At 40.3% G+C, this 144,179-nt stretch overlaps 1 protein-coding gene, 1 long non-coding RNA gene and 1 pseudogene across 2 annotated transcripts; all 3 read right to left on the bottom strand.

Annotated features, from left to right (window-relative positions):
- Positions 1-28,350: 28,350 nt before the first annotated feature.
- On the bottom strand, positions 28,351-29,851 carry LOC140202413 (kelch repeat and BTB domain-containing protein 4 pseudogene; annotated as a pseudogene).
- Positions 29,852-38,872: 9,021 nt separating this feature from the next.
- LOC140203395 (uncharacterized) lies at positions 38,873-41,996 on the bottom strand. Its single transcript, XR_011887357.1, has 3 exons — positions 41,860-41,996; positions 39,891-40,054; positions 38,873-39,407 (listed from the first exon to the last, which is right to left on the bottom strand). It is a non-coding gene; the product is annotated as an uncharacterized lncRNA (long non-coding RNA).
- A 3,929-nt stretch (positions 41,997-45,925) lies between these two features.
- Positions 45,926-106,217, bottom strand: lrig3 (leucine-rich repeats and immunoglobulin-like domains 3). Its single transcript, XM_072268255.1, has 19 exons — positions 105,722-106,217; positions 93,906-93,977; positions 93,745-93,819; positions 70,227-70,355; positions 68,496-68,639; positions 68,190-68,333; positions 67,656-67,799; positions 64,302-64,445; positions 56,987-57,067; positions 56,085-56,156; positions 55,249-55,320; positions 54,907-55,070; positions 54,391-54,711; positions 53,718-53,999; positions 53,056-53,505; positions 51,306-51,464; positions 50,091-50,237; positions 47,402-47,662; positions 45,926-46,604 (listed from the first exon to the last, which is right to left on the bottom strand). The coding sequence occupies exons 1-19, from the start codon at positions 105,934-105,936 to the stop codon at positions 46,363-46,365; spliced, it is 3,318 nt and encodes a 1,105-aa protein (XP_072124356.1). The 5' UTR covers positions 105,937-106,217; the 3' UTR covers positions 45,926-46,362.
- Positions 106,218-144,179: the final 37,962 nt, after the last annotated feature.

Genomic DNA, 144,179 nt, shown 5'->3' with positions numbered 1-144,179 from the left:
CGGAATGATTGTTTGTGCCAGATGGGGTGGTTTGAGTATCTCAGAAACTGCTGATCTCCTGGGATTTTCAAACACAACAGTCTCTAGAGTTTGCAGAGAATGGTGTGAAAAACAAAAAAAAAAATCCAGTGAGAGGCAACTCTGTGTAAGAAAATGCCTTGAAAATGAGAGCAGTCAGAAGAGATTGGCCAGACTAATTCAAGCTGACAGGAGAACAACAGTAACTCAAATATCCATGGATTACAAAAGTGATATACAGAAGAGCATCTGTGAATGCACAACACATCGAATCTTGAAGTGGTTGGGCTGCAGCAGCAGAAGATCACAAGCACACACTCAGTGGCCTCTTTAATAGGTACGAGAGTGTATTTAACAATAGAACTAAGTAACCTGCTGGCGGTTTGATGTTTATTTTTAGAAGCTTTTTGTATGATGCATGGCTCGGGGTTTGAACATCTAATGGGTTTTTCTCTCACTTTTTCTAACTTAGTAGGGCTTTTTTTCTTTTTTTTTGTCACCAAAATTTTTTCAATCTTTAAAACAATGCTTTTTTTCTTGAGACATTGTAAGTGTTGCCTACTTCGATGTACTCTTGTTAATTTTCGATAATAATAATAAAAAGATTTGAAAAGAAAGAACTAAGTAACCTATCTTCAGTGCAACAACAAATATGGCAGGACAATTGAAAGGGTTAAGAACCATTTCCTGTCAAGTTTCTCCAGCAATGTTTTCTGCTCCAGATTCCAAAATCTGTTATCTCTCGTATCATTGAAAATGTAATAATATAATAGTCTAACAAAATTCTTAGAACATAGAAACATGGAGATCTACAGCACATAACAGGCCCTTTGGCCCACAACATTGTGCCAACCATGTAACCTACTCTAGAAACTGCCTAGAATTTCCCTACCACAGAGCCCTCTATTTTACTAAGCTCCATGTACCTATCTAAGAGTCTCTTAAGAGACCCTATTGCATCCACCTCCACCACCGTCGCTGGCAGAGCATTTCACACACTCACTACTCTCTGTTTGAAAAACTTACCGCTGACATCCCCTCTGTACCTACTTCCAGGCACCTTAAACTATCGCCCCTTGTGTTAGCCATTTCAGCACTGGGAAAAAGCCACTGGCTATCCACACGATCAATGCCCCTCATCATCTTATACACTTATACTTGTCACACATTAATGGAAATTGGAGCCATCAAGAAAGTGTGAAGAAATGAGAAGTATTTTCATTAGAGAAAGCACAGTGAAGATGAAATCAAGGCCTTCAAAATTATGAATGGTTTGGGTTTCGTACTGCGGAGAGAGTGTTTTCAATTATTTAAGAAAACAAAGTTTGTAAACCACACAAGTAATTCACTTCTAACAGAGAAGTGAAAGGCCTAGATAGAGTGGATGGGGAGAGGATATTTCTTGATTTGCCAGGGTGCCACAGGTCACAGAGACAAGGCAGGAATGGGGTTGAGAGGAATTATTAATCAGCCATGATGAAATGGCAGAGCAGATTCAATAGGCCAAATGGCCTAATTCTGCTCCTATGTCTTATGGTCCTATGGAAAGAAGGCTAGACATTTCTTCAAGAAGGATAGAACACAATACAACAGGAATTGGTCAAAGCAAATAGGGTACTAGAAACATTCATGAAATAAAAGAGAATATAAAGGGGTAGGGTGTGGAGAGAACACAGAAAAAGACACGAGAGAGCAAAATACCAGCACAAATAGTTGGCTCAAATAACCTGTCCATTATTTTGATGTTAAATGAACAATAGACCTCAAAGAGCTACTATGGAATTAATTAATATTTCAGCAGTAAGACATTCCATCACAAAGCATATCCCAATCTAATCTCACCTCCCAGATTTCAGTCTGATGTCTCGCTGATGCAGCAAGTATTCTTGCTGCTGACACAGAAACATAGTAGCATGGTTCTGATGAACTGTCTCCATTCTGAAACAATAACTACATCTCTCTCTCCATGGATGCTGCCTGGCCTACAGGGCATTTACTGCTTTTCTTTCGTGTTTTCTGTTTATTTTTGATTTTCATGAGTCCTCCATGTTCCAGTCAGTGAGCACCTGGCCTTTTCCACTCTGTGGAGATTTTTGTTTCTTAACTCCCTTCTGCTCGTGCAGTCAATGCCTAGTTGTTATTAAGCTCTCTGATGAGAGAATGAGACCTCTCCTATCCATTTCATCTTGACATCTTATAGCATTATCCACCTCACTAAAATGTTGTCTCAGCTTCCAAAGAAAACAAACACAGCCTAGCCAAATATTCTCATGACCATATTTTCAGTCCTGGCAACCTCACACATCTCTTCTGAATCTCTTTGCTGCTATCTTCCTGTAATGTTGAAACAAGAATGTGTGTGGCAGCCTCTTGCTGTAGTTTGAGCATCACCTATTTGTTGATGTACACTCATCTTCAGCTAACGAGGGAAAGCCTGGGAAACCATCTTGTCTGTACCTCCTGCTCCTGGAGATCAGAGTTCACGCAGTTCTTTTGTTTTTGCTGTGACCTCTGCCTCAGTTTTTCTCGCTCTGAAGTTAGGAAGTCTGAGAGACTGAAATCTGGCAGAATCCTGTAGCATTGCTCAGAATCACTCCCTTAATTCTGGATCAAGGCTAAGCCACATGAATCCTTCACAAAAATTCCAAGATTATCTATAATAAAATAATACAGTACATTTTAAAGAGCATTTTCCGAAAAGGGAAATGCGGTGTTCATTAGCTTGATTAGGAATGAGATCAATTGTTGACATTTTGCTGCAACAGACTTGGCACTGCAAACCTCTGAAATAGCATGAAGCCCATAACTAAATCCATCCAGAGAATTGTGATATCTGATACACTTGTTAAAATAAATATTAGCAAAATAGCTTTTTTTTACTGTTTTATCAAAAAATTCCAAAAAAACTATATTCCAGATTCAGAATATTCTTTCAATTCAGAAAATTAAGCAACTCCCGGTAGAAATTAGTCCTACCAAAATATGTTTTAGTGAATAGGCAGACTGTAGTGTCATGGTGCGGACTGAGAAGTTCCCATTATTTGAACCCTCAGCACCAAGTACAACACATGCAAAATGGTGGAGGCACTAAACAAGTCAGGCAACATTTGTGAAAGAGAGTAAACTGTTGACATTATGGGCCAAGCCTCTTCATCTGATGCTACCCGACTTGCTGAATTTGTCCTCCATGTTGTGTGTGCATTGCTCTGGATATCCAGCATCAGCAGAATCTCTCGTGTTTAAAACCAAGATATCAGTTTCACTGCATTCTTTTCAATAAGTCTAAGAACATTGTCACTAATATGCACCACAGTAGAGCCACACTATTACTTGGGGGAGGGGTCAGAGTTCAGAGTTCAATTCTGGCACCGTCTGTAAGGAGTCTCTATAGGTCCTCCCTGGAGAACATGTAGGTTTTCTCAGGGTGATCTAGTTAGTAGGTTAATTGATCATTGTAAATTATCCCGTGACTAGGTGAGAGTTAAATCAGGGTTGATGGGGCGACAGAGCTCGAATGGTCAGAAGGCCCTACTCTGCACTCCATCTCTCCATCTCTCAGTATTTAATTATATAAAATAAATAGTTTATAGCATTCTCCACAATATGATGAGTTAATTTTACAAAAGAGGATGTAATCCTAACCTACTATATGGTTCTTTATTGTGGCAAGTCCAGGTGTAAGTCTGATCAGCAAAATGGAAATTACAAAGAAGGTGATTTAAAAAGGCCCAGGAGGGTTTCTATCATTTTTATTCATAGACTGATTGCATTCCTGAGTCCAGAGTCAGATATGATTCTTTTCTTCACACGGATGCTGTTCGACAGACATTGTTTCTGCACTTGTTTGCTTCTCCCTCCAGATTCCGGCATCTGCCACCTAGTGTGGCTCCCTGTCTTTGCGGGTTTTCCACCTTCTTCCCATATCCAAAAGTCTAGCTGGCCACAGTAAATTCCCCGTAGTTTGAAATGCAAGAGTTGAATTTTGCAGGATGTTGACAAGAACGTTGGAATATTTAAAACAATAGATACTTGTAACACATGGAGTGCTGGAGAACCTCAGCAGGTCAGGAAGCATCTGTGGAGGGGAATAAACAGTCGATGTTTTGGGCCAAGACCCTTCATCAGGACTGGAGAGGAAGACAGAAGAAGCCAGAATAAGAAGTGAGGGGAAGGAATAGGAGTACAAGGTGATAGGTGAGACCAAGTTAGGAGGAAGGCTGGTGGGTCGGGTGAAGTGAGAAACAACAAAGGGATGGGTAGAAGAGGCAAAGGGCCAAAGAAGGATTTGATTGGAGAGTCTGGTGGATTAGGGGAGAAAGAAAAGCAGGAGGGTCACTGAGGTCAGATGATGTTCAGGTGAGGAAAAGGGAATGGATAAGAGGGGATCCATCAGGTGAATGGAAGAAGAGAGAAGGGGAAGGGGGCAGAAATCATTAGAAGTTAGGGATATCGAGGGGCTAAAGTGCCTGTCTTTGGCCTCTTATAACCATTTTACTTTTGGGCATCCTGATAATTTTAAGGGCAGATCTCTTCGAGGAGTGTGCTGAGTTCCTCTTCTTTACTGCTGACCATTCAATCTCGGTCAATGTCAGGAGGGTGTGGTGAATTCTTCATTACTGCTGATCATTCAATCTCGCTCAATGTCAGGAGGAAAACAGGGAATTATAAAGAAACATCTGGAACAAAAAATAAGTGGTTTTACATTCTTCAATCTCTACAAAATCCACTTATTCAATTGGAGAAGTAATTTGCTTGGAATCTTGAGAAATAACTTTTAAAACACTTGAGCACAGGACAGAAAAATGAAGGTTCTACCTATTCACAGCTGTGGCTAAAAATTATTGAGCTATCCCACCAAGAGATTAAGACACTCTCAGATTACATATAGAAAACAAATGCAATTTATTTGCCATGTTTATTCCCAAGTGCTCTGCAGATAATATCATAAACTGCAGCATATTTTTCATTCTGGTAGAGAGACGTCTGCCTAAGTATCCCTGACCTCTAACTAAAGATTTTTCTTTCTGAATCGAAGGAGAGTACTTATGTGTCCTGATGAAGGGTCTTGGCCCGATAGATAAGTTGCTCATTCAGCCTGGCCTGCTGGGTACCTCCAGCATTTTGTGAGTATTACATTAGTGTTTGAGCATATCTTTATTGCTCACTGCACACTAGACACACACTGTAGATGTGGTTTGAGAGCTCTCCAGCATCATGATTGCGAAACACACGTACCTTGTTTTCCTGAGGTGAGTAAGAGTTCAAGTTATCATTACAAAAGATCAACGATTTAGCTGATCTCAAGGTGTGATACTGATGGTTAGGGAAAGTCAAACTAAAGTTTCACTAATGGTCACCTCATTAGGGTAAGGATGTGGAATCTTTGGAGTTGATGCAGAGGAGATTTATCAGGATGCTGCCTGGATTAGAGAGCATGTCTTATGAGGATAGGGTAGGTGAGCTTCGGCTTTTCTCTTTGGAGTGAAGGAGGATGGCAAGTGACTTGATAGAGTGTACAAGATGGTAAAAGGCATACACTGAGTGGACAGCCAGAGACTTTTTCCCAACGATGAAATGGCTAATGTGAGGAGTGTCACATTAGTGTCATATGAGTGTCATCAGGGGGAACAGGAAGAGTCATGTACTAGAGAGTACCCCAGTGCCTGTGCCCCTTGACAATAGGTACTCCTGTTTGAGTACTGTTGGGGGGGACAGCTTACCCGGGGGAAGCGACAGTGGCCGTGCCTCCGGCACAGAGTCCGGCCCTGTAGCTCAGAAGGGTAGGGAAAGGAAGAGGAGGGCAGTTGTGATAGGGGACTCAATAGCGATTCTGTGGACGCAGTCCAGAGACCCGGATGGTATTTTGCCTCCCTGGTGCCAGGGTCCGAGATGTTTCTGATCGCGTCCAAGATATCCTGAAGTGGGAGGGCGAGGAGCCAGATGTCGTGGTACATACAGGTACCAATGACATAGGTGGGAAAAGGGAAGAGGTTCTGAAAGTAGTATATAGGGAGTTAGGAAGGGAGTTGAGAAAAAGGACCACAAAGGTAGTAATCTCGGGATTACTGCCTGTGCCACGCGACAGTGAGAGTAGGAATGCAATGAGGTGGAGGCCAAATGCGTGGTTGAGGGATTGGAGCAGGGGGCAGGCATTCAAGTTTTTGGATCATTGGGGCCTCTTTTGGCGCAGGTGTGACCTGTACAAAAAGGACGGGTTACACTTGAATCCTAGGGGGACCAATATCCTAGCGGGGAGATTTGCGAGGGCTACTGAGGTGACTTTAAACTAGAATGGTTGGGGGGGGTGGGAATAAAATTAAAGAGACTCAGAAAGAGGAGGTTAGTTCACAAATAGAGAAAGCTAGTAGACAGTGTGTGAGGGAGGATAGGCAGGGGACAGAGATCAGGAGCACTCAGACCAAAGATGTAGGGAACAAGGAAGAAAAAGATAACAAAGTTGTTTGCTCCATTAAGGATAAACAGAGAGTAAGAGGTGGAGAGTTTCTTAAATGCATCTATTTTAATGCTAGGAGCCTTGTAAGAATGGTGGATGAGCTTAAAGCATGGACTGATACCTGGAAATATGATGTTGTAGCTATTAGTGAAACGTGGTTGCAGGAGGGGTGTGATTGGCAACTAAATATTCCAGGATTTCGTTCCTTCAGGTGTGATAGAATGGGAGGGGCAAGAGGGGAGGGGTTGCATTGCTTGTAAGAGAAAATATAACAGCAGTGCTCTGACAGGGTAGATTAGTGGACTCGTCCAGGGAGGCTATTTGGGTGGAATTGAGGAATAGGAAAGGTGTATTGATGCTTATAGGGGTGTATTATAGACCACCTAATGGGGACCGAGAACTGGAGGAGCAAATTTGTAAGAAGATAGCAGATATTTGTAGTAAGCACAAGGTTGAGATTGTGGGAGATTTTAATTTTCCGCACATAGACTGGGAAGCCCATTCTGTAAAAGGGCTGGATGGTTTGGGGTTTGTCAAATGTGTGCAAGATAGTTTTTTGGAACAATACATAGAGGTACCAACTAGAGAAGGGCAGTGTTGGATCTCCTGTTAGGGAATGAGATAGGGCAGGTGACGGAGGTAGGTGTTGGGGAGCACTTCGGGTCTAGTGATCACAATACCATTAGTTTCAATATAATTATGGAGAAAGACTAACTTTGAGGAGATGCGAAAGGATTTAGGAGGAGTGAATCAGGACCATTTTTTTTATGGGAAGGATGTAATAGAGAAATGGAGGTCATTTAAAGGTGAAATTTTGAGGGTACAGGATCTTTATGTTCCTGTTAGGTTGAAAGGAAAGGTTAAAAGTTTGAGAGAGCCATGGTTTTCAAGGGATATTGGAAACTTGGTTCGGAAAAAGAGAAGGATCTACAATAAATATAGGCAGCTTGGAGTTAATGAGGTGCTCGAGGAATATAAAGAATGTAAAAAGAATCTTAAGAAAGAAATTAGAAAAGTTAAAAGAAGATACGAGACTGCTTTAGCAAATACAGTGAAAATAAATCCAAAGGGTTTCTACAGTTATATTAATAGCAAAAGGATAGTGAGGGATAAAGTTGGTCCCATGGAGAATCAGAGTGGACGGCTATGTGCGGAGCCAAAAGAGACGGAGGAGATTTTGAACAATTTCTTTTCTTTGGTATTCACTAAGGAGAAGGATATTGAATTGTGTAAGGTAAATGAAACAAGAAGGGTAGTTATGGAAAGGATGATGATTAAAGAAGAGGAAGTACTGGCACTTTTAATGAATATAAAAGTGGATAAGTCTCCGGGACCGGACAAGGTATTCCCTAGGACCTTGAGGGAAGTTAGCGTGGAAATAGCAGGGGCTCTGACAGAAATATTTCAAATGTCATTAGAAACGGGGATGGTGCCGGAGGATTGGCATATTGCTCATGTGATTCCATTGTTTAAAAAGGGTTCTAAGAGTCATCCTAGCAATTATCAGCCTGTGAGTTTGACGTCAGTGGTGGGTAAATTGATGGAAAGTATTCTTAGAGATGGTATATATAATTATCTGGATAGACAGGGTCTGATTAGGAACAGTCAACATGGATTTGTACGTGGAAGGTCATGTTTGACAAATCTTTTTGAATTTTTTGATGAGGTTACCAGGAAAGTTGACGAAGGTAAAGCGGTGGATGTTGTCTATATGGACTTCAGTAAGGCCTTTGAAAGGTTCCACATGGAAGGTTAGATAGGAAGGTTCAATTGTTAGGCATTAATATCGAAGTAGTAAAATGGATTCAGCAGTGGCTGGATGGGAGATGCCAGAGAGTAGTGGTGGATAACTGTGTGTCAGATTGGAGGATGGTGTGTAGCGGTGTGCCTCAGGGATCTGTACTGGGTCCAATGTTGTTTGCCATATATATTAATGATCTGGAAGATGGGGTGGTAAATTGGATTAGTAAGTATGCAGATGATAGGTGGGGTTGTGGATAATGAAGTAGGTTTTCAAAGCTTGCAGAGAGATTTAGGCCAGTTAGAAGAGTGGGTTGAAAGATGGCAGATGGAGTTTAATGCTGAAAAGTGTGAGGTGCTACATTTTGGTAGGACTAATCAAAATAGGACATACATGGTAAATGGTAGGGCTTTGAAGAATGCTGTAGAACAGAGGGATCTAGGAATAATAGTGCATAGTTCCCTGAACGTGGAATCTCATGTGGATAGGGTGGTGAAGAAAGCTTTTGGTATGCTGGCCTTTATTAATCAGAGCATTGAGTATAGGAGCTGGGATGTAATGTTGAAATTGTATAAGGCATTGGTAAGGCCAAATTTGGAGTATTGTGTACAGTTCTGGTCACCGAATTATAGGAAAGATGTCAATAAAATTGAGAGAGTACTGAGGAAATTTACTAAAATGTTGCCTGGGTTTCATCTCCTAAGTTACAGAGAAAGGTTGAACAAGTTAAGTCTTTATTCTTTGGAGCGTAGAAGGTTGAGGGGTGACTTGATAGAGGTGTTTAAACTTATGAGGGGGATAGATAGAGTTGACGTGGATCGGCTTTTTCCATTGAGAATGGGGGAGATTCAAACAAGAGGACATGAGTTGAGAGTTAAAGGGCAAAAGTTTAGGGGTAACATGAGGGGGAGCTTCTTTATTCAGGGAGTGGTAGCTGTGTGGAATGAGCTTCCAGCAGAAGTGGTTGAGGCAGGTTTGATGTTGTCGTTTACAGTTAAATTGGATAGATATATGGATGAGAAGGGAATGGAGGGTCATGGGCCGAGTGCAGGTCGGTGGGACTAGGTGAGAGTAAGAGTTCAGCATGGACTAGAAGGGCCGAGATGGCCTGTTTCCGTACTGTAATTGTTATATGGTTATATGGTCACATGACCGGCAACAATGAATATAGAATTGAGTCAGGTTTTATAAAAACAAAGAAACATTTATTAAACTCTGCTCAAAAATAGCGAAGTGTATTTAAACGACTAGCTTAACTGGAAGTTAACTGCTATACGGCAACTCTGAAACAGTTCTTAAAAGGGTAAATGCGAAAACAGTTCTTAGAATGGTAAATTCGAAAGTCCAAGAGTTTTATATAGTCAATTAGGAGAGATTTTCCTGAAGTAAATAATTCCTCGAAGACTCGACGTTACTGCTGATCCCAGCCGGAACCTGCCTTGCCCGCAGGATTCCCGACGACGGAAATAAAGCGGTTTAAATGATCTGACCTTTTCCTCCGGAGAATAGACACTGCGTAATCGTTCCTACTTTAGCAGAGGATATCTCAAATGCAGGTCACTTTTTCTTGAATGAAGATTCAATAAAGGTCGATCCTCTCCAAAACCGCCAAACAATATCTGCTTTACTTGACTCGGCGAATTCCTGTACTTTGGTAAGGTCCTCACTCTCCAATACTACTTACAATAGAAAGTAGAACTCCATTTTAGAACAAAACTATGTCATAAGACGAATACGTAGCAATACAGAGTAACTAACACAAAACTAAACTGAAAACTAACTGCATCACACCAAGGGTCTCCTTTATATACCTGTTGAGAACAAGTCATCATGTGACCTCACTGGCAGGAAAATTACATCATGTGACCTCCACTAGACCATTACATCATGCTCATAAGACAGTCACAAGATATCCATGAGGTATGTAACACCTCCCTTCAAAAAAAAATTCTGGTCTTTTCGGAGCAAAATTTTAACAATTAACTATTTACAAAAAAATATATAAATGTATAAAATTTACAGCTTACACAATATACACAGTACTATCATACAGCAGCTTGCAAACTAATATACAGTAAGAGTGTTATAAGTGTTAAGATACCACTCCATAGAAAAAATTTACATTGTACATTTAACATCTAGATAGACAATCAGTGATCACATTATCTTAACCTTTGATATGAGTTATCAAAATATTATACTCCTGTAACATCAAACTCCAATTTAGTAATCTTCTATTTTTGTTTTTCATCTTACGCAAAAGCACTAACGGATTATGATTGGAGTAAACTATGAGTGGTTTCTGAATAGTACCAACATGCACGTCAAAATGTTGTAAAGACAAAACAAGAGATAATAATTCCTTTTCTATAGTTAAATAATTTCTTTGATGGGCATTAAATTTCTTAGAAAAGTAAGCTACCAGACGATCAACTTCATCACCCTCATCCCTTTGAAGTAACACTGCTCCTGCAGCTTCATCACTAGCATCTACAGCTAATGAAAATGGTTTTTCAAAGTCAGGGGATTTGAGCACAGGTTGACTGCATAGTATAGTTTTCAATTTATCAAAGGCCTCTGTCCAAACAAACTTATCATTTTTCCTCAGGAGGTTAGTTAATGGAAGAGCAATGTCGCGAAATTCTTGCAAAATTTTTGGTAATATCCTACTATACCCAAGAATCTTCTGAGAGCTTTCTTACCAGTTGGAGTGGGTACTTGTAAAATTGCCTGAACTTTTGCCTGAACAGGAGCTAATTTTCCTTGACCCACAACATAACCAAGGTAGGTCACCATGGCATGACCAAATTCACTTTTAGCTAAGTTAATAGTTAAGTTAGCTTTTGAAAGTCCTTCAAATAGTTTCTCCACCGCAATAATATGTGCTTTCCAAGTATTATTTCCCGTAACTAAATCATCAATATAGGCATCTGTATCTTTTAACCCATGAATCACCTTACTAATCATCCTTTGGAAAGTACCTGGTGCATTCTTCATCCTAAATGGAAGAACATTATATTCATATAACCCGGATGGGGTTACAAATGCAGAAATCTCTCTACCTCTATCCGTCAATGGAACACACCAATAACCTTTTAACAAATCAATCTTTGTAAGGAACTTTGCTTGTCCAACTTTATCCACACAATCATCTACCCTAGGGATTGGATATGCATTAGTTTTTGTCACAGCATTTACCTTCCCATAATCTGTACAAAACCTAACACTATTGTCTGGCTTAGGCACCATAACACACGATGAACTCCAATTCGAATTAGAAGGTCTAATAATATTATTCTCTAACATACACTTAATTTCTTGTTCAGCAAGTTCACATTTTTCCCTGTTCATCTGATATGGATGCTGCTTTATGGGTTTTATGGGTTTTGCAACTCCAACATCTATATCATGTGAAGCTACGGTGGTTCTTCTAAGAACATCTGAAAATAAATCCCCATATTTAAAAATTAACTGTTTCATTTGCTCTCTCTGCTCTGGCTGTAAATGAGCTAATTTCTCATCAATATTTTCCAGAACTGTTGAGTTTGGTTTAAAATGAGTTTAAAATGAGTTTCAGATGAATCATCCATTAAGTTCCCAGTGGGATCAAACTCATTATATGACCACAACAGTCATAGTAGCAGCCTGTTTATCATAATACAGTTTTATCATATTTATATGACACAGCTGTGTGCCTTTCTTTGATCTGGGGTTTTTATCACATAATCCACATCATTTACTTTAGATTTAATCTCATAAGGACCATGAAATTTAGCTTGTAATGGATTCGTTTGCACCGGGAAAAGAACCAACACCTCATCTCCAGCAACACACTTAAAAGTTGCTGGTGAACGCAGCAGGCCAGGCAGCATCTCTAGGAAGAGGTACAGTCAACATTTGGTACAGAGGTACAGACCCTTCATCTCAGCCCGAAACATCAACTGTACCTCTTCCTAGACATGCTGCCTGGCCTGCTGCGTTCACCAGCAACTTTTAAGTGTGTTGCTTGAAATTCCAGCATCTGCAGATTTCCTCGTGTTTACCTTATCTACAGGCTTAAATGACCTCATCCTAGCTTCCTTATCATATCAAGTTTTCATTTTCTCCTGAGCCAATTTTAAATTTTCCTTGGCTAAGCTACAAGCTTTATGTAATCTTTCCTTGAATTTTAAAACATAATCCAGCAAATTAGTACGTACCTCTTTATTAATCCACTGTTCGTTCAACAAGGCCAAAGGTCCTCGAACTCTATGCCCAAACACAAGTTCGAAAGGACTGAAACCTAATGATCCCTGTACTGCCTCCCGTACTGCAAAAGGTAGTAAATGTACGCCTTCATCCCAGTCCTTTTCATTTTTCACACAGAACGTCCTAATCATGGTTTTAAGGGTAGAATGGAATCTCTCCAAGGCTCCTTGTGATTCTGGATGATATGCAGATGAGGTAATCTGTTTAGCTCCCAGTTTATAAACTATCTGCTGAAAGAATCCAGACATAAAATTACTACCTTGATCCAATTGTATTTCTTTAGGCAACCCAAAATAAGTAAAGAATTTTTTAAGAGCCTTTGTCACAGTTTTGGCCATTGTATTCCTGAGTGGTATTGCCTCTGGAAACCTAGACACTGTGCACATGATGGTCAGTAAATATTGATGGCCAGCTTTAGTTTTTGGCTGTGGGCTTACACAATCTATAATAATTTTGGAAAACGGCTCACCAAATGCTGGAATCAGTTGCAGTGGGGCTACTGGACTAACTTGATTAGGCTTACACACAATTTGATAAGTATGACACATTCTACAAAATGTTGCCACATCTTCTCTTAAACTAGGCCAGTAAAAATGTCTAAAAACCTTGTTCATAGTTTTCTTTACACCTTGATGGCCACCCAAAGGCATACTATGAGCCATAGTTAAAATCTCATTTCGATAAACTTTAGGAACTACTACCTGGTGATTAACTTCCCATTCCTCACTAGCAGGAATTGTAGGTGATCTCCATTTTCTCATTAATACTCCCTTTTCAAAATAATATCCTACTGGCACCTTCTCAATTTCACTATCTGGAAGAGCTTGTTCTTTTAACTTGACTATCTCAGGGTCTCTACTCTGCTCTGCTATCATCTCCTTCCGAGATAAATACAAATCTTTATGGTCAGACTTACTACAATAATCTTGATCAAATAATCAAGGTAAGATTCAAAATTCAAATCCTGAGTTGAACAGTCATGGGTAACAACCTCATCCTGTACATCAGTCTTTTTAGCCATAGCTCGGGTTATAACACAGAAAGAATCTGTGTTAGAATCCCTCGGTGGTTCCTCAGAAATAGGCTTTATTGTCAAATGCACTTCAGGAAAAATTTGTCCATCTGCTAAGTCATTCCCTAACAATAAAGGAACATCATTCATGGGTAAACTGGGTTGTAGTTCTACTTTAACAGGTCCTGTAACTAACCCCGACCTTAAATTTACTCTAAGCAAATGTAACGGCATAAGGGCACTCTCAACTCCCCTTATATAGTTTACCTCACCGATGTCAGACTCATCACTAAAACTTTAGAACACTGTCTAACATTAGTGATTGAGAAGCTCCAGTGTCTCTAAGGATTCTTATTGGTACTGGATTGGATCCCTCTTTCAAGGATACAAATCCTTTGGTTATAAAATGTTCATACCCCGCTCTTAACTTGGTCAGACTCTGACAAAGCTTCATTTGTATTTATCGAACTCTGTGGATTTACAGGTGTTTCAATATGCTGCACACAAGCGTCTGGGACTGCTTCCTTCTCTTTCTTTTTCAATCAAAAACAGTTAGCTACGACATGTCCAGGTTTATACCAAAATGTCTTTCCTTCACATGTCTCCCTTCATCCTTACCTTTCTCACTAACTTCAGATTTAATTTCTGGTTTACCTTGACTCTCTGTGCTATTTTTCTTTCTAAAAGTTCTACCTGGAGAAAATTTACTCTTATGAATTAAAGCATACTCATCAGCTAATTTAGCAGACTCCTACAAAGGGACACTGGTCCCTTTCATTTAAGTTTGTCCTCACTTCAACAGGAATGCTCTTTTTAAATTCCTCCAGTGAAATCAACTCTTTTAATTTATTATACTCCCCATTCACACTTTTAGAGGAAACCCATCTCTCAAAACACACAGATTTCTCAAGGGCAAATTCCACATAAGTTTTTTCCACAGATTTCTTCAAATTTCTGAATCTTTCTCTATAAGCTTCTGGAACTAGTTCATACGCTTTCAATATATGCTGCTTCACAATATCATAATCAAGTGCTTGCTCAGCAGTTAAAGCTGTGTAAACTTGTTGTGCCTTGCCTCTAATTACACTTTGTAACTGGCCATTTATCTTTCGGCCACTCTGAAATCAGAGCAACAATTTCAAAATGTTGGAAATATTTGTCCACTTCTGTTTCACTAACGGAGGAGCCAAAATAACCTCTCTACTAGCAATAAACTGTTTCCTAGAACCAGAGGACTGATTTTCCATCCTTAATTTCTCCATCGTTAGTTCAAACTCCCTCTTTTTATTTGCCTCTCTTTCGGCCATTTCCGCTTTAAATTTCTCAAACTTTATCCGTTCAAGATGTAACTGCATTTCCAGTGTACTCATTGGAAACATATCTAACACATCTTCCTCAAACTTTCCCGAACTTATATAATGTTCCGCAATTTTTCTCTGAATTATGGGCTTTGTTGTAAGCTTCGTAATTCCTTTAAGATCTAACCTTCTAGCAATCTCGGACGCCTCACCCTTTCTCATCTTCGCTTAAAAACTCCGGGTCTGGAAATTCCATAAAGTCGTCAATATTCATTGCTGCCGAATACCACCTACAGACCAATCAAACAAAAGAATTGGGTATTTCCCTTTTCCAAATCAGGTTGATAATTAAACAAGTACTTTAAGCTCAAAATTGGAACAATCCATACGAGCTCCCAAATTATGTCACGTGACCAGCAACAACGAATATAGAATTGAGTCAGGTTTTATAAAAACAAAGAAACATTTATTAAACTCTGCTCAAAAGTAGCGAAATGTATTTAAACGACTAACTTAACCGAAAGTTAACTGCTAGATGGCAACGCTGGAACAATTCTTAAAAGGGTAAATGTGAAAACAGTTCTTAAAGTGGTAAATTCGAACACAGTTCTTAGAATGGTAAATTTGAAAGTCCAGGAGACTTATACAGTCAATTAGGAGAGACTTTCCTGAAGTAAAGAATTCCTTGAAGACGTGACATTACTGCTGATCCCAGCCGGAACCTGCCTTGCCCGCAGGATTCACAACACCGGAAATAAAACAGTTTAAAGGAACTGACCTTTTCCTCTGGAGAATAGACACTGTGCAATCCTTCCTACTTTAGCAGAGGATACCTCAAAATGAAGGTCACTTTTTCTTGAACGAAGATTCAATAAAGGTCAATCCTCTCTAAAACCGCCGAACGATATCAGCCGAAGGGCCTGTACTGTGCTGTGACATTTTATCTTCTATGAAGGTCATTTCAAGTGGATCTGCAATAAGCAGGGAGTGCATGCTCATCGCCATGTGTACAGGTGAGGAGCTGATAACTGGGATTGGGTACTTGACGAACATCTTTCCATGTTGTAAGACAGCACCAGTCTGAGGCATCAACACAACAGGGCTGAGTGAAGGCCTCACAGGAATACAGGCAACAAACACCTAGAAAGTGAATTTTCCACAGGGATCCAACAGGCAACTGGAATGGAAAGTGTAGCAGAATACAATCTTTTCTATGTTCAGACAGATGGTTCAGAAAAAAAAGAGCATAAAAGTCTGTTTTATCTGGTTTAACTGTGATTCTTTCACCAAGGAAGAACTTGCCATCAATTTTAACAGCATGTAAATATTGACTTCTCATACTGGTAATGGGAAGGATCTTGTTTATTTTCTACAAAAATATTAGTAAAATATATTTCACTCCATTGCTGTTTTGTGTTTCTTGCAGTAGATTTAGATTGATTGTACAGCTTTATGTTTAAATAATTCTCCTTTTCTGAAGATTCAGTTAAGAGCTGTGTGGATTGCTGACAAGACCAGTATTTCTCGCCCCTACCTAATTACAAGTCACCTCTTGAAGTACTACAGTTCATTTCATGAAGGCACACCAACAATATTGTTGGCGAGGGAATTCCAGGATTTTGACTTATCATCAAGGAAGGAATGCCAACGTAGTTCTAAGTCAGCAGTAATATGCCTGCAGTTAATTCCACCATTTGTGTCAGTTCAGCAGTCTGGGAATCTCACTGAATGCCTGCAGCCTGTTATCATTCAGTAAGTAAATCAGTAGAAATGTTCATGTCGTTGAAAGAAGAAGAAAAAGAAAAATAACAAGACCGTTAGACATAGGAAGAGAATAAAAATTCAGCCCATCAAGTCTGCTCCATCACTCAATTTATTTTGCCCCTCAGTGTGTTGGATCTTTCAGAAGGAGCATTACACTGAAGTACTATCCACCCTGTTGGCCCGCCTACATCTGAACTTTAGGCAAAGCTACACAATAAAGGAAGAAATTCATTTTAAGTTACCAGCACTGAAAACACATGAGAATATCAACCTCTATTTGGACTGACCATTAATCATTCAGTCCAATGGCTCCAATTACTGCTGTCTATACACTCAGTGATCACGTTATTACCTACCTCCTGTACCTAATTAAATGGCCACTGATTCTATGGTTATGGCTTTCTGCTGTTGTATCCCATCCAGTTCAAGGTTTGACGTGCTGTACATTCAGAGATGCTCTTCTGCACGCCTGTGTTATAATGCATGATTATTTGAGTTACTGTCACCTTCCTATCAGTTGGAACCAGTCTGGCCATTCTCCTCTAACCTCTTTCATTGACAAAGCATTTTTGCCCACAGAACTGCTACTCACTGTATTTTGTTTATCACACCATTCTCTGTAATCTCTAGAGTGTATTGTGCTGTTGCCACAAATATCCCAGGAAAACAGCACTTTGAGATACTCAAACCACCCTATCTGGCACCATCAATCATTCCACTCTCAAAGTCACTTAGATCACATTTCTTTCCCATTCTGGCGCTTGGTCTGAACAATGGAACCTCTTGACCATATCTGCATGCTTTTATGCATTGAGTTGCTGCCGCATGATTGGCTGATTAGGTATTTGCATTAATGAGCAGGTGTACAGTTTACAGAATGAAGTGGCCACTGAGTGTATGTTGCATGGTCTGTGCATTAAATCAACAGCATTCTACTCTCTAATCTTAGGAGTTGCAAGTTTTCTGATAGAGGAATACTTGGTACATATTTCAGTTTAACCACACCGAGATCTCTTTTTTAATACTTTATACTTTATTGTCACCAAACAATTGATACTAGAGCATACAATCATCACAGCAATATTTGATTCTGCACTTTGCAACTTAGTAAAAATAATCCAACTTAGTAAAAAAAACTAAAATTACATAACATCTAGTTTCTTGTGTTCAGAGTTTTTCTGCTTTACATCAATAAATTTGTTGCAGTGTGTTGAACGAAGTTCACAAACTATGAAGAATGCTTCCAACATTTGGTTTATTGGAAATGAGACAAATTCATTATCAAAAGAATGAAAGAGTTCTTTTCCATATGGCAAACAGGAAAAAAAAAGTCATTTCAATATAATGTGTGATTTGACAATGTTACCAAAGAGCTTTCCATGGGTAGTTTAGACAGCACTCAGAGGGTACTGATGTGAAAAAACCAGCAACAATTTAACAAGTTTTTATGATCTGTGACATACTACCTGAGGAAGAAAAAGAAATAGAGTCGATATTCACTTTCATATAAAAAATGGATGTACACTTAAATTCTCCTCTGAGGATCATCACCTTGTTGTGGTGGAGAGGCTAGTAAGTTCCTGAGATCCAGAGAGTGATGCTGTCTGGAGTTTAGCCCTTTGGTGCTTAGCTCTTGGTAGGCAGTATGTCAAAGGGGGAGGTTCCAGACAAAAACTGATCAAACCAAGATCTCAACGGCGGAGCTGGTGAAAGATGATGACATATCACAATGGCAGCGAAGACGGAGGAAGGCTGCAGCTGTGAACAGTCCCCAGTTGTCTTGAATTCCATGGCACTGGACCCAAACCACAGTCTGTTAAGGACTGTGTGGTGGCTAGTGGCTGTCTGTGCATCAGGTTCCCTGCATTAAACACAATCACACACAGGCATTCTCCATTAAGAGAATCCACACTAGTATCCCAGCTGTGGATCCCGGTTCAGCCTCTACAGAGGCACCCCTTAGAGACAAACCCTTAGGTGAACATCATACTCGACTCCAGTGATCACACCACTACACTTAAACAGCAGTATATTCAGGCTATAGTACCAAAGCCAGGGAATAGAACCACTTGTGCAACACCTTAAAGGAGCTAGTGCAGAGTTAATGGGCCAAATGTTCTTTGCTGCATGATTTTATGATGTCTTTGCTAATTAAAATTATATTATATGCCAAGGATGTCATTGTTATATTTCAATGTAATCTTGCTTTGAATAGAAACATATCTAAATTTATATGGCAATACCTTCCAAAGAATATTCTGCTTATTTAAAAGTTCTAACAATGCAGGTTTTAAATCAAATGTTAACAGGCACATTATTACATAAACTCTAAAGGACTTTGCTACCTATACTGTATAGAGCAGCATGTAATTGTTTTTTAAAAGACATATTTAAGTCTTTGAAAGAAATCACAAGCAGACTAACTACAGAGGCTTTGGAAGAATCACATATTAAGAGGTCACTTAAATCTATTGATGAACATTTTAACATTTTGATCTGCCCAAATCTCCTGACAACTTCAAGTGAGTTGCCTTCATAGTTAGAGAATGCAGCCGCTGTTTCATAAGAATAACGGCGTAAGAGAATAATGTCAAAGCAAAGATCATTCTGAAATTACTGGAAATCAACTAAAACAGTTACCTATTCATTTTTAGCACTTTGATAATTTCTGAATATACTGAAAAAGGACACTTTCTCATCGAAAATGATCAGTTAAATACAACAGAAAATGTAAATCATGGGATTAATTCAAAAGCAGAATTGCAAAATAGTTTAACTGTTTTTGCCTTTGGGTAAATGACATAATATAATTCCGAACTTACTCTGTGTTCTGCCAAATTGTTGTTGCTATAACATCATACTCGATGGATTGAAATAGAACTCTGCAGGGTTTATACATCAGAAACAATTTGACTCCTTTGCAACACACAAAATGCCAGAGGACCTCAACATCTCAGGCAGCATCAATGGAAATGAATTAACAGGTGACGTTTCAGGCTGAAACTTTCCCCAGGACTGGAAAGGAAGGGAGAAGACACCAGAATAAAAAGGTGGGGGATGGAAAGGAGGATAGCTAGAAGATGACAGGTGAAGCCAGATGATTAGGAAAGATAAAAGGCTGGAGAAGATGGAATCTGATAGGAGAGGGGAATGGACTATAGGAGAAAGGGACGAAGGGAGAAGTGAAGGTCAGACTAGAGAACAGAAAAAGAGGGAGAGGGGAGGGATTTTTTTTTACCAGGAGAAATTGATATCCATGCCATTAGGTTGGAGGCTACCTAGAAGGATTATAAACTGTTGCTCCTCCACCCAGAGGGTGGCCCCATCTTGGCACAAGAGGAGGCCATCCACTGACATGTTGGAATAAGAATGGGAATGTGAAATATGACTCCTTTGGCAGCTAGCTTTTTTGAAATCTGTATATATAAAAATATCTTAGCCTTCTTATTTTAACAATATAATTTATGGAAAGGATTTAAGGACACAATTCAGAAAAATGTTTGAGAGGATGATTCCTCAAAGAAAATGAGACACAAGAGACTGCAGATGCTGGAATATTGTTAGAGTTTTTGGGCCCATTATCGGAAAAAGGATGTGCTGACATTGGAGAGAGTCCAGAGGAAGTTTATGAGAATGATTCCAGGAATGAAAGGGTTAATGCATGAAGTGCATGTGATGGCTCCGGGCCTGTGCTCACTGGAGTTGAGAATTTCATTGAAACCAATCACATATTGAAAGGCCTAGAGAGAGTAGAGGTGGCAAGGCAGAGTCCAGGACCAGAAGGCACAGCCTCAGAATACAAGCAAGTCCCTTTAGAATGGACATGAGGTTGAATTTCTTTAGCCAGACGGTGGTGAATCTGTGGAATTTATTGCCATAGACAGCTGTGGGGGACAAGTCATTGGGTATATTTAAAACAGTTCTTGATTATCAGGGTGGCAAAAGTTATGGCAGAAGGCAGGAGAATGGGGCTGAGACAAATAATAAATAACCGTGATAGAATACTGGAGCAGACTCGATTGGTTGAATGGCCTAATTCTGCTCCCATGTCTAATGCTCTTGTGGTCTAACCTCACAAAGGAGCTGGAAAAACTCAGCAGGTCAGGCAGCGTCATGGGGAAAATGAGCAGTTTATGCTTCGAGTCAAGACCCTTTATCAGGACTGACCTGAATAGGTTTAATGGATTTTTTTTTAAACAGAAGAATACAATATTCCATGTTCTTGATGAAATAGGTCAAGCTTCAGAGGCCATGACAGGATAGATGCTGAGATACTGTTTCGTCTTCTGAAACACTGAGTAGGTATAATTTCATAATGAAGAACTAATCATTTAAGGGGGGGGGAGGAGGAGTCATTGTTTTCACAATAACATTCACAAATTTCCCTCCTCATTCCCTCTTCCATTCCCCACTCTGGCCTCTTACCTCTTCTCACCTGTCGGGCACCTCACCCTGATGTCCCTCCTCCTTCCCTTTCTCCCATGATCCAATCTCCTGTCCTATCAGATTCCTTCCTCTCCAGCCCTTCATCTTTTACACCTATCATTTCCTAGATTCTTACTTCACTTCCCCTCCTCCACCCTCCCAGCTTCATCTATCACCTTGTAGCTCAGGGTTCCCAAACTTTATATGCCATGGACCCCTACCATTGACCAAGGGGTCCATGGACCTCAGCTTGGGAACCCTGGTTGTCCTCCTCCTCCTCGCTTCACTGTTTTTATTAGCACCTTCCTCCATCCTTTCATGATGAGTGTCTTGTCCAGAAACATCAACTGTTTATTCTTTTTCTTAGACCCTGCCTGACCTGCTGAGTTCCTCCAAAATCTTGTATCTGTTCCTTTGGATTTCCAGCAACTGCAGAATCTCTTGTGTTTATTTTTTTCCAAAAGATCATAAACTATTGGAATTCTTTACTGCAAATAGTTGTTGATGGTGACTCTTTGAATATATTCCAGGTTATGGTAATTTATTGATAAAGGGATATAAAAGGATTTTTGGGTGTTGAGACCAAGTTCAAATAGCCATGAGCTTACTGAATCACCATGCAAGCTCGGGGGTCCAAATAACATAATCCTGCACCAAATTCTATTCTGTTAACCGGTTAGATAATAGTCACCAACTCTCGGTAGGAGGTCACTGGTAGAAAGAGTAAGCAGTTTCAAATTCCTGGGCATTAACATCTCAGAGGATCTGTCCTGGTCTATCATATTAATGTAATCATGATGAAAGCACACAATCTTTTTTTTCCCAGTCCTGATGTAGCATCTTGACCCAAAACATCGACTGTTTACAGTTTCCCATAGATGTTGCATGGCTTGCTGAGTACCCCAGCATTTTGTGTGTGTTGCATACATCATGAGGAATTTGCCGAGATCTGGTATGTTCCAAAATACACCAACAAAATTGCACAGATGTACTGTGGAGAGCAATCTGACTAACTGCATCATCACCTGGTTTAGCGGCCCCAATGCACAAGATCATAAGAGCCTACAGAGGGTTGTAGATTCATAGAAACATAGAAAACATTCATCACAATACAGGTCCTTCGGCCAACAAAACTGTGCCAAACATATCCCTACCTTAGATCTACCTAGGCTTTACCCTCAGCCTTCTATTCTTCTAAGCTCCATGTAGCCATCCAGGAGTCTCTTAAAAGACCCTATCGTATCTGCCTCCAACACCGCCATCGGCAGCCCATTCCACACACTCACCACTCTCTATGTAAAAAACTTACCCCTGATATCTCCTACTTCCAAGCACGTTAAAACTATGCCCTCTTGTAATAACCATTTCAGCCTTAGGGAAAAGCCTCTGACTATCCACACAATCAACGCCTCTCATTATCTTGTACACCTTTATCAAGTCACATCTCATCCTCAGTCGCTCCAAAGAGAAAAGGCCGAGTTCACTCGAACTATTCTCATAAGGCATGTTCCCCAATCCAGACAACATCCTTGTAAATCTCCACTGCACCCTTTCTATGGTTTCCACGTGCTTCCTATAGTGAGGCGACCAGAACTGGGTACAGTACTCCAAGTGGGGTCTGACAGGGTCCTATATAGCTGCAACATTACCTCTCAGCTCTTAAACTCAGTCCTACGATTGATGAAGGCCAATGTACCATATGCCTTCTTAACCACAGAGTCAACCTACATAGCAGCTTTGAGTGTCCAATGGACTCGGACCCCAAGATCCCTCTGATCCTCCACACTGCCAAGAGTCTTACCATTAATACTATATTTTGCCATCATATTTGACTTACCAAAATGAACCACCTCACACTTATCTGGGTTGAACTCCATCTGCCACTTCTCAGCCCAATTTTGCATCCTATCAGTGTCCCGTTGTAACCTCTGACAGCCCTCCACACTATCCACGACACACCCAACCTTTGTGTCATCAGCAAATTTACTAACCCATCCCTCCATTTCCTCATCCAAGTCATTTATAAAAATCACAAAGAGTAGAACTCCCAGAACTGATCCCTGAGGCACACCACTGGTAACCGGACTCCATGCAGAATATGATCCATCTACAACTACTCTTTGCCTTCTGTGGGCAAGCCAATTCTGGATCCACAAAGCAATGCCCCCTTGGATCCCATGCCTCCTTACTTTCTCAATAAGCTTTGCATGGGGTACCTTATCAAATGCCTTGCTAAAATCCATATACACTACATCTACGGCTCTACCTTCATCAACGTGCTTAGTCACATCCTCAAAAAATTCAATCAGGCTCGTAAGGCACGACCTGTCTTTGACAAACCCATGCTGACTATTCCTAATCATATTATCCCTCTCCCAATGTTCATAAATCCTGCCTGTCAGGATCTTCTCCATCAACTTACCAACCACTGAAGTAAGACTCACTGGTCTATCATTTCCTGGGCTATTCCCTACTCCCTTTCTTGAATAAGGGAATAACATCTGCAACCCTCCAATCCTCCAGAACCTCTCCTGTCCCCTTTGATGATGCAAAGATCATTGCCAGAAGCTCAGCAATCTCCTCCCTTGCTTCCAATGGTAGCCTGGGGTACATCCCTTCCGGTTCCGGTAACTTATCCAACTTGATGCTTTCCAAAAGCCCCAGCACATCTTCTTTCTTAATATCTACACGCTCAAGCTTTTCAGTCCACTGCAAGTCATCCCTACAATTGCCAAGATCCTTTTCCGTTGTGAATACTGAAACAAAGTATTCATTAAGTACCTTTGCTATTTCCTTCGGTTCCATACACACTTTTCCACTGTCACACTTGATTGGTCCTATTCTCTCAAGTCTTATCCACTTGCTCTTCACATAGTTGTAGAATGCCTGGGGGTTTTTCCTTCTTCCTGTCCACCAAGGCCTTCTCATGGCCTCTTCTGCCTCTCCTAATTTCATTCTTAAACTCCTTCCTGCTGGCCTTATAATCTTCTAGATTCATATCATTACCTAGTTTCTTGAACCTTTCATAGCTCTTCTTTTTTTCCTGACTAGATTTACAACAGCTGTTGTGCACCACGGATCTCGTACCCTACCATCCTTTCCATGACTCATTGGAACGTACCTACTCAGAACCTCTCACAAATATCCCCTGAACATTTGTCACATTTCTTCTATACATTTCCCTGAGAACATCTGTTTCCAATTTATGCTTCCAAGTTCCTGCCTGATAGCCTCATAGTTCCCCTTGCTACAATTAAATGTTTCCCTAACTTGTCTGTTCCTATCCCTCTCCAATGCTATGGTAAAGGAGATAGAATTGTGATCACCATCTCCAAAATGCTCTCCTACTGAGAGACCTGACATCTGACCAGGTTCATTTCCCAATACTGTACCAGGTCAAGTACAGCCTCTCCTCTTGTAGGTTTATTTACATATTGTGTCAAGAAACCTTCCTGAACACATCTAACAAACTCTACCCCATCTAAACCCCTCACTCTAGGGAGATGCCAATCGATATTCAGGAAATTAAAATCTCTCACCACGACAACACTGTTATTATTACACCTTTCCAGAATCTGTCTCCCTATCTGTGCCTCGATATTCCTGTTACTATTTGGTGGTCTATAAAAAAACACCCAGTAGAGATATTGACCCCTTCCTATTCCTAACTTCCACCCACAGAAACTCCGTAGACAACCCTTCTATGACTTCCTCCTTTTCTGCAGCCGTGAGACTATCTCTGATCAGCAGTGCCATGCCTCCTCCTCTTTTGCCTCCCTCCCTCTCTTTTCTGAAACATCTAAAGTCTGGCACATGAATTAGCTATTCCTGCCCCTGCACCATCCAAGTCTCTGTAATGGCCACAACATCATAGCTCCAAGTGCTGATCCACACTCTAAGCTCATCTGTTTTATTCCATAGAACACTACAGCACAGAAAAAAGGCCATTCTGCCCTTCTAGTCTGTGCCAAAACATTATTCCACCAGTCCCATTGACCTGCACCCAGTCCATAACCCTCCAGACCTCTCCCATCCATGTACCTATCCAATTTATCTAAAAACTTAAGAGTGAGCCCGCATTTACCATGTCAGATGGCAGCTCATTCCACACTCCCACCACTCTCTGAGTGAAGAAGTTCCCCCTAAACCTTTCCCCTTTCACCCTAAAGCCATGTCCTCTCGTATTTATCTCTCCTAATCTAAGTGGAAAGAGCCTATTCACATTTACTCTGTCTAAACCCCTCACAATTTTGTAAACCTCTATCAAGTCTCCCCTCATTCTTCTACACTCCAAGGAATAAAGTCCTAACCTGTTCAATCTTTCCCTGTAACTCAACTCCTGAAGACCCGGCAACATTCTACTAAATCTTCTCTGCACTCCTTCAATTTTACTGATATCCTTCTTATAGTTAGGTGACCAGAACCATACACAATACTCCAAACTTGGCCTCACCAATGTCTTATACAACCTCCCTATATCATCCCAACTCCTATACTCAATACTTTGATTTATGAATGCCAGGATGCCAAAAACCTTCTTTACAACCCTGTCTACCTGTGACACCACTTTCAGGGAATTATGTATCTGAACTCCCAGATCTCTTTGTTCCTCCGCACTTCTCAGTGCCTTACCATTTATTGTGTATGTCCTACCTTGATTTGTCCTTCCAAAATGCAACACCTCACACTTGTCTGCATTAAGTTCCATCTGCCATTTTCTGGCCCGTTTTTCCAGTTGGTCCAGATCCCTCTGCAAGCTTTGAAAGCCTTCCTCGCTGTCCACAACGCCTCCAATCTTAGTGTTATCAGCAAACATGCTGATCCAATTTACCACATTATCTAGATCATTGATATAGACAACAAACAACAATGGTCCCAGCACAGGATCCTTGAGGCACACCACTAGTCACAGGCCTCCAGTCTGAGAAGCAATCATCCACTACCACTCTGTCTTCTCCCACATAGCCAGTTTCAAATCCAGTTTACAACCTCTCCGTGGATACCTAGTGTTTGAACCTTCTGAACTAACCTCCCATGTGGAACCTTGTCAAAGGCCTTAAAGCCCATGTAGAGAACATCCACAGCCTTTCCTTCATCTACTTTCTTGGTAACCTTCTCAAAAAAATCTACAAGAAACGTTAAACACGATCTGCCACGCACACAGCTATGCCGACTATCCTTAATCAGCCTTTGGCTGTCCAAATACTTGTATATCCCATCTCTCAGAACGCCTTCCAGTAATTTACCTACTACTGATGTCAGGCTCACCGGCCTGTAATTACCTGGTTTACTTTTGGAGCCTTTTTTAAACAATGGAACAACATGAGCTACCCTCCAATCCTACAGCACCATACCTGTGGCTAAGGACATTTTAAATATTTCTGCCAGGGCCCCCTACAATTTCTACACTAGTCTCTCTCAAGGTCCAAGGAAATATCATGTCAGGCCCGGGGGAGTTATCTACCTTTATTGGCTGTAAGGCAGCAAGCACCTCCTCCTCTTTAATCTCTGTATGTTTCCCTTCCTTCCATATATGCTATTCCAGTTTCTTGATACTCATGATACTCCTCGCATTAAAATAGATACATCTCAAACCATCGGACTGAGAGCATCCCTCCCTATCACCTGCCTATCATTCTTTTCACACTGTCTCCAAACTTTCTCTATTTGTGAGCCAACCTCCCTTTCCTCCGTCACTTCAGTTTGGTTCCCACTCCCCAGCTGCATCACAAGCACAACCCTCCCACCACAGAGACAGTTTCAAAAGGCAATGCCTCAAGAAGGCAGCAGCCATCATCAAGAACATGCCCTCTACCCATTACTACTATTAGGGAAGAAGTACTGCAGCCTGAAGACAGACACTCAATGTTTTAGGAACAACTTCTCCTCCACTATCACATTTCTGAATGGTCCATGAACACTGTCCCACTAGTCTTCTTTCACACTGTTTTTTTTTACTGTAACTAGCTATGCCTGCGCTGTACTGCGGATAAAAACAACCAATTTCATGACTAATATTGGTGACAATAAACCTAATTCTGATTCCGAAATGCATTATATTTGTTGAGAAACAGTTTCCATCCACATCTTTGGGGGTATCTCACAAATGCCTACATTTACCTACATGCTGAGATGCAAGTTCGTGACCTCTGGGTTATTCAATAGTCACTTGGCCACACCTTGTTCTTATGTGGCTGCATCTAAGGTAACTTTGCTAATCTTTGCATTACGAAGGAGAGCGACCAATCGTAAACACAGAAAATTCTGCTGATGCTGTAAGTCCAAAGCACCACACACAAAAAGCTGGAGGAACTCGGCATTAATGGAAGTGAATAGGCACTTCTTCAGTGACATCCAGGATAGAGTAATCTTTAGGAGACTGAAGTGTAGGACTCCAGCGTGGACAAATAAATACAGAAAATAAGACTAACTTCTGAAACCCCATTTCATGACCTCAATCGAGTACATCTTGAAATGTGATCTCTGATGTTAAGCAGAAAGCATGGCAGACAATTCGAAGATTGCAAACCAAATAAAATGGCTTAGTAGTGTTGACAGAAAAATTCAAAGGAGATTTATTATCTAAGAATGTATGTGACATTGTAGTGTTCTCATGCAGTGTGTTGAAACTCTGACTAAACACCAAGTTAAATCGGAGCCAATGAAGACAGTCGTAGTAAGATTAACCATTTACTGTTCACTCTTCCACATTAACATCGTATGGTGAAAAGCCGTTGCTTCTACAATGTTTCTTTGTGGGTAGACATGGAGCTTTTCACGTTCATGCTGCACATGCAGGACCTCACCTTTTCTCCTTCTCCGAACCGGAAGTTACCCACAAGACACGACAAAACCGGAGTTGACGTCATCACATGCTGCGATGTACCATAGACAATGAACTTTACGTTTCGTTAAACTGTAACGTGGTCGCTCTCCTTCATAATGCAAAGATTAGCGAAGTTACCTTGGATGCAGCCACATAAGAACAAGGTGTGGCCAAATGACTATTGAATAACCCAGAGGTCATGAACTTGCATCTCAGCATGTAGGTAAACCTTTAACTTTAACTAGAAAATAGCTACAAACAAATTACTTAAAGCAGAAATTTGATAAAGTTAAATAAATGCCTTAAGGACAACACACTCCCCGCCTGACCTTTGTAAGGTCACTATGAACGTGGTATAGAACAGTCTCTAGATCAGTCTTTAGGTAGAAGTAGAACGACCTCTGCAACTGGTCTCGGTCTGGAATAGAACATGACAATAATTTGACATTGTTTAGGTCAATTAATGTCTTAAAAAACAAACGTAGTACTGAAATTTTGTTGTCATCTGCAGATGTTTAAAAAAATAACTGTGCACTCAACAAATTAAATCATAAAAACTGCAGTTTACTGTACTTGGTTAGAATCACACCAAAACAAATGCCAATTTGTCAGCAATATCTCAATTCCACTTACCACTGATACTACAGATGTGGCTGAGTTCAGTTTTAATGTTTCGGCATCACCCTTTTTACACTCAAGCTAAAAACATAAATACACCCGCTGCAGCAGGCAATCTTCCACAGGGAGGGCACATGACTCCAAACCTCTGGGAAGTGCAGTCTGGTGAAGCTGTCAAGCAGTGGATTGTAACATACCAGAGAATCTCCCTCAGCTACTATAAAAATCAGGTCCTTGTGAATAGTAGCATGCCTACGGCCTGCAAAAAGGGAGGAGATATGACTTTAACTGGCATGTCCTGGAACGTGTATCAAAACACTGAATGAGACAGGGTGGTTTGGTAAAGTCCAGGTCATTCTCTTCCCCACCCAGTAGATGAATAGTTCTATTAAGGTTAACACCAGCAGCACAAGACACTGCAGTCTCCAGCTGATTAGTTTCAACCCACACATTATCACAGACCACATAATAATGACAGATCTAGAAGGTTTATCCCACCCAATGACTAAATGGCATCTTCACTTGGGATGAATACAAGCATGTGCTGAAGATGATCTCTTGGCAGTGATACGTATTGTTCCCAATCCATTGTCTCCATGTTGCACTTCCACATCCATCGTGGGATGGGGCCACCTACCACATACAGGTCACTTCCATGCTTGCATGCAGCAGTAATCAGCTGCTGCCATCGATTTTGCCCACTGACATTGATAGCATCATCATCACAGTGCAAAGAAACTGCCAGTGAGTGTGTCCGAGTGTCTTCTTTTCCAATCAGGTAAATATGGACAATTTCACCAACTTCCTTTAAACTGGATACCAGGTTCTCAAAGTATTGTGCTCGTTCTTCCTTGTGAAGAACAATCCAGGTTTCTATTGCTTTGGCTGGTTTCTGAGAGCAGGGAACACCATGTGGGACATGAAGCTGTCTTAGGTCTTGAAGTGAATCTCTCCAAGCTTCCCATCTGCTTAGCTTGTCTTCTGGTAGCAGAGTGTCCCAGCTGGAGAGCTCGGAAGTAAGATCTCTGAGGAGGAGGGCTCTTCCCTGGTTTGTAACCGGTGCCAGTAGACTCAGGGGATTGAAAACATTGTTGACAGTGGAGAGAACTCCATGGCGGGTGAATGGTTTGTTGGTGGTTGGCACGGAGAACGTGAATGTGTCGGTCATGATCTCCCAAAGGTGACCCAAACTCCTTTGTGTGGGTATAGTTTCTCCACCTAGATCTAGGTCCTTGATCGCTGGAGCACAGCCATCAGGTGTGAAGGCCTCCATGACTGCCTGACAGTTTGATGCAAACTTGTGCAAGCGGAGGTTTGGCTCAGCAAGTGAGGCCTGTGTTTGTCGGAGCAGATCGATTGCTTCAGCTTCTTTCTGTACCGATGTCAAGCCGTCATCGACGTGGAAGTGTCTTTCCATAAAATTAACGGTGTCATCACCATGCTCCATGCTCTGATGGCTTTTCACAGCTCGTAGATGGCCATGGCAGGAGATGGACTATTGCCGAAAACATGGACCTTCATCCGGTACTCAATGACTTCCTTGGTGTCATTGTCCTTGTGCTATAAAAAACGGAGGAAGGCATTGCCCATTAGCGAAGATCTTCTCCATGAATTCTACGTACTGTTGCTGCATCTCAGGTTTCCTTTTCAGGGTTCATTGTAAAGATGTGAACCGGTTGACTGCCCGCTCTTTGTTGTTTGGCAAGCGCTGACGCGGTTCTCTGAATGGTAGTGGGGCGACCCAATTGTTTGCTTCATCTCTAAGAACCTTTGTGTCCATTATTTTTAAGAAGCTGGCATCTTCCACTGATGGTGCAAGTTTATTACCATGCTCAGTTTGAGCGAAGACTGACTGTCCCAGTGTCTTCTCAGTTACTTTACTAAGCTTGTTAAAGTTTTGTTGTGCTTCCTTGATACACATGAAGCTTGTGCAGGGCTGAAAAATTGAATGGCGGCCACTCTCTAGCAAATTAGTCTTGAGCGTGTTTACTGTTGGGCTTGTGTACGTTGCCAAGGCACACCTCCCCTATCATCACCCAACCCAGATCTAGACATTGGGCAAAGGGGGCATCGTATGCTCCATTGACCTGCTGCCTGATTTTGTGCACCCTAAGAATGTCTCTTCCAAGTATCAGGAGTATTTCTGCTTCCGGATCCAGTTCTGGGATATGCTTGGCAATGTGGTGGAGATGGGGCTGGTGTATCACTGCGCTTGGCATCGGAATCTCGGATCAGTTGTTTAAGATCTCATTGCACTCTAAGAGTGGAGGGAGACTGATGATGACTTTGCCATCCAGCAACTCGAGCTGGAAGCCTTCTGCCTTCCTGCCATATGTTTCTGTGATGCCAGAGCAAGTTCTGAGGTAGTATGGGAGTGGATTACTCTCTACACTGAACAACTCGAAGGACTCTGGTCTGACTAGTGAGCGGTTGCTGTGGTCATCCAGAATTACATAGGCTTTGATGGCCTTGTCTTTGGCTCCCTTAGGGTATACCTTAGTGACGCAGATCTTTGAGCACGAACTGGACTGCAAACTTCTGTGCAGCTCGAGCTGCCAACAGTTGTATCGGAGTGATCCTCTCCCTCCCCGCCATCCTCTTGCGGGAGCGGAGGAGCCTTGGCAGTTTGCGGTGACGGGCCGGGATGCATGGCCCCATCGTGATTAGTGCTATTGCATTCTGAGCACTTTACGGGGAACATACACTCTTTAGCGAGGTAGGAGGTAGAGGAACAGCACTTAAAACATATTCTTTTTTTTCCTTGAGAAGCGCCTTTCTTTCGTCAAAGGATTTGTTTCTAAACATTCTGCATTTTTGAGGGGGTGGGGTTTGTTGTGCAATGGACAATTCTTGCTAGGATCATCGTTGGCTGCGGAGACTTCGGTTTTATGCACTGAGATGGGTTTATTGATGTTAAAATTGTTCAAAATGGATTTGACTAGCTTGGTGTGAGTTGTAGTGCTACCTTCATTCATGAAGCTAGGATTGTTTCGCTTCTTCACCTCATTGCACACAAACCTACTAAAATACTCAAAGGGAGGGAATCAACCACCGTTCTCTTCCTTGTACCCTGAGTCAATAGACACCCACCTTTTCTGCAACCCAAATGGAAGTTTGTCCACAATTGGTCCAATTCCGCGTGAAGTATCCAGATACGAGAGGCCAGTTAAATAGCCGTCTTCTTTAGCACCTTCAGTCTCCATGAGTAAATCTCCGAGTTCTCATAATTTAGTGTGGTCCTTGGCTGACACCCTAGGAAAATTGTCAAGTGGTTGAAATAGCGTCCTCTCAATAATTTCTGGGGCCACATAGCAGTCCCAAAGTCTCTCCCATGCTTTGTGTAAGGCTAGCTTGGGGTTGTTGATGTACGCTGAGCATATGCATTTCACCTGTTCACCTGATTCCTTTCCCAGCCATTTAGTCATAAGGTCCAGCTGTTGGATTGCTGTAGGCTGGACTCTGCCTATGGCACTGGTGAATGAGTACCACGCACGGTAATTTTCAGGCTTATCGTCAAACTGGTACAGTCCTGAATTGATGAGGTCTTGTCACGCTAAATACTGTGCCAAGGTTTCTGCTGCAGGTGGCGTGCTAGCTGGGGGAATATGTCGGGGGACATATGATTGAGCATGTACGTTCATGATGGGATTTGATGTTCCGACTTCAGCCTTTGTCTCTGCTCTCGCTGGATCTGGTAAGTTTGGTGTCAGGAAGTATTTGTAGTCAGCCCTTTCATACTTGAGTTTGTTGCAAGGTTGCATTTGTGAGTTGTCTTCCCCAGGTGGACGCAATGCAACAAAGCTTCCCTGTGATTCCACGAGATAGGACGCCAACACCCTGGATAGGTTGGGTGAGTGGGCAAATTCATGGCAGATGCAATTTAATGTGGATAAATGTGAAGTTATCCACTTTGGTGGCAAAAATAGGAAAACAGATTATTATCTGAATGGTGGCCGATTAGGAAAAGGGGAGGTGCAACGAGACCTGGGTGTCATTATACACCAGTCATTGAAAGTGGGCATGCAGGTACAGCAGGCGGTGAAAAAGACGAATGGTATGCTGGCATTTATAGCGAGAGGATTCGAGTACAGGAGCAGGGAGGTACTACTGCAGTTGTACAAGGCCTTGGTGAGACCACACCTGGAGTATTGTGTGCAGTTTTGGTCCCCTAATCTGAGGAAAGACATCCTTGCCATAGAGGGAATACAAAGAAGGTTCACCAGATTGATTCCTGGGATGGCAGGACTTTCATATGAAGAAAGGCTGGATGAACTGGGCTTGAACTCGTTGGAATTTAGAAGATTGAGGGGGGATCTGATTGAAACGTATAAGATCCTAAAGGGATTGGACAGGCTAGATGCAGGAAGATTGTTCCTGATGTTGGGGAAGTCCAGAACGAGGGGTCACAGTTTGAGGATAGAGGGGAAGCCTTTTAGGACCAAGATTAGGAAAAACTTCTTCACACAGAGATTGGTGAATCTGTGGAATTCTCTGCCACAGGAAACAGTTGAGGCCAGTTCATTGGCTATATTTAAGAGGGAGTTAGATATGGCCCTTGTGGCTACGGGGGTCAGGGGGTATGGAGGGAAGGCTGGGGCGGGGTTCTGAGTTGGATGATCAGCCATGATCATAATAAATGGCGGTGCAGGCTCGAAGGGCCGAATGGCCTACTCCTGCACCTATTTTCTATGTTTCTATATTCGCTGGTGCATTCCAATTTGGCCCTTCCTGACATAGATTTTCCTGCTTCGTCTGGAACATGCATTTCTTCAGCGTTTTCCAATACTTGTGCTTCCACCGTGGCCACATCAGCTTCTCGCTGTAGCATCAGTACTTCTAACTCTGTACCTATCCTTGCCTTTTCCAACTGGTTTTCCGCTTCTCTGGCAGCCTTTTCCATTTTCAGTTTAGCCTCTTGGTTAGCGTAAGACAATCGCACCTTGGCGGCTTCTGCTTTAGCTCTTGCAAGGGCAGCGACACTTGCCAACGTCCTACCGCTCTTGGTGCTGGATGCAAACGACTTGGTGCTTGACCGTGAAGCCATAGTACCACTTGTCAAAACATCTAATGATTCCATCTTTTCACTGTAGTGTTCTCGTGCAGTGTGTTGAAACTCTGACTAAACACCAAGTTAAACTGGAGCCAATGAAGACAGAGTCGTAGTAAGATTAACCATTTACTGTTCACTCTTCCACATTAACATCGTATGGTGAAAAGCCGTTGCTACTACAATGTTTCTTTGTGGGTAGACATGGAGCTTTTCACGTTCATGCTGCACGTGCGGGACCTTACCTCTTCTCTTTCTCTGAACTGGAAGTTACCCACAAGACGTGGTGAAACCGGAGGTGACGTCATCACATGCCGTGATGTACCAGAGACAATGAATTTTACCTTTTGTTAAACTGTAACGTGGTTATCAATCTTTAACTTTAACTAGAAAATAGTTACAAATTATTTAAAGCGGAAATTTAAGAAAGTTAAATAAATGCCTTAAGGGCAACACGGACATTATATACTACCTTGAGATTAATTTTCTTGCAGGCATTCACAGTAGAGCAAGGGAATACAATAGAATCAATAAAAAACACCCAAAGACTGATAACCAAACAATTTGCACAAGACAAATTGTGCAAGTACATACAACTAATAAATTTTTTTCGGACTTCCAGCGGGTTACAGGTATCGATTATAACCCAAACAACAGGAATTCTGCAGATGCTGGAAATTCAAGCAACACACATCAAAGTTGTAACCCTTCCGTCAGTTAGTCCTGACGAAGGGTCTTGGCCTGAAATGTCGACTGTACCTCTTCCTAGAGATGCTGCCTGGTCCGCTGCGTTCACCAGCAACTTTGATGTGTGTTGATCGATTATAACCGATGTTTTTGAGAACAAACTCTAGCTTCATCAAGGATGATGCCTTGACATGTCTAGTCAGGTATGTTGGGTCGGGTATTTATATCCCCGTTATCTCTCCCTCCTGATTGGTTAGTCCTCATTCAATCAGGTTGCTGCTCTCCTACCTTGTTTACAATCAAATTCCAGTTCTTATATAGAACAAGACCTCGTCTTTGTTAAAATCCTTTTCCTTCAGTCTTATTTCAATGGCTTCCTTTATCAGGCGGTCCCAAATGCCATTGGCGCAGAACAGTGGTTTTGCGCTGTTGAAGACAATCCTATGGTCATTGCCAATGCAATGTTCTGCTACTGCCGAATTCTCCGGGTAATCCAAATGGATACACCTCCTGTGCTCCTTGATGTGGGTTTCCACTGTGTCTGGCCGATATACTCTGCTCTGCATTCATGGGGAATCATGTAAACGCTAGGCAGCTTGAGTCCCAGTCATCTTTTACCCGCATGTGATTTGAGCTTCCTTACAGGTTTCTGAATGGTATTAATCTGGTATTTCTTCAGGATCCTGGCAATCCTTGCAGAAACCATGGAAATATAGGGAAGATGGACAGTAGTGCCAGGTTCCTCCTCATTTTTTTTGTTTCCTAGTTTTTCCGTCAGCCCTTTTTACAGGCCCGATTGATTTCCTTCACCTTGTAGCCATTCTGTGGGAACATTGTGCGTAACCATCTTATTTCCTCGGGATGACTCACTGGGTCCAAAATAGTTTTTGCATTGTTAATCAAAGTAGAAAGGCTGGGAGGCGTGATGGTGACTGTTATTGCTGAGGTATTAAGTCCGTGTGAGTGGGTTTCCAATAGACACGATGTCCGAGAGTTTCCTTCGTACCAGAATGTCCAGGAACTGGAGGCAACCATTCTTGTCCATCTGCATCCTAAACTGAATGTTTGGGTGTATACTGTTCAGACGGTCGTGAAACTGTTGGGAGTGCCTGGGGGCCACACTATAAAGGTGTCGACGTATCTGAAGCAGCATTTGGGGTGTAAGGTGATTACGCACGATATTCGTATAGAATGGCTACAAGTGAAGGAAACCAATAGGGCCTTTAAAAAGGCCAAAGGAAAAACGAGGAAACCTAACAACGAGGGGGAACCCAGCACTGCCGCCTGTCTTCCCTATAGTTCTATGGTTTCTGGAAGGATATATATGCACAAACATACACAATTTAAAACTAGAAACGGAAGGAAGTGATGATATGGAAGTGATAAGGAAAAGTTCAAGGTGGGAAGAGTTAGAGAGATTGCAAGTTCAAAGTATATTTGTTATCAAGCTTGAAAACTATGCAGGCAAGAATGAGCTCAATGCTGTCAGACTGTACTTGTTTGCAAACATGGGCTTTGTTCTAGATTGTGTGAGTAAGTAAACGCTAACGGATGTGTGAAAATCTTTAATGCAAAACTGGTGTATTATAAGGTGTCCAGAAGTTTCCAATTAGCCTTGCCAATTGAAACTATTTACTGGGCACACATCATCCAAAATGAGTGTGACTGGCTAAAAAGAAAATCCCTAGAATTTTAAGCACAATTTACATCAAGGCAAGTTGAAGCTCGATGCCGTTTTTTTTTAAGCGTTAAAAACATTATGCAGGAAGAATGAGCTCCCCAAAGTAGAGGTCTTGCTCTTGAAATTATCACCACTGGGAAATTCCACTAATGGGGACTGATCTTCACGGTTTCATGGACTGTTTAATAATGAAGCTGGATATTTTGGGTATAAAGGCACTTTTAAAAGCTTTAAAATAAGTTTTTCCCAACTCAGATTTTCAAAGAAATTAATGTAGCCAATTTAGCTGGTGTGTGTGATCATTATATATTTTAGAGAGGAGTTTTAGTAACCTCTCTAATGATTGGTGGATGGATATTGTCAGAAGATGATTATTACTGATGTATGACATGAAATTTGAATTTGTTGCAGTACAGTGAAAGAAAATTACCTTAAATTACAAAACTAATGGAAAATGGGAAGAAGAGTCACGGAACGCTACAGCACAGAAACGGGTCCTTCAGCCCATCTAGTTTGTGCCAAACTATTAATGTCTAGTCCCATTGACCTCCACCCAGACCATAACCTTCCACACTCCTTCCATCCACATACCTATCCAATTTTCTCTTAAAAGTAGAAATAGGGTTCGCAATTCCACTGGCAGCTTCTTCCACATTCTCACAACTCGCTGAGTGAAGAGGTTCTCCTTAAACATTTCACCTTTTACCCTTAATCCTATCTAAACCGCTGATAATTTTGTATACATCTATCAAATCTCCCCTCATTCTTCTACAGTCTAGGGAATAATGTCCTAACCTATTCAATCTTCCTCTATAACTCAGCTCAAGTCCTGGTAACATTCTTGTAACTTTACTCTGCACTTTCAAACTTATTGACATATTTCATGTACATAGGTGACCAAAATTGTATACAACACTCCAAATTACACCTCATCCATGTCTCACACAATTTCAATAAAACATTCCAACTTCTGTACTTAATACATTCATTTATGAAGCCCAAAGTGCAAAAAAAAGTGACACTACTTTCAAGGAACTCTGAGTGTGTATTCTCAAATCCCTCTGTTCTACTGCATTGCTCAGTGCCTTGCTGATCACCAAGCATGATCCTCACAAAGGGCAACTACTCTGCATTAAATTCAATCTGCCATTTTTTCCAGCTGATCCAGATCCCAATGAAAGCTTTGTTGGTCTTCCTCGCTGTTCACTATACCCCCCAATCTTGGTGTCATCAGCAATTTGCTGATCATTTAGATCGTTGATATAGATTTCAAACAACAGACACAGCACTGATCCCTGCGGCATTCCACTTGTTACAGGCCTGCAGTTAGAGAGGCAATCATCACTACCAATCTCTGGCTTGTCCCGCTAGTGTCTAATCCAATTTACTACCTTATCTAGAATGCCGAGCGACTGAATCTTCTCCACCAATCTCCCATGCAGGATCTTGTCAAAGGCCTAAAGTCCATGTAGACAACATCCACTGCCTTGCCTTCATCCACTTTCCTGGCAACTTCCTCAAAAACTCCAAGATTGGTTAGGCACAAACTACCACGCACAAAGCCATGCTGACCATCCCTGATCAGTCCATGTCTATCCAAATGCTCATCTGATTCCTTGGAATACCTTCCAATAACTTTCCCACTACTGATGTCAGGCTCACTGCCCTATAATTTCCTGGTTTAGTTTTAGAGCCTTTCTTAAACAGTGAACAACATTAGCTATTCTTCAGTCCTCTGGTACCTCACCTGTGGCTCTGTCCTTTAAATATCTCTGCTGGGGCCCCTGCAATTTCTGCACTAGCCACTTATGGGGTCTGTGGGGACATCCTGTCATACTCTGGGGAATTATCCATCTTAACTTGCCTCAAGACAGCAATCACCACCTCCTCTGTAATCTGTATAGGGTCTATGATCTCACTGTTGTACTGCCTCATATCTATGGACTCTGTCTCCCAAGTAAATACAGATGCAAAAAATCCACAAGATCTCCCCATCTCTTTCTGTCTCTCGTATAAATTACCACTTTGAACTTTCAGAAGACTAGTTTTGTCTCTTGCTGTCCTTTTGCTTTTAATCTGAAGCCTTTAGGATTCTCCTTCACCTTGTTTGCTGGAGCAACCTCATGACCTTTTAGCTCTCCTGAATTCCTTTTTAATTTTGTAGTTTAATCAAGTCATCCCTCATCCACTTCCAGTACAAGAAAAACTCAGCCTATACAGTCTTCCCCCGGAGCTGAAATCCTCCATCTTATGCAATATCCTGATGAATCTCACTTTCTGAATACTCTCCAGACTAATCACTGTCCTTCCTGTTTGCAGTGACCAAAAACTCCAGTGAGCCTTCCCACTTCCTCTCTAGTCCTGAAGAAGTGCTTCAGCCCAAAACATTAACTGTGAATTCATGCGCAGAGGTGCTGCCTGACCTGCTGAGTTCCTCCAGCATTGTGTGTGTATTCCTTTAGATTTCCAGCACCTGCACTTTCTGGTGTTAGTGATAAACCAGTGTTTATATAGTTGAAACATACCCTCCTTGCTCCTTCCACTGAGGCAAGGGGAGAAAAAAAAACAGAGGACATGGGTTAAGGGTGAGGGGGGAAAAGTTTAAAGGGAACATTGGGGGGGGGGTGCTTCTTCACACAGAGAGTGGTGGGAGTATGGAATGAGCTGCCAGATGAGGTGGTAAATGCGGGTTCGTTTTTAACATTTAAGAATAAATTGGACAGATACATGGATGGGAGGTGTATGGAGGGATATGGTCCGTGTGCAGGTCAGTGGGACTAGGCAGAAAATGGTTCCGCACAGCCAAGAAGGGCCAAAAGGCCTGTTTCTGTGCTGTAGTTTCTATGGTTTCCCCTGGCTAATGAGGGGAAGTATTCTGTATGGCTTCTTGTTTTTATTAATTAATATTTCTGTGATGTGCCTTTGTTTTGTTACCAGAGTGATATAAAGATTAGACTAGATTATTTTTTTAGATTAGATTATGAGGACACACAGTCCTCTTTTATTGCCATTTAGTAATGCATGCATTAAGAAATGATACAATATTCCTCCGGTGTGATATCACAAAAACACAGGACAGACCAAGACTGAAAAACTAACAAAACCACATAATTATAACATACAGTTACAACAATGCAACAATACCATAACTTGATGAAGAACAGTCCATGGCACAGTAAAAAAGTTCAAAGTCTCTCGAAAGTCCCACATCTCACGCAGACCGGAGAAGGAAGAAAACTCTCCCTTCCATGCCCGACCACAGTCCGACTCTGAGTCGTACGAAAACTTCGAGCTCTGATCAGCCCTCCGACACCGAGTACCGAGCACCATCTCCATCCGAACACTTCGACCTCAGCCTCGGTCACCAGCAGCAGGCAAAGCTGAGGATTTTGGGGCCTACCCTCTGGAGATTCTTGATCGCACAGTAACAACAGCAGCGAACCAGGCATTTCAGAAATTTCTCCAGATGTTCCTCTCACGTCTGTCTTCATCAAATCAGAATTGTCCACGGCCTCTATTTAACAGATACGATATCATTTCACCAGAGAGCTGCGCACGCTGTGTTGCACTGCCATCTTCTCCTCCCACCTATCCTGGATATAACAAGTTCTTGTTATAGATAAAACAGCTTGCACACAAATTGGAGAGACAGAGGCTGGAACCTGGAGTAATGAAGCAGGATTGTGACCCAAAATGTCTACAATTTCATCCTCATCCTCGACCCCCCCCCCCCATAGATACAGTAGGACTCATGGAATTCCTCCAGCAAATTGCTTGATGCACACAAATTTCATGATAGCTGAGGGATCTCATTTGAATTATTTATTGGTGTTACAGCTGAGTGGTTCCTGTTAAGACATGAATATCAACCTCAGAAACCCACACCAACAGACATCACCCATGCCAGACTGTGTTCCATCAAGCTGATCAAGTGCTGAGGACAGTCTTGCCAATGATCTGGATTTATATTGTTTTTTTAAAGTTTGATAAGTGCCAGGGTTATGTTCAGAACAGATTTACTTTACCCATGCCAAGGATAAAAGCAATTTAAATTATTTTTATGTTGCCTACCTTGAAAGAAAACTAATGAGGTTCATCTCTCTGGTCGCAGAATTCCTCTTTTAGGTAAATACTTCTTATTTTTTGAGTTTTGTCTCTCTTTTAATTCCAGGAGTAATTTTAGATACTTGAGAACGGAACTGTTTCAGATAACTATCTGAACATGCCCAGGTACCCTGTTGTTGAATGAAGATGATTAGAATCAACCGATTAGCAAGTATTGGTGTTGTACTGTAAAATGAATGTAATGCAATTTACCTTAGAATTCATTGTAAGTCAGAACAGATCTTTGATACATAACTATGTATGTATTGAAGCACACACTTACAGCCTTCAAACAAGCAGATTCCAGCAAACAGAAATTCAATTAATCCTTAATTAATATTTACTTTGTTCTTTATTTTCTCATCACAAAATGCAGCTTCTGCCCTTGATGTATGTTTCCTTACTTTTGTCCTTGTCTGTTTTATACTCAAAGATTTTGATTTCCTTGCACCATTCTACTGTTTCACACTGATGCTGTGACTATCAGAGAAAAATCAATCAGCGGATCATCTAATACACATCCTCTTCTCCTGTCAATCATTTCTCTCACATGTAAGAACAGCTGTTAAACAAGATTGTTATTAGATCCTATGTAAGGTCAATAAGAAAGGAGCAAAATGAGAAGTGTGTTCCGTTCCTTTCTCAATCAATCATTATGTTTGTTCCTCCAGAACTATCAGATGTGATGATATAGGATTTATCTTTTATTAATCACTTGTAACATATTACCTGTTCAATTAACCCTCTCCAAATTCTGCATCTGAAACTACATTATGGAAGTCGTGCTCAAAATTCTTGTGCAGGAAGATAGATTAAGACAAGTAATTTGCAGAGAAATAATATCTTGTTCTGCCATTGTTCATTAAACTCAGAATAAAAAGACAATTCAGCACTGGCCTGTTCACATGTTACAACAATGGCCATTTCAGAACTGGAAAGATGTGCTATTTTTTAAATTTCTGAATAAACATAGGATGTTTTGGTGATATTTCACATTTCCTGTTTTATATCGTACAATACATAGTCCTCTATTAACTACTCTGAATAATAATCTCCTCCACCACCATTGCAATATATAATAATAACAATCAAAATAAACTGAGGCATTTTCCAAGACAACTCGCTATGATTCTTATAAACAAGAGAAAATCTGCAGATGCTGGAAATCTGAGCAACACACACAAAATGCTGGAGGAACTCAGCAGGCTAGGTAGCATCTAGGAAAAGAGTCCAGTCGACATTTTGGGCTGAAACCCTTCAGCAGGACTGGAGAAAAAAATCTGAGGTGTAGATTTGAAAGGTGGGAGGATTCTGTCTAGCTTTAAGCTCACTCTAATTTACTGAATCAGACAAAAACAGGGTATCAAATTGGAGACAACCAAACAAATTATACCTTGACACACCTTCTATACATGGACAATTTGAAATTATAGATTCCTTCAGTAAAGTTAAGGCAATTAATACAAATAGAACTATTTTCCAATGATATAAACATAAACTTTGGACCAGATAAATGCAGAACATTAAACATGAAGAAAGGTGCAATACAGCTAATAGAATACAAAACAGTGCAGTAGGGTACAACGCAACTGATGGATGAAAATGATGCATATGCACCTGGAATATCAACAAGCAAAGAACATAGATCATAGTGCAACAAAGGGAAAAACTTTGACAGAATTTACTTCAATGTTTAAGAAAATCCGCCAAACAGAGCTCAATAGTAAAAATATAACAAAGGCAACAAACACTTTTGCTATACCTACATGAATGTATTGTTTTGGCATAATATCTTGGTCCAAAACCAATCTGGAAAATTTACAAAGAAAAATAAGAACTGAAATGACAAATTTTAAAAAACACTATATGCACTTGAACACACTTAGATTAACACTACCTAGGACAGAAGAAGGAAGAGTAATAACAAAAAAATTACCTAACAGTCAGATAAAACATTAATGGATATATTTTCATTTGAAAGACATTCCAATGATCTGAGCAGACTAGATGCCGACAAGGAAGCACCGAATGCCTGCCTCAGAGTTGGAGGCCTCTTCCCAGAAACTGAGGGGTTCCCCGTGGCAATACAAGACTTGGTGGTTAACAAAATACCTACCAAAAGACCAAAAAATTCAAGATGATAAATGCAAAGAATACCAAGAGAACCCAGAAACAATCCAACACACTACAGGATCCTGCAGCAGTTTAACACAATCTGATTACTTACACAGGAACAATCAAGAGGCAAACATCGTTCACCAAAATCTTACTGTAAAATACAAACTTATAAAAGACACTATACCTTACTATAAGTACAAGCCTGATCCAGATTTAGAGTCAGAGTTTTGCAAATTATATCATGCCAATTATTATTGCAGATAGTGTATCCAGGCTTATTATGGAAAGACCTAACACAGGATAAACAAGCAAGAACAACTTACTTAATAGACACAGCCCTTCCAAACACACAGAAATCGATACGGGAAAAGCACCAGAATTTAAAGGATGAAATTGAAAGACTATGGAACATGAACAGGGTATACATTGTCCTGACAGTAATATCTACAACTGATGTCATCTTAAAGTCACTACAAAATAGCATTAAACAAACAGGCCTACACAGCCTTATTTATGTAAATCTTCAAAAAGCCACAATACCAAACACCACTAGAATAGTCTGAAAATTCATAGCAATTGACAAATGAATGGGCTTGGCTATGCCAAACTCTGAAGTTTTACCAGCTCGAGCTGAGAAAAAAAATAAAAGTAACTTATAGAGCACTTTTCATGCAAGCAATGTGGCTCAAAGTGCTTTACAATGGATAAAGTTCAAACATGAAACTAAAAGACAAAATGATATTAGTTAAAAGCAAAGTTAAATAAATAGGTTTAAAGCTGATGTCAACTGAGTTTGCATCCTTTATAGTTTTAGGTATTAAATTCTACAGCTTAGCAGTATGGTTCAAAAATTGACCTGCTGATTGCTTTTTGAGGGAGATTGCTTAAATTTAAGGGACCAGCGAAAGGTGACCTGAGAGCTCGATCAGGATTATAAAACAAAACTGATTCTGTGATGCACTCTGGTCCCAGACCATTGAAAGCTTTAAAAACAAGTAAAATAATTTTAAAACCAAATCTAAAGGATACAGGAAGCCAATGAAGAGTAGTTAGGATGGGAGTGATATGCTCCCTCAACCTGGTTTTAGTTAAGTCTAGCAGCGGCATTCTGAATGAGTTGAAGTTTGTCAATAGATTGCTTTGGAAGGCCAGCAAGAAGAGCATTGCAGTAATCTAGTCTATTTGATATAAAGATATGAATTATTTATGGACTGCCGGTCATCCCTGGGTTACGCACAACTTGGGGAAAACTGTTCCATATAAACAAGCTCCCATAATGTTATCAAGAGACATTGTCCAACAGAGGCACACACGTTCATTCCTAATTGTTCTTTCAGCTGAAATACTTATCTAAGCGCATCTGCAGAAAACAGTGCAAACGTTGAGAGTCGGGTTTTTCTCCTGATGCGCAAGTCAATATTTCTTTACTCAATCAATACCACTAAAAACAGTTTCGTTCTGATGGAGTTGTGGCCACGATTCCTAAGAGTGGTAATGCTTCAAATATGCATAGTAAAAACGCCTTAGAAAGGTCAGAGATCACAAAAACTGATAGAAATAATGGAATAATACTGCACGTTGTATACCATGTCATAGGAAAGAAATTTAAGAAGAGCCCCACAGCCGGAGGGTAGGGAAATTAAGGCGAGAAATGCAGACTGTTTTCAGAACAAAAAAAATGCAAGCAGATGTGCAAAGGAAGTGGCCAATGAAACAGGTAAAATTTGAGGGGTCTTCAAAGTGATTCATAAGGACAGATAGAGTAAATGCAAGCAGGCTTTTTGCACTGAGGTTGGGTGAAAGGTGAAATATTCAAAGCAAACTTCTTCACTCGGAGGGTGGTGAGATTATGGAATGAGCTGCCAGCAGAAGTGGTGGATGTGTGATCAATTTCAACACTTCAGAGGAATTTTGATAGGTAGATGAATGAATGGGATATGGAAGGCTATGCTCCAGGTGAAGGTCAATGGAATTAGGCAGATTAACAGTTCAGCACAGACTGGATAGGCCAAAGGGCTTGTTTCTTTGTTGTAAGGCTGTTAAAGAAGGGGTTTTAATTGTATTGAGTTCCTCTCCACACCTGGTGACATGTCGGGCAGCAACCTTGCTGTTTCTTTAGCATGTGTTTTTTACTGAGGCCAAGGTACTAGCTCGATGCTAAGCCCAGCACGAATGGAAAGCGTACAAGGAGCCGGATGGATTTGAATACAGAACCACTCACCTCAAAATCCGGTATGGATGCCACTATACCACTGGCCCACAGATAGAAGATTTAAGTGGGTGAGCAGTGACATTCAGAATGGATTGGTTCAAATTACAGTATAGATATTAATTCAACCTCCAAACTGGACCCTTTTCAACTTCACAGACTGGCGTCCAGAGGAACCCTTTGGCTACCCGCAGAAATTCACTTCCATCTTGCTGTTACTGTATGATCAACTGCAATCATGCAAGCTATAATCTTAACCAACCGGTTGAGGAGAAACCCCACTCAGTGCAGACTGGTGTCAAGTTTGCACGACTCTCTCACTTTCCCCTATCTTTCTTACTGCATTGTTGCACAACACCCGCCAATAAAAGGTTCTTGCTAGTCCGGAACTAGTCTAGTGGACAAACAGGAAACTGTTCAATGCTCAACATCTCCATTCCAGAACCAAAGGTCACTAACTACATTTGATCCTGATGTAAAATGCAGATATTGTTCAAGAAACGGAATATTAAGAGGCCATACAAGTCTTATCAATTGTTCCAGTCAGAAATACAGAACAAAAACAGCCCATTCGAGCCTTTGGATTCTACGTAACCATTAATCATCCATTGTACCCTAACCCTACCAAATGCTGGTGGGGGAGAAAGGTGGCAGACAATCTCTGAAGAATGACACTACCCAGAAGTAGGCAATAGCAAATTACCACTGTAGAAAATTTGCCAAGACCAATCATGGTCACAAAGACCATGCTAACCCACGTCATACAACAGGCTTTTTCCATTGAGTTTGTTTGAAGTCACAGGTTATCAATGAGAGCTAAAATATTTAGGGGAGCCCAAGGGAAAACTTCTTTACTGAGAGGGTGTTGAGATTGTGGAAAGAGCTGCCAATGGAAGTGGTGAATATGAGCTGCTTGCAATATTTAAGAGAAGTTTAAGTACATGCATGGGAGAGGTATGGAGCCCTATGGCCCAGGTGCAGGTTAATCCAGGATTAGGCAGAATACAGTCTAGAACAGACTAGGTGGGCTGAAGGGCCTGTTTCTGTGTTGTAGTGCACTAAGGAACTTTAAAAATTGGTCTAAAATACAAGGCGCTTTTTGTTTTAAATCATTGTGGAATCTGGTTTTGAATCCAGATTTGTGCAATTCCCTTTATTTTTAAAAGTGTATTTGCAATATGATAAAATCATGTAATACAAACTGCAGAAATGGAGGGACCATTAAATCAAAAAAACTAATGGAGAAACAAAACACAGTAAAACCTTGGGGAATTTTCCATATTGCTACCAGGCACCTGCACTGCAACTTGGGTTTTCTTGTTATAAACAGCATGCAGACCCTTTCTGAACATCACCAACATTAAACCCAGCAACATCTAACCTTCATATCATTTTGGACTTTCAACATGAATGCAAAGAGATCCAAGATAACTAGAAGTGGGAATAACTAATAGATAATGATTCTCCTTGGACTCCACAGACCATTATTCAGCATGTTGCAAGACAACCTTATTTTCTAAAAAGTTCAATAAACATGGATCTTAACAACCCACAGACATTTGTTATACAGCAGCACTGACGGGCTGTTAAGAGCCAGACTCCAAGTAACAAAAGATTATACAATTCAGTCAGAATACAAAAAAGTGTTTAACATCAGTTCAAAGCAAAACTCTATTTTATTGTCAATGTAAATGTGCAAATACGGCACTAAAATGCTGACCTATAGTCAGACATAGCACCACAACTAACACACTGTACCATCAATGATAAAATTCTAGCATTATGACAAAAGATTCATTATCCCCTATAATACAAAGGTAAATACTTGTTATTTACATAATTTACAGCTGAAATTTTAAAATATTCAGTAAAAAAGTATAAAATAATAAAAATATAGCAAATTCATCATACTTCAGAAGATAGTGCTCTTAAAATAAAAGCATACATTAACAATGCTTCCTCTTGGTCCATTAACCATCAGTTTATAGCATCTTCTATCTTTAAGATACAATTAGAATCACTTTTCTGGAGAACTGAAGCAACAGTTTTGAGGTAGGTTAAGTCTTTCTTTGGTACAATAAATTTGAGCAGTATAGTTCACGATGATGGTATCTACGTGTTAACTCTGTAAGGCTGAAAAGTTGGAGTCCTACATTTATCAATGTGCTCATAAGAACTATTGTGTTTCCCCGTGACAGAAACTGAGGGACATTCTGATATTGCTTCAACCTCAGAATCACTGTCCAATGAGCCTTGAAGATTATGATGAAGTGTTAAAGACCGAGCAGCAGCTGGTTGAATATAATCAGAATAGGAATCTTGGTGTCTTCTCCATATGGGTTTTCCAAAAGTCCCTGATAAAAAAAATTGCAAATATTGAATCGCAAAAACAAAGAACATTGTTCAGAAGCAGCACAAGATGATCCAATTTGCAAAAAAAATTAATCTGCATAATACAATTTTGCTCAACAAATTCTAGATGTAAACTGTGGTTTCTGCAAACAAAAATTCAAATTCCATCTCCTTCAGGTCTAGTTAAGCAGAAGAGATCTGTAATTTTTTTAAAATCCCAAACATAAATAGAATCAGGAAGATTCACTGAACTGTAAAAGTCAATGTTCTTTGAACATTATCCAAGCTTCCGGTTTATTTATACTAATCTGTCTCTCTCCCCATAGATAAAAAACTGATGAGAAACATGCAGTAACAGAATTGTGACTGAGACCTAATTAAAAAACAATATATTGCTCTGCATTATTAAAATACATGATGCAATTTAAGATAAAAGCATGAGCACAAAAATCCAAACCATTGTTCTCTAAACAGGATTTGAATGTGTTGAAGTTCCACTGAAGCTTGATTATTTGAGTAGCCAATCCTCTCAAGCTGCAAATTGTGATGATTTTAATCAGCCGTGGACATTACATTAGCTGCAATATCTCCAGTGTACAAAAATAATTTAAACTGGCTATGGCTCAGTTTTGCATGCAAAAATTATCTTTAGTGCATAATCAGTATATTATTGCCGGAAATAAAGCATTCTATTTAAGAAACCAGTAGGTAGAAAAGGATACACAATATGTTTGTTTAAATATGTTAAAGTAACTTGTGCATCTAAATTTCAAAATAATTTCACTTAAGGAATACCTACCACCATACACATTGTGGGTTGCCGTTAACTTTTCTGGATTCCCATTTGAAACTGGTATGTCAACAGCGGTCACTTTTTGTAGCGCTTGAACAGAATTGAACAAGTTTGAATTTGGGAGCCGCATCACCTTTTTTGCAATGACTTGGTCGAAGAGGTCTTCAGGGGGCACTTGAGAGAACTGAGAGTACCCTTTCTTCTTTGAAAATATGCTAGAATCATTGTATGCATTGGCACCAACTACCACTTGGTCAGAATCTTCATCTGGTTTGAAGAAATATTAGAGTCAGAAACTGAAGTTTTGCAATGGTTAGTAAAACAATGGTTTCCACAATGTCCTCACTTAATCAGATGAGTCTGTCTTTGGAAAGATTGAGGGACATTTCCAGTTGGTAATTCAGATTTGAGAAATAGTAGCAAAAAGTGACCAAAAGATGAACTGTAATTTGAGAGAAAACACAGACTGCAGGGTTTTGGACAATGTCAAGTTTTTAGAAGTCTAGGAGATAACAATTACGGGTAAGGGCTTCAGAGGTCAGATAGTCAGACAATTCAAGGGGCAGTGAATAAATGCATTTCTAGAAATTAGCATAGTTGTATTGTCAGAGCACAGAAACAGACACTTCTTGTTCACACCTATCCATATTAATCCTATTTACAAGTACTTGGTTCATAGTCTACCACAACTTGGTCTGTAACTTACCATGCAATGGTAATTCAGGTGATTGTACAGATAAATGTTGTAAATACATGCAACATGCTTCCACCAACTTTCCAGGGTAGTATGCTCACAATTACAATCAACCTCTCCAGGCCTTTTCAGTCTCATACTCCTCCCAATGAAATCTAAACCCTCTGGTCTAAAGGCACCTTTACCACAAGAAATTCAAAATGCATACAACCTTCACCACCATTAAGGACATCGTCAAGAGACAGTGCCTCAAGAAGTGAGCATCTGTAATTAGAGACTCTCACTAGCATCGAGGAAGTGGTACAGGAGTTTGAACGATTTAGGAACAGCTTCCATTCTGCCAGAGATTTCTGAATGGTCCATCAATACTACATTTTTGTATATTTAACACAATTTTATGGCTTTGCATTGTTCTGCTACTGCAAAGCAAATCCAATGACATACAAATCAATGATAAACCTGATTCTGATCAGAAGCATAATCTGCCTCAGATTTTAGTTGCCAAGGAACAAAACTGATACCAAAGTAATGATTTGAGGCGAAGATTACAATTTCCGCTAATACTTTTGTTGGACAAGTAGATGAATGGTTTGCAGAGAATGGACTGCATGGGTTAAGTATCTGAGGTAAGGTAAAGCTGGGTGTTGACAGATCACTTATTTTGGATGTTGCCGCCACAGTACCAGCTCGGTGAGTGTACAGTCAGAATGCAAGTGTAACGTCAGTCAGAAACACCAGCTCGGTGAGTGTACGGTCAGAATGCAAGTGTAAAGTCAGTGAGAAACACCAGCTCGGTGAGTGTACGGTTAGAGTGCAAGTGTAACGTCAGTAAGAAACACCAGCTCAGTGAGTGTACGGTCAGCGTGCAAGTGTAACGTGAGAAACACCAGCTCGGTGAGTGTACGGTCAGAATGCAAGTGTAAAGTCAGTGAGAAACATTAGCTCGGTGAGTGTACGGTCAGAGTGCAAGTGTAACGTGAGAAACTTCAGCTTGGTGAGTGTATGGTCAGAGTGCAAGTGTAACATCAGTAAGAAACACCAGCTCAGTGAGTGTACGGTCAGAATGCAAGTGTAACGTCAGTGAGAAACACCAGCTCGGTGAGTGTACAGTCAGAGTGCAAGTGTAACGTGAGAAACTTCAGCTTGGTGAGTGTACGGTCAGAGTGCAAGTGTAACATCAGTGTCAGTAAGAAACACCAGCTCGGTGAGTGTACGGTCAGAGTGCAAGTGTAACGTGAGAAACACCAGCTCAGTGAGTGTACGGTCAGAATGCAAGTGTAACGTCAGTGAGAAACACCAGCTCGGTGAGTGTACGGTCAGAATACAAGTGCAACCTCATCTAGTTAGACAACAGGCTGAACAGTAACAATGGGTGCAGAAATGCTTTAATCTTCGCCACCGTCATACAATATGTCATTTACAAATGAGACACAGTCTCACCCCTTCTGGTTAAGGGCAGAAATCTGTCTTTAAGAGGAGTAATCTGTTTGCAGAGGCATTCAAATAATATTTAATTCTCCTTACAGCTGAAGAAACAGAAGAATTTGTAGGCAGTACCAAAGAGCAAGAAATTTTGTGTTTTGGTTTGCACAATTTTTTTCAATTATTTAAATTTAAAACACTTCCTACAATATTGTTTTCAGTAAGTTACTCAACAAAGAACAATTGAATTTCATGATTGCTGCCAAATCTGCCAAAATCATGCTTGCAGCAGTGAGTTTTGATGTAAAGTGACACAAATCCGTAGAAATTCAAAATATAGAAATTATTTTCAAGTTCCCAAGCTGAAAACGCTTGAAACCATGAGTGGAAAATGAGCATTACAGCATAGGTTAATCATTACCACCACAATGTGCCAGGAGTACCATGGCTGCTGAGATTACTGTCAATTGCAACCTGGATCCTTGTATATGCCTCATAACCTTCCCTTTTAGTTCAACTCATTAACATCACTGTACCATCTCAGGGAAAAAGAAGCGTTCAAACATCTAACTAGCTTACCTTGATGGTGAATCCTATCCAGTGTTTCAGTATCATATATAATTCCTCCAACATACATTGAGGCTCTCTGGTCTGTGTTATGAAAAACTAGCGGATCAGATATACCTTCCATGTCAGTGTCACTTCCGTTGTCAATATGACAAAGATCTTAAAGAAAACAAATAACACTTTAAATCAGACTGCCGTATGCAAATATTTCAATTCCTAAAAATACCAATTCTTTTTCTGCACATCAAACCTTAAAAATCTGCTGTAGAATATTGCATTCTAATTGGAATATTTATATCATGTTCAAAGTGTCTTTAAAACAAATGAATCTTGAGCAAGTGTTTATTGCCCATCCTTAATTATTCTACAGAAGACGGTATGCACTGTTTATGGTAAAAGTTCCAAGACTGACACTGGAAAGAAGAGCAATGCATTTCCAAGGCACTGTGGTGCACAACTTGGGGGAGCTCTGTGTGGGTGATAACATCCCATGGACTGTAAGTCCTTGTACTTCTTGGTGGCAGAGGTTACAGGTTTGAGTGCTGAAGCAAATAGCTGTAGTAAATTTTGTAGATGTTACAGTTCTGATCTTCGATGGAGAAAGGAACAAATTATTCAAGATGGTGGTGGAACGGGTGGTTGAAATTGTGCAGCGCTAACCATCCAAGTGGAGACTGAACAAGCACACTGATGGTAAACAGGAAGTTATCTTTCACCCTTGTTTAACCAGAAGCCACAAGACACGACATCTCAGCTCAAATGTTGAGAATTTCCAGGGCTATACTTTCTGATCTGTGTATTTGTGTTTCTTCATTTAGGAAGGTGCTGCTGATAAAGGAGACAGAATTGTAATGACACATCTGTCCTGATGTTGCACATATATCTATGCTATGAAGTTGCTTGATTAGACTATCAGGCGACCCTCAATTTTGATGCCACCTCCCATTTGCCTGGAAGGAGAACCTGATTCAAATTTGGGCCTAGGTCAATGCTAAGTAGTTACTAATTTAATTATTAGTTTTATTTATTCTTTGTGGACATGAGGTCACTTTTTACTTTCAATTCATTGCTAGCCAAGTCTTTTTAAGCTTTTGCAAACATCAACTCACACAGAACAATGTTGACTAGAGCCAGGTTGGAAACCACCAAGAATCAGAGCACACATGCCATTTGTTTACTTTGCAAGTGAGGAAATTTTCACTGAACAAATTAGTTTTCCAAGCTCACCACCACTTCCTCTGTGTTGAAGTAAATATCCATTCACAGAACCTGTCATAAGCTGGTGGTGACTTCCAGTTTCTGATCGGCCGTATGCTTCCTGATGGTCTGACAGTGTTCCCTGGGATGACAAGTAGCTTGGTATATCTGCAGGTAGGTTTGTCTCATCTGTGAAACAAGAATAGTATTAACATCTTAAACATAAATTCTGTTTTTAAAAAAAGCTTCTAAATAAATTACTTCTAAGTTGCTTTAGTCCCTCTCAGGACTCAGGAATGATTCAATTATTTATGCCAAATGTTACCAAATTATTTAACAAATGTAATTAGAAGTCACTTTGTAAACCTAGTTCTAGGCAATATTCTGAATTACCTTACTAAATTTTAATTTCTATAGCCCTTTTGCAGAAACCAACTAAACAGCTTTGAAAAAACCTTTTTATTTTAAGACAGGCATTAGACTATCCCAGATTCATGCAAATTTTCTGTTAAGTATATATATATATACACACACACACACACACAGAGATTCAGTGTACAACTGCTTTACATTATGTAGTACTAAGCACCCATGGGCAAAGTACAAACACTTGTCTTCGTCAAATTCACTGAGGAAAATGTAATTGTCTTCAGGAAGGACTCTAACCTTAAGAACTGCTGATGGTGATGATGAGTAATGTTAAGTGAGGGTTGAGGGGTGAGGGGTGAGGGGTAAGGTTGCTCTTAATTAACATTATTCAGCATGAATCGTGATTTAGAGAGAAATGCTAGGCACAACTAGAGACAGTAATTCTTCCTGCAGCTTAACAGTGAACAAAATACACAAGTCACATCCTTCAAACAGAAAGAAAATTGGAACACTAATGAATAAAAAATGAAGACTCCAGTAAAGCAATTATATAGAGGAAAACAAATGATAACTGAGTGAATTGAAAAGAGGCCACCACTTAAAATCTAAAATGCTTCTGAATCCTAAAATTTCAACATCAAAATCCCAACTTCAATATTTCTAAGACACGAGACTCTAGATGCTGCAAGTCTGAGCAAAAAAAGCAAATTGAAGTTCAAGCAGCAAAAGGATGGACAACATTTTGGGTTGTAACCCCAAGTTTACCTTGTATTATAATAAAAAGCATGCTTCAAAGAAACGGTTCTGTTTAATGAATGAGCACCACCATACCAATGAGAATACAGGTGCAGGTGATGAGTTAATTAGCCTGGGACCATCAAGGGCAGGTGGGGGACAGGACTAACAAAGGGAAACAAAACATTTCTAGGAAAAAATTACCAGTTCCCTTGATGGCTCACAACTTACTCCAACAAACAGCTAAACTATACGTGTTAAAACCTTACTGATCCATGCTGGCTTTAATGATGTCAGTAGATATAATAATAGGAACACAATCAGTCCCTGGATAATTAAGCAAGGGGGAAGAAAACAGATCAGCCAGGATTCTCTTTCCTAAGTGTCAACTGGTAGCCTATCAAATATTCATGTCTGAACATGAAATTAAGGCAGAACTGAATTCGACTGTAATACTTCCTGCAGTTGAACAACATGACAATTCTGAAATTTCCAGGCCCAATAACAAACCACTTTGCCTTTTGCATTTGAGTAATCCGACTGAAGCTGAATGCAGAGTCGGGAGAAGGGGGCCAAAAGCCAGCAAAAATATGTTTGAAATTGTATTTATTGCATTCATTTAATTTCTCTCTCTCTCACTTAAAACTGAGGAATGAAAAATGCTTAAAGTTTATACCTGTGTTTGTCACACTGCAGTCCTCACTCTTCCTCCTTGTATGGTAAATAATAACTACCCAAACTAAGGAGGTGCCAACCACACAGCAGACCACCGCTATGATGACAATGCCAATGGTAGACCATCCATCCTCTTCGAATGGTGCAGCACTTTGTGCAGAGTCACAGTTCGGTGTAGGAATGACATTCAAGCGAATGTGGCCCCGCTCAGTTCCAAGGGTATTTGACATTTCACATGTGTATTTCCCAGCATCACCCAGATTACTGTCCACAATAATTAGCAGTTGATTTCCAGCAGCAAAGAAATGCCGTTCAGTTACTGATAAAGGACTGTCGTCTTTGGTCCAGTTCAATTTTGGAGGAGGACTCCCAGCTGCTATGCACTGTAGAACTGCAGTTTCACCATTTGCCACCGTTTCGTCAACAAGAGGACGCACAAATGAAGGTGTTTCTGGAATGAAGATGGTTTGAAAATAGCTTTAATTTATAGTTATCTTTAATATTAAAAACTAAAAATGAATTGATTACACAACAACAAAGATTGTACAGTAAAACAAATCAGTTTTTAGATGACCAAAATTTGCCCTATTTTCAAATGGCATAAAATTAAGTTTTTAAAATTTCTGTACAACCAGCAAATGACAATGATATATTTGAACTCACCCAATACAGTTAGTGTTGCATTGGCTGAAATAGCTCCAGCGCTATTTTGAGCAGTACAACTATAAATACCAATGTCCTCTATTTTTACATCAACAATAAAAAATACATCATCTTCTGGCATAACATGCATTCTTCGCTCCCGTGCAGCAGGAAAGTCAGTACCACCGTCTTTTTGCCAAGCTATCTGTGGTGCAGGATGCCCAACAGCAGCACACTCTAAACGGGCCATAGCTCCTGCTCGAATGGTGAGGTCTGTTGGTGACTTTGTGAATGACGGTAACACTACAAAGCAGGATAGAAAACAGAAATTAACGAATGGTTCATCAGTGCATCTATTGTACAACTTAATTCTACACATAACAACGGCTTCTCAACTACAAATAGGTTAGAAAGTGATGGAAATGCAGATTTATAAGACAGACATTTAGAAAGTCAGGTTGTGGCAATCTTGGTGTAGTAAAGAAATTCCTTTATCGACTGTCTTTATCACATCCTCACGTCCATTCCATCCAAAGCATTTAAGCATATAGACACCCATTAGACAACTCAATGTTTTTTTCAACAGGCCACTACCTTAATTATTTGCTGAAACACACATCCCTTCCAGAGTCATTGCCAAATAAAAAAAATGCCAAACTAGGACACTAAAATTGACTTGCAGCTCAATACATACTATTCACAATCAGCTTGGCTTTGTTGGAGTAAGATGAACCAAAGTGGTTGGAAATCACACACTGGTATTTTCCTTCACTGCTGAAATTTACATTTCGAAGATGCAAGATGGTAGTATATTCCATTACTTCACCACCCTGAGATCGAAGGTGTGCGTAGTTCTCAATCTCCGCATCATGAAGCAGCTCATTATCTTTCTTCCAGGCAAATGTCATTGGAGAGTCACTGCTGCTGGCTGCGGAGCAGATGAAGCTCACATTTGAATCCTTTACAGCTGCTTGGTTTTCAGGCTGCTCAATGATCTCAGGTTTGGGGAAGTCATCTGTAAAGAGATATTAAGTTTAGCAAAAATGAAAAAATGGAGTAAAGAAACGACAATATATCGATAGGCTTTTTTTCTATGCTTGGATGAACAAAACAGTTTAGAATTATTAAGATTGGCCACACATTTATCATCCCTGCTTACATGATTTAGATTTAACATGCACCTTATTTTTCAAAAAAATTCCTAACTCACCACATACGAAGTCTTCTGGTTTAGTAGCAAATATACTTTTTCCTTTCAGCCACTGGGGATGGGCACAAGTTGCATTAATAAAAGATTGAAATCCATGGTCTATTGCCCACTGGTGCAGCCATTTCAGCTGACAATCACAAAGGAGGCTTGAAGTATTCAAGTATCTGAGAAATAAGTGCTCAAAATTATTCAGTTGGAATGAAGTAAAAAGCCTAAGAAAATCATAGTCCACATCTGAACTGCACAAGCAGGATTTCAGATGTTATGTAAAGCTGCAAGGGGAATCTAAAATAGAGCTACAGCCACTTCACATTACATGAAATCTTCAATTATCTCACTCACAATTCATGAAGCTTCTTCATCTGAGAAAACGTGTTGCTCTGGACAGACATGATTGCATTATTGCTCAGATCCCTGAAAAAAATAAAAACTGGTACATTAATTAAAAATTGCATTTTCCCTGTTTCTATGAACTTGAAGTATATCCACAAATTTTGTTTCAATTGCTACAAATTAGCCCAATTTAAAACAGTTCATTAACATTTAGTTAAAAGTGCCTTGCTCTGGTGATCAGTGTTCCTTGATTGCCAGAAGGCCCTGAACCATCAACATATTGTGTGAGATAACTAAAATAATAAAACATGCAACAGATACTTTATACGTCACTCAATGCAAAAATCATAACTTATTAATCAATTCATCAGTAAGCACATTCATAGCTGATCTTTCGCCTCAAATGTACCTGCCAGCCAGTCATGTCTCCTGACCACTAAGTGGCCAAGAATCTATTGATTTCAGTCCTATGTGTATTCAACGATGCAAGGCCCTGCAAGGAAGAGGAACCTGCAGCTCTTCAGCCTTCCTAGTAAATGACTGGCTCCTCACCTTATCCCTAAAGACCAACTCATGCACTGAACCTATGCCCTCTGGTGTTAGACATTCTACAAAGCAGCATTGTATTAACGGTCCACCCTCCTTAGATTCATTCCTCTAAATATCCAACTAAAGGTCAAACTTCTCTCTGTCAACAACCCTCCTCCCTCCCCCCACATACTCCAGGAATCAATCTTGTAAATCTACACAACAGGGACAAGGACTCTAGAGAGTAGCCAAATATAGCCTCAGTCAATTGACTTTAGTGCTCAGCACCATCTGTGCTAGAATTCCAGAATACTTACAGATGTTCAAGTGCATCCAGACCAGAAAATGCTTTCCGTGTGATTGACCTAATTCTGTTTCCTTGTAGACCCCTAGGGAGTAAGCGTTTCACTTAATAAAGAAACCAAACTCTGTATATTTGAACATTTGAACATAATGAGGGAAAAGTAGCAGTATCATTTTTTTTGCCAATAAAATCCCCCCCCCCACTGTTATGATTAGTAAGTTATGGGCATGCAATGTTGATGGCAGAAGTGTGGCAACACCTGCAGTCTGCCACCAGCACGATCCTTGCTGATTTGATTTTGATGCCAATGACGCATTTCACTGTATGTTTTGATGTACATCTGACAAAAAACTAATCTTTATCTTTCTGACAAGGAATCAAAAACCCTTTGCAAAATAATCACTCGAGCACTATGTTAACAGTTAAATATGGTAAATTTTGACACCATCTGCAGTACCATGCAAATCTGTAATTTGAAATCCAACTTTATCACTAATCTGGTTTTCACTGGTTTTGAGATTGACATTTTTGCCTGACTTCTGTTACTCAGCTATGATCTAGACCTTTAACTTTAGGTCTTCAAAACAGTGCTTGGTGGCTTGGTGGGGCGGGGGGGGGGGGGGGTCCATTATCTCCTCCAGTTCCAAAAGCACTGAGCTGCATGGCTGTATCAGGCTGCCCTGATCAAAGTATATCCTCCAGCACACTTCCTTTCTCTCATCCCACATAGAATGTTAGATTCTCAATACTTTCCACACCAAAAGGCTGAGTGAGCCTAAAATAATTTACTCAACATTTTGAAGACACTTCTTGGTCTAACTTTGCATAGAAATTAAGCTCACATACATACAACACTGAATTGTGTAGAATATCTGCACAATGTTTCCACTTGAGAAAAAACTAAAAATCACTTACAATTTCCTTAGTTTGCTCAATTCAGAGAAAGCCCCATTCATATCTTCAATAGTCCATGAGATTTCATTATTTTTCAGGTCCCTGTCACATGTTTTCAGAGGAAGTAGGACAATGGACAAGGATAGGAAGTAAGAATGAAGAGAGAATAAACTTTTTACAAAACGCTAATTTTTAATTTATCTTCTTCACAGAACCCAGCAAAAATATGGACAGAACTCATCTGTTTCAGCATTTTGGTCATATTTTTATCATGTTACTAAATTTATGTTACATGAAACAATATTCTGAAAACACCAAGTTTACCTTCATTATTAGTGTTGCACAAGACTCAAAAAAGATCAATAATTTTTTTGTTCTTCAAACAAAACTACTTATAAAGGCTTCTATTGTCTGAGGGACATTTTGAAAGTCCAAACCACAGTTGGCAATTCAACTTCAAAATCAACTGTTATTCAGGAAACAGCTCGATGGCATAGGTACTTATTACTTCGTGTTGTAAAAGTCCATGAAGAATTGTGACAAACTGAATTTCTACCACTGCAGTCTCAACTATCCTACTTTGCTTGCCTACTCAGTTGAAAGGTCCAATCCTACAATACCAATTCCAGTGGCTGCATCACTGTCTGGTACGGAGGGGCACAGGAATGAAAGAAGGTTGTAAATCTAGTCAGCTCCATCTTGGACACTAGCCTACAAAGTACCCAGGACATCTTTAGGGAGCGGTGTCTCAGAAAGGCAGCGTCCATTATTAAGGACCTCCAGCACCCAGGGCATGCCCTTTTCTCACTGTTACCATCAGGTAGGAGGTACAGACACCTGAAGGCACACACTCAGCGATTCAGGAACAACTTCTTCCCCTCTGCCATCTGATTCCTAAATGGACATTGAAGCTTTGGACACTACTCCACTTTGTTTAAATATACAGTATTTCTGTTTTTGCACAGTTTTTAATCTATTCAATATATGTAATGGATTTTGTTTATTTATTTTATTATTTTTCTCTCTGCTAGATTATGTACTGCATTGAACTGCTGCTAAGTTAACAAATTTCACGTCACATGCCAGTGATAATAAACCTGATTCTGATTATATAACTGCCCTTTAATGAGACTAAGAGCATTTACAGTGCCTTGAAAAGTATTTCAGCCCCCATAACTATAACTACAATACTGTGCAAAGGTCTAGGCACATTTATATCCCTAGGGTGCCTCAGACTCTTACACTGTACTGTAGTAATTTTATGTATTGCACAAAAAAACTAATTTCATGACACGTGAGTGCTGATAAACTAGATTCTGATATAGGTCTATTGAGGACTGAGAATGGAAAGAGGGCAGGGAGTGGCAAATCATGTTTGGAAAAAGGGGAGGGGAGAGGGGAGGGACTAGGAAGCACCAGAGAACAATCTGTAATGATCAATAGTTGTTTGGAATCAAGTGACCTTGCCTGGTATTTCAGCAGTGGATGTGTCTGCCTTGGCACTCCTACTCTGCCACCTGTTCCACACTCCTCCTGTAGTGCTCCACTCTCACCATTCCCAACACTCTTTGTTTCTACCAGATTTACAGACTCACTCTGCACGCTACATTGACAAGTAGAATACTGTGCAAGAGTCTCAGGCACCCTAGTTATAAAGGGTCCAGGTGCGAGTGCTGGGGACGTTGCGGTGCTTGGATAATTTAAACACCGGGTCAACTAGACCGGAAAGGCAGGGTGTCAGGACCAGAACTGAGGGTCAAGTCAGTTCCACTCGCGATGTTTTACTCCACTCTCCTTGGCGCTGAGGCTCCGAGACCACGCTGAATGCCATGCATGACATTTCTGCGAGTTTCACAGCAATTTGCCCCGCTACATGATGAACTGAGACCATGACTACTTCAGCTGCTCTATGGACTCCATTTGGTTTGGAATGCTATTGCCTCCTTTTATTACTTGTATGATTTGTTTTCTTTCCTCTTTCTCAGGGCATTAAGTGTTGTATAATTTATACATCCTTTGATAAATGTATTTGAACTTTGCAATTATATATACACTGCCTATAAAAAAGTATTCATGCCCTTCGGAAGTTTTCATGTTTTATTGTTTTACAATATTGAATCACAGTGAATTTAACTTGGCTTTTTGATACTGATCAACAGAAAAAGATACTTTTGCGTCACAGGGAAAACAGATCTCTACAAAATGATCTAAATTACAAACACAAAATAATTGATTGCATAAGTATTCACCGCCCTTTAACATGACACACAAAATCACTGCTGTAGCCAATTGGTTATAAGTCACATAATTAGTTAAATTGAGATCAGCATGTACAGTCAAGGTGTTTCAATTGATTATAGTAAAAATACATCTGTATCTGGTAGGTCCAACTACTGGTGAGCTAGTATCCTGGCAAAAAGTACACCATGAAGGCAAAAGAACTCTCCAAGCAACTCTCCAAAAAGGTTATTGAAAAAACACAAGCCAGGAGATGGATACAATAAAATTTCCAAGTCACTGAATATCCCTTGGAGTACAGTTAAGTCAATCCTCAAGAAATGGAAAGAATATAACAGAGCTATAAATATGCCTACAGCAGGCTGAGCTCAAAAACTGAGTGACTGAAGAGGATTAGGAAGGGATATAGGTTTCCCCCGCCATCCGAAGGTAGAGCATTCTTATGAAACTGTTCGTAAGCTGAAATGTCGTAAAGCAAAGAAGCAATTACCATTTATTTATATGGGAAAATTTTGTGAGCGTTCGCAGACCCAAAAATAACCTACAAATCATGCCAAATAACACATAAAACCTAAAATAACAGTAACATATAGTAAAAGCAGGAATGATATGATAAATACACAGCCTGTATGAAGTAGAAATACTTTTCCACAATCATTACTGAACTGTTCGCCGAAGCGAAAATCTCACGCAAGCGCCGTCGGCAGAAAATCTCACGCAAGCGCCGTCAGCAAGAACACTCTCTCCAGTAACCTTTAAGCTATGAAGCTGCCAAATCATACCAAATAACACACAAAAATACACAGCCAATATAAAGTAGAAATAATGTATGTACAGTGTAGTATCACTTAAGGGAATCGGGAAGACAGCGCCGAGCATATTGATGATGGTGTGTTAGACTTGCCGGAGTTTGGGTGGTGCAGTGGCCCCCACCCTCTGGGCCGCTGAGTGATACATTGCCGCGAAGAACGCAGGGGTCCAGCGGTAGCCGGGAGGTACACAGCACATCTTTAAGAAAAAAGCCGAAACAAACATGCTAATTAATTAGGTGCCGCCCGTAGCTGTCGGCCCAGATCAGTGCCATTTCCGATTGCGTCGTCTCGGATCTGGGCCGACAATTATGTGTCAGCGGTACCTAATTAATTAGCATGTTTATTTCAGCTTTTTTCTTAAAGATGTGCTGTGTGCCTCCTGGCTACCTTTGCATTCTCTGCGAATCGGTATCTGTCCGTGGCCTGGGGGTTGGGGTGGTGGGACACTGGGGTGTCATCTCGTCGCCTGTTTCCATTAGAGCAGGCAGCTCATCTTCTTCTATCTCTGCCCGCCTCCATGTCGAAGGTCGAGGTTTGTCGTCTGCTGTGGAAGGCTTGCTTGACTGCTGAGCCCCGCGCATTTTTCTATCACACAGTTCTTTAATAAGGACTCAAACCATCCTGCAAATATCCCTTAAACCGACGTACCCTTTCAAAATTTAAGTCGTACTTTATCACTACTTATTCGGTTTCAATTGTTATCCTTTTTCCTTCCAATTGCATCAGCTCTTCATCTGTCAGTTCTTGGTGATGAGATGCCAAAACCTCTTCAACATCATGTTCGTCAGCTTCCACAAGCCAAACTCACGTTGTCCTTACTTCATTTACCACGATCAAAAAGCTTAATTATGTCTAGTTTTACCGTAAGTGTAACACCCTTACGAGCTCTTTCAGGCTTTTCCGATACCATAGAACTCATCTTGCAAACGGCTGCTCACAGGCACTTGTTAAAGCAAAGCAGTTCCGAATCCGGGGAAGAGCAGCTGCTCGGGGCGCGCTGCCTTTTATCACGTGCTGAATTTTTTTTTCGTAACAGTGAAAACACCTTCTGAAAGCGTAAACAGGGTACTAATGTAGGTCTTCCGTAACAGTGAGGTTTCGTAAAGCGAACTTTCGAAAAGCGGGGGACACCTGTAGTCACCAAGACACCTATGGCATCTCTGGGGGAGTTACAAGCTTCAGTGGCTGAAATGGCCCAGGTGCTTCACCAGTCATGGGTTGATGGGAGAATGGCAAAGAGAAAGAAACTGTTGGGGAAAAAAAAACTCACACAAAATCTCTGCTAGAGTTTGCCAGAAGGCATGTGGGAGACTCTAAACTCAGCTGGAAGAAGGCTCTATGATCTGATGAAACCAAAATCGAGCTGTTTGGCCATCAGACTAAACACTATGTTTGGCAAAAGCCAATACTGCACATGATCAAAAACAGACCATGCCTCCTGTGAAGCATGGTAGTGACTGCATCATGCTGTGAGGATGCTTCACTGCAGCAGGCCCTGGAAGGCTTGTGAAAGTAGTAGGTAAAATGAATGCAGCAAAATACTGAGAAATCCTGGAGGAAAACTGATGCAGTCTGCAAGAGAACCATGACTTAGGAGATTTGTTTTCCACCAAGACAATGACCTCAAGCATAAAGCTGAAGCTACACAGGAACGGCTTAAACACAACAAAGTTAATGTCCTGGAGTGGCTCAGTCAGAGTCCAGACCTCAATATAATTGAGAATTTGTGGCTGGACTTAGAGCTGTTCATTCACGACCCCCATGCAATCTAACAGAGGTTGAGCAGTTATATAAAGACTGGGAAAAGATTGCAGTGTCCAGATGTGCAAAACTGATAGAGATCTGTCCACACATACTCAAGGTTGTAATTGCTGCCAAAGGTGCATCTCCTAAATACTAACTTGAAGGGAGTGAATACTAATGCTATCAAATATCAATTAAAATGTGTGGCCACTGGGAGATCCTGCTTTCTCTGGCGGACAGAGCGTAGATGTTCAGCGAAACGGTCTCCCAGTCTGCGTCGGGTCTCACCAACATATAGAAGGCCGCACCGGGAGCACCGGACGCAGTATGTCACACCAGCGTTTTAATTCCACATCCCATTCTGATATGTCTATCCATGGCCTCCTCTACTGTCAAGATGAAGTCACACTCAGGTTCGAGGAACACCACCTCATATTCCGTCTGGGTAGCCTCCAATCTGATGGCATGAACGTTGACTTCTCTAACTTCCGTTAATGCCCCTCCTGCTGTTCTTACCCCATCCCTTATTTTTTTTTTTTGCCTTGTTTTTCTCTGTCCCTCTCAATAACTCTTTGCCTGCTCTCCATCTTCATCTGGCGCTCCCCTCCCCCTTTCTTTCTCCCTAGGCCTCCCCTCCCATGATCCTCTCCCTTCTCCAACCTTGTATCCCTTTTGCCAATCAACTGTCCAGCTCTTAGCTCTATCCCTCCCCCTCCTGTCTTTTCCTATCATTTTGGATCTCCCCCTCCCCCTCTCAAATCTCTTACTATCTCTTCTTTCAGTTAGTCCTGACGAAGGGTCTCGGCCCAAAATGTCGACTGTGCTTCTTCCTATGGATGCTGTCTGGCCTGCTGCGTTCACCAGCATTTTGTGTGTGATTCCAGGATTGAATGGCTTATTATATGAAGAGCGTTTGATAGCTCGGGGCCTGTATTCACTAGGGTTCAGATGAATGAAGGGTGACCTCACTGAAACCCTTTCAAATAGTGAAAGGCCTTTGCAGAATGGATGTGGAGAGAACATTTCCTATAGTGGGAGAGTCTAAGAGCACAGCCTCAGAATAGAAAGGGTGTCCTTTTAGAATAGAGATGAGGTGGAATTTTTTGCCAGAGAGTGGTGAATCTGTGGAATTTCTTGCCACAGGCAGCTGTGGAGGCTATGTCTTTATGTATGTTTAAGGCAGAGGTTGATAGGTTCTTGATTGGTCAGGGCATGAAGGGATACAGGAAGGAAGGAAGGGAGATTAGGGTTGTGAGGAAAATTAAACCAGCTGATTCAATGGCCCAAATGGCCTAATTCTGCTCCTGTATCTTATGTTCTGGTTATGCTTCTCAGTAGCAGTGACTGGAAATCTGGTCAGGATTGAGTGGAAGATGAATGCTGTAAAATACAGAGATCTTGGATAAAAACCTGCTCGTCTTTGACAGAAAGTTTAAACTTGGGAGGAAGTTGGTCTTTCAGCAAGACAATGACCAACCAGCACACTGCCAGAACAACCGTGGAGTGACTTCAAATGAAGGAAATTGGTGTCCTTGAGTGGCCCAGCCAGATTCCTGACCTTAACCCGATTCAACATCTCCAGCAAGATGTCAAGACTGCTGTCCAGCCTCACACCCCCAACTAGCCTGGCCTGGCACTGCTTGAGCAATTTTACAAGGAGGAATGGGCAAATCTTGCTCCATCATGTTGTGCAAACAAATACAGACTTGTCCAAAGACTACTGGCTGTAATAGCTGTGAGAAATGATTCGACTAAGTACTGAACAAAAGGGGATGAACACTTTTGAACTCCTGACATTTCAGGTTTTGAAGTTTTAGTTTCTCATGCTTTACAATTTTCCCTGTTTCAGGGCTCCACTGCAAACAATGAACATGTGATTCACAAATACTAATCGGATAAAGTCAGCTATACAAAGTGATAGCATGTAGTGCCCTACAGAATAGCCCTGACATGGGTACCTGAAACTTTTATTGCCATTACACTGCACACAGTAATGTTGTTGATGGTTAACTGTACTCTTTTCCATAGATGCTGCCTGGCCTGCTGAGTTCCTCCAGCGTTTTGTGTGTTTGTTGAAGGGAATATTGAAGTTTGCCAACAATAAAAATGCTATCAAGCAGTTATGCGAGATAAGTGAATCCTGATGATAATATGGCTTTGAAACTGTATTTATAACAACTTACATGCTTTAAGAGGTAGTTTGCTATTAAAGCTCTTCTGCCTGGCATATTGCCACACAGAGGCATCCAGCTAGAAATACATTTTTATTATTGGAAAAAATTGCCTTGAACATGCGAGGCCTACTTACAGCTCACCTTCAAAACATCTGGTATAAAATTTAAGACAATGCACCAACTGATAACATGCAAGCACAATGCTTACAAACATGAAGCTTATTTCGTAACACTTAGGTTCTTCATCATGAAAGCAATTTGTGGTGACTAAAAATGTATTTAGGTATTTTGTATAGCAAAAATAAATGCATCTTAAATTACACAAAAATAATTAAGCCATACACTACAAATAGAAAAACAAAAACTTACAAACTGTGTAAGCTGGTTAGTCCTCCAAAGGCACCATCAGCAATGTAGCTCACTTGGTTATTTCCTATATATAACTGCCCAAGCAGACTCAGACCAACAAAGCTGGAATCCTCTAGACGTGTAAGCTCATTAAATGATACATCCCTGTCAATGGAAAATAATAAATGTAACATGTCATACAGAAGGTAAAATGACTGCTGCATAATTCATACTCAGTATTCACTCAGACCACTTTATTTGCTACCTCCTGCATCTAATAAATGGCCACTGAGTGAATGCTCGTGGTCTTCTGCTGCTGTAGCCCATCCACTTCAATGAAGATACTCTTCTGCACACCAGAGTGGTAACGTGTGGTTACTCAAGTCAATGCTGCCTTCCTGTCAGTTTGAATTAGTCTAGCCATTCTCCTCTGACCTCTCTCATTAGCAAGATGTTTTTGCCCACAGGACTGTCGCTCTCTGGATTTTTTTTTTCCCCTTCTTGCACCATTCTCTGTAAACTCTAGAGACTGTCTGTGAAAATCTTAGGAAAGCAGTGGTTTCTGGGATACTCAAACCACCCCATCTGGCACCAACAATCATCCCAGCTATACATGAAGTGGCCATTCAGTGTATTTAAGTACTCTCAAACTCTATTTTTCTCTGTCCATTAAATTTCCCTAGAGACCAGTTAGCCTACTAGGAATGAAATGGTTTGATCCTTGGTCTGGTTATTCAGCAAAGGGGCATTGCTTTACTTCAGTAAAACCAAATTTGTGGTATGGGCAGGATTATAGCTGACTGATATTTGATGCCATCAGGATACATGTAAACCCCAGGGATAAATGCTTTATGCTAAAGAGGAAACTTTACTTATTACCCCACCCAAAATACAAATTATCTGTAGATTTTTATTGTTCAGGGTCATAAAATCAGCAGATTGTAGAATTCCTCATAAGGGAGCAACTGAGAATATGGCTGACAGAAACGTCAATGTTAACAAGTCCCGGCAGTGTCTAATTCACCAAATTAACATTTATTATTTTAAATATCAGAGGGAGGCAGAGTGAAGTTAAGATGGCACTAAACTGAGACTCCTTCGCTTGCATCTTCGGAAGCAGCTCTATTTCCATCTTTAATATCTTTATTTTTTCCTTTCAGGGTTCTTTCGAAGACCCTGACTTGGAGTTGCACGCGGACTTTGGTTCTTGGCAGGGATGGGACCCATTCTCAGGGTTTAAGGACTGGCAATTGTTCGGCATGCCAAGGGTCCGTCCTAGATTTGGAAGACTAAGATCTCAGGGCGCTGGAGATGGATGGAGCGAGGGTTGGTGTCACAGCAGGACACCCGTGTGTTGTCAAGGGAGTTGGAATATCTGCTGTAGGCCCGAAGACCCGAGCTCTTTGCGATCTTCAGGCAGAGCTTGAAAAAAAGCGACGTAACAGACTTCCAACATCGTAAACCAGCGAGTTGTTTGTCATGTCTCCCCACTCGCTGGGAAAATGGAGACACCTCCTTCTCCCTTATTAGGGAGAGAGAGAGAACCTGTGGTATGTCGAATACCCAGTGAAACATGAAGTCTTTGAGGTAACTGCAAGTCTATGTCTTTGCTACTGCTTTGCTCATACTTGAGTAGTCAGTGCCGGTGGCTGTGCCGATGCCTGTTCTTTTTTGCCAGTGGGGGGATGGGGTATTGTTGCATGCCACCGCTTACGTGTAGGAGGGTGGAGAGCTGGAGGGGACTTTGCGGTTCTTATGTTTAACTGTCGTGCATTCTTTGAGAGACTTCTGTTTTTGTGGATGTTTGCGAAGAAAAAGCATTTCAGGATGTATTTTGTATACATTTCTCTGACATTGAATTAGACCTTTGAACCAGTATAACTACAAGTGTTCAAATTTCAGCTGTCAGGTGTTCTTTAGGGTACGTTTTGCACAGAAAGCCAATAGACTTTTGTTTAAACTCATTGCGAGAATACTCTCAACTGCCCAGCAAGAATCCTGCAAATTTCATTTATTCCTTTTATTTGCAGTAGTTAGATCTGGTCACCTTTATTAGAATATCGAATCAGTTTGTACAGAAAGGCTACAAATTTGTTGATCCAGTTTTATCAGTTCCTGAAGTCAAAATTAAAAATGTGCCTCCGACAGTGACAGTTTGTTTCCAGGAACAGTAGGGAAACCACCCCATTTGCTAACGTGGGAATATTAGCAGTACAAAGCATTTTTATGCATCGGTGGGCTAGATGGAATTGTTAATCTTTGCACTATTTACATTAAGATACATTACTGTATTTCACCTAAGGACACAGGTCAAAAGCTGACTGATGATGAATATACTAGAAGATTTGCCTGAAATGAACAACTATGAAAATCCTATACTGTCAACTCCTACAGAGTTTGAGGTCACCTGGGTCTGGTCAGTGACCACTGAATTAAGTGCTACTTTGGCACCTATTTCACGCCAGCAAAAATCTGCTAGGGTTTAGACCCAAAAAGAGCTAAGGATTTTATTGAATTCTCCCTCTCCTGCATACAAAGAGCTAATCTAGTACATTTTTATATGCAAGTAATCAACATTAGGAATAATAGTGTACACTTTGGACAGTTTCTATCTTAATGAGATCATTGTTATTGCAACTAATCAAAAGATAGTTATCCGGTTTTATCACACTCCTTGCCGAAAAGCCACAAGTTATGCGAGATGAAATAAATTTATTTAGAGATACAAGAGTAGCAGACCCTTCTGTCCTAATTATACTCACGTGACCAATTAATCTACTAACCCACATTTTCAGAATGTGTGAGGAAAATGGAGCACCCAGTAGAAACCCATGCAGTTACAGGCAAAACATACAAACTCATTACAGACCGTGAAGGACTGATTTTATAATCCACCAACATATCACTAAAATTTTGTAAGCCAACTCCACAGGAACTGATCCATAAAAAGCAAATGACACCAATTGGTTTTTGATGGTATTGGTTGATGCAGGGCTGTTGATCATGAAATCGGGAAAATTCCCGGCTCTTACTGCTGCTATGCACGTGAGCTGGCTTCACAAAATGCAAGGTACAAACCATTGCACAATTTGTATGTTTTTTTAGCTAGATTCCAAGATGTTTTCCAAATCACAGGGTATTAAATTACCAACAAGTCTCATTTGAGCAGACAGCTCCAAAATTAAAAAACAAAATCTCACTCACACAGAAACAACAAGTCATTTGTGGTTTTAAAAATCTTGCATCTCATGTCTCATAAGAAACTGAGCTTTGGTCATCCTCATGAAATTTTTATATGAAAGAAATCTCAATCACAGAGCTAACATTTTGGCATGATACGCACAAAGAAACTGGAATGGAATAAAAGGTACACACAGCTCACTGAGTTTTTGGCAGAACTCCCAGGCATCTGGACTGATCTTGCTGATGGCATTCTGGCTGAGATTGAGTTGCTGCAACATCAGCAAGCCATATAACCATCCTTTTGTTACTTCTGTTAAATTGTTAAAATCCAGTTGTCTGGGAAAAAAAACGGAGAAAATATTAGCATGCATTAGCCTGAAAATTGAGTTTTATTGGTTTTCTACCTGTTTGTCATGCAGTTAAAAAGCAATTTAAAGCAATGAGGCCATGTGGCTAGATTCTCTGGAATGAGAGCCAACTGCCAAAACTGCGAGGCCAAAAAGGTAGAAAGCAGCTCACTTTACAAACAAGCTTTCACATATTTTGCTGAACCAAGTTCTTCATTGTTTAACATAAAAATTTGGTTAAAACTGTAGTGAAGCCATCTATAGCTTATTAAGCTCCAAGTAAAATCTTTCACAACATTTACTGATTTACAAATGAGTTCTATTTTGGGCAATATAATCATTCATACACAAATATCAAATAATTACAAACTGTTCTCACAAAATCTCGATGTTGCTTAGTCCCCAGAAAGCTCCATCCATGAGCTTACTAATGCCATTTCGCTGTAATCTAAGAGACTTCAAAGCACTGAGCCCTTGAAATGCAAGGCCGTCCACTTTTTTAATTTTGTTGCGGCTAAGTTCCCTGCAAAGAAACAAAAAATAATTGATCTTATTGATCAAGTATTTTTACTTTAAACAAGGGTGAGTAATATCAGCGTGGGGAGAGTGAAAAAAACAAGCATTTAAGTCAAAATTCCATTTGAAATTTAGTATCTTATGTAATTTTGGTACAACACAAACTTACAAGTGTTGGAGACGTGGCAGCTTAAACATCTTGGAAGGAATAGCTGAAATCTTGTTCCTGTTCAACTTCAAAACTTGTAGAGTATTGGAAAGATTGTCAAAGCACCCAGGATCCAGAGTGGTTATTTTGTTATTGTTGATATACCTAAACATTACACTTTTGGTTATATTGCTGTAAAAGTATTTCAAAAGACTTTCATAACACTGTTTATTGAACAAATCTAATCTGATTGCTGAAAATAGCCAACGGTTCCCTGCGTATGCATTCTCAAAAAACTAAGTCTTCTGAGCAAGGCAAAGATTAGCCAGTTCAGTAGCCTTCAATGCAGGGCTACATCCTGCTTATGGGCAAGCATCCTTAACTATTTTTTTTTAAACAGTTTTATATGACATCAAAAATAGTCTTTCAAATACCAAAGCTCAACGGTTTGTATTATATTCTCTGCAATCTGAAACATTCCAGAAGATAAAAGTGTTTTTTGTTCTTTTTTAAGTATTTAAAAGTGAATAATGCACACCAGTATATTACAAAACAGAGTTTCCTTCAATTAATTTGAAGACAACTTGTAGTCCAAGGAAATTTGAGGCAGCTTAATTCATATTTTGACTTAATTACACACTAATTTGGTCAACTATTCTATAGTACAAAGTTTATTAATTTGTACCACGGAATCAAATATATCATTACAAGTTGTCAATGTTACTCATGGTAACTTATGAATTAAGCTTCAATCTCATACAACCTTTAGCAGGTCTTGTGGCTGAAATTTTCATAATCTTCTGCTACATGGATGAATTAATAACCTGCTTATCTGTGGGAAATTCCACAAATGTATAGGGGCGGTCATCATTACCCATAACCAAGTCCTTGTTATCTGTTCTAACTTTACTGACCTTCAGTCCTGCTTAAAGCTCTGTATACACACTCCTGATCATGCAGTCTCCTGTGGCCTCTACAATCAGCTTTCCTTAGAAACAACCCCTCCTAATCACTGCTTTTTGTTTTAATGCCATCTCAGGAAGAAATTCAGTACATTTTGTATTAAATACCCAACAGACATAATTAATTCAAGCTGTTTGTCATTATAGGCACTATGCTGGAGGAATCTCAGAGCAGTATCTTTTCTTCCAAAAAGAAAGTTTAGGGAAACCAATTGAATTACAAGCTCTCTTCACCACAGAGCACAGCTACATGTAGTGCTGTAGCAGGAAAGTAATATCCATCTCGGGCCTCCAACTAAACCATGCTCTCTTCTTGCTGCTGCCATCAGGAAGGTGGTACAGGAGCATCGGGACCAATGTCACCAGGTTTAGGACATTAATTACTCCTCAACCATCCATGCTCTTGAACCAAAGGGGATAACTTCACTCACCCCATCACCGAACCTGTGGACTCACTTTCGAGGACTCTTCCTCTCATTATTACTATGTCTTGTTTTCTTTTGTTTTAGCAGTCTGCCTTTTTTCCTACACATTGATGAACTGCCCTATTGGGTGCAGCCCTTCATTGATTCCATTGTGCTTTTTATTTACTGTGAACGCCTGTAAGAAAATGAATCTCAAGGTTGTATATGATGATATAGGTACTTTGAATTTTGAGAAATCCACTCAAGAAGGATTTGTCATTGCAGACTCCCTCTATACATACAAGATTTTTCTTCTTAGTGTTAAAAACTATCTGTGCTAAAGCTCAACTCCTTCAGCTCACAGAATACATTTAAAATACACTTACAGATATCGAAGTGGTAAATGAGGAAATTTCTTCAATTCAAAAATCTGATTGTTACTGAGATCAAGTGTTTCCATGGATTGTAATGACATCAGCTGTTCAGATAGCACTTCAGAAATTTTGTTATTGGATCTACAGATGAAAATAAAAACAATTAGGCAAAAACCCTTTAGAAGATCAAACTTTTGAAATAAACTATTAAAGATGTAGGTATAAAATATCAATTTGTATTTTTAAGATCAACACGACCAGTTCTTGTCAGACTTTAATCTAAATATTAATTTTTTAAACAAATTAGCACTCATAGGATACAATATTTGCTATACATACCTAATCCAAGTAGAAATGCAAATTCTTAACAGGAAATATGCAAAGTTGAAGATGTTTTACATGGTGGTGTTAAGACACAGAAAAATTACCTTTCAAAAAGCATTACAGCTTTGAAAGGAAAATGGTTAATATAGTGCAGACAACGTTCCACTGTTGATTGAGTCAATAACCAAAAAGCAAAGGAGCATGCAGATGGGTTAACAGAAATGTAATTCTGTGCTTTAAAACCTCAATTGATTAAGATGGTCCCTCATCTAAATTTGCTCTCATCTGATGCTACCAAATGACAGAAGAAATTAATGGACTTCTTTAAAAGTTCCTGCAGGATGACCAGCTCCAGGGTCACTCTGCTTCACATAATCAGAATCCAGAACCTGTAAATTTACAGATACTTAATGTTTAATCTATGATGGGTATTTAAAAGCATAACAAAGGCTTAATATGCTCTCGTGCTTTGTTCAGCTCTAGAATACATTTTGAAGTTCAGCTCTCAGTCCATTCATTAAATCTTAGCTCAAATAAGGGAAGTTCTCTTTACTGTTGAACTAGGAAGAGAAATGACATTTATTTCATCATGGATCCCCAAGCCAGCAACTCTGCTACAAGAGTCACTGAACAATGTGTCCTTGGCTTTTATGGCAGATTAACATTATGCGCTCCATTCACACAAATCAAATGATGAACTGTGTGAATAAATTTACTCTGAACCTTTGAGAAGAACAGAAAGAGGGGTAAATAACAGGTCACCACATTAATTAATCATTTTAATCAACTACAATCAGGATTTAAGCCCTGAGGGGTCTTGGCCCAAAATATTACTGTTTATTCATTTCCAAGGATGTCTGTCCTGCTGAGTTCCTCCAGCGTTTGCAGATTTTCTTGTGTTTTCACAAACCATTAATTGTCTTTGATCAATTCTATTGAAATCAATGAGAACAGATACTCACCACGACCTAAATGAACACTGTCAGTATTCACCAGGGAGGAGGATGAGGAAGATGGAGAGTTACAGGCGGTGTATGCTAATACACACATGTTGAGTCTATCAGGAAAATATGATAGAGATTCATGCACACATTGTGAACAAATCCCCAGGGACTAATGAGGGCCCTTGTATTAACAGCAGGTAAAAATGATAGCCTAGCCGCCAGTGCAATGCTATTATAACTCAGGGCAGAATTCAATTGCGGCATCATCTGTAGGTCTGTATGTCCTCCCTGTGGAATGTGTGGCTATTCCCTGGGTGCTCCGGTTTCCTCCCACAGTCCAAAGATGTACCGGTTAGTAAGTTGATTAGTCATTGTAAACTATCTCATAATTAGGTTAGGGTCAAATTGGAGTTGACGGGGGCTACAGCTTCAAGGGCCAACTTCACGCTACATCGCTAAATAAAATAAACAATAGGAATGATGATCGACTGGAAATGAGAGCTTACTAGTCAGCATGAGAAATCCTACTTTATGAACTAGAGGAGTTTTTTAAAAATACAATTTTACAATGAAAATTGATGATGGCAAGGTGGTAGACAATAATTTAGATTGGTTTTAACAAGGGTTTTGACAAGGTCTTGATGGCAAAATAGTCAAGGTTTTTGGCAAACTGGATCCAAAATTGGCTTAGTGATAGGAGGTAGAGGTTGCAGTGGATGTCTGTTTTCCTGGATTGGTGTTGAACTTTTCTAGTTTGTTAGATCCAACTTGGACAAGAATGTTTATGGTATGGCAAGCTTGTTGATGACACAAACATTTGTGGGGCTGCAGACAGCAAGAATGATTGCCTAAAGATAGAGGAAAAACATCAGCTGGAAAACTGGGCAGAATGCCATGAAATGGTTAACTAATCCAGAAAAATGAGAGTAATGTATTCGCAGTCACCTAAAGTTGGATGCATTGATATACAGAGGGAATATGGGTTGCAAGTTCATAATTCCCTGAAAATGGTAACATGGGTAAATAACACAGTAAGGACGACATTTAGCTAGTTTGGGGAGGGGGACTGAGTACAAAAGATGTGACATTGTGCAACTGTGAAAGATGCAATTGTGTGCAGTTCTGCTCAGATTATAGAAAGGATCTAGTAACAGTAGAAAAGTTGCAGAAAGAAATTAAAAGTCATGAATAGGGTAGATAACCAGCCCCCCTCTGCACCCCCTCTCCACCAGGTGGAAAACGTCAAGTACTAGAAGGCAAGGGTTTGAGGAGAGAGTGGGAAAGTTTAAACCGACGATTAACGATAGTTGCCTGGAACTCTGTCAGCAAAGATGATAAAAGCAGATATGATCACAACATTTAACACCATTTTTGCTGTGCAGTGTTGTAAGGACATGTCCCAACCATTCTGCATACAACTCAATTGTTTTAGAGAAGATGATATACAAGCTGTACAAGAGTGAGCAATTGATCTGTCAAGGTTACTCAACACAAGTGACAGCTCAGAGCACATCTAAATGCTAATGTTGAGGGGTAAAGGGTGTGATGCAAGATTATGCAGTACCAGCATTACTTACTGAATTTGAAAGAGCAATCTACAGTGCCATTTCATAACTAGGTTTGTACTGGACTCCAAATAGTCAGTAATTGGACAGGAAAGGAATGGAGGGTTATGGGCAGAGTGCAGGTCGGTGGGACTAGGTGAGAGTAAGCGTTCCGCATGGACTAGAAGGGCCGAGATGGTCTGTTTCCGTGCTGTAATTGTTATATGGTTAATTACAGAATGGGTACTATGACAAAGTCCAAATAAATTTGACAATATACAATGCATATCAAAACCAAAGGAGTTGACAGCAAAGCCTAATTCCTCAGTTTTAAAAAGTGGAAAAGAAAAACTTCTTACATCAGACGAAAACATTGATAAATCAGATCCACAACTTTAAAACACAAAGCTAAAACAAAAGTCATGGAATCTGACTATGCTTCAGTTGTGTATCCCACACCTTTATTTTGACTTAAAAAATCTTCCTTCAAGTGCTTAACCACATCTAAAGCTTGCAGATACAATCAAATATCACTGTATCCCTTCACAGACCACTCCAGACAAATGAAACAGATGCAAAACAGTTGTGCTTAAAAGGATAAGGAACCTAAACCAGATGGAGTTTTATATAACGTGGGCATAAGAAAGGGCGAAATGCAACTGCCATGGTTATCAAAGCAAGATTTTTTTTTCTGCTCACTAACATGCAACCCACATTAAATCTTGCATCTGCATGTAGAGATGCAGTTGCACAAAATCTCTGACAGAAATGGCTCATCGTTGTGTAACTTTATTATCCAATCTACCCATGGCATTTGATTAGACAATTCCAGGGAACTCAACATAAACAGACTTGATCCAAATGGCCTAATTCTGCTCCTATGACATGGTCTAAAAGCATATTAGATCTAAAATGTCTGAAAATGCTCCACATTTTAATGGAAAGCCTATAAACAGCTTTGCTGCAGCTAAAGATCAAATACAGATCAAAATGATATCAAGTGAATTGAGGAGTATATAAAGATTTTTAAAAAACTATGTCCATCTGCTTTTGAGAAATAACAATAACTGGAAATAATTTTCTAAACTACCTAATCAAAACAAGACCAGCTGATTTTACAGTGTTCTTGTTAAGGAAAAATGAAACAGAAGTCTAGTTAAACACAAGCTCATCCTGGGATCAATAACCAAATCATTTTGAAGATACTGTAGAAGTTGCTTCCCTCCCCCCCCCGCCCCCCCCCACACACAATTTGTTTCACATAAGGCAGCACTTGGTAGCTGGATGCAGGATTTTACTCTATTTTACTTCAGAGTTCAGCTTTAAAACACCCAAGCAGAAATGTCAACAAACTCATCATTTCACATATTTTCTGTAAAACTCAGAAAATACAAATGACTTATAAAAATAAAAATTCTCATGCTTTATTTTCCCCATTACAAATAATGTTAAATTAAAACAAAATACTAATTGCTATCAGATTCTTGATGTGCACATATCAGGATATACAACCCTGGTTCTCTGCTGGTCTGACACATGGTGGTTATCACACATGCTTCGTTCACAGGAAGCAGACATCTTGACATTACTTCCACAAAATGTCTTTGTGCATTTAAGGTCTGTGAGCACTATGAAACACCCAAGTCAAAGATACATACCGTAGGAAGGTATGCTTTTGATTCCATGAAGTTTGTTCTCTATTCTCACAGCGAGATTAGTAACTCCCTTCATGTTCTGGGCAGCATTATGATGCAGTTGGAAGAGCTGCTATCTCAATTTTAGTAACCCAAGTTCAATCCTGATCTCAGACTTTTGTGGAGTTTACACATTCTCCCCGTGGTTGTGGGGTATATCTCCAGCTGCTCCAATTTCTTCCCACATCCCAAGAAAATGCAATTTGATGGTCAATTACCCCCCTGTAAATCACTCCTAGTGTGCAGGCACGCAGTACAACCTAGGATAAGTGAAAAGGGCAGCATGGTAGTGTAGTGATTAGCATGGCACTTTACAGCACAGGCGATCCAGATCAATTCCTATCACTACCGGTAAGGAGTTTGTACGTTGTACCCATGAATGTGTGGGTTTCCTCTGGGTGCTCTGTTTTTGTCACACAGTCCAAAGATGTATTGGTTGATAGGTTAACTGGTCATTGTAAATTGCCCTGTGACTAAGGCTAGGATTAAATCAGGAGATTGCTGGGTGGCGCCGCTCGAAGGGCCGGAAGTGCCTATTCCTCACTATCTGTCAATAAAATAAAGATGGGGAGGGGTGGTTGGTGGGCAGAGTAAACTGGGTTAGAGTAACTAGTGGGTGTTGATCATCATCACAGATTGTCCCCAATCCCTTTTTCTTTCCATAACTATGACTTCAACTCCCAGATACATCTTCCCTGAAGGCAGTTGTATTCCCAAAGCCTCCAATCCCAGGCCAAATCTCTATTGGTTTTCAACCACTAATATGTAGCTTACTAAACTTTCTCCACCTGCTCCAGCAGTGCAGAACTGGCAGAAGAAAGCTCTCACATGAGACTAGATCTATTCTAATCACATACAATGCCCAAGGCTGAATCACAGTAGTTGACTCTCAGCGAAGCTGGTGGAGAGAGAACTCAAAATGGTGAAATGCAGTAATATCACATAGTGAACTCCAATGAAATGATCTAATTTGACAGGATCTTGGTGTTATGCATAATTCAATGAACCAAGTGAAATATGATCAGTAATTACTCATTTCTATGTTATTTTTATCGAGATAAAGCACGGAATAGACCCTTCCGACCCTTCGAGCCACACTGTCCAGCAACCTCCGATTCAACCCTAGACTAATTACAGGACAATTTACAGTAACCAATAATCTACCAATCTGTACGCCTTTGGACTATGGGAGGAAACCGGAGCACCTGGAGGAAGTCATGCAGTCATGGGAAGAATATGCAAACTCCTTACAGCGTTGGTCCCCAACAGTGAGCACGTGCTACCGGGTTGCGAGGAAACGATATGATTTGGCGATATACACCAATATGAGTCAGCTGCACCTTTCCTCATTCCCTGTCACGCCCACTGTTTGACTTGAATGCACGCGAGGTCCACAAAAATATTGTCAATATTAAAATATTGCGGTGCGCAAAAGGTTAGGGACCCCTGCCTTACAGACACCGGCAGGAATTGAACCAGGTTGCTAGTACTATAAAACGCTGTGCTAACCACTATGCTATGGTGTGTGCACTATTTCATACTTATCATTTTAATGTAAGTTTCTGTGAAACCTTAGGTTTCTATGACTGACCAACATTTATGGTATTAACACTGGCAGCAACCGCCCAAAACCTCAGCAGACAAAGAACATTTGCAGCACAGGGAGTTACGCAATAAAGTAATTTAAAACGAAAAATAGACATGAAGAAAAGGTTTTCTTTTTATCTATACATTTTATTTGCACCTAGTTTGGAAGTTATATTGGTCTTGAAAGGAATGCAGATTAGTCTAAATGATACCTGGACTCCTCGGGTTAAATTACAAAGGGAGCTAATTTAGAAAGTTACAAGAAACTTTGAAGTTTTCAGGACATTAAAGAGAACAGATAGGCCAGATAAAAAGATATTACTGCACTATCTAGGATTAGGAATAGAGCCTATAATTCAAAGTCAGGATGTTTTAGGACTGAAGTTAAGAAACAATACTATATGCAGATATTAGAAATGTTGAAAACTTCAGCAAAATGGCAATGAAATTTAATTGGTCATTTTAGGATCTAGAAAAAAAATAAATCAGTAATTTTTTTTCCCCATTGAAAATATAAAAGTTTCATGAAAAAGCAGGCTACACGGTACCAGACTACATATCAGCTGTGACCTTGCTGAATGACAAAGTAGATCCAAGAAGCAAAATGCTCTATCACCATCTTTCTTCCCAAGGACCAAATGAAACTCCAGTATATAATGTAATCCTCAAATTTAAATTGTTCACAAATATACATAACCTGAGAAGTTACTTGTTCTAATTCGATTCCTAATATGACCAAAGCCCAACAATCCATCATAAGGACAAACAGTACATTTTGCTTGATTAAACTCTAAATCAATCTCAACTAACTCATTCAAATATCTTCCAGGAAATCTCCAACCTTAAAACCCTTCTACCTTCTTCCTGTTGTCCAAATGAGAACGTTACTTTTTCAAAAAAAAGAATTGCACAATGCAAATTGTTCTACAGCCTTATTATATATTCTGCCAAGATTAATTAATAGAACTAAAGCTATATTTACAGACTTCACTGTCAGCCACCTCATTTCACACAAGCCCTGCAATGGTTTTAAAAAGTCAAGCATGTTCCATGGCCTGCAAAAGAGGAAATTAATGGAACAGTTCAAATGGAATATGGAGAACTAAGTAACTTTCCCCTTTGTTCCAACCTGATACCTGGGTCCTAGAGACATATCACTTTTAGAGATAACGCAGAACAGGCCCTATTTAACACTAGCCTCATCATAGGGCAATTTACAACAATCAATTAACCTACTAATCAGTAGGTCTTTGAACTATGGAAGGAAACTGGAGCACCTGGAGGAAACCCATGCAGTCACAGTAGAACATAGAAACACCGCTCAGAATTGAACTCCGATGTCCCAGGCTGTAATAGTGTTGCACACACCGCTACACTACCATGACTAAAGGAGGCCCATTAAACGAGATAATCTGCTGGAGGAACTCTGTTGGTCAAGCAGCATGTGTGTTGCTCCAGATTCCAGCATCTGCAGTCTCTATTAGACTAATTTTAGAATGAGAAAGCTGTTCTATCACAAATGGCTAACAAATTTGGTTTGATTAACTTTGAAATTTAGAGGAAAAAGGGGAGATCTTCTTGAAAGATACAAGGGCTTGACAGGGGATGTTGAGGAGTTTGAACTAGGACATGGTAACAAAGGGACGGACAATTAAAATCAGGGGATATAGGAAATTTTTCTTGTGGAAGGTGACAACTACCTGGAATTCTATAAATTAGAGGGTTATGGAGACTATACCATTAGAGCTATTTAAAGCACTTTTGAAATGTCTGAGCTATGGGGAACTGATAGAAGGCAAGTTGAAGTGTGGGGCAGATCAACCATGAACATATTAAATGGTGTGGTAGGTTTGAGCGTGGCTCTTATTTTGCTGTGCTCTTTAGTCTTGTACTTGCAATATGGTATCTGACAATGCATGCAATGTAGAAATAGTGAATCTCTAAAGCTACTAGATAAAGTCTTCATTTACAATATAAAGCATATTGAAAACTGAAACTTGTGTATGCATTTATAATGGAATCTTTGTGAAGAGTTGAACCTGAAATCCAGTCTGAATAGACACACTAACCCAAGCTTCACTCTGCTCCTTTGAACCATCAGCACATTCAAAAAAAACTTTCACGCAATTTTGTCTCTGGATCCTCGGATCAGAATCATGGCTTCTGAATCATAAGGGCTCCAAACAGTGAATAAAGTTGCAATTTCTACCAGCTTCACTGTTATATCTATTAATTTGTCTGGGCATGCACATTTGCAGATCTTCACTAAAGACTGTACAGGTTTCTCTTTTGACATTTGAGTCTACAAGTCTGCCAGCAGTGGTACCGATTCAGTAACTGTGCATTAGCTTGGAATCAATAGCTCTGAATATTACTCAATCTTGCCAGAATTGTTACAGGTGACAGGAACTACTTTCACTGAATCTTCCCAGCTTTATTAGACAGACCAACTTTTCATCAACTGAAGTTAACAGAACAAAAAAAACTTAAAAATTATATGGATTAGCATTGTTCCAAGTATACATAATTTAAAAGCTAGTTCAGCTTACATCTGGAGACAACTGTATGAGTAAGTACCACACCTGAAGAACAGGAGGAAGCAATGAGACAGGGAATTCCCTTCCTATATAAGGGAAGCAGTCTGACATTTGTCTGTTTAAACTCCTATTTTAACCAAAGCCTCACATATTGCTTTAATTGTAATTTATTGCAGGAAGTCTTAATCTTGATTCATTTTCCATCTCAAATTCTCTATTTCTCTTCTTGCTGCTGCCTTCAGGAAGGAGGTACAGAAGCCTTGGGGTAGTCAATACCAGGTTCAGAAACAGCTATTACCCCTCAACGATCCAGAGGAGATAACTTCACTCACCTCAACACTGAACTGATTCCACAACTTATGGCCTCACTTTCAATGACACTAAAACTCATTCTCATTATTTATTATTTTGTTCTTGTTGTATCTGTATAATTTTTCTTTTGCACATTGGTTGTTTGTTTGCTTGCCTGCCTTTATGTGTAGTTCTTAATTGATTCTATAGTGTTTCTTTGTATCTACTGTGAATTCCAGCAAGAAAATGCATCTCAGGGTAGTATATGGTGCCATATATGTACTTTGATAATAAGTTCACTTTGAACTTTGTACTTTGGTTTTCCATACAATGTTAAATACAAGCGTAGAAGTTTCTGTACTTAGACAAAAAAAGGATAGATATGATGCTTTTCAGATTAAAGTATAGAAAGATACATTTAAGACTAAAAAGAAAGATGGATATTTGGACAAGATATCGGGGGGGGGGGGGGGAGAGAGGGGAGGAGTTACTGATGTGACTGATTATTCCTGCAAGGAAATTAATGACTTAAAGGGTGAAAGGAGAAAAACAGACCCGTTCCTAAACTACCACTGTTCCCAGATCAACATGAAATCATTGGCACACTAATGCAAATACAACTTCAACCCCATCTCACAAAGTATTAATCATATTTTACATTTTGTTTCCCTTGATAAGCTTCCATCACAATGAACTAACAATACTACTTCTGGGAAGTCTACATCAGCAGACATTGTGAATTTCTGCTGATAATCCAACTACTTGCAACAGAACTACTTGGTAGAACAACACTTGGTTCAGCAGTGTAGAAATAAATACAAAATACCATGGATTCCACTTAATAAGGACACATCTTGCTCAATTAGGAGGCTGTCCCAATTAGCTGAAGTTTCATAGAAATAGTTAAATATAAAGACAAACTGAGTATCAAATTATGTATTTAAATGAAATACAAAACAAATTAGAACACCAATACAGCTCTATAATACTATTAAACTATTAGTTTGTAACAGCTATTGAAGGAATTCATCTAGTGTATGTAATGAACAAGATCAACACAGACACCTAGTGCAGATAATAGACTGCCTTTATGCAACGCTATCAAAAATTGCATCCTCCAAATCTTCATTTTCATTGTAGCAGTCAAGATGGGTATTCACATTTTCTGGCATTTCTGTCTGAATGCTTGAATTCTCAGAGAAACAGCTCTGAATTGTCTTACCAACTTATTTCTCACCAACTATCATGGCTTTTTGAACACAGACACACGTAGATACTTTATTTTAAAAATGTTTGCTCCAAGCAAGGTGTAGCATCTAATGACTACACAGGTGTGCGTGACTGATGCTAGAACATAGAATAGTACAGCACAGTGCAGGCCCTTCGGTCCACAATGTTGTGCTGACCCTCAAACCCTGCCTCCCATATAAGCCCCCACCTTAGACTCCTCCATATACTTGTCTAGTAGTCTCTTAAACTTCACTAGTGTATCTGCCTCCACCACCGACTCAGGCAGTGCATTCCACGCACCAACCACTCTCTGAGTAAAAAACCTTCCTCTAATATCCCCCTTGAACTTCCCACCCCTTACCTTAAAGCCATATCCTCTTGTATTGAGCAGTGGTGTCCTGGGGAAGAGGCGCTGGCTATCCACTCTATCTATTCCTCTTATTATCTTGTACACCTCTATCATGTCTCTTCTCATCCTCCTTCTCTCCAAAGAGTAAAGCCCTAGCTCCCTTAACCTCTGATCATAATGCATACTTTCTAAACCAGGCAGCATCCTGGTAAGTCTCCTCTGTACCCTTTCCAATGCTTCCACATCCTTCCTATAGTGAGGTGACCAGAACTGGACACAATACTCCAAGTGTGGCCTAACCAGAGTTTTATAGAGCTGCATCATTACATCGCGACTCTTAAACTCTATCCCTCGACTTATGAAAGCTAACACTCCATAAGCTTTCTTAACTACCCTATCCACCTGTGAGACAACTTTCAGGGATCTGTGGACATGTACCCCGAGATCCCTCTGCTCCTCCACACTACCAAGTATCCTGCCATTTACTTTGTACTCTGCCTTGGAGTTTGTCCTTCCAAAGTGTACCACCTCACACTTCTCCGAGTTGAACTCCATCTGCCACTTCTCAGCCCACTTCTGCATCCTATCAATGACTCTCTGCAATCTTCAACAATCCTCTACACTGTCTACAACACCACCAACCTTTGTGTTGTCTGCAAACTTGCCAACCCACGCTTCTACCTCCACATCCAGGTCGTTAATAAAAATCATGAAAAGTAGAGGTCCCAGAACAGATCCTTGTGGGACACCACTAGTCACAATCCTCCAATTTGAATGTACTCCCTCCACCACCACCCTCTGCCTTCTGCAGGCAAGCCAATTCTGAATCCACCTGGCCAAACTTCCCTGGATCCCATGCCTTCTAACTTTCTGAATAAGCCTACCATGTGGAACCTTGTCAAATGCCTCACTAAAATCCATATAGATCACATCCACTGCACTACCCTCATCTATATGCCTGGTCACCTCCTCAAAGAACTCTATCAGGCTTGTTAGACACGATCTGCCCTTCACAAAGCCATGCTGACTGTCCCTGATCAGACCATGATTCTCTAAATGCCTATAGATCCTATCTCTAAGAATCTTTTCCAACAGCTTTCCCAACACAGACGTAAGGCTCACTGGTCTATAATTACCCAGACTATCCCTACTACCTTTTTTGAACAAGGGAACAACATTCGCCTCCCTCCAATCCTCCGGTACCATTCCCGTGGACAACGAGGACATAAAGATCCTAGCCAGAGGCTCAGCAATCTCTTCTCTCGCCTCGTGGAGCAGCCGGGGGAATATTCCATCAGGCCCCGGGTACTTATCTGTCCTAATGTATTTTAACAACTCCAACACCTCCTCTCCCTTAATATCAGCATGCTCCAGAACATCAACCTCATTCATATTGTCCTCACCATCATCAAGTTCCCTCTCATTGGTGAATACTGAAGAGAAGTATTCATTGAGGACCTCGCTCACTTCCACAGCCTCCAGACACATCTTCCCACCTTTATCTCTAATCAGTCCTACCTTCACTGCTGTCATCCTTTTTTACTTCACATAATTTAAGAATGCCTTGGGGTTTTCCTTTACCCTACTCACCAAGGCCTTCTCATGCCCCCTTCTTGCTCTTCTCAGCCCCTTCTTAAGCTCCTTTCTTGCTTCCCTATATTCCTCAATAGACCCATCTGATCCTTGCTTCCTAAACCTCATGTATGCTGCCTTCTTCCTCCTGACTAGATTTTCCACCTCACTTGTCACCCATGGTTCCTTCACCCTACCATTCTTTACCTTCCTCACCGGGACAAATTTATCCCTTACATCCCGCAAGAGATCTCTAAACATCGACCACATGTCCATAGTACATTTCCCTGCAAAAACATCATCCCAATTCACACCCCCAAGTTCTAGCCTTATAGCCTCATAATTTGCCTTTCCCCAATTAAAAATTTTCCTGTCCTCTTTGATTCTGTCCTTTTCCATGATAATTATAAAGGCCAGGGAGCTGTGGTCACTGTCCCCCAGATGCTCACCCACAGAGATCTGTGACCTGACCCGGTTCATTACCTAATACTAGATCTGGTATGGCATTCCCCCTGGTCGGCCTGTCCACATACTGTGACAGGAATCCATCCTGGACACCCTTAACAAATTCTGCCCCATCTAAACCCTTGGAACTAATCAGGTGCCAATCAATATTAGGGAAGTTAAAGTCACCCATGATAACAACCCTGTTATTTTTGCACCTTTCCAAAATCTGCCTCCCAATCTGCTCCTCTGTATCTCTGCTGCTACCAGGAGGCCTATAGAATACCCCCAGTAGAGTAACTGCTCCCTTCCTGTTCCTGACTTCCACCCATATTGACTCAAAAGAGGATCCTCCTACATTACCCACCCTTTCTGTAGCTGTAATAGTATCCCTGACCAGTAATGCCACCCCTCCTCCCCTTTTTCCTCCCTCTCTATCCCTTTTAAAGCACTGAAATCCAGGAATATTGAGAATCCATTCCTACCCTGGTGCCAGCCAAGTCTCTGTAATGGCTACTACATCATAATTCCATGTAGGTATCCAAGCTCTCAGTTCATCACCTTTGTTCCTGATGCTTCTTGCATTGAGGTACTCACATTTCAGCCCTTCTACCTTACTGTCTTTACACTGTTTATTCTGCTTCTCTTTCCTCAAAGCCTCTCTGTATGTTAGATCTGGCTTTACTCCATGCACTTCTTTCACTGCTCTATCGCTCTGGGTCCCATCCCCCTCGCAAATTAGCTTAAACCCTCTCGAACCATGCTAGCAAACCTACCTGCAAGGATATTGCTCCCTCTCGAGTTCACGTGCAACCCATCCAATCTGTACAGGTCCCACCTTCCCCAGAAGAGATCCCAATGATCTAAAAATCTAAAACCCTGCTCCCTGCACCAACTCCTCAGCCACGCATTCAACTGCCATCTCCTCCAATTCTTACCATCTCTGTCACGTAGCACTGGCAGCAATCCTGAGAACGTCACCCTTGAGGTCCTGTTCTTCAGCCTTCTGCCTAATTCCCGAAAGTTGGAATCTTTTTGGCAACAGTCTCCTGCCCTAATTAAGCAGAATAGTTCCTCAATAAATGAAGGGAATCCCAGCTATTTTTTCCAATTAGTTTGTGTACTTTAAGAGTTGACCCAAATAAGTGACTGCTCCAATTAACCAATGGCCTAATTAATTTGTGTTGGGTGTGGCCAAGTGGTTAAGACATTTGTCTAGTGATCTGAAGGTCTCTAGTTCAAGCCTCAGCTGAGGCAGCGTGTCCTTGAGCAAGGCACTTTAACCACATATTGCTCTAGTGTCTGTGCCAGGAGTGGCGCCCCACACAGATTTCCAATCTGCGCCTTGTAAGGCATGAAAATGCCCAACGCAGGCCCCTCAAGGTCTGAGTCGACGTTCCCCCTAATTAATCAGAATTTGCTATATTATTTCATGACACGGTCATTTTTTTAAAAAACTCATGTCTGTGCTACAAATTGAGAAAAACTTAGATTACAACACTAGTCCATGAGCAGCTTCTTTTAAATTACAATTCCAGTATCATTTAATTTACAGAATTAATGTAGCTGGAAATATTACAAGCTTCAAGGATGCATTTATGCCAATGATAATTTTATGCAACTACATTTTCGGTATTCAAATATTCAAGAAAACATCAAGCTACAACCTGAATGAAACAAGTGTTTTCCCAGACTTCTTTCACCCATCCCTAGTAAACCGTAATTACAAGTAAGTTCAATCTTTAGCCAGTCTTTGGGGGAAAGAGACACTTAGGTTTATGTTGTTCAAGATCTAAGCACCATCTAAAAGGATCTACAAATTCTTTGCAATTGTACAAAATCAGATGCAAAACTTCACCGTCCAAAGTCAACTCCCCTCTATTGTGTTGTTCTGCCGCATACTAGAGAACGGGAAAGGCACAAGTACAACTTTCTTGTATATTCGAACCTCCAGAGCCTGCCATGTGCTATATATAAACTCAGGCAGATTTTTACAGATGAGCAATTTGTAAAAGTAAATTATTTTGAATTTAAGGATAAACATTTTAATTTTTAATTTTAGGGACTGGACCCAGATCCAAATACAGCAATGGTCAATATGTTCCTAATTAATTGAACATTCAGTCTACAAAGAAAATAAATTGCTCTAATCTCCCACCTGTATGACTGTTCTAGAGATACTATACACTTGAAAAAGAAAAATCAATTCAGATAGTTTATGGTACTTTATATTAAATCACTTGTCTTCCAAGAATGCAATCAACTGGTTATTTTTAATTACCAAAGAGCATACTAAATTAAACTTTCAGTAAATCATCCCAAACTAGAACAGTAGTGATAGCTAATATTTTTGGTAGTCACTGTTGTATCTTTCTACCTCAGGCTGAATAATAATACTGCCAGTGTTTCCAACTATGTTTAAACTATCTTGCCATTTGTTGGTAACACCGAGAGAAACATTTCATATGCTAAACCAAATATAGAACTGTACAACTAAAATTACAGTTTAAAACAAATTTAGTTTTTAAGTGACTGATCACCTTATTCCATTATCAAAAATCCTTCAAAAAGGTTTTTGCCACATGGAATTTAATAAAAATGCAACAAGTATCCTAACACTTTAGACAGGTTTCATTCTGGGTCACTGCCCAAGCCACAGATAGCATTTCTCCAATTTCTTTAAACCAATTGTCTATCTTAATTTGTAAGTCTCACATCAATAAACAGTCATCAATCTCCTGACACATTCAGTTTGAACATTCTTCCCTTCCTGACATTCCTATAATCTAAAGAAATCCCCTAATTTTATTACGATGCAGATATGTTACAACACTTCAAAGCTGACGTACTGTCAAGGTACTAAGTCACACGTTTTTAGTCACAGAGTCTTTTATAATGTTACCCTAGTCAGCTATTATTTGTTTCTTAATTTTAAGCTTTATATTTTAAAATCAGAAATAGACGCTTCAAAAAAGAAAGTAACGCTGCCTTTCAAGAAAGTGAAAACATCTTAAAAACTTCCTTAGCAAAATCAAATGTGTTCAGCTAGCATTTTTTTTAAAAAAAAGATCCATACTCAACTTACATGACCAGGAAAGATAAAGTAATATGCCAGGTCTGTTCTGCAAGAAACAAATTTCATTGATATTCACTGCGTAAAAAATGAGGAGCTAGCCATAACAAAATCCTCATGAAGTGTTTGACTTGCAACATGTCCAAACGGTGGAATCATACTGTTTTGCTGCCAGAACACTACAATGAGCAACTGATAACCAGATGAATTTTGCAACAAGATTAATGAAATTAATAGCGTTTGTAGTTCAAATTTTGTGGCAGGTTTCTCAAATACCACTTGCTTTTCTCCTTTACTACTGGAAAGCCATTCACATCATCTGTCACTTAACTCTTATTCCAGCAGTACCACAGACACGCTGGCTGCACTAACTGACCTGAGCCCAGTAAAATCAAACTCCAATAAATCACCAGACGCAAGTAATTGAGCTGTGATCAAATTAATTAAAAGAATAGTTTTCTGAAAGTTTGCTGAAAATCTATTGTTACTTAACCCTCAAAGCTTGTAGTTCATTTTGCAGTAAACATCTGCAGGCTAAAACCTATGATAGACTACTTGTTATATTTAAGTTTGACAAGCTGAACTTACGTTGTTTCTAAACTGGGATGCTTGACCTGGGAATCTTGCTACAAACACATGTAGATAGTATAGCTTTTGCTGATTAGCTTGCACCCAATGTTTGTCTGGTAACATTCAGTACCAATTCAAAATTTCTATTTCAACTAATGCCTCGGCCTTCAAAGTGTGGAATGACTGTTTTCCATTAAAGACATGAAGAAATAAAGATTTCATGGTATGGCTTACAAACGTGTGCTACTTTTCCAATAGGAAATGTCACACATGCATAGGACGTGCCAAAGTTGAAAATGAAGATGTAAATACAAATAACAGCTTCAAATCCTTCAACAGGGACGAATGCAATTATACACATCACAGCAAAAGCTACTTCATTTCCCTTATCTGAGACCAAGTGTTTGGGACAAGGCAAGCAAACTCTTGATTGGGTAAATTGTTTGGGTTATCAGCGACATCAGTGAAACTGCTTAGCTGATTCAACAACTCCAGGAAAAGTGGGAACACCAATACTATTCCAAAATGAACAAATCTCCAAAATGAGCCTTATTTATATCAAAACCTATGCAAAGACCTATGGTTGGGGGAGGTGGACAAAATGGATTCAAAAATAGACTGCCCTGGTTTCTTTTTCCATCAACATCACTTATAAATACCTAGTTTACTATGTACATGGGCTGTAGACCAACTCAATAGCTTCACGGTCTGTTTCACATTGAGGTGAAACAACCTTTAATCGGTCATTGACTTAATTCAAGCATTGTGTAGTGTGATGTTGTATATTAAGGATATTCAACATTATTTATAATGTCATTTCCAGAATACAAGTTTAAAGAGAATGAAGTAATTGTTATTCCGGATCTAATGCAGCACACAAAAAACACAAACAATAATAAAAAGGCAAAATAAATATAAATACTTAAGAGAGCTTATATATAGTACCTTGAAAAAGTATTCAGCCCCCAGTCCTTTGTTCACATAAATGAGTATTACAATCAGGAATTTTGATCAGTTTTACTAAGAATTTTTGTTTGTGAATTACATGGTCTTTTTTCACAATAGAGCCCCAAAAACCAGGGAGAATTGTAAAGCATCAAAAACTAAAAATTCAAAAACTGAAACATCAGTTTAAAAGTATTCATCCCCCTTCGTTCAGTTCCTGTAGCCTTTTTGGACAAGTCAAGATTTGCCCATTCCTTGCAAAATTGTCAAGCTGTCAGGTTAGTTGGGGAATGGTGGTGGACAGTAGTTTTGAAGTCTTGCCAGAGATGTTCGATCAGGTTAAGATCAGGACTTTGGGCCACTCAAAGACATCCATTTTCTTCATCTGAAGCTACTCCACAGTTGCTCTGGCGGCGTGCTTAGGGTTGTTGTCCTGCTGACGATGAACTTAGCAAACACCAGAAGGCATATATACAAAGTTAAGGGAGGGAAGCTTAGGGGAGACATCAAGAGTAAGTTTTTTTAAAAAATTACACATAGGGTTGTGGGTGCCTGGAATGACTTGCCAGGGATGGTGGTGGAGGCTAAAACATTAGGGGTATTTAAGAGCCTCTTGGACAGGCACATGGATGAAAGAAAAATAGAGGGTTACGGTGTAGTGTGGGTTCAGTACTTTTTTTTCTGAATATATGGGTCAGCACAACATTGAGGGCTGAAGGGGCTGTACTGTGCTGTAGTACTCTGGTGTCTAGAACTTCCTCCTCAGTTTAAGCTTTCTGGCAAAAGCTAGTAGGTTTTTAATCCAGGATCTATCTGCATTTAGCAGCATTCATCTTCCCCTCAATCCTGACCAGATTTCCAGGGCCTGCTGCGAAAAACATCCCCGGAGCATGATGCTCTCTCTACCCTACTTTTCAGTAGGGATGATGTTACTTGGCTGATGTGCAGTATTAGATTTATGCCACACATGCCATTTGGTGTTCAGGTCAAAAAGTTCCACCTCAGTCTCATCCAACCACAAGACCTTCTTCCACCTTTTTATAACATCATCTACATGACACTTTGGAGAGTCTACATGGATGATGATACGCTTTTTTAAAAAAAAAAGTGGTAAATGTGGCATTAATCTAACATCATCCCTATTGTAAATTATGGTGGAGGTAGCATCATGCTATGGGGATGCTTTTCAGCAGCAGGGACTAGAAATCTGGTGAGGATTAATGGGAAGGTGGACACTGCTAAATACAGACAGATCCTGGTTAAAAACCTGCTAGCCTCTCCCAGAAAGATTAGCCTGGGGAGGAAGTTCATATTTCAGTAGAACAACAACAGAAAGCATACTGCCAGAGTAACCATGGAGTGGCTTCAAATGAATAAAATGGATGTCCTCGAGTGGCCCAGTCAGAATCCTGATCTTAACCCGATTGAACGTCTCTAGCAAGACCTCAAGACTACTGTCCACCGCCACTCCCCAACTAACCTGGCACAGCCTGAGCAATTTTGCAAGGAGGGAATGGGCAAATTTTGCTCCATCATGTTGTGCAAAGCTGCTAGGGACTTCTCCAAAAATACTACTGGCTGTAAAAACTGCATGAGGTGGTTCAAGTACTGAGCTTAGGGGAATGAATTGAATTGATTTCTTACATCCTTCACATACATGAAGAGCAAAGCTCTTTATGTCACGTCTCCATCTAAATGTGCAATGTGCAATCATAGTAATTTATAATAAATAGAACAGTCAATGTAATATAGAGTACACATCAAGTCAGCGTGAGTTTATCAGTCTGATGGCCTGGTGCAAGAAGCTGGCCCAGAGCCCGTTGACTCTGGTTTTTATGCTGCGATACTGTTTCCCGGATGGTAAACGCTGGACTAGATTATGGTTGCAGTGACTAGGGTCCCCAGTGATGCTTCGGGCCCTTTTTATACACCTGTCTTTGTAAATGTCCTGAATGATGGGAAGCTCACAACCACAGGTGCGCTGGGCCATCCGCACCACTCTCTGCAGAATCCTGTGATTAATGGAGGTACAGTTGCCATATCAGGCAGTGATGAAGACAGTCAGGATACTTTTAAACTGCTGACATTACAGTTTTTGAATTTTTTAGTTTTTCATGTTTTACAATTTTCCTTGTTTTTGGGCTGATTTTGTGAAAAACAGGAGCAAGTGATTCACAAGTAAAAGTTCTCAGTTAAATTGATCAAAATCCCTGGTTGTAATACTGACTTATGTGAACAAAGGGTTGGGGAATTAACTTTTTTATTAAAAAGGCACTGTCATAGACTGCTTGTGTGTCCAAAAATTGATGCTAGTCTGTACATAAGGTGACTGACAGGACATGGTAAGGTAGGTTAATGAGTGGAGGTGTTGATCAGCCTTACTGCTTGGGGAAGGTAACTGTTTTTGAGTCTGGTGGTCCTGACGTGGACACTCTGTAGCCTTCTCCCTAATGGGAGTGCATGAACAAGGCACGTGGGATTCTTCATGTATACAGAAAGGGGCCAGTAACATGTCCTAGATGGTGGGTGGACTAGTGCTGGTGATGGGTTGGGCAGTTTCGACCTCACCTTATATCACTGTTTCCCAGAAAACCTGTTTCAATATTCAGTTCCTCTGCCTGTCCAAAGCTTTAGTTAGAAAAAGATTCATATTCACTGCTTCCCTCATTGGAAATGCTTGATGAGGCTGAAAGTTCAGAATGATCTACATACCATTGCTTTCTCCAGCTTAACAATTTCCTACAGATGAATAACAGTAGCATAAAAATACAGGATACGGTGGACTTAGTGGATACACTTCCAAACAAAAAATGTTTAGCTTTGTTTATAAATACAAGCTCACCCAAGATCTAGACACGATGGTGTAAACATCTCACAGAATCAGTTATACAACACAGAAGTAAGCCCTTCAGCCAAGCTTGACCATGCCAATGTCGAATACAATGCCTAAATATGTCAGGTATGACATCCTGAATATCTAAAGAGGATGCCATGAACAGAGCAAGCGCAAAAAAAAAGCGAAATAATGTGTGAGATCACAAAAAGGCAATGTAACTTCACTGGAGATGTGATTGGGAAAAAGATGTTAGAATGCATGGTAATTATGGGAAAGATTGAAGGGAAGAAAGCAAGAGGAAGACAAAGACAAATGATGATGGAGACAGCAGCCAGAGAACTGGAAATGAATACCAATGAATTGATCCACTTGACCCAAAACAGGAGTGTGTGGGCCATGGCAGTCAAAGCTCAAACTGGGCACGGCACCTGATGATGATGATGATGACGATGACGATGACGTCCTGGTAGCACACAGGATTATATATAGAAAAACAATGAGTATGCTGGGTTTAGTTTCAAAGTGAGAATACTGTGGCATATTTAGTCATTCAATTCTACAGCAATCAGCTATGTGGTCCAATTTGCCTACGCCAATCAGTGAGCACCCTTCACGTTAATGCCATCTTCCAGCACTTAGCCCAAGCAATTCAAATTCTTATGTAGACACTGCAAATATTGGCACTGGCCTAGCTTCAACTGCTCTCTGGATGAAAGGGCTCCTGATATACTCTCCAAATCTCTTTCTCTTTACCCAAATCTGTGGCCACTAGTGTTATCTATAAAGCAAGGTTTCCAGTGATTCATTCTACCCTACCCTTAGATAAGCCACTCTTGCACACTCCTATTGATGTACAGTGGATAGCATTCTGATTGGTTGAATCACAGCCTGGCACAAAGGCTACAGTGCACAGTATCACAAGAGGCTCAGCCAGTTCCATCATAGGCACTACCAGAGGGCATTTTCAAGCAGCTGTGCATCAAGAAGTTTATATACATCACAAAGGATCCTCAGCATCTGGGACACGTGCTGTCATTACTGTCATAAGGGAGATGGTACAGGAGCCTGATAACCCACATTCAGTGATTTAAGAACCCCTTGTTCCCTTTCGCCATCAGATTTCTGGATAGTCCATGAACTTATGCACACTGCCTCTCTTTTTGCACTAATCGTAATTTAGAGAATTTTGTCTGCACTGTACAGCTGCCACAAAACAAACTTCATGTTATACAAGACCATGATAAACCTCATTCTATTTTACACACCACAATCATTGAGAAGAGAGCCATCTTTCTCAGCATCTGCTCCAAAAACCAAATTCCTCCACCCCAAACAAACTAATGAACATTCTCTACACTCTCCAGCACCATCACATTCTCCATACACCATAGTGAGCAGAAATGTGCATGTTACTCCAGCATACTGCTTTCAAGTAGCAGTATGATGTCATATTTCACGACATATGCCTATGATATTAAACCTGAATCTGATTGTGTATCGCACAAAATGCCGGTGGAATGCAGCAGGCCAGGCATCATCTATAGGAAGAGGTACAGTCGACATTTCAGGCCGAGACCCTTCTGTATCATGCCTCCTGCATCCAAATCATTTCTGTATCTGACAAACAGCAAGCTCCCCAGTACTAATCAATGTGAGAAACTTCTTGTCAACGTGCATTCAGTCACAAGAAAACCGTTTAAAATATCACACTGGTCTATTGTTAAGCCAAGTTTGAAGTGAATGCATTTTTACACTAAAATATATATATATTTTTTTAAAAGCTTGTATTATCTGTTTAGGGAGCTAAATTTGCTAATAATAAAGGGATTGAAGAGTTAACTTAGACGGTCCATTAAAGTTTTCTAAATGGCCACCATGGTAGTGTAGCAGTTAGCATAACATTTCAGGGTGTTCCAGCGTTCAGTGTTCAATTCTGGCATCATCTGTAAGTTTGTATGCTCACACCGTGAACCGCACGAGTTTCTTCCTGGCACCCTGGTTTCCTCCCACAGTCCAAAGATCCACCAATTAGCAGGTTAAATGTAAACTATCCTGTGATTAGGCTAGAGTTAAATAGGCAGGTTTCTGGGCAGTGTGGCTTGTTGGGCAGGAAGGGTCCGTTCCATGCTGTATCTCTAAATAAATTAGAAACAGTAGCACACATAGGCCTTAACATCACAGTATCCTCTGGGCACATATATTATTTAAGACCATGTTCAACAGCAAAACTGAAGAGACTATTGTTTGTTCAGCAGCATTAATCATGCTCTATATTATGTAGCAATATACAGGTATTGTGAACATTGATAAAATCAATTTCAAAAATTAGGACACTTTAGGGAATGGAGTAATGTTTTTTCAATGAACCAACATTCTCAGTAAATTTAGTCCAATTAGTAAAAAGCAACCTTCTTGCTGGTTTTAAAATATATAATGCATCTAGAACAACCAAGAAGAACCAAGCTTTAACTATTGTTACTTTCTCCTACCAGAGTTTATTGCCAGTATTAAATAAGTACATAAACAGGCAGTACAAGTTTGAGCAGAACAGGAGAAACCAACCTTTTTAACGACATGGGCCCCTACCATTAAATCGACAGGTCTGTAGACCCCAGGTTGGGAACCCCTGCTCGAAAGCGGAAGCAACACGCCACTGTACCTCCGATTCAAACCAGGAGAAACTCTGACAAAATGAACTAGAACCTTTCTATATTTGAAGAGTTGCTTTGTTATTATTGAAAATGCTATGATCAAATTCCAGCTTGGAACTTCTGTCAATTCCAGAGGAACAGTAAAAGCAATAATCAAGCCTTGTGGCTTTGCCATACTAGCTTTAGTGTCACACATCAGCCACAGCACATGATGCACACAATTGCTGTAATTTAAAAGCCACTAAATGGTTATTTAGGTTTTGGCCCGCGAATCCAATTCAAGTAACATCTTAATACTTACAACTTCACTTTACCTTGCAGCAGTCCTTTGCATACCCAACGTAAATGAGGGCCAATATAAAAACCAGAGTCATACCAAGTCAACTTCAACTCATAACACTCGCATTCATGTACCACTTCACACAGTATTGCTTCAGAAGGATAGTGCTGTTGTGTAGGCACATGCAGCAACCATTCTTTACTTCCAGCCTCCCACCAGACAGTTGTAGATGATTGATCAGATGATCTGCTCTGGCCAAAGCAAACAGATTACCAAAAAACTGCTCTGACCAATGCACAGCATCACTTTACCAGCTGAACTCCAAGAATGGGCAAAACACTGTTGAACATCTTAGCCAAAGAGAGGCACCAACAACATAACTGAAGGCTGCACAAGTTATACTTAGATTATGAATTTAACTACATCATTAGGGCCAACTTCCATCATCTTCCAACTCAGATGATACAATGCCAGCAAAGAAGCCAAGCTACCACTCTCCCGAACAACACAATTCTGTTGTGGTCTCCATGAATTGTTCAGCAACCATGGCAAGTCAGGACACCAGAAATAAAACGTGAATGCAATCATGATAGAATACAAATAGATGAGGTTAATGGTTTCAAAAAGCAATAAAGCTTCAATAAAATAAACATACTTACAGTGAAAGAAGAGTAATGTTTGCAGTTACAATTCCAAAGTTTGGTATTGTAGTTAGCTCATTGTGAGTAATTTTCCTGAAAGCCATAAAGGTAAAGTCAGAAATGGATAATGGATTGAACGCTATTTAAGAAATAGTTAAGTGTAATAAAATGCAACTTACACTTCCTGTAGACTGTGAAGGTGGTTAAACAAACTGCCATTGATAGAAGTTATTCGATTGTGACTCAAGTCCCTGGAAAATATATTGCATATTAATGTAGAATTCCATTTCAGAATGTACAATTTATAATGTAATAACTTGATAAAGCCCACACTTCAGTTCTCATGTTGCGGGTCATGGGGAAATTAGGGATAAATTTGTAACCATTACATATCAGGTTTTCAACTAAACTAGCAACAACCAGTGTTTAACTGTACACTGGGCTCCCCTACAAAATACTGAGCAAAATATACTTACTAGCATAATTTTGGGATAACAAGCTTATTCTTCAACCTATTGCATGATTCTGAGCTAGCAGAAATGCAACTTGGGACGGTTTGGTTTGGGCACAGGGCAGTTCAGCCAGCTTTCTATTCTCCTTAGTAATGACCTATACAACATGGTGATCTGATGCACTGACCTAGTCTGCTACTGTACTCCGTCATAAGTGCTCAAGATAAAAACTCCATCAGCTATGACATTCTTTAGGGTAAAACATAGTCACTAAGTAGGTTCACCCAGTGAATAGGTATTTGATAACAGTTGGTGTCAGAAAATCCATATTGCTGCATGCATATAGCATTTACAGAGCAGCACCAGAATCAATTCTTTTTCAAAACACAGTTGGTCCTCAAGCTGGAATTACATCGGTACAAATGATGCATTTCTCCAAACACGCAAGTTATAGTTTTAGGCCAATGAAGGACAAGATGTAAAATACTGTCACAATTAATTGTTCTGATACAGTCATAAACAAGAGAATGTTATGCTTTAAATAATTCCAAAGCTCTAGAATTATTCTTGAAAGACCTGGAAAATCTCTGTGTACAACAAACTTCCTAAGTGTCTAAATGTGCTAAACTGAAGCAGAAAGGTTTAACTTAATTAATTTCCCCATATCAGTGAGCAAAGAAACAAAGACTAAAAATTTTATTTGAATCTTTATGGTATATACTGCAGTCAAGAATTGGATTGCTGGTTCAAGGTAATATTATACAAGCAGAAATTACCATTGATAATAACCACTGATAAGGATTTACAGAGTAAAAAAGAAAAGAGACCCACCAGACAGCTCCAGGCATGAGCAGAAATAAATGTTATTGCTACAAAAAAAAATGTAGAGCTGGCAAAAGACTCTAAACTACAAAATCTTCCAATTAACAAGAGTGCTGCAAGATCATCACGTTGTAGCCAGACACAAGTTCAAACTCTGCCCCATCTGCAGTCCATCAGCAAATGATGAGCTGCACCAGCTCCATACTACTGAGGTTTACAAAATGTCAAAAAAATAATTCAATGTTAACAGTACAAGATAGCCAACAGATTTCAAAGATTAGAAACATGCTCAACCTCAGAATGCTGGCATACAAGCTTAAGCAGCTGATAGCCTATATCACTGATCAAAAGATGTACTTAAACTATACTCTTTACTCAAAGATCAATCTTTTACCACTTTGTACTAGATTTTAGAAAGTGCAGGCACAGAAGTCTCAAAGCAACATTGGTACAAGTCTCTACTAGAAGAACAGCTTGTTTTAGTGAAGGATTATTTTCAGCTAAGGAATTTTCTACATATGGCAACTTGCCCTTGAAAAAGTGCTGTGTCCCAGTTCAGATATAAATTTCTTTAAACATAAAAAATCCAGACTCAAGACAGTCACCATTTATGGAATTAGGTTCCAGGTACAGCTATTTGAACCAAAGCAACTAAACTAAGTTATGTCTCACCTTTTTACTTGTACTTTTGGCTAAATTCCTATTACATTTAAATGATTCTTTATTCCCATGTTTTAGGACTGCTGTTAATATTACAATGGAAAAGGGGCGGGGGGAAATCACATTTACTAAACAATTAAAACTCACTGATATGAAGTGGTTCAATCTGCAAATTTCATTGTGGGAAATGAATGAAACAATTTGATCAAGGCAGATTTTATATCTGGCCTATTGGTTTCACCAGCGTGGTAGTGAATGCCAAACAATCACTGAAGCCGGAGACAGAAAGAACATAATTGGAAATGGAGAGACAAGTCAGAGTTCTTGCTTCACTTTGTCCCCATCATTAAGTATACTTATGAATGAATGCTTACGTATGGAACATTGATCTTCATTGCTAGAGGAACTGAATTTAAGACAAGGCTGTGCTGCAATGGCAAATGGTACTCGAGGCATGCAGTTCCAGTCTCCCTACTAAGATATACTGGCTTTGGAGGCAGTGCAGAGTTTGATTCTGGAACTGACGGAGTTAGCCTATGAGAAGAGACTATCTCCTAGGGCTATGCCCACTGGAATTAAGAATAAGAGTGCATCATATAAAAACAAAATTCTGAAATGAATAGACAAGAAAGAGGCAGAAAAGTTGTTTCCACTGACATGTGAGACTAAATTTGGGGGAACAGATTTAGATGGAGAGGAGGAGAAGCTTCTTCCCCAGACAATAGTAAATCTGGAATTCTTTGCCCAGCAAAGCAGTAGAGGCTACCTCATTATACATGTTTAAGGCATAGATTTTTGCACGGCAGGGGAATTAGGGTCATGAGGAAAAGTAGCTGGAGCAGAATACCCAGCCACATCAGTCATGATCTCAGTGGAGAAAGCTCAATGGGCCAGATGGCCACCTCCTGCTCCTAATTCTTGTGTTATGAACTTTGGGTAAAGATAAGCTAACTCCTTTACAATTTCTTCATCTCCAAAATCAAGAGAAAGGTAAATCAGCAGATTACACATTTACAGTTTTTTTTAAAAAAGTGAAATACAGTAAACATCATACATTTCTGATAGTATAGATTCAAATAATTTGCAGACACCAGTCACTCCCCACATATCAGATCAGCAAGTTATTTTTATGATTTCGGTCTTTCCTGGTTTAGGTGTTGTCAAGGCAAGGTGCCACATTTAATTGTTGTGATTCTAAAGATAGATTTTTTTTAAAGCTGCAATCAGATCTCCAATTGGCAATCTTCATGTACAAGAGAACTCAGCTGAAGCATTCTAAAACTAAACCCAATACCCCGTTTGATAGCTTACATCCGTCCCATCAATTTTAAAATGTTTACTCCTTATTTTAAAAGATAAACTATATCGTGCAATACAAGTTTCTATGCACTCAGGTTTACCAGTTACTATCAAAACAAGGTTTAGGAGCTTCAAGACTCACACCAGCAGGTTCAAGAATAGTTTTTACCCCTCAACCATTAGATTCTTGAACTAGTGGGGATAACTTCACTCAACACATCACTGAGCTGTTCACACATCCTATGGACTCATTTTCAAACACTCTTCATCTCATGTCCTCGTTATTTATTTCTTATTTAATTATTTCTTCTGTATTTGCACAGCTTACTCTTTTGTACACTGGCTGTACACCGAGCTGTACGACCTTTCATTGATTCTATTAGGGTTACTGGATTTATTAAGTACGCCCACTAGAAAATGAATCTCACATTTGTATACAAACAAGAGAAAATCTGCAGAGGCTGAAAATCCAAGCAACATACACAAATTGCTGAAGGAACTCAGCAGGCCAGGCAGCATTCAGGGAAAAAAGTACAATTGACATTTCAGGCAGGGTCTCGGCCTGAAACGTCAACTGTACTTTTTTCCATAGATGCTGCCTGGCCTGAGTTCCTCCAGCATTCTGTGTGTGTTGCTCATGTTTGTATATGTACTTCGATAATAAATTCACTTTAAACATCTACAATCTTGAAAAACACAACTACTTTAGTTAAAATTGATCCAGTCTCTGCCTTCTTTTTGTTTTCACATTCCTCGTATTATTTTGATGGAGCCATGTTCATTCTTGAAAGGCTTTAACATGCTTTTTTAAAAATTATCATACTCCACAAATTTATCATAATGTCTGCTTCATTCCCTAACCTACAGACTAGAAATATTACCAGATACGAGTTACATTATTGAGTACACAACTAGATTAGTGTACTTGAGTAAACAAGATATTCAAAAGTCCATTTGGATTGGACATTTAAGGATGTAAGGGTGACTTTGTTCATGTATTTTAGGAACACAACCATTTGGAGTTTATAAAACCTTAAAAACATATACACCACTTAATCATGTAAAGCAAAGCACATCATTCCATGAAACTTTCTTAGCATTGTTTTTCATTCATCTTGCAACGTGATATGATTACTTCATATCCAACAAAGCTTCTAGATTAATCACCATACTCAAAAAAATTTTAAACTTTTGCTCCAAAGACAAAGGCACTGACTCACACACTCCTACGGTATTAATGTAACATACAATTATAAATCAATGTTTCATTCCAGTTTTGCAGCAAACAAAGCTTGATTGGATTTGGTAAGGGACCCCATACCTGATGAATATCTAGCAACCTCTACCGAGATGTGGGCATCTAATAAGAACATGATCACTCTTAACCAAGTTTTATTTGTGGCCTACCAAGTCATCATAAACATGCTCAGAAGAGATAAATTATCTTAACCACGAAACTGAACAAGGAGAGAAAAGATAATTACTAAGAAAATAGAAGTCTTTCTGTCAATCTGAAACAATTACAAACTAAGGAGATGGAATTATACAAATCACAGGATGCAATCATGAATGACTGATTTTATGATAACATGCATTTAACAACCTAAGTGTCTGACCACAGTTACAAGGTAGTCCTCCCGCTGCCAAACATAAAATAAACATAACTTAAAGCCATACATTACCAAAGTTCCAATGCTATTCTGTGCATAAAAACAATGTGTACATGCAACCTGTACCTCCAAATGAAGAGCTAATTCATCTTGGCACATGTTAATTCTCTATCAAAATTAAGTATAAAAATGAGTACAAGTAAGCTACCTTTAGAAACCATGAACCTAGCACTCAAATCAAAAACTTTCAGTAAAAACATACTGCAGGTACCTGATGCACTACTGAAAAACATATAAACTAATAGGTAAGTAACCATGCTAAGATTCCAACATGAATTAGAAAAGGCCTATTCCTGTGCACTCTTTCCAAAAATCAGTCCTTTATCCCCCCAAGGTGTTAACAAAGAAAGTGAGTAAATGGCCCCAAACCATGAAGGATAAAACAGCTGGCGCTTGTACAAAATTAATAACTTCACACTTGCTGAGACATTTTTTTTTCCCCCATAAGGAACAAAGGTAGTCGGGATATAGCAATCTGTTGCACCTGGGCTCCATACCAGCAAGCAAAGGCAGTAAAGAGCCAATTTAGTAGATTTAAGAAAATAGAAATTTAAAGGTCAGACTGTTATTGTCAAGAACTGTTTCTGAATTGCAGAAAGTTTCATCTCAGGGTAGGCACGTCTATTTAAAGCTAGAATTTAAATCAATGCCATAGCATGGGGTAGATCACCTAACTCAGCAGCAAAGTATGCGGGGGGGGGGGGGCATCACAAAGCTTTAACAACCTTATGACATCAATACCGAATGACTCAAGTAAGTCTACTAATGAAAAAGCTCTCAGTCTGGATTGTATAGAAACGCCACAGCACAGAACAACTCATTGCCATGTGTTTTTCAGACTTCCACAATAATAATAAGTTCTTCCTCCTTTTAGATCTTAATCATTAACATTTTTTTTATAAAAGGATCCTTGCTTATGCCAAACTTCTTTCCCACTCACTTGCTATTGCAGCCAGGAAAGAATGGCATTTACAAAAGGATTTAATATTAAGCCATGGAATTACTTGCTTATTAGTATAGAACTCGATTCTACAAACCAAATTAATACACTGCAAATACTTTAAAGACTATTAACTCAAGGCTTTATCAACTCAAGGTTGCCCAGATCCTCCCTATTAACAGTATACAGATTATTTACTGATAACGGGTGCCTCAATCTAATCTTGGAAAGTAGTGAAGGTTTGAACATCTCACGTTTACAGGTATACTATTGATTAGATTGTATCAATCAGTCATAACCAGAGATCTCACCTGCAAACATCTGCAACTGAGAAACAATACTTCCAAGTGTAAATACAAAAATGAAAATTTTAATTTCACCTTGGAAACGTGCTTCACAGTAGAATTACAACTTTTTTTTGCCTTATTTTACCATAGGAATTTGTACCATTTTCAATTTTTCTTCAAGCAGGCTCAAGGAAAGCCTTTTAAATCCAAAAAGGCAGACTGTTACACGATCACTTCATATGCTGCCTATCGTTTTTTTTAGATCTATTCAGCTTTTAAGAACATCCACTGGAATGTGGGTTAATAAATAAACCACTAGAAACAAAAGGAATGGGACAATGCTACTTTACTGTTTTTCATTTCATTACTTACACAGCTATTGAATTTTAGGAAACTTCAAAGCAGATTTATATTATACAAAATTTGCCAAAATAAAGTCTGTAACAGGCAACAGTCCAAAGAACACCTTGCACACATAACCACCCTATATAGATGGTAAATTTTTCATGTACATAAACTTTCTCAATAGATCATTGCTAACTTACCAACTAAGGCACCAGTAAAATATAAAATAACCTTTCATTTGGTCTTTTACATCATAATTATGCCTTTCATTGTAACATACAGCTCTGATTAAAAATTCTCTTCAGTTTTGTAGTTACATTTCAATTGCCAAGTGCTGAAGTATTTAAAGCAATTATGATTGACCACAGCTTCAAAGAACAAATAAACAAGTTGCACAGTAATCCACCGACAGCAAAGAGTGTATTCAATTCACAAATAATTACTCAAATGCCAAACAAGTTTCAGTCCCAAAATAACTAAGGCAAACTGCATTTTTGGCTCAAATTTAATTTATCTCTACTTCAGCTAATATTTTTGTTCTTTTATTCTACCACTAGCTCCTCATTAATCCTGAAGGTTCTACAGCTGCCACCAACTATCTGATACCAATAAACAAAACTAAATAATGGGTTTCTGTAAGTAGTTTAACAAACAACCCATTCCCACAAAGAGATCCTGCCCTCCCTGCATCAACAATTTATACTTTTTTAAAAAAGACTTGATAATACCAATGAACCACAGAGCACGACAGCACAGAAAACAGGCCATTCGGCCCTTCTAGTCTGTGCTGAAACTTTATTCCGCTAGTTCCATTGACCTACACCAAGTCCATAACCCTTCAGACCTCTCCCATCCATGTATCTATCCAATTTATTCTTAAAACTTAAGAGTGAGCCCGCATTTACCACGTCAGATGGCAGCTCGTTCCACACTCCCACCACTCTCTGAGTGAAGGAGTTCCCCCTAAACCTTTCCCCTTTCACCCTAAAGCCATGTCCTTTCGTATTTATCTCTCCTAATCTAAGTGGAAAGAGCCTACTCGCATTTACTCTGTCTCTACCCCTCATAACTTTGTAAACTCTATCAAATCTCCCCTCATTCTTCTACACTCCAAGAAATGAAGTCCCAACCTGTTCAATTTTTCCCTATAACTCAACTCCTGAAGACCCGGCAACATTCTAGTAAATCTTCTCTGCACTCTTTCAATCTTATTGATATCCTGCCTATAGTTAGGTGACCAGAACTGCACACAATACTCCAAATTTGGCCTCACCAATGTCTTATACAACCTCCCCATAACATCCCAACTCCTATACTCATTCCTTTGATTTATGAATGCCAGGATGCCAAAAGCCTTCTTTACAACCCTGTCTACCTGTGACGCCACTTTCAGGGAATTATGTATCTGAACTCCCAGATCCCTTTGTTCCTCCGCACTCCCCAGTGCCCTACTATTTATTGTGCATGTGCTACCTTGATTTGTCCTTCCAAAATGCAACACCTCACACTTGGCTGCATTAAATTCCATCTGCCATTTTCTGGCCTATTTTTCCAGTTGGTCCAGATCCCTCTGCAAGCTTTGAAAGTCTTCCTCGCTGTCCACAACACCTCCAATCTTAATGTCATCAGCAAATTTACTGATCCAATTTACCACATTATCATCCAAATCATTAATATAGACAACAATGGTCCCAGCACAGATCCCTGAGGCACACCACGTCACAGACCTCCAGTCTGAGAAGCAATCAGCCACTACTACTGTCTTCTCCCAGACAGCCAATTTCAAATCTAGTTTACAACCTCTCCATGGATACCTAGTGCCTGAACCTTCTGAACTAACCTCCCATGTGGGACCTTGTCGGGCCTTACTAAAGGAAACAGAATACTTGTGCCTCTTCCTTAAAGTAGACTGAGGTAATTGCAGACCAAATGTTGATATCAACTTGCCAAATGACTTGGACCTTCTCAAATGTGCAACTGTTCAAGCAAAATCAGCAGCAGTAGCATGCACCATACCCTCCTGCTGCAGCCCAAAACCAGAAACCAGAGTCAGTCTAGCAATACCCGACAGGAAATTAAACTACAATTACTGCATTATTGATTGTAGTGAAAGTATAGGCTTAAATTAAACCAGAATGACATAAATGTGCAGCAAAAGTAACACCAAAGTTAACACTCTTTCCTATATAAACATAGAAAACCTCTATTTTTAAATCTTTGATAAAAATGTTGTATTTTCCCTCACTTGTCAACAATCTACTCTGTCTACCTCTCACTGAATATGGCCTGGAATTACGCAGCCACTTCTTTCCCCTGTACATTGCTCAGTATCTATTAAATTACTAGTAACGACCTGTTAAAAAAATCATTTTACTGCACTGCCACTCAGATACAGACATTCAAAGTTTGACAGCTACAAAGAACATTCAAACTTCCTCATTCTAGTTACATCTCCAGAATACTGGAGATAATGCTGATAGTCAATTTTTTTTAATCATAACATAAGACGATGAACAGTAGCAGTTTCAAACATTCTACTTCAAGCTTTGCAACTTATTTTTTTCCCTGTCTTGACATGCAACCTTAAAATGCTTCCCTTTCTGACAATGTATTTGTCATCTGCTGACTCCAGTGCAAATTGTGCCACCACTGAACCATCTTTGCAAGCAACCTCTATGAAATGCAGACTGGCATGTTAAAACAATACTCTATCCATACATGCAAACATTAAATTTGGAACAAAATGTGACCAAAATATATGAATTTAAAAGCAGTTTCCAACGTATTTGAAGTTAATTCTATTTTAGCCAATTGCAGTAGCAATCAAACATTTGTTGAACTGTGCCTTTGTAGTGAGTACCTTAAATTCCAATACCATGAAGTTTTCTACAATGAATGAGTGAACCTTGTAAATCAGAACTATAATAGTAATGCAATTTTAAAACATCTAGAAAGCACGAGGTTGGTATTATGTTGATTCAAATAAACACAAGCGAAAGTAGGACAGGGGGAGGTATTAAGAGTGAAACTGGCTCCCAATGTTCTTGCAAGCAAATAAAAACACAGATGCAATTAAAATTCTCTATGAAGCGTAACAGAGCAAGCAGCAGACACCAGCATTACTAACCCACCAGTAATAATTCTAAGCAATATGAATGGATTCAACAAGAGCAAAACCATGATATTAAGTCAAAGACTATGAATTGCTAGAACCAAAACAGGAAATAGATGCAAGGCTTTGTGAAACTCAGTACACAGATAACATTGGGATGCATTTTGAATGCCATGGCTGATTAATGCATGGTCAATGATAATAAAGAATGGATGACTGGCGAAGTCTTTAGTACCAAGATGCATGTTCAGACTAAACTGAAAAGAAAAAAGTAGCCTAGCATAATTCAAAAATGGAATTATAAATTTGCAAGACAACCTGATGTCACTCTTAAAATAATGATCAATAAAGGAATTATTTTGAGTACATCTCAATCTGTGCATACAATGTGTGAGTGACAGAAAATTGAAGGCTGACAAACTAACAGTTTAGCTGCTTTTAAGAGTGATTTTCAAAAAACTATTTAACTTGACTAGGTAGGACCTTGCCAAGTGTAAGTTGGCTGCTATGCTTCTCTATAAAAATGCAGTGACCATAATTAAAAATTAACTGGCTATGAGATGCATTGGGATGTCTTGAAGCACTAAATGCAGCGTTTTGTTTGGTTGTTAATACAAGAGAGATTAAAACTTCTACCTTCAATTCTAGAATCACACCAAATAATGGATGATTTGGAACTGCTGACTAAATTGACCAAAATTTTGCTGGATGACTTTACAACTACAGTGTTAATTACACCTGGACAATGTGTGGTTTATATGGAACTGTTCCGCAATGCCAAAGCAACACACCGTTTTCCTCGGGGACTTTAGGTTGTAACAGTGAGGCATTTATAAACGTAACAAGAAGAAGGTTTGGTGTAAACAGAAGAGACACTGAGTGTTTTCTTTTAAGCAATTGGCAAATTCTCCAAAGGGTGATCACAGTTATGTGCCCCAAATGGGCTACTAGAGGTTGTTTATACAACTGGAACCTATCCACAGCTGCTCTTCTCCAAGAGGCTTCTCTACTAATAAGAACATATGGGGGCAAATCAAATAGAGACAGCAAAAATCAAATATTTAAAGTCATTCCAGCTGTTGTATTAACTTTGCATTAATATACTGTGCAAAAAATTTATACAATTTCAAACATTTACTGATTTTACTGACATTATGAAAATGGAATCCCAACCTAGAACTTCCGTCCATTTTACCTTAATAAATGTTGAAAAATCTACTTCATACTTGGAACATGTTAATATTTTAAAGCAAGTTACTAAAAAACAGTTTTGTTCATTTCATTTGAAAGGGGAAATGTCTTTTGATAATTTAAATGAGGTATCTTAAAACTAACTAAATACTGCATTTTTGCTATAATTGTGGAAAAATAATACAAACTAAAATCTCTTTCTAAAGTTAATATACTAAAACTTAATACAAAGCAACTTAAAGTTGACTTATTTAATTAACTAAAAATCTTTCTACACGTAACATTAAAATCCACACAAGTCACTCACATAATAGTGAAAAGTTTCAAAGTCCATTAAAGAACTATTCATCTTTCGTGAGCAGGGCAGCATTACTGCCAGATGAGCTAATTTGAAGGGAATTAGCCACAACTAATTGTAAGTCTTCCTGCTTTGTTCAACAGTTGGACCCTTCTTTGCACATAGCCAATTGACGAAGAGCTGCCAAAGCAGTACCAATCGCTAGACTGATGGCACTACTATTACGAGTCATTCCCTAATTTCTTCTCAGTTTGAATGACTCCGATGGTGCTTTGCCCTTTGAGACAGGTGACAAACGTACTTTGAGAATCATTCACTTTGAATTTAAGACTATTTCAACCAAGCGGCCACAAAACTACATAGAAATTATTCCACAGCAGGAAGCATCGTGTTTCTATTCCATTCTTTGTTTCCATCGGCACAACTAAATGAACTGAATTAAATGTAATAAAATTTAAACCACGAAAAATTAAGATCAAATCTAATAAAAGCATAGTTTAATGAGTATAATCCCGAATACAAACTGTACACTACAGAAAATCTGAAAATTGTCCCAGCTACAGTCGATGTGCTTTACAGTGCGTATACTCGTATCAACTATCTTAACTTGATGTCCATCAGAAAATATTTGGAAATCCAAAGGCATATCGCGCATCCAAGACTTAACCACACATCAACTCCATCCCAAGTTCTTGCCGATTTGAAAAATTAATGTACGGTGCAACTGCGCATCTCCGAGGGAAATAGGGGAAGGTCTACCTTCGTGGTCAAGTTTCCAAACTTTAGCAAATGCAACAAGTACGGCTCGCTAGAATACGGATGCGCACATTTCGCCCTCGAGTCCGGGTTGGGTTGGGTTGGGTTGGGTTGGGGTGGGGTGGGGGTGGGGGGACAGGGAGTAGGGGTTAGGAATACTCACAGTCGGACGGTGCAGCCGGGCAGCGGCTCGGGCACCCGATTGAGCTTGTGGCGGCTGCAGGCGAGCAGCTCACCTAGGCACGAGCAGCGGGGCGGGCAGGCGCGAGGCGACTCCAAGGCAACCGCCGCCGGGATGGGCGCGCACAGCAGCGCCAGCGCCCCGCCGAGCAGCAGCAGCAGCGCCCGACCCCGACCCCGGCCCCGGCCCCGAGACATCCTTCGCTCCCTTTCTTTACCAGAGCTTATTACTTCGCTCCCCCCAAGACTCCCCGCCTAAAACTCCGTGTTCTCGTCAACGCTGCCAAACACTTCGTTCCTTTTCAGGAAGGAACGACGATCAGTGAAGCCGTGGAAAAAGTTGCTGGAGACCGAACTCTAAATAAATCCCAGCTCTCTATGGATTTTAGCGCAGGTACAAACACGACCATGTACGCCTGCGGTGAGAACAGCCCTCTACTCTTAATCCGCTGCGCTCCGGCTCCGATCCCAGGTCCAGATCCTCCTACTCCACAGCGTTCGCAACCCCGCAACCTCATTGGCTCCGATTCCTTACCACGTGATCAAGGATCCGTGTCCCGCCTAGTGGACTCTGGTATTTGCAGTTTTCCTCACTGAAGGACTTTCCCATGTCTTCATAGTATAAACTGATGGCACTACAGTTCCCAGCATGCTGCTGTAGGTTTAGCAAAGGGTTCGTGTTATGACGGGTGCAATCGGGTTAAATATACATTTTGTGGCTTCCTCACCCCCAATATTGGTCAATTGTAGTTGTCCTGCAATGTATTCATTAAAATGCAATGCCGTTCACTTTACTGGAACTTTGTATCGTTATTTGCCTTTTTGCACATTTGTTAGCTCTGGATTGTTACGATATCCCTCCCTTTGATGCTGAAATACTACAGCTAGTTGTGAAACTGTTACCCATTAAGAGTTAGCACCTTCAGGAGGGGCAGAGGAAATTAGAAATTAAAAATCAATCTACACAGATTATTCATGTTTGTGAGAACAATTTACACCTCCTCGCCACAGTCGCGAGAAATAAAGCAAACATGTATATTTGTTTTCTTATAATATACAAAAACGCAAACATGTGTTTACTTCACGCTGCCATTCATGTTTTGTTCAGAAACTTCTGTTTCTTGATTCCCATTTCATACCTACTTCCGATGCGGTTTTGTGGATTTACGTTGTGTTATGCTTTCAAAATAATTCGTGTACGAATAATTAAAAAGATTTTCTTGCTACAGTACAAATATATTACTAAGCAGCTTGACAGTTTCCTTACACACTACGCTTCTAATTGTTTTAATTTTTAAATCCCTGCCTCTCGCCTCCCACAGTGCCTCAGTGGGTAATGGAAATAAATCGTTAACAAAATATCCTGCTGGGTTCATGGTCTGATGGGTTTCCACAGCGAGGTTCCACATTTAACGTTGGAACTCCTGGGCTGTGAGGCCTCCGTTGGTCGGAATCGACCAGGAATACAGGATGTATTGTGTCCTAACAGTCTGCATGATGCGCAAACCAGGGCAGTATGATATGGAGAGCAACCTGTTACCCATGTAGCAGTCTCCCCCTCTCCGTGCAGCTGATGACTCCAAAGGATCGGCAGAGTCTGGCACAGTTTGGCACCAGCAACGTTGCGGGAGTTGCCATTCAGGGTTGAACTCAATGTAGAACTGCCTTGGGGACTCCAGGTCCGGATTTTTCCCTCAGGGTTTACTCTCGAAGCCTTCCCCATGATTGAGAATAGCCGTGAAGCAGCAGAGGTTTGAGATTACAGTTTTCTTCTCCTGGGTAAACTGCCAACCACGGCTGACGAGTCCCATCTGCCCGAAAACTCCTGGGCTGGAGTGATGAAAATCGTCCTCTTCCTGCGTGACTTCCCTGCTGGGAGGCGCTAATAACAATTGAAGATGGGATCACACTGCCTTGTTTCAATCCTTACAGCACCCGCCAACTACCGTGTGCTTCCTCCGGACGCTCCGTGAACCACCACGTACCTGTTCGCAAAGAATTTGTGTTACGGAAGGGTACAACAGGGTTTGAATGTACATACTGCCCGAGACGTGGGGAAAGGGCTAAGCTCAACTCTGGCGTCCTCTATAAGCAAATTAGTCCGTTTCTTCGCTAATGTGCACGGGTTTCCTCCCACAGTCCAAAGACCTAAAGTTAGTAGGTTAATTGGTCATTGTAAATTGTTCTGTGACTAGGCAATGGGTGGGTTGGAGAGCAGTGTGGTTCGGGGGCCAGGTGGACCACTGTATCAATAAAAAGCAATAAATAAATATTTTTTCTCTTTTTAGGATTTGCAGGTATCTTGCTCCCAAACCAATAGTGACACCAGTGTGGTGTACACAGATTGTGTCCTAAGTGGAGCTGGAGGGATTTTACGGGCCTGTGGTGAGGTGATTCTCCCATTACTCTCACTTTACCTCAATAAAGGGCCAGCTTCCCATTGCCTTCCCAAATAGCCTTCTCCATTTTGCAGCTGTTGTCCTTCCATGAGGTGGCGTGGGCTAGAATATAAGAAATGGATGAGAAGTGGACCAGACTGTGCCTCTCTTCGCCACTATACTGGATCAGGGCTGATCTTCTACTGGGAGCATTTGCAGTCCAAAGCTCAAAGGAAATTTCATACCTCAGTATGTAGGTGTCACATATACTGCCTTGAGATTTATTCTCTTGTAGGTCTTCACAATAGAACAAAAACACAACCATTGAAAAATTACACACAACGAGTGACAAACAACCAATATGCAAAAAAAAAAGACAAACTGCAAATACCAAAAAATAAGTTGTAGAGTCATTGAAAATGAATGTGTGGGTATGGAATCATTTCAGAGTTGAGGTGAGTGAAGTTATCCACACTGGTTCAGGAGCCTGATGATTAGAGGTAATAACCGTTCCTGAGCCGAAAGGTGTGAGTCCTGAGGGTCCTGATGGCAGCAGAGAGAAGGGAGCATGACCTGCATGCTGGGGTCGTTGATGATGGATGCTGCTTTCTTGTGGCAGCACTCCTTGCAGATGTGCTCAATGGTGGAGAAGGATTTGCCTGTGATGGACCACTTTTTGTAGGCCTTTCTGTATTTGGGCATTGGTGTTTCTACGTCAAGCTACCAAAGGTCATGACAAGCTTGGTTTTACCATAAAACTAAGACGAACCAAAAGGGTCGGAACAGTTACGCTCATAGATCTCGATTTTGCAGATGACATAGTCCTGCTCTCTGACCAGATGAAGGAAGCTACCTGCTTCCCGAGCTACCTGCCAGCCTAGTCATCATATGGGAGCCCAAGCATGGGAGGATGAACCCTGGGCACCCTCCCAAGACTGTGGTCAATGTGCTCCTAAAAGACTGCGGTGTGGCTAATGTCGATGAACTGAACACACTGATGAGGGAGAGGGAGAAGTGGAGAGTCTGTCATCGTGCCTGACGCCGGCCCCCTAGGCCTGAGTCAACATAGTAGTAGTAGTAGTGGTGTTTCCATACTAGGCCACAATGCAACCAATCAGGATACTCTCTACTGTACATCTGTCGAGGTTTGTCAAAGAATTCTGAGTTTGCCCTGCAAATTCAGCAGAATTAAATGTCATGGAGTCACAGTGAAGTACAGCACAGAAACAGGGAATTTGGCCCATCTAGTCCATGCCAAACCATTTAAACTGCCTACTCCCATCAAGCTGCACCGGGACCATAGCCTTCCATACCCCTCCCATCCATGTACCTATCCAAACTTCTCTTAAACATTGAAATCGAGCTCATATGGACCACTTGTGCTGGCAGCTCATTCCACACTCTCACGACCCTCTGATTGAAGAAGTTTCCCCTCATGTTCCCCTTAAACCTTTCACCCTTCACCCTTAACCCATGACTTCCAGTTGTAGTTCCACCCAACATCAGTGGAAAAACCTTGCTTATTTTAACTCTATCTATATACTTTTGTATATCCCTATCAAATCTCCTGTCAATCTTCTACATTATAAGGAATATTGTTCGAACCTATTGAATCTTTCCTTATAACTCCAGTCAACCAGACCTGGCAACATCCTTGTTAATTTTCTCTGTATTTTCCAACCTTATTTACATCTTTCCTGTAGGTTGGTGATCAAAGCTACACACAATACTCCAGATTAGGCCTCACCAATGTCTTATACAACTTCAACATCTCCTGTCCTCAATACTTTGATTTATGAGGACCAATGTGCCGTAAGCTTTCTCTAAGACTCTATCCACCCACGCTGCCACTTTCAATGAATTATGGACCTGTATCCCCAGATCCCTTTGTTCTACCACACACCTCAGTGCCCTCACTGTGTAAGACCTGCCCTGGTTGGTCCTACTGAAATGTAAAGCCTTGCATTTGTCTGCATTAAATTCCATCTGCCATTTTTCAGCCCATTTTTCCAGCTGAGCCTGTTGAGCCTTGCTCACTGTTCACTATCTTGGTATCATTCACAGATTTTCTGAACCAGTTAACCACATTATCATCCAGATCGTTGATAAAGATGCTATAGTTATACCGTGGACAGCATTCTGACAGGCTGCATCACTCAGGTGAGAGGCTACTGCACAGGACCCAAAGAAGTCGCAGAAGCTTGTAAATCTAATCAGCTCCATCTTGGGTACTAGCCTACAAAGTACCCAGGACATCTTCAGGGAGCGGTGTCTCAGAAAAGCAGCGTCCATTATTAAGCACCTCCAGCACCCAGGGTATGCCCTTTTCTCACTGTTACCATCAGGTAGGAGATTCAGCAATTCAGGAATAGCTTCTTCCCCTCTGCCACCTGATTCCTAAATGGACATTGAAGCTTTGGACACTACCTCATTATTTTTTAATATACAGTATTTCTGTTTTGGCATGTTTTTAAAATCTATTCAATATATGTAATTGATTTGCTTATTTATTTATTATTATTATGTTTTATTTTATTTATTATTATATTTTCTCTCTGCTAGATTATGTATTGCATTGAACTGCTGCTGCTAAGTTAACAAATTTCATGTCACATGCTGGTGATAATAAACCTGATTCTGATTCCGAAATAACAAAGGACCCAGCACCAATCCCTGCAGCACACCACTAATCTCAGGCATCCAGTCAGAGAGGCGACAATCTATTACCACTCTCTGGCTTCTCCCTCAAAGCCAAAGTCTAATCCAATTTGCTACCTCATCTTGAATAACGAGTGACTGAACCTTTTTGACCAACCTCCCATGCGGGATTTTGTCAAATGTCTTGCTAAAGTCCATGTAGACAACATCCACTGCCTTGCCTTCATCCATTTTCCTGATAACTTCTTGAAAAATTCTGTACAATTGGTTAGATATGACCTACCATGCACTAAACCATGCTGACTATCCTTAATCAATCCATGGCTATGCGAATACTTATATAACCGGTCTCTTAGAATAGCTTATAATAACTTTCCCACATCTGATGTCAGACTCACCGGCCTACAATTTCCTGGTTTCTGTTTAGATCCTTTCTTAAACAGACATTCCATCTCTCCCTAAAATTCCGGGAATCTCCCGGATATTGATAGTGCCTCCCCGTCACCCGCAAATTATACACAATATCCTGGAAATCGATTTTTTTGAGAGCGAGCAAACGAGAGGGGGAGAGAGACAGACAGACAGAGAGAGCGAGTGACAGACATAGCGAGAGAGTGACAGAGAGAGCATCCTGATTGGTTTCTCTTTGTGCGAAGTAGACCTATCAGTTTTCTCTCTGGGCAGGCTTTACAGTTGACCTCTCTCTCTCTTTCATTGTCCATCAGTTCAGTTTAGTGCCGTACAGTGCCATGGCAGAGTGTTCCAAAAAAAGAAAATATAAAATGTACTTCACCCTAGACTACTCTAATTGTGATGTAGAAAGAGCATTCAGCATGGTGCGTCACATTAAGACAGAATTCAGAAGTCAGCCGTCTCACAAAACACTTGTGAATCTGATGTCTTGCCAATTTTACAAATTCATTGACACAGACTGCTATGAGGTTGAGACTTCTGGCAAAATGCATAAATCTGCCGAGCAAGCCACATCACAGTACAAGGAAAGTTTGCAAAAGAAATAGAAAAGCTATTTGCATTAGCATTTAGCTATTAACATTGAGACTGCCAATAAAATACTCAACGAGGAATATCTATACCTCTCCTGTCACTAAGAATGATTTAAATATCCCTCCAGCAATTTCTGCATTTGCCTCCCATAGGGTCCAAGGGAACACCACGTCAGGCCCTGGGGTTTTATCCACCCAGTTTTACCTCAAGATAGCAAAAACCTCCTCCTCTGTAATGTGTACAGGGTCCATGAAGTTGATGCCAACTTGCCTCACTTCTATAGAGTCTGTATCCATCTCCCGAGTAAATACAGATGCAAAGAATGCATTTAAGATCTCCCCCACATGCTGTTTTGGCACCACACAAGGATTACCATTCCGTTCTTCCAGAGGACCAATTTTGTCCCTTGCAGTCCTTTTGCTCTTAACATATCTGTAGAAACCCTTGAGTTCCAGAGAAATGCTACCTGTCTGGAGAGAGGTGATGTGAGAGCATTGAATGTAGAACACCACAGCGCAGTACAGAGTGACACACACACAATGCTAGAGAAACTCAGCAGATTAGGCAGCATCTATGGAGAGGAATAATGAGTCAACGTTTCATGCAGGGACTCTTCATCAGCACAGACAGGCCCAGCAATCTCTGTCTAAAAACTTACCTCTGACATTCTCTAATGTATCTGCCTTGACAACCACTCCTGCCAGGGTGTTCCACACACCCACCACTCTCTGTGTCAGAACCTTGCTCTGACATCTTCCCTATACTTTCCTTCAATCACCTTAAAATTATGCCCTCTTGGTATTAGTTATTTCTGCCCAGGGATAAAGTCTCTGGCCATCCACTCGATGTATTCCTCTTATCATATCATGTATACCTCTATCAAGTCACCTCTCATTCTCTGCTCCAACGAGAAAAACCCTAACTCGCTTAACCTAGAGTAGCTTAGTGATGGAAACTAAACTCATTGTAATTTCCATGAATAATTTGAATGAAGGGACCTTGTGTACTTAGCAGGCATGCAGGAAGTGGAGGAAGTACGTGTGCAAGGAGTTCCTCAACCACAGTAATGGGGAAGCCATGTTTCCTGAAGAAGGGGGATATTTTAGAAGTTATTGAGTGAAAAACCACATTTTGAAAGTAGATGTGGCTAAGATGGAGAAACTGAGAGAAGGGGTTGGAAATGGGATGGGAGCAAGTGTAGCTGAGATCACTGTGTGAGCTGTAGGTTTATAGTAGACATCATTGGATTGTTTGTCTCCTGAGATGGAGATAAAGATATCCAGAAGAGAAATAGCTGAAATTGTTTAGGTGAATTTGAGGGCAGAGTGGAGGTTGGTGGCAAAGGTGATAAAATTGACTTCCTCATGAGTACAGCAGGTGGTATCATTGTCAATGTAGTAGAGAAAGACTTCAGAAGGGGTTCCAGAGTAGGTTTGGAACAAGGACTATCCCAGGTAGTCAACTAAAAGACATATGCAGTTGGGGTTCAGTTGAATGCCCATACCTAATTTCTCACCATGCCCATGTCGTTCTTCAGGGATTGGGATCCATTATGTTGCCATGGATAGTAGTGTTGGGAAATATGAAAAATATTCGGATTGGCATCAGTAATTACTGGTATAGCAGAGGGTTCATTGATGGAACCTGAACTATGTGAAAATCTTGGATGATGAGACAAGTGTCCTCTAGTCAAGTTTGCTGATGATATAAAGATAGGTGAGATAGCAAATTGTGAGGTGGACACAAACATCCTTCAAACAGACAAAGGTAACGGGGAGAAGGCAGGAGAATGGGGTGAGGGGGAAATGGATTGCCATGATGGAATAGTGGAGCAGACTCAATGGGCTGAATGGCCTAATTCTGCTCCAGTGTCTTATGAATTTATTGAAATATGGCTTTCATATTTTAAAAAATGATATGCTTGCTTAAGACGCCATGGAGAGAAGGTTTACTAACAACGTCCCCTCTAATATTTTTACATGCATGGACCAACTATTGCTCTGATCAGTAAATTTTCATGCAGCCTGGAAACTGCGTAGGACCTTATATTAATGTTATATAAAGAAATTTCCAGCTGCACAGTGCAGGAGTATTTCTGATACTGGGCAGCCGCACACCTGAGTAGCTTAGAGCTCAGTGTTCATTCATTTGATCTCTAGGATGCATGAAAAAGAAGTTGTACTTATTGAGAATAAACATTGATGAAAGAGAGGATTGGTATGATTGACATATTGAGAACTTGGTGACATTGTTTCAGAATAAGTCATTGTCCATTTCAGATAGAGACGAGGAGGGGTTTGAGAATCTTTGGAATCTGCTATCCTAGAGGTGGAGTCATTGAATATATTCAAGGCAAAGCTGACAGACATTGAAAGTATAAGGAAGTTGAGTTTATGAGGAGGATTGAAAATGATGTCGGCCAAAGATTGATCAGCCATGACCTTACTAGTTGGCAGAGCAAATTTAGGAGCCCCAAAAAATCTCCCTTCACCTGTGTCTTATGTTTCAGAGGTCACAGATTTAAATAGTTGGCAGAACCAGAGGGGAAGCAAGGAGATTTTGTTTTTCAATGAAAACTCAGTTATGCACCTGGATTTGATGAGTGCCATTTAATCATACATATCTGTTAGCAGGATGTTAGCAGACGAACTCAACACCATATATTGACCTGGGCATTCCCTCACCAAAATGCCAGTTTATACAGTGCCAGATGACAAAATTTTTCCTGTGTTTAGTTTTGGACCAAGATCCTCCGTCAAGATAAATTGAGTGGCGCCTTTTTGTGATTTACACAAACAGCAGAGATACAAACACTTACGTATAGATTTGGAATCAAGCTCTGGCTTGTTTAAACCGGCCTCAGAAACTAGCCTTCTCTTACAGTACCATTGGTGTAGAAACTCTACCGTTTATATTGGGTACCAGTTTCTTCCACAGCTGGATAAACTCGAAGGCATCAGTCTACACTGGAGAAGAACTGCATGGACTGGAAGTGGCCAAAGCCAAAAAAAACAAATCATTACACTGGCCAGAGTTAGATTCCAAAATATTAAAACTTCCAGGTTTCATTCCATTATCATTTCAGGACTGAATATTCAGTGTCTCGTCAGCACTATGTCGGCACTCTCACTTAGTTCAAGTTACAGTCCAGAGGCTTAAAAATACCGTCTAGTTGAATACTTCCCTGCAGCACAGTGCAAATGCTATACTGTAGAGTTGCCCACTTTAGGTGAATTGTTACAGTGAGTACTCATTGGCCTTCTTAAGGTGACACAATAATGTGAAGAACTGGAGATTTCCCCGCTCTCACTAGTCTGCCAAACATTATTTGTCGCCAGTGCCCAAAAATAAATGATCTGGCCTATGATCTCTGCTGCTTGTGGGACCTTGCCACATGTAAATTACAATAGATCACAATTACTGTTAAATTATAATAGATTTTAAAAAAAACCTTAATAGGTCATTAAGTACTTCTGGTGTCCCAGATATTTGCTTTATTTTCTGCATCTGCAGGGTTCACAACATGGCACACACAGCCAACCTTGGTTTTCTACATCTGCAGGGTTCACAATGTGGCACACACAGCCAACATTGGTGATCACTCCATGCTCATATCTGAAGCAGCAATTTCATTTTTGAAGCTCTCTTTTGCACAGTACCCCACTGTGCAACCCCACTAAAAATAACAGGTTCATCCCGCAGAATCAGTTTGACAACCATACTCCCTGACTCACTGGCTAAGCATGATATTTACAAGCATCCAAAACCACTCTAAAACCAGTTGAACCAATTATACTATACACTCAACGAATAGTAGTTACCTTCTGTACCTAATAAAGTGGCTGCCAAGTGTATGTGGTTTTCTGCTGCTTAGCCCATCCATTTTAAGGTTTGACGTGTGTTTAGAGATGCTCTTCTGCACGCCACTTGTGTAACCGGTGGTTATTTGAGTTACTATTATCTTCCGGTCAGCTGAACAGTCTGGCCATTCTGTCCAGCTCTGACCTCACTCATTAACAATGTGTATTTGCCTGTGGAACTGCCACACACTGGATGTATGTTTGGGTTTTTGTACACCTTTTTCTATAAACTCTAGAGACTTCTGTGTGTAAAAACACCCTACAAATGCAAGGCTGCAATTCACCACTGTTTCTTCAACAAAACTTCTCAAATTCACATCTGACTCATGTCTGGTGCATGGGAAGGCCACCATGTAATTCCCCACAGACCCATCTTGATTTTGAAATGTATTGCCAGCCTTACTTGATCAAATCTGAAAAGTTCTGTTCTAACTAAAGGAATTGAAGGCTTGGGAAAGAAAGTCGTCTTAAGGCACAAGATTAGTAATGATGTGAAAAAGTGGAGCAGACTCTAAGAGTCACAATGCTTATTCCAATTTACCTTATATTCTTATTTCATTTGTCATTTTTAAAAAATAGGTCTTACGCAATGATTATCTACAACAGAAAAAAAACACCCCTTCCACCACAAATATACTCATAAATTCTGATGCTTAAAATGTTGATTGATTCGTTTTCAGATACTGACTGATTTGTAACGCAAATCCTGCATTTTACTTTGTTAATTATTTTTTACATTAGTCTAATCATCACAATAGCTTGTTGTTACCATCAAAAGCTTTTGTCAACTTTAGACTTTTCTTTGCGGTAGATATTTTAGGAAAGAGATGTTGCATACAGTACCTCAAACACAAAATACTGCACATAATTTATTGAAAGCTCTCATTCCATGATTGATTTCCCATACTATTCTTCGCAAAGAGTGATGTAAAATGACACATTTTAACAAAAACACATGATAAATAAACTTGAATCTTGAGTTAAGAATTATAGGTTGTGTTCTGCAAGTTGACACCAATGTTGTAGTTCCAAATCTTCCACTGTGATCAAGTTCAGTTTGTGAATGTGCATTTTAGATTCTGCATAAAGTGCCCCTCACTGTGGTATTGATGCTGGAAAGATAGTGAAGTTTTAGTCCCACTCTAACATCTTTAAAATATTTAAGGCCAACAGACAAGGAATTTGAAATTCAAAGAGTTTTATAATAAATTTCAATGTGTTGGTGGGAACAGGAAGTTTCTGGGACTGAGGGACTTATAAAAATGTCAATTCAGTCAGTGCAGCTGTTGGTGTCAATTGCCTATGGAAATGTGGAAAATATTTTCCATGGTTATTGCCTACACCTGTGGTATGAAAACCACTGTACAATTTAGTAGTTTTGCCTCCCAAGAACAATGCAATGGAAACTATGAAGTCAAAGAAAAATTCAAGTGCTTGAAATAAATCTCATTAAAAGCAGCAATTTTAGGACAGCCCCAAGTGCTTGATAACTTTATCCAAAGGTAACTGAAACATCCTGGCATTTAAGTCTTTGGTTTGATAGCATTTAAAATGATCACAGCCAGGATGTGTGAAGGGGTATTATATTTAGCCTCTGGGGTTCAGGAATAAAAAGGCACAATAAGTTTGATAAAGGGTCTCAGCCTGAAATGTCAACTGTTTATTCATTTCCATAGATGTTGCCTGACCTGCTGAGTTCCTCCAGCACTTTTTTGCGCTTTGCTTTTGATTTTCAACGTCTGAAGGATCTTTTTGTGTTAGTATAAGTTTCTACTCACAATCACAATCTAGTGGCCACTAGAAATGCAGATAGATGGACTTGAATCAGATTGCACTTCGCAGTGATGGTGGCTGACAAAACAGAAGTCCTGTCAGTGCCCAAAGCTAGTTGTGAACAAAGAACTCAGCAACATCCACATAATCATACCACGTCAAAGAGTCAGTAGCTTCTGGTAAAAGGGACAAAATTAGAAAACTAGAAAAATGTTAAGGAAGATAACATCTGTATACCTTATGTATTCAAAGATAAGTTTAATAGAGGCTTAGTGTGGCTTTGAGCATGGGAACGACAATACACACACACACACACACTGATTGCTATGTTTGATCAAGCTGGTGTGCTGCCTCAATATATCACTGATTGCAGCAACCACCCAATCCAAACGGGAACAATATTGTGAATGGGTATGGCTTGCTCCAGTTAAAACTAGACCGGGCTTGATAATGTGCCTTCCCTTTATGGTTGGAGCCATTACTGGCAGTTCAGGAAGTGACACTGACCTGGGAAATATTGAAGAGAGAGTTAGAGCCTGGTTTAATTATTACTTTTTTAAATTTAGAGATACACCACGGTAACAAGCCCTTCTAGCTCAACGTGTCCATGCAGCCCAGTTGCCCCCATGAGACCGATTAACGTAGCAACCCATACGGCTCTGGAATGGAGCCTTGGTTTTCACAAAAATTGCTGTCATGGGATGAGCATTAATCACACATTGCTTGGTGACTGGAAACCTATTGGAAAGCCAATATTCATTATCAAGGATTTGGGTCCCTAGTTGACACAAGCCTCCACAGAGTTTGCACACTTCTTTCAGAGTGAAAGTGATGGCCAATTATGGACTGCCGATTCTGATCTGATGGCCAATGGCTTTCTTTCAGCACGTTCAGAACACACTTAATAGAGTGCAATAGCAGATATTCAGACTGCAGTCCCACACGAGCCAGTTTGCCAACACACAAACTCCCAACTCATCATTGTGCAATGGGCCTTGGGGAATATCAGCAGTGTTCAATCATTTGGGCCCCAATATTGCTGAAGATTGCAAGTGCAGTTCCTGGGGGATTGGTAGAACATCCTAGCAGGAACTCACTATTTTATCTAAGGATAGTCCTTTTATCCGTGTTATTCTGTCTATTTCCTAATGATTACCTGTCAGCTAACCAGTTTGGATTGCAGGTACCAGACTGAAATATTGCTAATGTTAGAGCTATTTGTAGTTATCTTTAAGGGTATTGACGTCTCATTCACTGAAAGTTAACAGGTTTCCAGCAGTACCCTGCAACGACTGGGACAGTAGTGTGTTTGAAATAATTGTCTTCCATGTGCCATTGTCTGTCCAAGTACCAATGGAGCACATAAAAATATTTATAGAGTAAACTACCTGGATAATTTACAGCCTATGGGTGCACAATAGTTGGATATTCAGGGAGTGGTAACTCTTTCATTTCTTGTATAATAGAATTGATATGCAGACCCACAAAATAAGGTGATCAGTGCTTGTATTTTTGAAGATGTTTGCAATTGCAAATCACATATTGCCTCTCCTCTTCCACTGCCTCTCTCTCCCTCTCTTTCTGCCCTCTCCCTACCTTTCTCCCTCTCTCCTTCCACTTCTCACCTCACCCCCTCCTTCCTCCTCCCCCTTTCTCCCTGCCTCTCTCCCCTACTCCCTCTCCCCATCCCCCTCAATCTCTCTCACCCACCTCCCTGAGTGGTCTCTCTGCCCCACCCCACTCCCCTGGTGTCTGTGAGAATGAAATGCAGTTATTTCTTTTTGAATGGAGAACCATGTTCTTACTCAGCCAAGTTACAGCTGAAGCAGATGTCACTTTGAATGCCCGTATGGAACCAAAGACATCCCAAAGTTGTCCCTCACCAATTGCATTTAGAATTGCCTCCTGCTTACCTTTGTTGTTTCTCTCCCCACTCCTCTTCCTGCTCCCAGTGGTTTGCCTTACTCTGCTTGCTCGCTGCATATTCTTCCAAAAACCATTTTCTCATGTTGAGCAGTGTTTTCAAAAGCCTTGGTCAGAGAACGTCACCTCACCTGTCACAATCATCCCCGTAAAAAAGGTGTCAAAGATCCATGAATCATCGTGACAGTCTAAAGGAATTAATCAGCAACTAACACATCCAGTAGATGATCCCATTGAACAGTGCTGAGGGGGTTCTGCTCTTGCTGCTGAATGCATGCTTGTTGACAAGCTGTTCGACAAGATCTTAGATGGAGGACTGAACGCAATAATCAGAATCAGGTTTAATATCACCAGCATATGTCATGAAATTTGTTGTCTTTGCAGCAGCAGTACAATGCAATATATAATAATAAAAACTGTAAATTACAGTAAGGAGTATACACATATATATAGTATTTAAAAAATTGAATTAAGTAGTATAAAAAGAAAGAAAAAGGAAAAGTAGTGAGGTAGTATTCATGGGTTCAATGTTCATTCAGAAATCTGATGGCAGAGGGGTAGAAGTTGTTCCTGAATTGTTGATTGTGTGCCCTAGGCCCCTATACTTCCTCCCTAATGTTAACAATGAGAAGAGGACATGTCCTGGGTGATGGTGGATCTTTTAAGGCATCACTCCTTGAAGATGTCCTGGGTGCTGGGAAGGCAGTGCTCATGATGGAGCTGACTGAGTTTACAACTTTCTGCAGCTTATTTCAACCCTGTGCAGTGCCCCCCACCCCAACATAGCAGATGGTGATGCAGCCAGTTAGAATGCTCTCCATGGTACATTGCAGAAATTTGTGAGTGTCCTATAGTGATATACCAAATCTCCTCAAACTCCAATGAAAAGTAGGCACCACCAACCCTTCCTTGTAACTGTATCGATATGTTGGGTCCAGGGTGATCCTCAGGCAGTTCTGGTGCCAGATCAGGGCTGCATGATGGTAAACATCACAATCTTTTTGCTCGGCAACAGGACACCAATGCCCTCCCGAGCATGCTGCCACATTTTGTACAACAGGACTCTTAAGAGACTTAGATAGGCTCATGGATGATAGGGAAATGGAGGGCTGTGTGGGAAGGAAGGATTAGATCAATCTTAGAGTAGTTTAAAAGGTTGACACAGCATCGTGGGCTGTAATGTTCTAAGTTTTATTTTTGGAGCTCTGGGGATTCTTGTAGAGTCCAAAGAGCAGGAGCTAACAGACTAGTTCTTTAGTGATAGAATTTTGAGGATTTGTTCAGATCATAACTATAAGAGTCTGATAATCCAGCACCTTTGGTACTTTGGTGGTGAAGGACCATCAGGCGTTCCAGATTATTGGATGATAAATACCTCAGCTTTCTTTTAATTAACATCTTTATATATTGCACATTATTGCAATTTTTTCAATGAAGCAGGCAAGTTTAAAGAGAATGAAATTCCAATGATTTTTTCAAAAATGGAAAGAGGGCCCAGTGAGTTTGAAATGAGTAGGGGAATGGGATAATTTCATAAGGAACACTACAAGGTCATGATGAATTGATAAGGGGTACAGGAACAGATCACTGGTGTTAATAGTAGTGCAATCACTTGGGTCAAGTATGGTGTACTCCCAAAGGGTCATTCCTTTAACGGAGAATGCCTGTGAGTGACTTTGTTTAACGTGGGGAGGCTGATGCACAAGTATTTGCCACATGGTCCTGGACAGATCGGTGTCAGGGTCCAGTGGCATAGAACGCAGGATGACTGGGGACAGACACTTCACTGCTGCAGCCTTCCTCCACCTTCACTGCTGTGGTGATGTGTCATCATCTTCCACCAACTCCACCACTGAGGTCTTGGTTGAGCACCCTTTGTCTGGAACCTCCTCCTTCATATTACTGCCACGGGTGGCCCCACCAGGAGCTGAACTCCAGAAGGTATCATTGTCGGATCTCAGGCACTCACTAGCCTCTCCTCCGTGACAAGGTGACAATCCTTGGAGAAGATAGGGAGTGAGGGGAACAGGTGCTGGTTGGTGCAAAGAGAGTATGGGAAACAACACCTGAAGAGGTAGACGCAGAATGTTTCCGATTGACGGTTTTATTGCAAGAAGGCATTTCGATTATAATTAGCCTTACATCTCTTGACATCTATGTTGTCTTTATAACTGTTCATCATTCCACTGATTAGAATGAAGTGACATTGGACTCATTCCAATCCTTGGATATATATGAAAATATGGAAATATTGACTTTTAAGATGCTAAATGAGCTCGATAGATTTAAAACATTTATAAAATAAAGTAAAACAACAGAAAATGATAAAACAAGAGGTTTTATTCTGCATTCAAAACAGAACTGAAACGTCCTTAATATTCTTTTAAATTATTATCTGAACTTACTCCTTTTCCTCCCTTCAGCTGGCTATCAGTGGCATCGTTTTCACTGTGGGTAGTCACCACTGTCGTGCCCTTGTATTAATTATACATCTATGAGTGTTGATAAAAATATGCATGTGACAAACGGAAAGATCAGTGCTAACAGCTCAGTGCTAGATTTCACACCCTCAGCTGTACACCAATCTGCTATCATTAGGTATGACTATTTTGCAGTCAGGAGTGAGAACTACTGGGGTAAATTCATCCATCTGTATCATCCCTCCCCCCACCCCGACCCTTAAACTACTTCATTGATCGAAGGTGGACAGTTGTTTAACATTTCCTTTTCTTTGTCTACACAGCAGAGCTATTAAACCAGTGACATTTTACCAAAGATGTACAAATGGACACACCTTCCAAACAAGATGTACAAGATTAATGTTTTTGTGTTTGAAAACTAAAGCAATTATTTAAATTGTATGCTATCAGCTTAAGGGTCCTGGATTGCCAAAATAGAATGACTGTTTTCATTCTGGACCCCATCTAAAGGTAGTCTTGTATTTAGACCATATGACCAATAAAACATAGGAGTAAAATTAAGCCATTTAGCCCATCAAGTCTGCTCCACCATGCTATCATTCTAGAGTGAACTTCTGATAAATTTAATACAAAAACTCTCCATGAAAGCTGGAAAATCACTGAAAAGGAACTTTCAATACGTATTCTTGACCAGGAACTCCAGAAACAGTTTTAAAATATTTGTGAATGAAAGCTCAAAGCCTCCTTAATTTTGACTCATTTTGATACAGTTTATGCTTGTACCTTATCATTGTTGAATTAACTTCAGGGATTTTTCTGTCAATGTAAGAAGTGAGTTTTTGAAACTATTTTCTATATGCAGTATATGGACTTAAAGTTTATATTATTGATTAATTTAGCACATAATCAAATTAAATTTTGTCCACATTGATTGATCAGAAAGCCATGAGCAGTCTCTACGGTGCAAACATTTCATTTGCCAATAATGTATGCTAAATTTTTAACTTTTTAAAATGTTTCTGGTGAAATGTTTCTGATTATCTGAGATTTGTACCCAATAATCTTTGTTTATTCCTTGTACTATTTGAGGATAACAAAACTGTATAGAAGTATACCTCCGGCATTTTTGACAGAAGAGCAATTAAGTGGATATTTGAAAATATACCATATCATTATAGTAAATTGTTTCACTTTAATTAACGATGCTCATTTCAGAACTTCCTCTTATCATTCATTACGCTTCTATGTGGCTTTGAAGGAAACAATAAAGTGTACTTAGGAAATTTTCTACTGATTCTACCCTTTACTGCTGTGTTATGAACATATGGAATGTCCCAAGGTACCACGTAGAGGTTCTCTCATTGGTAACAATTATGGTTGACTTTACGTGATCCCAGACTGAAACCATGGTGACTAAATTAGGCATAATTTGAATTCTGATTGGAACCAGCAAAACAACATGAACTTTCAGTTTATGTCCTGCCTAGGGCAGAGAATGTTTAAATTCTGTTGATTTCAGCCAAATTGCCAAATGAACTTAAATAAAATATCCAGCATATAGTATTTTCAGTTAGAAAACTGTCTTCCAGTTATGCTATATATGCCTTCACTATCGAAACATTTATTGTCAGAGGACTAATCAACTATAATGGTTAGACTGTGAAGAAAACCTATTTATAACAGCAAAGACATTGCTTGAGTGGACGCAGTCAATAAAAATGTACTACTACCTTCAGATTGGAGAAGATGGTATGGATGGTTGGAGCAACAATGCGTTGAATATGTGATTCTCATGCAAATTATTTGACATTAAATTGCTGTGTTTTGCAGAGCTTTTACTTTGACATTGGCAATCTATTCTAGTTGAAATACAAGTTGGACCCCAATTTAAAATTCACAGGTGCTGCTTATGTGTCCCAGAGATCAGGGAAACTGGCCAAGAAGATATGTGTCCCCCTTAATTGCCCTTTCCTACATTCCTTATGTGTCAGGAGGAGTGGGAGTGTTTGGCCCCTCAAGGGCACCTTCACCCTCTCACCTGCAACCTCACATTCTCTCCATTTGGGATCACCAATTTTTTTTTATCACCTGCTCCATGGCTGCACTCCCTTCCCAAGCCTATTCCATATTGAAAGAGCTTGATATGAAGGCCAAGCCTTTATACCACCAGTTCTCTGACTAGGTCACTGTGCCCTCTATAAATGTTGTTGACTTCTAGGCAAAAAAAGAGCAAAAATGACAAACGAGAAAATCTGCAAATGGGCAAATCCAAGTAACACACCCAAAATGCCGCAGGAACTCAGCAAGCCAAGCAGTATCTATGGAAAAAAGTACAGTCGACGTTTTGGGCTGAGACCTTTCAACAGGCTACCCTTTTGGCATTCCCTGCATCATCCTACCTCTCCATAAATGCCTAGTATCTCATCTCTGTAATTTGGAGCCATTTCAAGGTCAAGACCACGATAAATTAGACCCATTGTAAGGATGAATCTGAAGGTAGCACTGTTACATTTATATGTCAATGAAATGTGATATCAAGCCTGACATCAAATCAATTTGAGTTTTCGTGTCCACTGTGAGATCGTATTTCACTCACCATCAGACACTGCCTTGTAACATTTGTAGGTCTGGATATCAATCGTTTATCTGTATAAACATGGCTGGGTTAAAACATTGAAAAGTTTATTGACGATTTCTCACACTCAGACCACCCAGTTTCACTTAAAGCACCTCCTTTAACCTGCTTATCCTAACTAAGGGGATAATCCTGTGTTATAATAATGCTGGAAATATAGGCACTGATTCTGTCAATTCACATTGCCAGTGCAAATTAGCAGTTTGAAGGTAGGTTTAAACAATTTTCAATTGATTAAAATAAAAGGAGAATAAAAGTGTTGAACACAATAGGTTCTGCAGGTGCTGGAAATCCAAAGCAACACACACAAACTGCTGGAGGAACTCAACAGGTCAGTCAGCATCTGTGGAGGGAAATAAGCAGTGTTTTGGGCCGAGACCCTTTAATCCTGATGAAGGGTCTCAGCCCGAAACGTTAACTGTTTATTCCCCTCCATAGATACTGCCTGACCTGCTGAGTTCCTCCAGCATTTTGTGAATAAATTTTTTTTTGTAATTTATTTTTTATTGAAGTTCATCATTAAACAAACATTTCCATAAGATGCATTTCAGATATTGTACATATATATCATAAAATCATATTTGCCACAAATCTCCACGTAATATTTATCTGCGGTATACACCTATAGAAAAGAGAGGAAAGAAAGAAGAACCAAAAGGAGAAATCTATATACAAGTAGGGAGTGATCTTTTTTTTACAACATATTCATTGATTTGTGAGAATAAAATCAGGCTTATGAGGTGTTAAGTAGTTGAACCACTTTTCCCAGTATGAATCAAATTGTTCCAACTTATGATTAACAGATGCTGTTATCTTCTCCATTTTGTAAATGCCCATTGTAATTTCCATCCATGCATTTGAAGTTGAGCTCTCCTGTGATAACCATCTCCTGGTAACCATCTCCTCGTGATAACCATCTCCTTGGCCCGAAATCTCAACTGTACCTCTTCCTAGAGATGCTGCCTGGCCTGCTGCGTTCACCAGCAACTTTTATGTGTGTTGCTTTCTCCTGGTAAGAGGCTTTTACCAGCCACCAGCAGTATATTCATTAAACATTTATCTCTTTTCAACCATTCTTGAGGTACATACTCAAAATATATGGTCCTACTTTCTTAAGGGTATTTCACATTTTAAAATGTTTTGTAGGGCACTGTGTAAACCACTCTAATAGTCTTTGATAATGGGGCAATCCCAGAAAATATGATAATGGTTTGCATTTTGATTTCCACAATTTCTTCAGCAAACAGGGAGGTTACTATCATAATGGGATTTCTGAGAGGCTGTAATAAAATATCTTATCAAGTTTTTCCATCCAAACTCCCTCCATTTCTGTGAACTGGTACACTTCCATTGATACCTCCATATTATTGTCCATTCTTCCTCAGATATAATTATCCCTCCTTCCTTCTCTCATTTTGTTTTAATGTATGAAGTCGAATGTGTTTTAAGATTTGACAAACCCTTATACACGCTTGAAATGATTCTACTACCGTTATCTGAATTATATGCTTTTCTAAATAGCTCTGTCAAACATGTACTTGCCTTGGTTACATTTTTAACCCTCCTATAACATACTGTTGCATCTGTAGATACTGATAAAAGTCTTGTTTTTCCAATAAGTGTTTCTCTTTAAGCATTTCAAAACTGAACAGTGTTCTTCCTTTCATACTAGATCTAGTACTAGGTAATGAACCGTGTCAGGTCACAGATCTCTCAGTGGGTGAGCATCTGGGGGACAGTGACCACTGCTCCCTGGCCTTTAGCATTATCATGGAAAAGGATAGAATCAGAGAGGACAGGAAAATATTTAATTGGAGAAGGGCAAATTATGAGGCCAAAAGGCTAGAACTTGCTGATGTGAATTGGGATGATGTTTCTGCAGGAAAATGTACTATGGACATGTGGTCGATGTTTAGGGATCTCTTGCAGGATGTTCCGGTGAGGAAGATGAAGAATGGTAGGGTGAAGGAACCATGGGTAACAAGTGAGGTGGAAAATCTAGTCAGGAGGAAGAAGGCAGATTACATGAGGTTTAGGAAGCAAGGATCAGATGGGTCTATTGAGGAATATAGGGAAGCAAGAAAGGAGCTTAAGAAGGGGCTGAGAAGAGCAAGAAGGGGGCATGAGAAGGCCTTGGCGAGTAGGGTAAAGGAAAACCCCAAGGCATTCTTCAATTATGTGAAGAACAAAAGGATGACAGGAGTGAAGGTAGGAATGATTAGAGATAAAGGTGGGAAGATGTGCCTGGAGGCTGTGGAAGTGAGCGAGGTCCTCAATGAATACTTCTCTTCGGTATTCACCAGTGAGAGGGAACTTGATGATGGTGAGGACAATATGAGTGAGGTTGATGTTCTGGAGCATATTGATATTAAGGGAGAGAAGGTGTTGGAGTTGTTAAAATACATTAGGACAGATAATTCCCCGGGGCCTGACGGAATATTCCCCAGGCTGCTCCACGAGGCGAGGGAGGAGATTGCTGAACCTCTGGCTAGGATCTTTATGTCCTCGTTATCCACGGGAATGGTACCGGAGGATTGGAGGGAGGCGAATGTTGTTCCCTTGTTCAAAAAAGGTAGTAGGGATAGTCTGGGTAATTATAGACCAGTGAGCCTTACGTCTGTGGTGGGAAAGCTGTTGGAAAAGATTCTTAGGGATAGGATCTATGAGCATTTAGAGAATTATGGTCTGATCAGGGACAGTCGGCATGGCTTTGTGAAGGGCAGATCGTGTCTAACATGCCTGATAGAGTTCTTTGAGGAGGAGACCAGGCATATAGATGAGGGTAGTGCAGTGGATGTGATCTATATGGATTTTAGTGAGGCATTTGACAAGGTTCCACATGGTAGACTTATTCAGAAAGTCAGAAGGCATGGGATCCAGGGAAGTTTGGCCAGGTGGATTCAGAATTGGCTTGCCTGCAGAAGGCAGAGGGTCGTGGTGGAGGGGGTACATTCAGATTAGAGGATTGTGACTAGTGGTGTCCTACAAGGATCTGTTCTGGGACCTCTACTTTTCATGATTTTTATTAACGATCTGGACATGGGGGTAGAAGGGTGGGTTGGCAAGTTTGCAGATGACACAAAGTTTAGTGGTGTTGTAGATAGTGTAGAGGATTGTCGAAGATTGCAGAGACACATTGATAGGATGCAGAAGTGGCAGATGGATTTCAACCCGGAGAAGTGTGAGGTGGTACACTTTGGAAGGACAAACTCCAAGGCAGAGTACAAAGTAAATGGCAGGATACTTGGTAGTGTGGAGGAGCAGAAGGAACTGGGGGTACATGTCCACAGATCCCTGAAAGTTGCCTCACAGGTGGATAGGGTAGTTAAGAAAGCTTATGGAGTGTTAGCTTTCATAAGTCGAGGGATAGAGTTTAAGAGTCACGATGTAATGATGCAGCTCTATAAAACTCTGGTTAGGCCACACTTGGAGTACTGTGTCCAGTTCTGGTTGCCTCACTATAGGAAGGATGTGGAAGCATTGGAAAGGGTACAGAGGAGATTTACCAGGATGCTGTCTGGTTTAGAGAGTATGCATTATGATCAGAGATTAAGGGAGCTAGGGCTTAAATGTTTGGAGAGAAGGAGGATGAGAGGAGACATGATAGAGGTGTACAAGATCATAAAAGGAATAGATGGAGTGGATAGCCAGTGCCTCCTCCCCAGAGCACCACTACTCAATACAAGAGGACATGGCTTTAAGGTAAGGGGTGGGAAGTTCAAGGGGGATATTAGAGGAAGGTTTTTTACTCAGAGAGTGGTTGGTGCGTGGAATGCACTGCCTGAGTCAGTGATGGAGGCAGATACACTAATGAAATTTAAGAGACTACTAGACAGGTATATGGAGGAATTTAAGGTGGGGGCTTATATGGGAGGCAGGTTTTGAGGGTCGGCACAACATTGTGGGCCAAAGGGCCTGTACTGTGCTGTACTATTCTATGTTCTATGTTCATTATATTGCAAAGAACTGTTATTCCTTTAGCTGTTCAGTCCTTAAATCTAGCATCCAGTTTATCTGGAGTAAAATCTGAGTCATATGCACACCATTTAAGAATCGCAATATCTCCCTCTAGTTTATATTCTTTTATAATAGTTTTCCATATTTTAAGAGTCCATTTCATCAATGGATTATCAATAGTATTTATGTACCTTTGTAGGTTGTTATCAACCAAAATTGCCTGTATGGGGATGGGAGGTATCCCCTCCTCAATGTTTTTCCATTGAGCGTCATATGATGGGTTGCACCAACATATCACAGCTCTCAAACGTGCTGCAAAATAATAATCTGTAAGAGAAGGTAGGCCCCATCCCCCCTTTTCCTTGGCTAATTACAAAGTTTTGAGACAAACTCTAGACCTCTAACCTTGTCATATATATCTTGATAACATTTTGTTCCATTCATTGAATTGATTCTGATTAATCTCTATTGGTAGGGTCTGAAAGAGATATAATAGCCTGGACAATATATTCATTTTAATAGATTCAGTCCTTGAACTGAGACTAAAAAATGGAATTAGGTTCCATCTTGTTATATCTTCTTTAATTTTTTTATATATAGGCTGATAATTGCATTCTGATAATTTTGACAAATCTTTTGGCATAATGATACCCAAGTATTTGAAAGACTCTGTTTGCCATGCCCAAGGATATCTACTTCCAATTTCTGTTGGTGGGCTATAGTTACATGAAAGTAATTGGGTTTTATCTATGTTGATCTTGTAGCCTGATAATTGACCATATTGTTCAAAGCATTGCATCAATTTAGGTAAAGAGTATGTTGGTTGCCCTAGATAGATCAAAACGTCATCTGCATAACAGGCCAATTTATGCCCTGTCCCTTTAATAGTAATTCCCCTGATATCTTCATTTTGTCTGATGTATTGAGCTAATGGCTCCAGATATAATGCGAAGAGTAGCGGTGACCATGCACAACTCTGTCTCGTGCCCTTTTCTAGGGTAAAACTATTTGATAAATATCCATTGATTTTAATCCTGGCAGTAGGGTTGTCATATAGTGCCTGTATAATAATTGTGTCATGTAGACCAAATCTATGTAAAACTCCGTAAAGAAAATTCCAATTAACTGAATCAAATGCCTTTTCAGCATCCACGTTTATCACTATTGCTTCGATTTTATTTTTTTGTATATGATCCATAATGTGAAGTGTCCTTCGTATATTGTCTTGTGTTTGGCGTTGTTGTATAAAACTTATCGGATCCTTATGTATCAGTATGGGTAGAAACTCTTCTAATCGTTTGGCCATGATGGAGGTAAATAATCTATAATCTACATTAAGAATGGATATTGGTCTAAATGACCCACATTCCATTTTATCCTTGCCTTCTTTCGGTATAGCTGAGATTATCGCTTCCTTCCAGCTGGGTGGCATTTGTGCCTTTTTTAGAGCCCAGTTCAGTGTGGGGAGTAAGACAGGAATTAACTCATCTTTAAATTCTTTGTACCAGTCTGCCATATACCCATCTGAACCTGGTGACTTGCTTAATTTAAGCCTACTAATTGCAGCTTTTAGTTCAACTTCAGTTATGTCAGCAGTCATCATTCTATTTTGTTCTTCGCTTAAAGTGGGTAACTCTAGAGAATTCAAGAAAGTGTCAATTTGGGTTATGCTTCCCCCTGGAACTTTGGAATATAGAATTTTGTAAAAAACTTCAAAAGCTTCTTAAATTTCACTTAGCTTATTTTTTTTAATAATTTTTGTTCTTGGATCCCTAATCCTATGAATTGGATTTTTTGCTATCTTTTTCTTCAGTTTCCACGCTAGTATTTTCATAAACTTAGATCCACTTTCATGTCTCTGTTTCAGAAACATTAAATTTTTCCTGATTTCTTGCGTAGCCAAACTATTAATTTCATTCCTAATTTTTAAAATTTCCTCTGACATATCCTGTGCCAAATTCAATTTGTGTTTTTTTTCTAGTTCCTTCAGCCTATTTTGTAATTCCTCTAATGTTTTATTCCTTATTTTTTCTTATACGAAGATATCACTATAATTTTCCCTCTTAAGACAGCCTTCAGAGTATCCCATAGAATGGGAGGTGAAACTTCTCCATTATCATTTAATTCTAAGTAAAGACCAATTTCTTTTTTAATTTGTTCCTTAAAGTAGGGATCATTGAGTAGACTTGAATTTAGTTTCCAAATAGTATTCTTTGGTTGTAGGTCAAAATCAACAGATAAATATATAGGTGCATGGTCACTTACATCTATTGTCCCAGGTGTTTATTTTGTCTTTGTCTTTTCCAAATGTTATGAAATAGTCCATTCTTGTATATACAGAATGGGGGGGGGGGGCAGAATAATGAGTGTAATCCCTTCTGTCAGGGAAAAGGTCCCTCCATAAATCAATTAAACAAACATCCTCAAAAAGTGTATTAATTCTCTTATGTAAGGATTTTGGTTTCATAGGCTTTTCTATTGGAAGAGTCTAACTTTGGTTGTAATTGTAAATTTAAGTCTCCCCCACATATCAGGAGACCTTCTGTTTCTGTTTCATAATATTAGTAATTTTCTGAAGGAAACTAATATCACTTCCTGGGGATGCGTATATATTCAATAGTGTAACTGAATTTCCATCTATATTCCCCCTTACCAGAATATATCTGCCCTCCTTATCTCCTATTTCGAATACTTTTTCAAAATTTAGCTTGCTTGAGATAAGACTAACAACTCCTCTCCTATGTCCTGATTTATATGAGGAGAAAAACAAATTAGTGAAGCCCATTCTCTTTAGTTTTCCATGCTCATTATAATTTAAGTAAGTTTCCTGTAAATATACTACATGGGCTTGTTCTTTTTTCATTTTGGGTAGAATTTTACTGTGTTTGATTGGATTTAACAGTCCATTGACACTAAAAGAAATGAATTTTACTTTGTCCTTAGCCATTTGTATTTATCTGTCAATATATCATTGAAATTAGCAGAATATAACTTAATCAATCTACTCCCTGAACAAATAAGAACCAAGAAATGCAAATGATAAAAATAAAGGCAACGAAGGTGTGATTCCGAGGCTGAGGTCTCTATTAGATGACCCTGGGTTGAGCTAGAGGAAACGTCTAGCCGTGGGGGATAGCCCCTCCTCCCTGTGAGCTGGGGCCCCTATTACAGTACCCATAAAAGTAAGTGAACAAGTCTATGTCCACTACACAGAAAAGATTTCCCTGTGTATTCCTCCCATATATATATATATTCTCATTTAGGTGGGGATAAAGGAGTGAATGAATGAACAAAAAAAATTGAGTAATATAAAATCCACATTATAATAAGTATTTCTTGAAATAGGTATAGCACCATCTATTTTTGCTTCCGTTTATCTTAACAACACATTTAAAGCTAGCCAAACCTTATGGCTCTTCTGGGGGGGGAGGGGAGGGTGGGCGGGGTGAGATCTGTCTTCAGAAAACTCACAGTCTCTTCCTGATATTCTCTCGCCCTCCTCTCATCCCCTGCTTTCTCGGTTCTCTTACTATTTCCCAAGCAGATTGAGATAACTGCTCAGCCAGGCATTCCCTTGGTTTGATCACGCTGATGGGCAGCCCTCTGTTCCTCATGTCTGTAGTCGCCTCTTCCACTGTCTGATACAGTTGCCTACCATCCTCATAAAACATCCGCAGTTTAGCAGAGTATGGAGTTTAGGATCTAATCTTTCCTTGCTTTAATATTTGCTTTACTGCAGAGTATTCTTTACATTTCTTCAGGACCGCTGAGGTGGGGGGGGGGGGGGGAGTAATCCTGTTCAAAATATATTAATTTCCCTTCCAAAAGCACCCTCTTCCTACCCCAGGCCCTTCATAGAATCTCCGCCTTGGTATTGTATCGAAGGAATCTAATTACTATTGAGCGTGGCTTATCTTCTCTGTCTCCAGTAGGCCTTGGGACGAGCGCATGATGCGCCCTCTCAATTTCAAGCTCCACGGTGGAGGGAATCTCTAGCGCATCCCACAGCAACTTTCCTACAAACTCCATCATAGGCAAGCCCTCCGCTCCTTCGGGAACATTGTATATCCTGATATATTTCCGTTGTGATCTTCCCTCCTGGTCAATCAGTTTACTTTCTTGTTGATTTAATATCTTTGTCGTCTTACTTAGTATCCGTTCCACGTTTTGCACGCGATCTTCCACCTTCTCAATTCGAGTCTCTGCCACCGCTATTTTTTGATTGACGTTGGTGAGCTCTGACTTGATGTCATTGAGTTGCTGTTTGATATCTTTTTGGAATCCCTGTACCTCTTCCAAAATTTTTATCATATCTGCTGCTTCGCCAGAACGAGGCCCATCGTCAGCCTCGTTAGCACGTGTTCAGGTAGGAGAGCCACGCGTTGCACCTCTCTCGTCCATAGATTCCGCAGTGATGCTTTTTTTTATCTCGATTCTTTTTCCCCATTCTTGCCCCCCTTATCAATTCAGATATTTTCAAAAGATCTTATATTTGATGGATTAACGGGGCAATATATGTGTTTTTCCGGAGGAGCTATTTTAACTGTCCAACCTTGCATTGGAACAATAACATTCCAGTGGGTTGTCTTTTATCAGAACCACCTCTGGCTCTATCGATAGTACACGTATCTGAGACAGAAAGCTACAGGCTGAAGCCTCATTCACAAGTCAAGGGGTTAAAGCCAATGATCAGGTTTGGGAGTTGGTGGTAGGGTATTTGGTTGTGTCAGGAAAATGGGGGTTTTCTGGTATAATGGCTAGTCAGGCAAGAGGAGATTGTGTTGTGCAGGAACAGCTGAATGTTACTGAAAGGGGACCTTGGATCCTTAGCAATAAACTAAGAACTGTTCAAGAAGTTCTTGATAGTTCAGGTGTCAACAGGTAATTCAACATACTGAAAAAATGGAGAATAAGAAAATGGATGTCAGTGTCTATCCCAAACCACTCTTTACAGTACTGAGGCAATGGTGGCTGTCTGTCATGTCTGACGATGACAGGAAACCTGTGTGGGAGATTTTCTAATGTGGAAAAGACATTTCATGGGGGGCAGTTCCACTCTCTCGACCTCAGAAGTCCGGGTCCAGTTGTACAAGCAAGCGTCAAAAACTGAGGTCTTCCTTGGTTGTAGTGGGTGCCCATGACTCATCATGCCCTTCGCTCTCCAAGAAATGTTGCGAGCTGCCTTCCTCATCTACCCAGTCTGCCAGAGCTGACTTTGCATGCTACAATAGGCTTGTCCCTATGTCATCAGGGTACTACCCTTGTCCAATATTAATGCTCACTTAGCTATGACAGATTGGCTATATTGTGTAGGCATCACATAGAATAAATACATACTGTATTGCAAGTCTGTCATCTGTGAAGGTGTTACAGGAGGGAAAGGAAAAAAACAAGCATCTGCTCACATCTCACTCAAAGAAAGTAAATATCTCTCCCCACCAAATTCCAAGGACTCTCTGGTCTGTGACTACTCAAAGTGGAAAAGGAGCATTTGAGGTGGTAATAAGAACAGAAACCCGGCTGATGACCTCACAAAATGCTAGTCCACTAATCCTGCTGTCCATCTCTTCCGATTTGTCAAAGAGTCCACAGTTCCACAGTGACCCTGTCAGCCACCTTAGAACCCACAACACATAGTAAATCATCTTTAATCCTGAGTTCCGGTCTACAGAAACCCAATGGGCATTGTCTCAGAGGGTGTTAATCTAGATATACCAGACCCTCTACCATCATACCAGCAAGAAAATATCATTCCAACATACTATTATATTTTGCTGCAGAATTTTCCAGTCATTACAAGTAGTTTCATTTTGTTGCTGTTATCCCACAGTTCAACAGCATCACAAGTTGTATAAATAACAATGGCAGTGATTGAGCCATAAAACCAAAAGAATGGGAGCAGAATTGGGCCATTCAGTCCATTGAGTCTGCCCCACTATCCCAACATAGCTTAATTATTAACTACCTCAACCCTGTTCATAGTCATAGTCATAGTCATACTTTATTGATCCCGGGGGAACTGTCTTCTCCCTGTAACCAAGGCCCCCATTACTAATCAAGGACCTATGGACTTCTACTTTAAATATACTCAATGACTTGGCCTTCACAGTCACTGGTATACTGAAGTGGTTGTTATCAATGAAAAGCTTGTGTTTCTTATTGACAAACAAACCAAGAACAATGAAGAGACAATGCATTTTCTAATATTTCTGGTTCAGAATTTGAACTTGTGCAGAAAATAACAGTAGATAACACCAGAAAATTTGTAGATGCTGGAAATCTAGGGTGACACACATAACATGCTGGAGGAACTCAGTAGGCCAGGCAGCATCCATGGAAGTGAATAAACAGTTGCCGTTTCAGGCTGAGATCCTCTTTCGGTACTGGAAAGGAAGGGGGAAGACATTGTCCAGAAATATTCCATAGTCTGAAAATATGGTGGTGTTCACTGTACTGGGCTTTAATATAAACCTTTTGATTCAGATAAATAACTGTGGTATTGTTTGCATTGCTGGAACACGTATAGTACATATCTGACTTAACCACGTTTGCACTGGAGCTCCTGTCAAGAGATTGATGAATTACCCTGACCTCAGATTCACGAAGACAGACAAACACAGATCCTCAATTCGTCTACTTTTCCAAATAATTGAACTATCTGTAAAGGATGCTCGGAATGCCAGTGGTGCAGACAGTGGGGAAAATGTCTAGAAAGCCACCCTTCCTGAGCAGGATTCAACAAAGCTATTGGAAGAGATCTATTACAAAAGGAAATGTGGCAACCAACTCCAGCTGTGATGTGCACAAGTACATCTTATAGTAGGTTGTTCCAGGCAAATGTGAAGTCTATACCCTAGATAATTCTGTTCTTTACTAGTGCAGGGTCAATTTCAGAATCAAGTTCACTATCACCAGCATATGTATGAAATTTGTCATTAAATAAGTAGAGCAAAAAGAGAACAAAAAAAGACAAAAGTAGTGATGTAGTGTACATAGATTCATTGTCCATGCAGAAATCTGTTGGTGGAAAGAAAGAATCTGTTCATAAAAAATTGAGTGTGTTTTTTCAGCCTCCTATACCTCCTCAGCAGAGGTCAACGAATGTGATTCAAACTGGGTGCCAATAATAGATTTCCTGTGCCTTGTAAATTGATACCAGTCTGGTATGAACAATCTCATCCTTCATTATATTAATGTTGTTGCTATTTGGAACATTCGCTTCTGCTACAATTCTGCAAAAACAACAGTGATTTTACAACAAGCCCTTGCACTTATACAGTATATATAAATATTCAGAGACAAGTTAGTGCAGTTATAGTGGAGTGTTGACTGACAACTATAATCAGTGCCTATAAAAAGTATTCATCCCCCTTGGAAGTTTTCATGTTTTATTGTTTTACAATATTGAATCACAATGAATTTAATATGACATTTTTTGACTCTGATCAACAAAAAAAGACTCTTTTGTCTCAAAATGAAAACAAGTCTCTACAAAGTGATCTAAATTAATTACAAATGTAAAACACAAAATAATTAATTGCATAAATATTCACCACCAAATGTGACACATAAAATCATCACTGGTGCAGCCAATTGGTTTTAGAAATCACATAATTAGTTAAATGGAGATCACCTGTGTGCAGTCAAGGTGTTTCAAAATAGTAAAAATATGCCTGTATCTGGAAGGTCTAACTGCTGGTGAGACAATATCCTGGCAAAAACTGCACCATGAAGACAAAAGAACACTCCAAACAGCTCTGCAAAAAGGTTATTGAAAAGCACAAGTCAGGAGGTGGATACAAGAAAATTTCCAAATCACTGAATAAAACTTGGAGTACAATTAAGTTAATTATCAAGAAATGTAAAGAATATAGCACAGCTGTAAATCTGCCTAGAGCAGGCTGTCTTCAAAAACTGAGTAACCATGCAAGAGGGGACTAGTGAGGAAGGCCACCAAGAGACCTGTGACAACTCTGGAGGAGTTAGAAGCTTCAGTGGCTGAGATGGGAGAGACTGTGCATAGAACAACTGTTGCTCAGGTGTTCCACCAGTCACAGCTTTACGGGAGAGTGGCAAGGAGAATGTCACTGTTGAAAAAAAAAACTCACATGAAATCTTGGTTAGAGTTTACCAGAAGGCATGTGGGAGACTCTGAAGTCAGCTGGAAGAAGGTTCTATGGTCTGATGAAACTAAAATTTAGCTTTTTGGCCATCAGACTAAACACTATGTTTGGTGTAGAGCAACCACTGCACATCATCTAAAACACTCCATCCCTTCCATGAAGCATGGTAGTGACTGCATCATGCTGTGGGGATGTTTCACTGCAGCAGTCCTTGGAAGGCTTGTGAAGGTGGAGGGTAAAATGAATGCAGCAAAATTCAGGGAAATCCTGGAGGAAAACCTAATACAGTCTGCAAGAGAACTGCGACTTGGGAAAAGATTTGTTTTCCAGCAGACAATGACTCCAAGCATAAAGCCAAAACTACACAGGAATGGCTTAAAAGCAACAAAGTTAATGTCCTGGAGTGGACGAGTCAGAGTCCAGACCTCAATCCAATTGAGAATTTGTGGCTGAACCTGAAAAGGGCTGTTCACTCACGATCCCCTTGCAGTCTGACAGAGCTTGAGCAGTTTTGTAAAGAAGAACAGGGAAAAGTTAAAGGGTCCAGATGTGCAAAGGCTGATAGAGACCTATCCACGCAGACTCAAGGCTGTAATTGCTGTTAGATGTGCATCTAATAAATATTGATTTGAAGGGGTGGAGTAATTATGCAATCAATTATTTTATGTTTTATATTTGTAATTAATTTAGATCACTCCTAAAGATTTGTTTTCACTTTGACACAAAAGTGTCTTTTCTGTTGATCAGTGTCAGAAAAGCTAAATTCAGTTTACTGCGATTCAATGTTGTAAAACAATCAAACATGAAAACTTCCAAGAGGGGTGAATACTTTTAATAGGCACTGTATAAAAAAAGTTTTCACTCAAACCTGCTTTGTAAATTAATTATGGCTTAGTTTTTGATAATCGTAGATTTTATTTGATCAATTGTCAGACTTTCTGTAAGAAAATGCTGTTTCTCAATTATCTTAGAATGTTGAGCAGTATCATTCTACAGTTTAAAAATATGCTGTTATATAATTGTTGAATAAAAATACACTCAGTGGCCACTTTATTAGGTACATCTGCACACCTGCTTGTTAATGCAAATATCAAATTAACCAATCATGTGACAGAAACTCAATGCATAAAAGCATGCAGACATGATTAAGAGGTTCAGTTATTGCTCAGACTAAGCATCAGAATGGGGAAATGTGATCTTAGTGCTTTGATTGTGAAATGATTGCTGGTGCCAGATGTGGTGGTTTGAGTATTTCAGAAAATGCTGATCTCCTGGAATTTTCACACACAGCAGTCTCTAGAGTTTACAGAGAAAGGGGTAAGAAAAAAACATCCAGTGAGCGGTGATTCTGTGGGGCAAAACACCTTGTTATTGGGAGAGGTCAGAAGACAATTGTTCAAGCTGACAGGAAGGCGACTGTAACTCAAGTAATCTTGTGTCACAACAGTGGTGTGCAGAAGAGCATCTCTGAATGCACAATGTGTCAAACCTTGAGGCAGATGGACTACATCAGCAGAAGACAACAAACATATGCTCAGTAGCCACTTCATTAGGTACAGAAGGTATGTCTGATTGTAGTGCCAATATTTGTTTCTGAAAAGTCCATCTGGTATTAACAATATATTTCTGACTATCAGCAGAGTCCTGACATGATAGTTCCAGACCCAATGCCTTCATGACCGATAGGACATATATCAAACAGAGCAATTAGTTGGCTGGTTTTTCATTTTTGTGATCGTATGCTCAGGGTATTGTCTAAGCGTCAATATGTTTTGTAAATCATACAGAAAATTTACAAGGCACAAAACAAAATCCGAGTTTCAAAGATATTAGGAAGGATGAATACTACATCTAGAATCTATTTTTATCCTAACTCCAACTATTGCTTGTAACATCAGAATTTAAAATGGTCAATATCGTCCTTTAGTACTAATTAAATCTTAAAATAAAGTCATGGTTCCTCACCATCAGGCTCCTGAACCAGTGAGAATAACATCACTCAAACTCACTTGCCCTATCATTGAAATGTTTCCACAACCTATGGTCCCACTTTCAAGGGCTCTTCATCTCATGTTCTCAATATGTATTGTTTTATTTATTTATTATTATTTCTTTCTTTGTGTACTTGCACAGTTTGTTGTCTTCTAAACTTTGATTGAATGCCTAAGTTGTTCAGTCTTTCAATGATTTCATGATAGGAGATAGACATCTACAGCAGATTACAGGCCCTTCGGCCCACAATGTTGTGCCAACCATGTAACCTACTCTAGAAACTGCTTAGAATTACCCTACCACATAGCCCTCTATTTTTCTAAGCTTCATGTACCTATCTACGAAGCTCTTAAAAGACCCTATTGTATCCCTATTATGGTTATTAATCTATAAATTTATTGAGCATGCCCACAAGAAAATGGATCTCAGTGCTGTATATGGTGACATATAGGTACTTTGATAATAAACTTACTTTGAACTTGGAATCATATAAGAGATTGAATCTTAAATCTAACTTTGCAAAATGAAGTTCTTCTACTAACTAACCCTCATTGTGCAAAACCTTCCTCCTGAGTCCTGATGGAGGGTCTCGGCCCAAAACGTGACTATTTATTCATTTCTGTAGATGCTGCCTGACCTGCTGAGTTCCTCCAGCATTTGTGCGTGTTGCATATGCATAACTTACCTCTCTCCTGTGCTATTAAATGTCCCCAATGAGACACTGGAAAATATGAACCACTTCTTGAAACCACCTCTCAATGGTAACATTAACCTAAGCTTTCAGTGCTCCAGTGTAACCTTTCAACATTTGCAGGAAAGAATGTTTGAACATCAAAAATTCATCACCTCAGAACTTACAGAATTGGACTCAAATGGACTATGTATGAAGAAGGTCAAATAAAAATAATAATTTGGATATAAAATCTTAAAGTTCTTGAATGTATTATCACCAATTATTGATGGTTTATTTTTGATTGTTAAATTTCATTTATTTAAGATAGGGCTGATCCTTCCTCACCTGTTTGTCTATGTAAACACGAGGAAATCTGCAGATGCTGGAATTTCAAGCAACACACATCAAAGTTGCTGGTGAACGCAGCAGGCCAGGCAACATCTCTAGGAAGAGGTACAGTCGGCGTTTCGGGCCGACACCCTTCGTCAGGACTAACAGCCTGTTTGTCTATCTGTCCACACTCACTACATCTGTGCTTTCCCTACACCTGCTTTCTGAAGCAATTAGATTAGGGTTCGGCTACTGCCCCAAAGAACAGGAACAAGCAGTGAATGCATTGGTTAGTCCTGATTACTTCTACTGAAGATGTTAGAACTGACATTCAAAAGAATTCAAATAATTAAATAGAATAATGAATAGCAAGAAAAAATTAAGAAATTTACTTAAAAACACATGTCAGGTCTAATTTTTTTAAAAGGCATTCAGGCTTCTGAAAAGCCACCAGCTACAGATTTACTTTGTTAGACCTGTTTATGTCATTTATTCACAATGTCGTGTGGATGAAGAGCCAAACAAGTTAGAAGAGAACAATGATTTTGGCTGTAAAATTGTTATGTTACACAAAATGCTGGAGGAAGCCAACAGGTCAGGCATCATCTATGGAAAAGAGTAAACAGTTGACATTTTGGGCTGAGACCCTTCATCAGAACGTTCTTTTCCGTAGATGCTGCCTGAGCTGCTGGGTTCCTCCAGCATTCTATGGGTGTTGCTTTGGATTTCCAGCATCGGCAGTTTTTCTCACCTTTGAGCTTCTCGTGTTAAATAGCTTCACATCAACAACAATTAGCAGTGGCACCAGCAAACTGCTTCTGCTTGATTGGTACTAAATTGACATTCTTACAAAAGCTGTTGAAACAGACTGGCTACATTTCTCCCGTCGGGATCATTTTTCAGCCTAGAGACTTTTACTGTATATACGACTGTAATTATATCTGAAATGCTTCTCTGATGTTGTACTGTTGAAAAGAATCAGTGATCTACAATATTTTACACCCTACTCCATGGAGTGTCCTAACATAAAAGCTAGAAGTATCTTTGATCATCATATTAGTATTTCTCCCCCGCTGCCATATCTTCAGAGATCTTTGGTCTGATCTGGTGGTGGTACAAATGTAAAATTACCAGACCAATAGTGCAGTGATCTGGATTCACTTGAACTCACGAATGTTCAGCAGGGTTAACGTCAAACCTCAGGTATCAAAGACTTGTATTTCAGAGCAAACCAAACTACCACTGGTGGTTACAGCACTAGCACCACAATGTACAGGATCATCGAAATCCCAAGGTCCTCAAATCCAGTCAGATTGATGACCTTCTAGTCGAGCTGCTCCCCATCACCAGCAAAGCGATGGAAGCTATTCTTTACATTGGTATCAAATTTCACTGACTCAGCGAGAACCTACCCATTGGTTTCATCAGTTCCATTCAGCTCCAGACCTCACCACAGTTTTGCACAGTACTGTAGTAATTGTATGATTTGCACTGAACCGCTGCTTCAAAATAAAAACAAATTTCATGTCAGTGATGATAAACCTGATTCTGATATGGGTCTCTATTGTGGGAAGGGGGAGGGAGAGGGGAGGGAGTGGGAAGCACCAGAGACACATTCTGTAATGATCAATACACCAATTGAATAGAATCAAATGACTTTGAGCTGGGTGATTCTGTACCCATGTCTGTAGCCATGCCGCTCCCGCCCCGCCTGACACTCATTCTCTGCCACATCCTTGCTCCTGCCAGATCTACAAACTCCCTCTCTGTTCCACGTTGACAAATACAATACTGTCCAATACTCTTAGGCACCTTTCTATATACATGCCTAAGACTTCTGCACATGCTGTGTATGGATTGAAGAGCTGAATTCAGGAGGAAGATGAGAATGACAGCCCTTGGCATCCAGGCAGCTGTTGACCATATGCGGTATCAAAAGGTCTTTTTAAATTTATTCGTTCGTGGGATGTGGGCGTCGCCAGCTAAGCCAGCGTTTATTGCCCATCCCAAAATGCCCTTGAGAAGGTGGCGATGAACTGCCTTCTTGAACTGTTGCAGTCCCTGAGGTGTAGGTACACCCACTGTCTGAAGCACCTTCAATTACTCCAAAAGACTGAGGTTTGGTAAAATACTGAAAGGCTTTTATTCGCTGTACAATACGACCTCCACAGTGAGTGTCTGCCCCCGGACTGAGGGGGAGGGGCAAGGCGAACACCTTTATACAGCACTCTGTGGGAGGAGCCACAGGGGCAGTCAGCAGGGGGGGGCGTGTCCAGACAGGTAACCCAGTTACAACATATATATATGGTTTACCATATTCACCTCTCCTTTTTTTAAAAGGAGTCCGGCGGGGTGAAGTGACTGACAATATTAACAACAAGTATATTTACAGGTTAAGTCTATCAGGCGGCCGAGTCCGTCGCTGTGATCTACGTAGCACCAACGGTGATTGCACCGGCGATGGCGGTTGTGCTGGCTCCAGCCTAACTTCAGGTGCCAGCACGTTAGGCGTCAGTAATCCCTCGTGCGTGTGCGTCGCGCCCGGTATGGGAGTGTCGTGTGGTGTCTGTATAGGGTTTGGGGTGCACGGTGTCTCGTAGGTACATACATTGGTGGGTACGGGGTCAGTAGTCACCACGGAGTGTTCAGGGTAGGGGCCCGGAGCTCCTGCGGGCGCCAGGTCGCGGATGGAGACCGTGTCCTCCCGCCCACCAGGTAAAACCACATAGGCATACTGGGGGTTCGCATGAAGTAAGTGAACCCTCTCGACCATCGGGGAGTATTTATTGTTCTTCGCATGTTTCCGGAGCAGCACTGGCCCCGGGGACGTCAGCCAAGTTGGTAGGGTGGTCCCAGTGGTTGACTTTCTGGGAAAAGAAAAGAGCCGCTCATGAGGGGTGGCATTGGTGGCTGTGCATAACAGGGAGCGGATGGAGTGGAGTGCCTCGGGAAGGACCTCCTGCCAGCGGGAGATCGGCAGTCCCTTTGACCTGAGGGCTAAGAGTGTGGCTTTCCACACTGTGCCATTCTCCTTCTCCACCTGTCCATTGCCCCGGGGATTATAGCTCGTGGTCCTACTGGTTGCAATTCCCCTAGCCAGTAGATATTGGCGCAGCTCGTCACTCATAAACGAGGACCCTCTGTCACTGTGGATATAGCATGGGTATCCAAACAGAGTGAAGAGCTTGTGCAGGGCTTTTATAACTGACGTGGTAGTGGTGTCGGGGCAGGGGATGGCGAAGGGGAACCGCGAGTACTCGTCAATAACGTTAAGAAAGTACACATTGCGGTCGGTGGAGGGAAGGGGGCCCTTAAGGTCAACACTCAGTCGCTCAAAGGGGCAGGTGGCCTTGATGAGTGGTGCCTTTTCGGGTCGGTAGAAGTGCGGTTTGCACTCTGCGCAGACTTGGCAGTCCCTGGTCATCATCCTGATCTCCTCAAGGGAGTAAGGCAGGTTCCGGGCTTTCATGAAGTGGAAAAGCCGGGTGACTCCCAGGTGGCAAAGGTCTACATGTAGGGCGTATAGCCGGTCGATCTGTGCGCTGGTGCATGTTCCCCGGGATAGAGCATCGGAGGGCTCGTTGAGCTTCCCAGGCCTGTACATGATGTCATAGTTGTAGATGGAGAGTTCGATTCTCCACCTCAGAATTTTATCATTTTTGATTTTGCTCCGCTGCTGATTATTAAACATGAATGCGACTGAGCACTGGTCAGTTAGCAGGGTGAACCTTTTGCCGGCAAGATAGTGCCTCCAGTGCCTTATAGCTTCCACTATGGCCTGGGCCTCTTTCTCTACCGCAGAGTGCTGAATTTCAGGGCCTTGAAGGGTACGGGAGAAGAACGCCACTGGTCTTCCTGCCTGGTTGAGGGTAGCAGCCAGCGCAAAGTCGGAGGCGTCACTCTCTACTTGGAAGGGAATGGTCTCATCCACCGCATGCATTGCTGCTTTGGCAATGTCCCCTTTTATGCGGTTGAAGGCCGCGTGGGCCTCGGCAGAGAGGGGGAATGTGGTGGACTTGACCAGGGGGCAGGCCTTGTCTGCATAGTTAGAGACCCATTGGGCGTAATATGAAAAGAAGCCTAGGCATCTTTTGAGGGCTCTGAGGGTATTGGGAAGAGGGAGTTCCAACAAGGGGCGCGTATGGTTGGGGTCAGGGCCAATGACTCCATTCTCCACGATACACCCAAGGATAGCAAGTCGGGTGGTCCCAAATACACACTTGTCCTTGTTATAGGTGAGGTTGAAAGATTTGGCCGCTTGGAGAAATTTTTGGAGGTTGTTGTCGTGACCCTGCCAATCGTGACCGCAGATGGTGATGTTATCCAGATATGGGAACGTGGCCTTCAGTTGGCACTGGTCCACCATCCGGTCCATTGCCCTCTGGAAGACAGATACACCATTCGTGACACCAAAGGGGACGCGCAGGAATTGATAAAGCCTGCCGTCCGCCTCGAAGGCAGTGTAAGGGCGGTCCTCCCGGCGGATGGGGAGCTGGTGGTAAGCGCGTTTTAGGTTTATGGTCGAGTACACCTTGTACTTGTGCTTGCCTCAATGACCCCCTCCCTGAGCAGCCGCTGCACCTCCGACTTAATGAAAGCTCTGTCCCCCACGCTGTACCTCCTGCTTTTAGTTGCAACAGGTTTACAGTCGGGGGTCAGGTTGGCGAACAGCGGTGGGGGAGGGATCTTGAGGGTGGAGAGGCTGCAAGTGGTG

The sequence above is a fragment of the Mobula birostris genome, chromosome 9, assembly GCF_030028105.1.
Source record: "Mobula birostris isolate sMobBir1 chromosome 9, sMobBir1.hap1, whole genome shotgun sequence".
NCBI lineage: Eukaryota > Metazoa > Chordata > Chondrichthyes > Myliobatiformes > Myliobatidae > Mobula > Mobula birostris.
The sequence above is the reverse complement of the archived record's forward strand: the minus strand, read 5'-3'. Positions and strand labels throughout refer to the sequence as shown.

Bases quoted from the DNA above. Each gene is read 5' to 3' on its own strand.
- lrig3 (XM_072268255.1), bottom strand. From the start codon at position 105,936: ATGTCTCGGGGCCGGGGCCGGGGTCGGGGTCGGGCGCTGCTGCTGCTG. The intron at 93,978-105,721 runs GTGAGTATTCCT...TATATTTTCCAG, and splicing joins CCCGGCTGCACCGTCCGACT to GGACTTGAGTCACAATCGAA. The intron at 54,000-54,390 runs GTATGTATTGAG...CCTGCTTTGTAG, and splicing joins AGCCAAGCTGATTGTGAATA to TGTTACCGTCATTCACAAAG.